At 40.8% G+C, this 144,179-nt stretch overlaps 2 protein-coding genes across 2 annotated transcripts; both read left to right on the top strand.

Moving 5' to 3' along the window:
- The first annotated feature begins 3,185 nt into the window (after nt 1-3,185).
- Nucleotides 3,186-14,836, top strand: MANBAL (mannosidase beta like). The gene is made up of 3 exons (XM_081326050.1): nt 3,186-3,227; nt 5,628-5,824; nt 14,303-14,836. Exons 2-3 carry the CDS (start codon nt 5,675-5,677, stop codon nt 14,408-14,410), a joined length of 258 nt encoding a protein of 85 aa, XP_081182176.1. The 5' UTR covers nt 3,186-3,227; nt 5,628-5,674; the 3' UTR covers nt 14,411-14,836.
- Nucleotides 14,837-31,618: 16,782 nt separating this feature from the next.
- SRC (SRC proto-oncogene, non-receptor tyrosine kinase) lies at nt 31,619-138,291 on the top strand. Its single transcript, XM_081322797.1, has 12 exons — nt 31,619-31,940; nt 100,105-100,350; nt 101,564-101,663; nt 122,342-122,440; nt 124,667-124,770; nt 128,290-128,439; nt 129,480-129,635; nt 131,155-131,334; nt 132,155-132,231; nt 133,409-133,562; nt 135,247-135,378; nt 137,707-138,291. Exons 2-12 carry the CDS (start codon nt 100,113-100,115, stop codon nt 137,913-137,915), a joined length of 1,599 nt encoding a protein of 532 aa, XP_081178923.1. The 5' UTR covers nt 31,619-31,940; nt 100,105-100,112; the 3' UTR covers nt 137,916-138,291.
- The last annotated feature ends 5,888 nt before the right edge of the window (nt 138,292-144,179 follow it).

Genomic DNA, 144,179 nt, shown 5'->3' with positions numbered 1-144,179 from the left:
AAACTAAACCATAATCAAAAATAATTCTTGCATGTATCACGCCAAATGTCTCGCAGTTCCAAGTCATCCTTGAGTTCAAATAAAAAGAGGGGAAAAAAACTTGTTGTTAATTAGGAGCTTGCATACCCATTCTTAGTTCAGCACATACTTTTAGTCCATAACCCTAATATACTTTTCTAACAAGCAAATAACATCCATCTTAAATTGTGTTAAATAGTAAAAAAAAACTTTCTTTCTCCTCTATGATAAGCTTAATCCATTAACATTCTAATTTAAAAATTTAATCAGCAATCTTAACGCCCCAAAGCTTTTGGAGCACGTCTGTCATGACCCCCAAAACTTCTTTGGACCGCGCCCCTCCCACAGCTTCACTGTAAGTACACTTTGGAGATTCCATAACTATCTGCTGGTCTTGCTCTTGCTCTCGTCTCGCTCTTCTTAGGGCGGCACGCGTCATCCTCTGGCCTCCTGCAACATCCGATGAAACTGTATCTTGATCCCCTCCAACACCATTGTCCTCTATCTGTCTGTCTGCAACATCTTGAAGCTTTCCCTCGCCGTATCCCTTTACAGCTTCCAAAAATGATAGGGGGGTTGCTTTTAACACATTGCTATAAAAATCACGTGCCTGGGCCACAGTAACCAGACGATGTCTTTTACCTTCATGCGTCACCACCAGTCCAACTGGAATCTCCCGTCTAAACTTAATATCACATTTCTTAAGTTCCTGTACTAGAAATGCAAAATCTTTCCTTCTCCTTAAAATCTTCGGAGGAATCTCTTTTAAAACCAGGACTTCTTGCTCAGCCACTACCAGTTTAGTATCATAAGCAGCTTGAATGACTTCATCTCTAATTACTCTCTTTGTAAAATAGACCACCACATCTCTGGGTAACTTCCTTTGTCTTGCAATCCATGAATTTACACGAAAAATTTTGTCCATATTTCCCTCAATTTCAGATGCTGGCTGGCCCAATACCCCTTCCAGAGCCTCAGAAATCAGCTGCTTTAAATCTTCTTTACAGTTCTCCTTTAAACCCCTGATTCTAATAGCATACTGCATCTGATGATACTGAGCAAGGCTCAATTCTCCGTCCATTTTATCCCTTATATTTTCATTTTCTAATACCTTTGCTTCTAATATAGAATTCTTTTGACTGAGATCCTTCACTTTTACATCCAGCTGTTGCACACATTCAGCTACAGATTCAATCATAGACAACATGTCCACCCTCATTGCTCTAAACTTCTCTTCCATCTTCTTCTCCAATTTCTCCATTTTCTCCTCCATTTTCTCCTCCAACTTTTTCAACTTTTCATCCATCATGTCAGACATCAATTGTGAATGCTTTCCAAGAGCATCTTGTAAATCCTTAAGCGTCAATGCCGGAGGAGGTGCAGGAGGAAGCAAAGCTTGCAATGAGGTCTGTTGCACCAGGGAAGACCCCGCACTCCGAAGAGCTTTAGAAGTTTTAGCCGCCATCTTCCCCCACTTTCACTTATTGCGCACTTTCACTTTAAAGCTATAAAATCCATTGAGCTAGAGAGCAAAGATAAGAGTCCACATCACCTTGACCTCCTGTACCGCTCTGCCTGCATCTTGATAATCAAAAGTATTTCCTTTTGGCAGGGGTGGTTGCAAACGCCTGGCTCTGCTCCATAAATCCCGGAGCAACCCAGGCTTCGGGGGGGCTCAATCCTTCAGCCGCCCAAACTCTCAGCTCAGGCGGCCCCGGAGAGCTCAACCCCTACCTGGGGCCTCACTCCCTCCTCTTCTCCCGAGGAGGGGGCTTCAAATCCATCTAAACAGCTGATCAACGCTGTTTACGATGGAAAAACACAGCTGCGGAGTGGACAGCCCGAAGGCGGCTGTCTTCGGCGCCGCGTCGCCACCGGAAGTCTAAGCTAAATTGTATTAGCTGGGTTGAGTACATCTTTGTATTCTTGGTTTTAGTTATTATTGCAATGATTTTGTCATTTACCCAGAATATTGCATTAGCCACAACATCTCAACCACAGCTGTCAACAAAATCATAATGGTGTTAACCTCTTTTTTTTGGTATCCTGTTTTCACCAGATGCTTTCCAGACATTTAAAGATATAATTTGTCAAATTCACGACTAGCCAGATAAAATAAGATTTTTTTAAAAAGAATAAAGGTATCTATGGCAATTTATACCCACTTGATAGTCAAAACTACAAAATACTTTGTGTCATGTATATGTATTTATGTTTCTGTTTATAGCTTTTTACATCTTATGGATAAATCAAGGAACTTTGTGATGTCTAAATATTATATAATATTTGAATAAATATAAAAAGAAAAATAAGTCATTCTTAACTGATTTCACACAATTTGCCTAAATGTGTCCACCATGTAGAATTCCAGAAAAGCAATAATTCTACTTCCAAATCTCATCAAAAGAACTTTAATGTGCCATCTTTCTCTCTCATAATTCTGGAAGGGTCTTGAAGAAGTGCAGAGTAAGGAATGTAGGATAACATTACTCTACCTTCTTTGCAAGCGCCTGCTTTTCTCCATTTTTTTTCCTAAGCAAATCTGTCAAGGAGTAAAAGAGAATTATCGCCCAGAGTTCTGACTGGTAGCACTCCATCTATTCTAGATTTGCACTAGGTTCTCCTGCTTCAGCAGGGGGCTGGACTAGAAGACCTCTAAGGTCTCTTCCCGCTCTATTCTATTCCGTTTCGTAGGATCTGATTTCCCTGCTTCAACCCAAAACAATGTCTTAAGGTCAAACAAGGAAACAGGAACGGAATCCCTAGGGCGGGCAATACCACAGCTTCAGCTGTTTCGCCCATCCCTCGGTGTAGGACAGGGGTAGGCAACCTCGGCTCTTTTATGACTCATGGACTTCAACTCCCAGAATTCCTGAGTCAGCATAGCTGACTCAGGAATTCTGGGAGTTGAAGTCCATGAGTCATAAAAGAGCCAAAGTTGCCTACCCCTGGTGTAGGAGCCACAAGGACCCCGTTTCATAATATTTGGGTCAGTTCTTCCCCTTAATCCGCTTCCCCTGGTTGACGATGCTCCGAATCCATCGGGTCTGAGAAATAAGTCTGGCAAAACTTCGCAGCGAGCGACAAAACGATTGAATAAGGGGCGGCGCTATTTGGGCAACACGTTGCTACCGGCCGTTGCTAAGGGAGGAAGTACTTCCTGGGGAATCGGAAGCGCTTCCGGGAACGAGGTTGGATTTGAGTTGGAGGTAAGAGGGGCTCTGGGTGAGGTTAATGAGATTCCTGAAGATCTTGGGAGGTGGAGGGGGGGGGAGAGACTGTAGCCCCTCGTTTGAGAGGGAGAAAAAATGATGGATTTTCGTCCTGAGCTTTTTTATTCTAGCTCTAGTCCAGCCAGCCTTCATTCACGAGCTTCTCGCATTTCTAACGTTTTTCTTCTTTTTCTCGCGTAACCGCCTTAATGAAATCCTGAATTTCGTCTGTTTAATAACTGGCAATTAGTCTAATACTTTCCCAGGAGGAAAAACTCAACTGATGTTTTTTTATTAGTTAGACATATTTTTTAAGTAACCTCTAGCAATGAGGGGATTAAAAGTAAGAGAGGAGAAAATCCCTTCATAAATAAATGTCACTAAGAGATTTTTATTTGAAAAAATGAGCTTGGCATTTGGGCAGATGACTTTTGAAACTTAATTTTTGGTCATATACAGTTGGCTCTGCTCTTCCTATTTTAAGATTGCTTTAATTGCTTCCATTGATGGAGTTTTAATTATTTATTTTTAAAAATAATTCTTGAGGGTTTTTTAATGTATAATACTTGGATGGCAAAACTACAAAACCAAAAGTTCTAGTGCCTTTGGTGAGTGCTGAGCCTAGAAAGATGCTGTCCAGTCTCCAAAACAGGAAAATGTTATAAGAATCAGCATTAGTGAGATTAAATGTTAAATGAAGTTTTTGTTGCTGCTGCTACTACTACTACCAAATTCCTATTTGATGCTGTTCAGTTATTTCTTGTACTTCTGTGATGTATTAGTGTTGTGTTGTACTTGCAAATTCTGCCTTATAACATCATCAGATTTTTATTCACCCTCTTAAATGTTTGGATTAAAATTCCCAATCTGCTTTTAAGCAGGTATTCCAGGGAAGCTTACTTTTTGTATAAAAATAGACACAGATGATCATCCCACCATATTTTTTAATATATGCATTGAAATGGTTGCCTCAGAGTTTGTATTTTGGTAATAGGAGTTGCATTGACAAAATGCAGGCCATTTTACAATTTACCAAATTGAACCCATCTAAACAGGAATTTAAATACAATATAGAATTAAAAATCGACAGTTAAAACAGGCATCACTAGAATTCTAACAGTCAGTTTATTCAGGCAGTGATCAGATCAAAAACTCATTGCAATGGCAAAACATTTAGCTTGGTAAAAAAAATAAAACGAATGTCTTAGGACATATGTAATATAAGAGGAAGAGCCAATTTACTGTTCCCACTAATTAAACCTCCCAAAGGGTGGGAAATGTAGCAAGGGGAATTCTAAAGCTAGTATAAGGGCAAATCTGTATTAGGGTTGCAGGAGTAATAACCTGTAAGTATCCTGGTCCTGAGCCACTGTGGAATTTGAAGGCTATACCTGGTATTTTTGATCACTCCCAGAAATGGACCACTGGTAGCCAAGGAGGAATAGAATAGCTTTTGCCAACCTAACTTGTTCCACATGTTTGTTGGACTTCCGTGGAACTAAATTATAAAATGCATGCTAGCTGAGATTTCTAAGACTTGGGAGTCCATCACATCTGCAAGGTACCCAGTTAGTGGAGACTCAATATCACACTCAAACAACCAACATCATTCTGATCATTTGCCTCAGCATTTTGTGCCTTACAGAGTTCCTGAATGAGGATTATGGCTTTATGAAAAAAAAATGCATATTTAAAATAGAACAGAGCTGGAAGGGACCTTGGAGGTCTTCTAGTCCAGCCCCCTGCTCAAGCAGGAGAACCTATACCATCTCAGACAAGTGACTGTCTAGGCTTTTCTTAAAAACCTCCTGTGATGGAGCGCCCACGAATTCTGAAGGCAAGCTGTTCCACTGGTTTATTGTCCTCACTGTTAGGAAGTTTCTCCTTAATTCCAGGTTGCTTCTCTCTTTGATCAGTTTGCAACCATTGTTTCTTGTCCTGCCCTCTGGTGCTTTGGTGAATAATGTGACCCCCCTCTCCTTTGTGGCAGCCCCTCAAATATTGCAATACTGCTATCATGTTTCCCTTATTTCTTCTTTTTTTATATACTAGCCAAACCCACGTCCTGCAGCCGGTCTTCGTATGTTTTAGTCTCCAAGCCTTTGATCATCTTAGTTGCAATTCTCTGAATTTTTTTCAGACTCTCAAAATCATTTTTGTGATATGGTGACCAAAATTGGCTGCAGTATTCCAGATGTGGTCTTACTAGGGTTTTATAAAGCGGTACTAATACTTTGTGTGTGCTTGATTCTATACCTCTGTTTATACAACCCAGGATTGTATTAGCTTTTTTGGCTGCTGCTACACACTGCTGGCTCCTAGTCAAGTGATTGCCCACTAGGACTCCAAGGTCCCTCTCACAGTTACTGTTTTTAACGGAACTTCTTTTCTTTGCAGAAACAAGGCAGTCCAATTTTGTTGGAAGTGTACTGAAAGACTTTACTATGGCTGCTGAGTTGGATTTTTCACCCCCTGAAATCCCAGAGCCCACCTTTATGGAGAACATCTTACACTATGGGCTTTTCTTTGGTGCCATTTTCCAGCTCATTTGTGTTCTGGCGATAATCCTCCCTGTTCCAAAGACATATAAAATGGTAAACATTTCTTGTCTATGATCATGCTACTACAGCTGGGCATTTTTACTAACTGCCAGTTTGGCAACAATCAGATCATTACCTGATTTTTTTCCTCTCAAATATGCTGTTTTTTCTTTCATTCTTTAGAGGACAAAGAGACATCAGTTGAGCAGTTTTTTATCTATTAGGGACTCTCTGTGCGTGATAGGAAGCCCATGGCATCCTGACAATTGCAGCGGTTTCCTTAGAAATGTGGAACTTTTTTTAGCTGAAGGTGACCACACTTTTTTATATTATCTTCAAGAGAAAGCACATGGCACAATTGGATATAACTAATGCCAATACGGGCTATAGCTTATACTGAAACTCAGTGTAGCCCAAGCCAGCATTTTCATTTCTTTTTGCTTCCTTTCCCCCCCCCCATTCTGTCTCTTCTTTTTTCTCATTTCATCAGTCATCATCTATTTCCATTTTTACTCCACCAAACATATTGCCATTTTTACACTTCTGAAGGCAGATACTTTTATTTCCTCCAATACTCTTATAAGGCCTCATCCACACTCTGATTTCTTTTGTTCTTCTCCACATCTGTCTTGTGTTCTTTTTAATGGGAAAAGAAGAGGGGAGCAAAATAAAGAGATTTAATCGAATTCAGTGACAATTGTTGGAAAAAATTAATATAAGGAAAGAGATAGCAGGCTAGATATGGATATCTGGCAAACTGAGAAGATGGTTCTTAATTGGAAACTTCATCTCATTGCCAGGAAGTTATATAGCAAGGGATTCCAGATTGGGGGAAAACACAGTGGCATTTTATTTTTAGCTTGGCAAAAATCCGCGTTGTAACAACTTGTGGACACATGAGTGTTAGGCAAGTCTGTGGTTATTGTTATGTTTTCTTACCTACTTCTTGTACAAAAAGTAGTTGCATATCATGAATGGGAGTTGCTCTTGTCAATTTTTTTATTTTTCTATTATATTTTCTATATTGATAGAACCTCAGAATATGAAATGGTAGGATTGTAACAAATGAAAATCTCAGCAACCTTCCACAATAGCCAGTGTTCTCTCAACACCCATAATTCCTAGTCAATGTACTGGCCATCCAATGTAAGGATTTCCAATACAACTGGAAAAAGCACCAGGCTGAGGAAGTTACACACTCATTTAAAGTTTTACAAATAAGATGGAATTTCTAAAATATAAGAAAAGAAATAATAAAAGGAAAGAAATGTAATAGAATCTTACAAATTAAGATCATTGTTGAATTATTTTTATCTCAAAAGTATTAAGAATTTTATATTTTCTGGGTACATTAGACATTAATACATCTTGATGTCTAAAATAATTTTGACAGTAAATCGGATACAGAATTTAATCCAATTCGAAAATCATTTTAGAATGATAAGACTGTAAACAGGCTGGTACTACATTGAAAATTTGGGAGGAGTAATTATTAAACTTTTTAATAGGTTGTGTAGGAATTTTATGATTTATGATGTGTTGACTTGTTATTGATATATTATTTGGATTTTAACAATTTGTAATTTTTATATTGATATATTATATCTGATTTCTTCTGGTTGACCTCTGCCCGCCAGGTTTCCAGGTGCTGCACCAGCCTCGGGCTCATGGGAGGGGTGGGGGAGTGGCAGTTATCATCAGGGAATCCCTTAGCCCGCGAGAGACCACCGTCCCTCAGATGGTCGGGTGTGAGTCTCTCCTACTGAGATACGGCCCAGGGGCGCAGTTGGGCCTGCTGCTGGCGTACCTACCACCTAATCGTGCAGCGGCGGCCCTGCCCGAGCTACTCGATGCCCTCTCAGGGTTGGTGGTTGAATTCCCAAGACTCATGGTCTTGGGCGACTTTAATCTACCGTCCCTGGGAGGATCGTCCAAACTGGCTCGGGAGTTCATGGCTTCCATGGCGGCCATGGACCTGTCGCAAATAATTTCTGGACCGACTCATGAGAGAGGCCACACCCCAGACTTGGTGTTCTTGTCTGGACGGTGGCGTGATGATATTGGTGGGGGCACCACAACTGTTACGCCCCTGTCATGGACCGATCACCACCTCCTGCGGCTAGACTTCCCCCTTGCCACCCCCCACCGTGGGTGCACGGTGCCAGTCAGATGGTACCGCCCTAGGCGCCTAATGGACCCTGATAAGTTCCAGGCAGCGCTTAGGGACACGCATGCACTCCCTGCTCACAGCTCGGTGGATGCCTTAGTGGAAGCCTGGGAAAAGGCAGCCACGGAGGCTCTGGACCGAGTTGTACCCTTGCGGCCTCTGACCCGGCGCAGATCCCAGCGAGCCCCATGGTTCACCGAGGAGCTCCGGGAGATGAAGCGTCGGAGACGGGGCCTAGAGAGCCGTTGGAGATCCAGCCGATCCGAATCCGACCGATTGCGACTAAGAATCCTCACCAGGTCTTATCTCGCTGCGATAAGGGTGGCAAAATCCAACTATTTTTCCACCCTCATCGTGTCCGCAGATAATCGCCCGGCTGCCTTGTTCAGGGTGACTCGCTCCCTATTAAACCAAGAGGTGAGGGAGGAACCCTTGCAGGGTCGAGCCGAGGAATTCGGTCAATATCTGCTGGATAAAATTGCTCGGATTCGAACTGGCCTGGACTCCAACTGGGCTGAGATGGAAGAACAAGACATGGACAGTCTTGTCGACGTCATCTGGGATGAATTTGATCCTGTAACTCCTAAGGAAGTGGACAGGATTATGAGAAGGTTGAGCTCCTCCACATGCTTACTGGACCCGTGCCCTTCCTGGCTGGCCTATGCAGCTCGAGAGGGGACACGTGGATGGTTCCTAGCGGTCATCTCTGCTTCTCTGAGTGAGGGTCACTTCCCCACCGCCTTGAAGGAGGCGGTGGTGAGACCTCTCCTCAAGAAGCCCACCTTGGACCCATCCTCTTTAAATAACTTTCGTCCAGTCTCCAATCTTCGCTTCCTTGCGAAGGTTGTTGAGAGCGTGGTGGCGCACCAACTTCCTCAGATCCTGGATGAAGCGGTTTATCTAGACCTGTACCAATCGGGTTTCAGGCCGGGCTACAGCACGGAGACGGCATTGGTCGCTCTGATGAATGATCTCTGGAGAGCCCGGGACAGGGGTTATTCCTCTGTCCTAGTCTTATTAGACCTCTCGGCGGCTTTCGATACCATCGACCATGGTATCTTGCTGCGACGCCTCAGGGGACTGGGAGTGGGAGGCACGGTTCTGCGTTGGTTCTCCTCCTTTCTCCAGGGTCGCTCGCAGTCGGTGCTGACAGGGGGACAGAGGTCGACCCCGAGGCCTCTCGCTTGCGGAGTCCCTCAGGGGTCGGTCCTCTCGCCTCTCCTGTTCAACATCTACATGAAACCGCTGGGTGAGATCATTCGCAGTTTTGGAGTAGGGTTCCATCAGTATGCTGATGACACCCAGCTTTTTATCTCAACTCCAAACAATATCAGTGATGCCCTAGACGTGATGTCCCGCTGCCTGAAAGCGGTCCGGGAATGGATGGGGAGGAACAGGCTTCAACTGAACCCGGACAAGACTGAATGGCTGTACGTTCCGGCAAACCAGGATATTCAGAATGTCCCATTGCTTAACATCGGGGACATGTTACTACCCCCTGTTGATAGGGCCCGCAACCTGGGTGTCCTCCTAGACTCGCAGCTCTCCCTAGAAGACCACATAGGAGCTGTGACCAAGGGGGCCTTCTCCCGGGTTCGACTAGTTCGCCAACTACGGCCTTATCTAGACCTGGATTCCTTACGTACAGTCACCCATGCCCTTGTGACCTCTCGCCTAGACTATTGTAACGTTCTCTACATGGGGCTGCCCTTGAGATCCACTCGGAAGCTTCAGCTGGTGCAAAGTGCAGCGGCACGGACACTCTTGGGAGCCTCCCGATACTCCCATATCACACCTCTCCTCCGTGCGCTGCACTGGCTTCCGGTTGCCTTCCGAGTGAAGTTCAAGGTGCTAACAATGACATACAAAGCCCTACATGGCATGGGTCCGGACTACCTACGGGAGCACCTTCTGCCGATGTCAGCACCCCACCGTCCTGTGCGCTCCCACAGAGAGGGCCTCCTCAGGGTGCCACCGCTCAAGGAATGTCGGCTGGTGGCCCCCAGGGGGAGGGCATTCTCAGTGGGTGCGCCGGCCCTCTGGAACAGTTTACCAACCGAAATCCGGATGGCCCCCGACCTCCGTACCTTCCGTCGCGACTTAAAAACTTTCCTGTTCCAGCAGTCCGGCCTGGCATGATAGCGTTAATTGGGGTCCCAGTTTGTTTTCACTATTGTTTTTATTACTTTTTATTGTTCATCTGTATACCTTCCTTCCTCTGTACACCGCCCCGAGTCCCTCGGGAGAAGGGCGGTTTATAAAAACTAATAAATAAATAAATAAATAAATAAATATTCAGTTACTTAGCCTAATCAGTGAAATATTGAACATTTTAACAATTCTTAATGCTTATAATTCCCTGTTTATCCACTGTGTTTTATTTTTTATTTTACCTCTTTTTCCCTTTGTTCTTTTTTGCCCGCATTTTACTTTTGCAGCTTAATACATCATCATTGAAGGCATCAGAGGAATACAACCTAGTTCCATGGGTTGGCAAAATAGTAGCACTTGCAAGTACATATGAATTCTCTCAGATGGCTTCTGTTGGTCCCCAAAATAAAATGAAAGTTAATTTGAAGAAAATTATTTAATTGACCAATATCTTGAGTGCTCATCAAATATCACACAATTTTAGTGATCCCATCTGAAATTTTGCAAGACTTTCAGCATGAATGCTGAAATCCTATAAAACCTTGGCCATATTTAAAGATTTTTGCCCAATTTTAAAAATGTGTATTTTGACATCCGCATAAGAGACTACCTCTAGTATCCTCAGAGGCCACCAGTGGTCTCCAGGTACAATTAGCACAATAATATTGTATTAGTTCAAGCTTCTGGTTAAGATTATAGTTCATTTCCCAATACACCACTGACAGCATCACTAGTCTATAATTGTCACTTTTATTTGGTTCCAAAATGTGACTACCTAACCAATCTCTGGGCCTCCTCTTCAAAATTAAAGCAGGATTTTCAGAATTCAAATTTTGAATAAAACTAACCTTGTGTGTTTGTAACTGGTGATTAAAAAAAATAGACTCCCTCCCTGCTGCTGTCAAATTTATTCCAGGTATCCATGTTTTTTGCAGGACTGTTTTTTCTTCCTTTGCACTTGTCTTCAGCAAATATAAATTGTTTTAATTTAGCCCCAAATGCTGAGTATTGTGCCAACTAGCTGAGGACTTTGCGATTATGAATTATTTAGTACCAAAGAGAACAGTTGTATTGTTTGAATGTAAACTCAGTCAACTTTCCAGCAAATAATAAACACATCAAGTTTCCTCAGTGAAAAGCAAATGCCAGAATAAAATGTAGGTATAATACTTTAAAAATAGCAGGAACTTATTCTATAAGCTACATTTTTTTCACATAGGAATTAGCCCTGTAGTTAACTAGTATAGAGTTACCATGAAGATTTATATTTTATAAATGTATGGATCTTTCCTTCCTTTTAAAGAAATAAACCTTGTTTATTTCCCCCCATAAAACCCAACACAGCATACATAGATGTACACCCACTTAAATTATTTAATTTTGAGGTGCTTGAAACTTGGTTAACTGTATATTGTTGAGTTAGGAAGGCACCTGGCAGAACTACTGGATACAGTTCATCATTTAGCCAATTTCATGTCTGCATATTAAAAAATGTAATGGGCAGAGAGTAGGACAGCCTAAAGTTGTTTTCTTGTAGTATAAATTTTAAGAATGAAATGATATTAAGGTTATATTAGATAGGAGTAATTTGATCCTGTGAAGGACATTGGAAAACTACCATCTAATATCTCAAAAAATATGATCATTCTCTGTTGGGGTTGACATCACATTAAATGTTAAATTGTAATTTTAAAAATACTCAAAATTGAATTCCTTGAGATTGTAAGAATCAATGGACTGCAGAAAGAGTCAGGCAAACAGAATTCTCATTGTACCTGATTGGGCTTTTATGTTATCTTGGGAATCTCCTGCAGGCAGACAATTATTCTTTGCTATGCACTATTTCCAATTCATTCTGATTTTTAAAAGGAAGCATGATCATTCTTTACTTACCATAGTAATTTTATCTCTTTCCATGTTTTCTCTTCTTCATTCAGGAATATTTAAACTATGCCCTTTAAGTCTCTGAATGATAAATGCTTCTGTTTGTCCAAAGGATTGAAGTTTCCTGTGGGTGAATCATACACTTTGGCATGCAAGTCCTCTTATCATTTCTTGGAAGGACACATATGCAAATTGCCATAGCCCTGTAACTTAAGAGAGATTTCAGCCAAGTTCATTGATTATGAAGATACTGGTTGTTCTTCTCCCCTTTCCAGCAGAGCTAAATCTGCATTGCTTTCTAAGAGGCTTAAAATCAGCACAGATCCCTGTGCCGGTTTTCTATGGCATTCATTAATTGTGGACATCTTTAGAATCCAAAAATATTTATATCAAAACTTGTTTAATAAGGGAAAGCAATCTGTGAATTGAGCTTCCTCTAACATATCATGAATATGTATGATATCTCTCTCCCCCTCCCCCCCTTCTGATTCTTTGATTCCAACAGAAGAAAACTGTTTTCTCCATATCTTTCCAAAGATTTCCCACCAGTTTTGTAAACTTATCAGGCCCTATGTACCAAAGTAGGCTAGAGAGTGGGTGGAGGGAATATTTAAAACCGAAGGGTGATACTGAAGTCTTAAAGTTTGCATGGATAAAACCTAAAAATATCAAGTCTCAAATGGGATAGTCTACATTCGGTGTTCTTCTAATTTCAGACACATTCTAATCTTTGTTAACACAAAACAAATAACACATCATGAATTACTAGATTATAGTCTAAAGATTTTTAAAGGACTTACAGAAAGTCAACATGATCGAGATTATCCAAATCTCAGATGATAATGCTGTTCCAAAGGGTAGGTGTTATGACAGAGAAGGCATGCTTCTCTGGTCCCACTAGGTGGCAGTGTTTCATAGAAGTGATCCAAAGCATGCCCACCCTGTCAGATCCCATAGGTCAGCCAGAAACCATCAGAGATAGGTGGCCCCACAGGTAACAAAGCCTGTGTCATGAAGGGCTTTATGGGTGATAACCAGCACAGCAAAATTCACCTGGAAGTTGTAGATATCCAATGCAGTTGTGTAGTAATGATAGGGTACCCTGGTGCATTCATAATTATATATACCCATTGCATTTTGGACTAGTTATGTCGTATTTCCCCCAAATAAGATCTAATTGGAAAATAATCCCAAGCGTGATTTTTCAGGGTGCTCAGTAATATAAGCCCTACCCCCAAAATAAGCCCCAGTTAAGATCGTCAACAAGAAAGACATATTTAATTAAAAAATAACATATAATTAAATATAAATATTATTGACATTATTTATTTGAATAAATGTAGATTGTTGTACATAAAAAAATAAGACATCACCTGAAAATAAGCCCTAATGGGTCTTTTGGAGCAAAAATAATATAAAACCCAGTCTTTTTTCAGGGCTTCTTGAAATATGGTAGCTTCTTGATGGTATTTAAGGAGAGCCTCATATAGCATGAATTGAACAGTCCAGTCAGGAAGTGACTAAGGCATGACTGTCCATGAATAGGGCTTCCTGATCCAGAAATGGGCACAATTGGTGTACAAGATGGATTTGTTCAAAAACTTTGGTCATGACTGCTACCTGCTTTTCAGGTAGGAGTGGAAAATCCAAGAGGATTCCCAATGCATACAAGTTTGTCTGGCAGGTTTAATCCTATCCAAAACTAGAAGATAGACAGCATCTAGATTTGGGGACGGTAGAACCCAAAGCTCAGTCTTATTTGGGTAAAGCAATTTATACTATCATCTATTAGTCCTTTTTTCCCTTTCACTTTGTTCTCAACGTCGCTACTTTTCATTCTCTTTGATGTCGTTTGACTTACATTCTTTGAAGCACTTCCTTCTCCCTTTCCCGATTCAGGATCAATGGCTTTAGCGTAGTATTGCTATTTTCTGTATAATCAGCTAATTGTTAGTTGTTAGATTTTAACTCTTCCACGTTTTTTTCATCTTTTTTTGCCCACCTTGGCTACAAATCTGTGCTGATCAGCACTCCTCACCTCAAAATACAGGTGGTAATGTCCAGTGTTAAGTCTGTAGAGTTTTGTTTAAAAAAATTGACATTCAGATAAAAGTTTCTTCTAAGTAAAAATACCTAGGGTCAGCCTGAATAAACTTTTTAATTAAATTTTCTGTGTAAAAGATATAAGTATAAAACATGTAGTACTTAGAAAGCCTTTGATTTTATAAATGATTCATGAGCACGTTTATCCAGCATTCTCATGTACCAGCAAATAATTAAAAAGATCCACAAAATCATTAATGTTCTGTTTCCCTTAATGAACTTAACAGGATACTGAATGCTTTGAAACGAAAAGTGCTGAAGTAGTCAAGAAACCCAAAATTGCTGCTATCTCAGTGAACAAGAAGCTCAAAAAAGAAACAAAGAAGAAACGGTAAAATGATATCATGATGAAATTTTCACAGCAACCTTTTGGCAACAAGTCAAATTGCAGTGAAGATGATGTTGGTGAAAAATGAACATCCAAATATATTTGATAAAGCTGTTCTTATTCTAGTTTTGAGGAAGTAGATAACACTTTCTAAAACGGCTTCAGGTTTATTGTTTCACCTGATCTGTAATAAATAGCCTATAAGGTTAGCGAGAAATATCTTACAGTTTGGCTCAGTATCAGGAAAACACAACTTCTTTGGGCAGTGTTTGAGAGACAACTGGATCATAGGCATGTCCCATCACACCACCTTTTTCTATCTTTTAAACAAAGGAATCAAGCACTCTACTACTTTTGTATGTTGATAATATAATTGGTTATATTATTGTTATTCTTTCATTTTCTTTTATTAAAAAGAGTCCTAATAACTGTGCCTGAGTTTAGCTATTTTGGAATTTGAGAATTCTTTGGCATTTTACTGTTGTCCTATTCTTGTGTATAATAAACCAAGTTGTTCAAATTCCCTTTAAGCTAATTCGACTGAATAAATGAAAACTCTGATTCCCACTCAACAAAAAATGAACAATTCTGTGCCAATAAAAATGTCTCAGAGCCAATAAAAAACATCTTAGATCCAGTTTGGTGTATTGGTTAAGGCAACAAGCCTGAAACTGGGAGACTGGGAGTTCTAATCTTACTTTAGGCAAAAAGCCAGCAGGATGACCTTGGGCCAGTCATTCAATCTCAGCCTTAGTAGGAGGCAATGGCAAACCACTTCTGAAAAACCTTGCCAAGAAAACTGCAGGAACTTGTCCAAGCAGTCTCCGACAATCAGACACAATTAAACAGAAGGGGGGGAAAACCCTCAGTACTGTTATCAGCAGGCTAGTTGTGGATCTTCTACTAGTAAACAAAATGTACTTCTCCTAAAGTGAAATAGCCTTCATTATGCTGTTGATAGCAAATTGAAGACAGAATTTTGGTGGCTATGTAGCCAAAACAGAGCTATTGAGAAACTAGAAGCATTTTCACCTTCCTGGGAAAATTCCCAAATCTGCAGATGGGAAAAAAATAACTAGATAAAAACTAACCCTGAACAAAAATATTCTGCGCTGCCAAATATATATATGTTAATAACAAAATATGCAATTTGCTGTGTTAGGTGTCTGCCCCTGCCATCTTACGATGTTCCTGAAGCAAATTTGCTGTGTGCAGATAATTATATAATAGGTCAAATGTGTCATGTCTGCCATGGGATCCGTGAAGCTGGATCAAACAATCTAGTGGAAAGTAGTGCCTTTCAGGGGATAAGAGAACAAACCCTTATATGCAAACATTATGATGTATCAGTAGAAGGAGCCTGAGAATTCAATCCTAGGTAGTGGCGAATATTTCTCTTAGGGCGCAGAGAAAAAATCTGCTGCGAACTCCACCTGGGCGTCAGGAAGGGCATCCAGCCAGTAAACGCTCAGCTCCATCCAGTCACCCTGATTCTACTCCAATTAAGAAATTACAGGGTTGTTTTTTTTTAAAAAAAAGGAGTCGGAGAAAGTTGGGCAACCTGCAAACTGGCCTCTTCAGATCACCCCCTCCGATTCAGCCATGGGGCTCTGTTCTTCCATGGCCATTTCTGTTTCACCTGCCAGAAAGAACCTCACTTAACTAGTTTTTTTCAGACCTGCTTAGGAATCCTAACTTCATGGAACATGTCCGGAGGTCACTATTCCTACTGATCTCAGACTTAACAGAAGGGTTTCCAATACCATTTGCATCAGGAGAACAGATGGTGGAGACCCTCCTCACCTTGTATCCCCTTTAAATTCAATGTTCAAGATGTAGGTTCTGAGTTTAAAATAGTATTTCTCAACCTTAGCAACTTTCAGATGTGTATACTGCAACTCCCAGAATTCCTCAGTATTACTGCAAAAGTACAGTAAACAGTCCTTTGCCAGGGTAGCAGCATAAAACAAACTTCCATGGATATTTGGGGAACAATAATTGCCAAGGAAGTGGGGAAGAGGCCATAGAAATGCAAAAAGCAAAACAAAACTCACTCTATTTTGGAATCTGCATAAAGGAGAGCTCAGAAAGGAAGACCTAGTGTTAAACTGACATAACAGAAGTTGTACCTTACTTTATCAAATGCATATCAGTTTATCCACTCTGCATTTGATGAAATGAACAGCAATTCTTGAAATCTTGACCCTTTTATAAAATTGATTAGTCAGAAAGGGTGCTAATAAACTGATTTTGGGACTCTTGGGCATGCAAATATAGCTGTTGCATGTTCCGTCTCTTCAAATTAAACATTCTTTTGGCTTAATTATTTCTTAGTATTTTCATTAGCAGGGGTACGTTAGTATTTTAAAAAAATAATAGTTATACTTGATATAACAAAGCTGGACCTGGATAATGGAAAATACCGAAACATACCAAATTTCAGAGTTAACATCCTCAGAAAAATTCAATAACAAATCAATTCCATATTCTTGCCCATGAAATCACCAGGATTCAGATTCAGCATGAAGGATATTTCATTTAAACACAATGGAACCAGGAGCAAACTGAGTTTCGATGAAAACACATTTTTGTTTACCTTCTCTTTGTCTGCTTAAAAGGTAAGCATCAAAATCCCTGAAATCCTGTTACTCATAAATAATTGTAATTAACAAAATCAGGAAAACCAGTTCAACTCCAAAGGCTTAGAAGTGTTTATGTACTTACCACTTTCCAGCTTCTGGTCTTTTAGCAATTACTATTTTAATTGAGAATGTTTTTAACTCTTTTTGGGTAAAATAGTCACAGCTGTTAATAAAATCATCCAGAGCAGAGTCCATAGCAAAAGTCAACTTCCAATCATCTACTTTGTGGACTGCAGATTTTTGAGGAATTTGCAAATCTTTCAAGGGACATCATCCCCAGCCAATATTCTTTATAATAGCAAGACTAGATTAACTTTTCTTTTTCCATGGGATAATTGTACTCTAAGGTGAGATGAGAGCAGTAATTAAATGCTCCTCAAGGAGTGCTCTCTTCTATTAAATCCTCCCCCCACCCTTCCTTTTAGAGAACCTATTTTGGAAGTTCCCAGTAGACAATGCCCAGATTTCTGGACTGAATTCTGGTAGACTTAGCTTTTCTCCCTCTCAGCAATAACTAGGATGGTGGCATTTTTCATTAAGAGAAAAAAATATTTATGTGGGGAAGATTCTCCCCCCCACCCCCAATCCTTCCCTTTGCAATTTGTTCCTTTTATTATGTTTCATTGTGTTGCTTTCTGTTGACTGAAATTGATTGTGTTAAGAGCACGTCTTTATGCAGCTCTTGTTCTGGCTATAGGGTCCCTCGAGGCTCTGTAAGAAGTAGCTCATGACCAATAATCCTAGGGGCACAGTTCATTTAAATCCTGATTAATCCTTTCCAGACCTTCTTTACTTTTGTTTTGGTGCACTTACTCTGTGCCTTGCGTGCACTCAGGCAGAAGGTTGTTCCTGTAAGAGATAAAAAAGCAGCTCAGGGCTGTTTTAAGGCAGGCAGATACCTGCCTCTTCAAGGCTCAGAAATAGATGGTTAAGAGCTGTTTCGTGGCTGTTTGATTGGCTTCTTCTGAAGCCAGAACCAGAAGCTGTAAACATTTATGAAAATAAGAATATTCTCCTGGCACAGATGTGTGCCTCTAAATTAGGGAGCTGGGAATGAGCGTGATTTCGTTGATTCATTTGATTTATATCCTAACTCATTCCCAGAAGTATTAAAAATTTTGTCTGGACAAGAGCAAGGGACTTCCCAGGTAAAGTTGCTACTGGAAACCTCAGCCATCACTGTAATATCGGGGAGCAGTTTCATACTGTATCCAAAATATAAGAGTTTTCCTGAGTGAAATCAATACTATACTGCAAATCATTATGTGTTTAGTTAAGACAGCACCAATCAAAATATGCCACCTTTACTAATGGCTATATTCACAGTACCTGTTTTTCTGAGTTGCTGTTGCTTCAGGATCATTTCTTCTTGTCATTTTTCCTTCGAGGATCTCAATCGAGATATGGCAATGCTGAGGGCAAACAAAGCAGATTAGGCAAACTCTTGTCCTGTGTGGTCCTAAATAATCTGGAGAATGTTTAAGGTTGATATCAACCCTCCCAGGTAAACCAGAGAAGAAACAGGACTAGATGAATTGATTCTACTTTATTGCAAGGCTATATTAACAGAACTTGTAGACAATCTTAAGTCTTCCTGTCTGGAGAGGAATTATCAAGCTATTCACTGACTCTTCATTCCACAATGATTGTCAGGTCTGCTTTTTGGATCTGACATTAGTCCACCATTTCTTCCCTGGAAGTCAGTGACCCTTTGCCCCATGGCAGTCATTTTCTTTGAGGGCCTGTAACATATTCTCAAAAGGTCAAATATATCTATTGACCACAAAAGGCGGGACCCATTTCACAGAACTAGTGTCTACAATGAAGTAATTGCATTAGATGTTTTCTCCAGATACTGAGGTAACAAAGATAAAAGAACAATAATTTGGGGCAAGGAGTTCCATAGATGTGATATTGAGAAGAATGGCTCTTATAAAATCCAATTTTAAGTTTCCTAGTAAGCCATCATATCTCTTTTATCAACTACATTCCTTTGTTCTTCATGAAACCAGTCATATACAAAGGCCCAGGTTAGAAAACCGGATATCTGTAAAATTAAAATATCTCTGTTAACTTACATAAACAGGCTGGGCACTCCCTCATTATGGAAGCTCTACATTTACCAGGGGAAAGTTTATGTTCTCCTGTTATATGCAATTATAGTGCTTAACACCACTGTCTAGTTCTTTGCACTAAAAGCAAACACACACAATCTGCTTAATAATTTCTAGTTTTAAATGGTGTTCTGTAACCTGTACTATCCAGGGTTCTTAAAACATCCACTTAACTTTGTTGGTGTTCGATATGTAAACTAAATCCTAAACTGAATTACTGAATTATTGCTACTTGTCTTCAGTTGGAATCTTTTCTGGCTTTAGTATTTGAAATCATTTAGCCAGGCAACCTGGAATTCTTTGGGCTAATTATTGCTGCATCTAATAATTAATTATTATTATTCACATGGTATGGTAGGCCAGGGATTCTTAAATAATGGTTTATTGAAAAAACTACTATTGGGTAATTTCAGGCATCACACTAAAGGAGAGGTTATGAATTTCAAACTGCATTAAAACTTAATGAAAAGCTGAGCAACATTCATTTTGTAAATCCCAATGTTCAGATTTTCAATGACACAATTATTCCAACACTACTATATTTTGGAGATAAATCATATAAAGGATCTCAGGACTCTGTTCACCTGTCTGTCTGCCAGCAGGATAATTGTCCAAAACAGAAGAGGATCAAATTTGATGAGGTAACAGAAGCCAAAAAAAAGAACAAGTTTGAAAATAGGGCAATAGGAAAACAGATGCATTTTCCATCAGCGGGATTTGTTCTTCAAGAAGTTAGTTTCCAAAGTTGGTCAGCTAAGTTGACTCATTCTTTTTTACATCAATCTCCTACGGTATCTGGAACATGAATATTACTATTATTAGCTATCTTGGTATATTATTCCAAAGAATGACAGAGAATGTTTATATGAAGTTCCTTGAATCCTTTTAATATTCAAAGTAATAAACTTCTTTGTTGTGTGAACCAGCCATTGTAATTGATAAACTTTTGGCATACTGTGTGAGTTCAGCCAAAATGGTTTATGTAAAAAAATTAAATTCATATAGGTCATATACATCAAGCATAGAGCAAATACCTCAAATACATAAATACATAAGCCATAGTTTGTATAACCATTGTTTCTTTAATATGACAGAAAGCTAAGTGATAAAGCCTTTTTCCCAGATCAGATTGGCTGGATTTAAACAATATTAATATTTAAACAATATTAATAAGCCAAAATGAAACAAACTATCTTGTGGCATATACTCTACCCCTCTTTCCATGAATATAGTCATGTATGCTACTCATTTCCAAGTTACCTTGGAGCAGTGTTTCAACCTTGGCCACTTTAAGCTGCGTGAATTTCAACTCTGGTTGGAGAATTCTGGAAGTTGAAGTCCACTCAGCTTAAAATGGGTAAGATTAAGAAACACTGTCTTGGAGGAATCTCAGAGAGGCAGACTCACAAGAGAACAACCTACAGGCTACTATTGACAGATGGAAAACTATGATTAAAAGCCAACACTGACATTTTTCTATTGTGCCCATTGTGCATTTACCGGAGCAGGTCCAGACCAAGCTGATGAGTCATGACTGCTAGAGCCAATGAGAGAACAAGCTTCCTCTGCCCCTTAGCCTTTAGTCACCTTGGCTGTTTCTTGAGTCATAGTTATCAAAGCATGTTGGTACATCTGCTATGTGAAGGTAACCTCCTTGATTCCAGAATTACATTTCTGTACTTCTTAAACCTTTAGGATGCTCAAATGTTCAGAGGGACACATGGCATACTACAGCATACAACAAAATCACCTCTGACTTTGCTCATTGGAAGCACCCTACATTACACTAGCTCTGTTGTGGGGAAGCTCGAACTTCTTCTTGAAGAGAACAATGTTAGTGTGTGGTGGCCAAACATCAGCTGAGGTCTGGTAGCATCTTTTCTGACTAATAAATTCTATTTAAAAGGCATACATTTCTGTAAGCTACAGCTTACTTGAGCAGATACCTCTGATGAACTGTATTTGATGAAGTGAGCTTAGCACACAGGTTTGTGCCATTAATAAAATGTGTTAGTCTGAAAAAGTGTTCCCTGAAGGACTTACTTGATGACACACAATCAAAGTTATCCTCAGTTTGAAGAACTATTTAGTCTTGTGAAGAATGACAAAAAGGGAGAATAAGGAAGCTGAATTTGCTCCTCAGTAGGTGAGAAATTATTTGATTAAGTATTCCTCCCTATTGCAAGATGTATTTTTTCCCTTAAATTACAGTATTCATTTATAAACGTGCATTTATGCATATAAATGGGTATGTGCAACTTTTATGCAAATTGCCCCTTGTCATTTCTGCCTCTTTGTTGATATTGTATTGATTGCTGCATGGATTATGAAATATCCCGGAGCCCCAATAATATTCACTGCTTTTAAAATACAGAAAGGAGGATATGAATTCTGCACAGCAAGATGCACTTGTCTGTCTTACCTTGACCAGGTCTGCACAAAAACAATTTTTGTTTTACACACATTTCAAGACAAAGTGTTGGTTAAGCTTGCCAGGTTTTTTTTTGTGGGGGGGGGAAACTATGTTTTTTGTGTACTGCTTGTTTTGCAGATGCTGGCAGTCATCACTCATGCTTTGTCAGCTTTCTCGAAAACCACTGCCACTTTCATGCCACACAAACCTGTGAGTAACTATTGTTTCTCTGTCCAATGCTCTGAGGTCATACAATGTACTCACCTGTAAACTTACTGCATAGGCAGAGTTTGCACTCCTCACTGGTCTAAATATGGGTGAGTAGTCTCTGGTTCACCATATCTTGCAAACACAACCTCTCCTTTAAAAATGCTTCAGAAAGTATAGCTTATGCAAAATACTGCTGGCCAGTTTTTAACCGGGATAGACTGCCAACAATACCTACCTCTTATTTTAAAGCACATTATAAGTTGATTATGCACTCCTGAGCCCAATATTTAGTGATCAGTTTAATAAATACCAAAGAGTTTGGTCGTACATATGCAACCCTCCACAAACTGGTTTTCTCCAGATATATTGGACTAGATTAGAACCCCATCATTCTCAGTCAGAATGCCTCACTAGCCAACTGACATGGTATTTCAGTGGACAGCATATCAACATTGGAAACCCTGCTTAAACTCCCATACATAGGGAGATATGGCTTATAGGGCATTTTGAAGAGATAGTCATTTTCCAGAATATACTGCAGTCAGCCTGGTCATCTCACCACTGTTCTCTGTAGAAATGAACATTTTTGGGTGCGTTTCAAAGCATGGTGATCTAACTGTTTAACAAGCTGTTGAATTCCTTTTCAGTTTTGTTGATGTTGTGGGATTTTCACTTTATGCCAGCATTTTAATTTACTAGGTGTTTTTTTCTGCCTAAAATGTTTTAGAGAAGCTGTTTCTACTTTCTCTGTAAGCTGCTTCAGGGCATCTGTCTCACAGGGAATGTAGAATAGAAACATCAAAGGGAAGAGCAGAAGGGGAGAAGAAAATTATAATCAGAATAAAAGTTTTACCTGCTGATTTCCACAGATCAGAATTCAGAAAACTCAGGAGCAGGTCTAGGGGGTTTGTTCATTCAGCTGGCCATTCTAGCTTACAAAAAATAAAAACTCAGGTCAAGGATAGTTCGTGGTATAATACTAACCAGGCAACTATACTGAGCTACAGACCATCATAGAATCATATCTTTGCAAGGAGTCCTATATGCTATTGTTTTCTACTCCTTGTTAAGTATAGGCATTCAAATAAATGCCTCCCAAACAAATTTCTGTCTAGCCTCTACTTACTGTAAATGCAACCAATGAAGAGGAGCCCACCAGGATTCTGAGCAATTGGTCTCACTGTCATATTGCCCTCATACTTAAGAATGTATTTCTAATAATAAATCGGAAACAATATTCCTGAAACCCATGATTCCATCTCCAGCCCAATGGAATGAGAGAGCATTCTCACGTGAGTTTCTCCTATGGGTGACACCTTTCAGTTATTTGAAGAATAGAATAGAATAGAATAGAATAGAATAGAATAGAATAGAATAGAATAGAATAGAATAGAATAGAATAGAATAGAATAGAATAGAATAGAATAGAATAGAATAGAATAGAATAGAACCTTGGAGGTCTACTAGTCCAACTTCCTGCTCAAGCAGAAGAACCTATACCATCTTAGACAAGTGACTGTCCAATCTCTTCTTAATACATGTATTGTATTACTGTATGGTCATAAGTCTAGGACACAAACACAGCTCCTTCAATCTTTCTTCACAGGGCTTAGTTTGGTTCCCTGTTATCCGCAGTGCCCTTCTCTGAAACTATTCTAGTCACTCTAACGTTTCTTAAAGAATGGTGGACAGAACTAGATACAGTATCTCTCCACAATAGAATAAAGTGATACAATTACTTCCCTTTGAAAATTATACTTCTGCAAACAAAAAAATTTATACCAAGTTCAATGCATGGTGACTTCATGGACAAAACCAGACACTGTTCTTGACAGAACAAAACCATATCGCCATTGCCTTATTCTGGTGTGTGTTTTGACTTCCCAAACTAGCCCACAGCCTTTGAATTCCCCGGTGGTCTACCATCTATGTACTAACTAGGCCAAACCTGCTTAGCTATGCTAAGGAAATCAGCAGTACTTGCAGTCAGATTCTCTCTTTCTCTCTCTCTTTGCCTCTGAAATGTAATGGGGAAGCTGGCAGGGAAAATCACAAGTTGTGGTCATATGATGTCATGCTTAATGATCACAGGAAAAAAATGTAAAATTGGGTGCGGTCATGTGATGCCTCACATGACTTACTAACAATTTTTACACTCACAATTATGGAATATGTCAAGGACTACCAGTATTATGACCATTCACTGAGGGAGATGGGGTTAAGAAATATGAAATATAAATAACTAAGAATAAACAGCTATTAAAAATAATATATACCCCATACTGCTTGCTGTGATATAGACACTTAACAAGTCTTGAATAGTGTACATGGGAAAATTTTTAAACAAAGCTTGAGGTCAGGTAAGAGTCAGTTTCACTTCAGTGATGGGAAAAATTCCAGATGAAATGAAATCAAACAAAGCAAGTCTTTCTTCTGGTCACAGACAAGCATTGGAAAGCTCCAGTAATGAAGGAAGATTTGTTGGAATGACAATGGAAAAGCAGGGAGGGAAATTCAAGAGTAACAGAATAAGAGGGTAGAAAATAGGGAGGTAGCCTTGTGTTTTTCTAAAATATAGGCTAATTGTTAATAAAAGAAGTGGAAGGAGAAAAGGCTTTTCTTCTTAAAGTCACAGTCACATGAAGTATATCAAAATGTAACAGGCAAAACACAGGAATATAAATGTTTCATTAATAGCTTCCAAGCCCAGACAAGTCAGGCAAGTGCTGCTTCTATTGCAATATGTATACAACTAAAACTTTTTAACCTGTAATGTCACACTTGAGCATACTACAAGAGAAAAAAGCAGCCACAGAAGATCTCAATCTCAACACATATCTATTCCATGTAGCTTTTTTCAACTTATCTAGGAAATGTGATTAGTTCAGTTACTGTTGCTATTGCAATCCGAACATGGAAGGGCAGGTTGAATGAAATACTACTTCTAAAATAGGGATTTGAAAATGAGAGGTGATTTTATAGTGAGATTCCAGCTAGCACAATCTGCTTGCTAAAATCTGCTGTGGCTTTCTAAACTTTCAAGGAGAGACATCCTCCATCACCTCTTACCTATTAACGTGGAAACTCAGGGGTTAAATCCTAGACCATCTATCACTAGGTGCAGTGATGCAGCTCTGCTGCTGTGATGCAGCTCTTCCAGCTGCAGGATAGTACTGGAGGACAGGCAGTCTGCTGCACGAGGAAGTTACCAAGAGAGTGTCTAGGACAGGGGTAGGCAACCTTGGCTCTTTTATGACTCGTGGACTTCAACTCCCAGAATTCCTGAGCCAGCTGGCTCAGGAATTCTGGGAGTTGAAGTCCACGAGTCATAAAAGAGCCAAGGTTGCCTACCCCTGGTCTAGGAGGAATAGCTTCAGTGAATAGCACATTGGACTCTAATAATGGGAATAAAACTGAGTTTTTCTATGATTGCCTCCTTCCTGATGACTCACTGACACATCGGTTTCTAGCACTATTAAGAGAAATAAAGGGAAATAGATGGTGAAAATGAGGAAGCAATGTTTTTAATTTTTTTCACAGAATAGGAATGGAATGGAATGGAATGGAATGGAATGGAATGGAATGGAATGGAATAGAATAGAATAGAATAGAATAGAATAGAATAGAATAGAATAGAATAGAATAGAATAGAATAGAATAGAATAGAATAGAATAGAATAGAATAGAATAGAATAGAATAGAATGCTTTATTTGGCCAAGTGTGATTAGACACACAAGGAATTTGTCTCTGGTGTAGAAGCTCTCAGTGTACATGCAAAACAACAGAGTAATAACAATATACATTTTAAATTATTCCCTGCCCATATCCTGCTCTCTGTTTCTAGAAATCCACCCTAGTATACTGGAATTTGTATTACTGGGCTCATAGAATAACAAATCTACAGATATAGGATCTAATTAGAGGTTGGTGTTCCCAGTTTGTTCTTTTTTAATAGATAAGAACATAAACAAGAAAATATAGGATTGAGGCTAAATTGGGGAGCAGATTATTCCAGAAATTCCCAAATGGTGGAGTGGGCTCCACTTCTGTACACCATCTGCAATTTCTTAACAACTTCTGATGTTAAGAATAAACCTACAATGTTAAAACAGTCTTGAAGGACAGAATACCCTGGTGACTAAGATGTGTGATAAGTGGCACTTTTAAATTTAGCTTTAAGTGTAGAGTGTTAGAAATTCATTTTATGTTCTCTTTCAAAAAAGTTACATGCAAGTAAAGAATAGGGGAGCTAATAACCAGCTCCAGCTTTATACCAATCCCACCTATTGCAAAGCAATGAGATTCAGAGATAAGAAATATGTGGAACTCTCTCTAGCACTGAATCTCTGATCCACTGAGGCAAGATGACAGAACTGCAGAAGGCAAGTGAAATTCTAAACCCAGATTCTATGCTCACACAAGGAAGACTTATTCTGTTCTTCTAATAATAGGATAGACAACCATAGCCACCTTTCCTTAATTTGTGTGGGATTACAAAGTCCAGAGTTTCTGTTATTTTACCTGTACTGACATCTATGATTACATATTTTTTCTCAGCTGCCCTACGTATTTAATTCTATATTATATTGTAATGGTTTTCAATTGGTATCACCCCTTATCTTCAGAATTAAATTGGGGGGGTCTCATCACCCAACATTGATATAGAGACACAAAAGAGCCTTGCTTAAATATAAAAAACCTTTCCCAGTGTGGTGTCTTCTAAATATCTCTAGATGCTATCACTGCCACCCAATTTGGCCATGGTGAGATCAGTTTTAGAACAGGTCAATGAAGATTATTAAATCATATCATAATGCTTTAGTAAGGCACCACATGCTCTTGTTGCTGAAATTTATACAACTGCCTCCTTGGGGAATATCTCTTACTGAAGAGTTAACAGCTAACAATAGATACTAGAAAAGCATCCATTTGGACCATGAAGAGAGGGTTTTTCCTTTAGGCAAACAGCACACATACAATCCTATTCTATGTATCCTGAGTTCAAAGACATTTGCTGCTGCTTAGGTCTCAGCCTCAAAATGAGAAGGAAAGGCATTTTTGTTAAGGGAATTTTGAGAATCATCAGGCATTTCAATAAACTACACAGCATGTCCGTAACATTCTGAATCAGAAACCCACTCACAGAATTTAAATCTGTAAAACCACTGATAAAGACATATAGCACATTTCCAATTATGATAGCTATGTCATACAGCATTTCTAACAATTATTACTGTTTCAGGCACTGATTCTTAAGCTCTGTCATTACAAAAATGGAAATGTGAATACTTGTGGTATTTTAAAAGCAGTAGTCAAAAGGTGGAGACATATGGGATTAATGGAATAGTGGCTTAATAAATAATACTTAAAGTGCGGGGAAGGGAATGGGACATATGCATTTTATAAAATTTGATACTTGGTTGTTGTGATGGCTTCAGTTTGTTCTGCAACACTGAAGAGCAGTTGAGTATTTGTTTTATGTTTTAATTATATTTTAGCATGGAGGTTTAGGGTAAGTTATATTTGAAGTCTAAAGTAAATGAAATAATTTCAAAGCTGATTTTTCAGAAGGCAACTGGACTTTCTTGTTTTTCTTTGAAGACGTTTCACTTCTCATCCAAGAAGCTTCTTCAGCTCTGACTAGATGGTGGTTGGATGGAAGGATTTATATTCTAAAAGACTGCAAATTACCAGCTGTCTGCAAGGAATATAAATCCTTCCATTCCCCACCATCTTGTGAGAGCTGAAGAAGCTTCTTGGATGAGAAACGAAATGTCTTCAGAGAAAAACAAGAAAGTCCAGTTGTCTCTTGTAAGAGCCCCTTTGGGACATCCGTGACCTGGACGACTGAGGATCTCCATAGACATTTAGCTATGCACTTTGGAATAAAATAATCCTGTATGGTTTTCACTCATACAAAATGCTTTCCTATTTTTCATTCTTTGAGGGATCCTTGGTACTGTCTGAGCTTGGTTGCTTTCTTGCAGACATTTCATTACTCAAACTAGATAACATCATCAGTCCCAGAATGTTACCTAGTTTGGAAAATGAAACATCTGCAGGAAAACAACCAAGCTCAGAGAACACCAAGGACCCCTCATTTCAACTCTGAGCTACAAATATTCTCCTTTACTGATTTTCATTCTTTGCTATTCACAATATTAACAATTTAAAATTCCCATTGAATATGAAATATGAATATGAAATCAAGTGCTTAGATGGAATATATAAGAACAAACCCTATTTTAAGCACAGTTAGCTTCACCCTACTAAATTTAATAGACATGCATAGAAAAAGTGTCTTTTGCTCATCTATAAATAATGGTATTTATGTATCCATGAATAACAGAGCATTTCTCATATGTTATAGCAGAACTCACACATATAACCACAAGATTATAATATAGCAATTGTTATTCCTATGTCACAGATGGGAAGCTGTGGTAAGAAAAAAATGAATTGCCTAAAGCTATCTAGCAAGTCTTTTCTTCATTCTGATAATATGCTGTTGGTAATTTAATCTCTGAACTAATATATTAGGTCAGTTCTCAAAAAAGCTTTCCACTTTATTCAACAGCATTGGCTGCTAAATACAGTTATGTTTTTTTAGAAGAGAATTTCATTACAGTTCTTACAGATGGTGTGTTGAGGTCTTATACTTATTTAATCATAAGGTTGCCAAGGAGTGTGTGGGAAAATGACTATCTTGTCTTTCACTCTATAATAACCTAGTATTCTGCAGCCTTCCTGGTTTCCCAGGCTTGTTGAAATCCAAAGGGACGTCAAACCCTTTGAGAGAATTCCCATTGGGGCTACTCAGATTGGGAACTGTAGGCAGGAGCAGCCAGAAAACACCAACAGCTGCAGATTCTGCATCTCCAACCATCAAGGCAGTTTAAATTTTTGAAATACATTACCAAATAACTTCCCCAAAGGTAGAAAAACAGAAGCCCCATTTGGAAAAGAACATTTTCAGACATTGCTAGGCTGGTTCAGCACAAGGCAAGTACTGTCATCCTTGTTTAGCAACGTCAGCTGGGATCAGCAATTCAGTTGTTAAGCAAAGCAGTTGCTAAGTGAAACATGATTTTATGCCCTTACTTCAAGTTTACTTTGTAGACCTGTGAAAGTTGTAAATGGAAGGGCAGTTCACAAAATTACTTTTTCTTTACTATTTAACTACAAGCAGCTGGTAAATGTGGCAGTCATTAAATGAGAACTACAGGTATTGGGGAATAACCTGTTTTAAACTGAGGCTTAATTCCTCTTAAAGTTCTCTTGGAAATGTTTTGTGCAAATTCTCTTGCAAGGCCAGGAGCTAAACATGAGTCTTTTTCTGCATGTAAAGCAAATACTTAATGCTGAGCTATGGCTCCTTCTATGCCATTTAGCCTGGTAAGAAGAATCTAAAAGTGCCTGAATTGCAGATAAAGGGTAGTTTCTTTACTTTTTCAGTAATTGCCCCCTCAACAATTCTTTTCAAAAGCTAATGAGTGGAATATTCAGTAACCTTGGAACAAATCAGCCAGCAGAAGTTTATTGTAGACTTTATTGACAAATTATAATTAGACCTGTTGTCTCCTAGATGCTGCTGAACCACACTCCCAGAGGCCCCAATCAATAGTTAGTTGTGAGGAATTCTGGGAACTGTCATTCATCATCTGGGAAGTTGTATGTAATTGTGTAGGATGCAGGACATTTTTTCACACAGTCCTCAGCTCTGGACAGTCTATTGCCATTGTCTCTGTTCGGCAGCTCAGCCATTTTTTAAAGTTTCAGCCATGGTGCATCCAAATGTACAGAAGGTGACTTTCCCCTAGGAATATTGCATGTCTATGGGACTCGTGACAGGCAATTTCCCTAATGGTGAGGGTTTGAGACTTACTTGTCTGCTTCAGCCTCAGCTTCTCCCATTTTTCCATAGCAGTTCAGTCACAGTGTTTTGCAGATCTGCAAATGCAACCAAGAGGAAGTATCTTGGTGGTTTTGTGTCTCCCCTTCTGCCTGGGGAGTGGTGGTGGTGGGCTCATCAGTAAAATGGACAAGAGACAGGACTAAAAATGTGGGGAGTTTTTGAATAGTGTTATTTGTGCTTTCCTATTGGTTATCTTTATCGACACCATGATAATACCACAATCAACACAAAATGTTTCATCATCATAAGATAGTTATTTCCAATCTGCTGTGGAGGTTGAGCATATTTTTTTTATTTTACCGTAATCCCATTCATATCCCGCCCTTCTCCGAAGACTCAGGGCGGCTTACAATCTAAGCACAAATCAAATGTGCTTAGCAATAGCCTTCATTCTATGTATATGCCTGCTTATTAGGGCTTTCGCCCCCCCCAAGCGGCATTATTACAAAGTCAGCTTATTGCCCCCAACAGTCTGGCTCCTCATGTCAGTCTTATAAGGTAGACCAGCCTAAAAACCAGACACAGTGCATACCTGAATCTATTTTTATTATAAACAGTTACCATAACTAAATATTGTAAGTCTGAATGTGCTTCTCTTCCCCCACTTTTATCTTCATGAGAATTAAGAGGGGAGTGGGGCTATCTGAGACATTCTCATAAACCCACTTTCTCAGCCTGGGCTCAATTCTCCTTTATCTGATTGTTGCCTTGGGAGCAGATCTTCCCTCCCTCCTTCAGGGTCAGCCTCTTGTCTTGACCCACTCCAGGAAGTGAGAAAAGAAGCTCAGGGCACCAAATGGCTGCCAATATTTACCTGGAGCCTAAAGATTAATGCAGGCAGACCCTATTGTTCCGACGTCAGACAGATTGACTTGGAAGTCAAGCCCAGATGGGCTGCAAAACAGCCCAACTTCCTGAAAGAGAACTTATTTAGCGGTAGGTCTTTAGGATTCCAAGGGGAAGGCCGCCGGCCATCCTCAAGGGGAATGGGGTCATCAAGTGCAACATCCGCGCCCGTCCCGACCGCATCCTTTAAAGGCGGCTTTCAAGCGAGCTTCCTTCGCCGCTTCCCTGCCTGCCCAGACACGTCTGCACTTGCGGACGTCTCGGCTTGGGTCACAGCGACGTCATACGTTCACTCCAACTCAACTCTCCCGGCCATCTCCTGCCGTGGGGGGGTGGGGTGGGGAGGTGGAGGAGGAGGAGGCGGCGGCGAAGGATAACGGAGGAAGGAGGGAGAGGCTTCCCCCTCCCCTTTCTTAAAAGCTGCTTCCGGTTCTGCTGCTGCCATCTTCTCTCTCTCTCTCTTTTTTTTTGGAAAGCGGGAGGGAGGCTTTGAGGACTTACAAGTGAAATAAACGCGGGCAGCCGAAGGAGGCGGGGGGGGGAGGAGGAGCGGGAGAAGCTGGCGGTGACGCGCGAGCGCTGGATGCCGCGGGGCCGGCCGTCAGGAGGAAGCGCTCGGGCTTTCGTTCTGGAGCGCCGGATCCTTCTTACGTCGGAGAGGCGCTGAGAGGACTGCGGGGCGCGAGTCCAAACCCACCCCCCCCAAAAAAAAAACCAGGGACGGCGTCTGGACGGGCGTGGACTTGGCGGGCTGCAGACCTCACTTCTCCAAACCCCTCCGAGTTACAATCCCTCTCTCAAGCCGCCTGCCCGTTTCGGGGCTGCCGGTCGGGAAGAGGCTGGGGCAAGCGGAGGGGTTAGAAGACATCACCCCACCCCACCCCCCCCACCACCACGCGTCCTCGCCGGCAACGGGGTGTCTGGAAAGAGTCAGCCCCGAGGCGTTTTCTCTCGCTTTCCTTCCCGGGCTCGCTTCGCACAAAGCCAGCGCCTGGTTCCGCTCTCCCGGCTGCCCCCGCCCCTCCTCCTCCTCCTCTTCCTCCTCCTCTTCCTCCTCCTCCTCTTCCTCCTCCTGCCTTTCTCCTTTTGGCTTCTTTTCGCGCGATGGGCCAGAGAAGCTCCCGGAGCGACCCGCGGGAAGGCGCCTGAACTCCGGCCGCATTGCCTCTCCTGCTCGCCACACTGCGTCTCCTGCCTTAACCGACCCCTCTCCCCTCCCTCCCTCCCCACCATTCATTCTCCTTGGGATCAGCCCGGCTCTGAAGCGCCGTAGAAAGAAAGGAGAGAGAGAGAGAGAGAGAGAGAGAGAGAGAGAGAAAGGCGAAGGCGGGCAGGAAGAAGCCGCCTCCATCTGGGCTGTTGTGTTCCGGCTTCCAGGAGCCGGGAAGAAGGGAAGGTAAGCCACAGCCGGCTGGACGCCGTTGACCAGCTGGGAGATCTGCTGGGTGGTGGAATGAGCTCTTGACGAAGCCGGGCTGCGGCTGACTGAGCGATCTTTGTTAAATCTCCTGCTCGGAGAGAAAGGGAGATCAGGAGGCGAAACTCGAAGCGACGAGGGTTCTTGGGGCTGCCGGGTGACTTGCCCTCCCGTTTCTTTTATGGGAAGCGAGCGATCTCTCACCCGGGAGCACCGACCAATTCAACCTCAAAGGGCTTTCTGAAAAGGCGGCCGGGCGGGGGTGTGTGTGTGGGGGGGGGGAGAGAGTGGGGGTATCGTTTTAACCCGTTTGACTGTTGTTGTCATTGTTGCTCTGCGCCGGGCTTTTGTCTGGAAGGGTCCGTCTGAAAGAACGTAGCCATCCAGGAGAATTGCCAGCGGCCGCTCGATCTCAGTCGGCGCGTCTCGATTCCGATCCACTTTCTTTTGTTTATGATCCCGCGGCGGACTTGATGCGGGATGCGGTGTGTAGGGCAGTCCCGCGATATATCAAATCGCTTTGGTAAAGCAATTTTATCTTAAGGAGGGAGGGGGGGGGCTTGGTAGCGGCACCTAAAATAGGAAATGTGCATCAAATTGATCTTGCTCATTTTTTGTTTTGGAAAAGACGTTCCCCGTGGGACTTCGGGTTAAAACATTCGTTTTCACTGGGACTTCGGAGAAGGGAAGCGGTATTTCTGTATATATTTGTGTAATCCTAGGATCACGCCTTTTCCCCCCGACTTCCTCGTCTCTTAACCAGGTCACGCCTTAAACCGGTAGGTAAGATGGCTTTAATAGGGGAGATTGCTTCAATAAAGCTATAAACTGGGCGAACGCAGCCTTTGAACTTCTGCCGCTTTGTGTCTGAGGCTCGCCGGTGTCCTTGTTAATTCCGTGCTACACCGTCTTGAGCCACGCAGGTTGGGCAATGCTCCTCAAAGACTTGGGGGAGGGAGACGAACGGAGCGTGTATAGAAATTGCAAGAATGTAAGATGGGAGCTCTGTTATTTCTTTGGCAGCTTCCAGAGAGGAGAAGCTGGCGGGTCCACTTGAGCTGGGAACCGTGCCTATGCTGGATCCTTCTGAATCGTCTCTTGTCAGAGCTTGAGATTGGATTTTCCTGAAATATTTGCTTTCTTTGAGGCTTTCATGTTGGCTCTTCTTCTCCCTCCCGCTCCTTGTTTGGTAGACCTGTCGCTTTGTTCCTTCCAAGCTTCCTGCTGAAAAGTGTGGCTTTGCTTCTCTTTATTAAGGATATGCAACCTGAAGCAGTCCAGATCTCTTGCCAGAGGCTACACTGGTTGGGAGTGATGTGGTTGGAGGAGTTTGCCTGTAAATCCTTAGCCATAAAGAGATGACACAACATGCACCACTGGTGCTTACACTACTTTACAAGCCTGTTGTAAATAAGTTTTTTTATCTCACATTTAATACTTTTATAAGTAACTTAAAGTGGTGAACATACCTAATACTCCTTCCTCCTCCTATTTTCTTATATCTTTGCAAGGTGTTGGATAAACTAACAATTGATTAATTTAAAACACATGTAGACTTACTTATATGAGTGGCTGGTTATTCTTTTTCTCAAATAAACTTTTACTGCCCTCCAGAAAAGTCACCTGGGAGAGTTAGGAATGTCCTAGAATGACATGATAGGTGAGCTGCAATTGAACAGAGAGCTGCCAAAAAATTGAAAAGAGGCATATAGTAGAAGCCCTCCATTCATGTAAGTTTGGATCTAAAGAAGTATTTTCTGTAATAGAGGCATCCTTTCCTGCTTACATGCACTTGTTTAAGTGCCAAAAGAAGGCATCTTCTGATGTGCCTTTGGTCTGATCAAGCTGTGGCTTACAAAATAATACTTCTTATAAAACTGGAAGATTCTATTTAGATATGACATGTATATATGTATCTTTGTGTATGTGTCTGTGAGTTAGTGTTGTCTCCTGGTGACCATCTGGACTAGTCCCTGTGGTTTTCTTGGCAAATTTCAGCAGTGGTTTGCCACTGTCTTCTTTCCAGGGCTGAGAGAGAGTGACTGGCCTAAGTCTCTGGTTGTCTTCAAGCCTAAAGCAGTACTACCGTAGAACTCACTCTCCCAGTTTCTAGCCTGGAGTCTTAACCATTTCACCAAACTGATTCCAACTGGTTTATCTATTGTCCATGAAGTTTGCTTGTTTGTTTCATCAATTCCCAAAGGTTCTAGGTGTTTACTTCATAATGGACATAGCACCTCTTGCTTTATATTACAGCCCTCCTAACACTAGCCATTGTTTAACTGCTGGAGTTTATGAGAATTCTTGTCTATTGGATCCAGAAAGGACCAAGTTTGATATTGTATAGTGAATTGAACAAGCAGATTGTGCATTAGCTGAAGTTGGGCATTAGCCTATATTGAACTTATGGGTCTTCTACATCTGATACAAAATCAGTTGTCCTGTCCAAGATTTGAAGAATGATAATGAAGATGGTCTGTGTTCACATACTATATATGTCATGTGTTTGATTGAAGAGCAACACATGTTGGAAAGAGGAAGTTAAATTGCAAGACATGGTCCTTAACCAAAGTTTCAGCATTTTAACTACAGACTTGTAATTTAATCTGTGAACTTGGGTTTGCTTTTATAAAACCAGTTAGAATAAGACCATTGTGAAAATCCTGGTCTGTAAACTAAACAGAGAAGTTGAAAACAAATCCCCAAAGAATGCAGTGGCAAACCATTTTCATATTGTTGCTATTAAAATTAATTGGCTATAGCCATGAAAACACCAAGTCAAGGTTTTAGGTAAGGGGGGTCTGTCAAACTGATTAAGTGCCACAAATCTCTGTAAAGAATATTAGCCATATTGCATCCCAGTCTCTTTTGAAATAAGAATTTTTGTTTCAGTAGGGTGACCAAGTTGTACCATCAGCTAATAGAGGCTAATTCACTCATATCTTTCTCTCTCTGATCAGAGCATTGTTTAGCTGTCTATTTTACCTAATCATTAAGTCAACTGGTTTATTGCAAGATACTATATTTGAGGTGTTTCTAGAATTGACCTAGCTCCAGACAATAGAATGATCCATTAATAAGACTCCACACTTGAATAGAGTTTTTTAAGATGATATGATGCTAAGAGAATTCCCCATTTACATGTACCTCCTCCAGGTAAGAGGAGTTCACTGAGAGTACTGGAATTGACACTGGATATTTATTAGTTGAAATAACAACTGCATCATAATAAACACTGTTTGTCATCTTTATACAAAGAATTGTATAAACGTCTTTGAAATGTAGCCACCCAGAGTAATTGATTGAGATGTACAGCTGTAGAAATTGAATGAATGAAAGAATGAAATAATAGCTTGATTGCCATCACATTATTTTTAGATAGATAGATAGATAGATAGATAGATAGATAGATAGATAGATAGATATAGATAGATAGATAGATAGATAGATAGATAGATTCCCTTCAGAAATAATTCTGCAGTACGACTGATTAGTTCTGGTTTTCTAAGATTCTTGCGAAAAGGGATTGAGAATAATTCATGATTCTTCTAGTTCAGGGATGTTAAACTGCTGGCCCACGGGATGGATGCGTCATGCTGAAATCGTGCCCACCCCATTGCCGGCAATGGAAAAAAGTTGCAATGTGTCGCGATATGCCACGAGACGTTGTGAGTTTGACACCCCTGTTCTAGTTATATTGTAACACAGGCATGTCAAACACGTGACGCATGGGCTGGATGCGGCCCATGCAGGCCACGCCCATCCCAGCCCCGCAAAGGCAAAAAGGTCCCAATACGTCATGATACGGCCTGTGATGTGATCGGGTTTGACACCCCTGTTGTAACTAGTTGCAAAGTTAAGAAACAGCTGAAGTTATTGGCTTTAAATCAAGAGTGAAGAAAAGTTTGTCTTGTTCGTAATAGATGTATATCTAGCTGTTTGTCTAAGTTCAAAGGCAGATCCAAAATTTTCTATTCACACTAGTATTAGTTAAAAATAGAGTGATGCTAATGTTTGGTTTGGAGGATTAATTTCAAGCATTAATTGGCTGCCTCAATTTAGACACACATGAAGAAATGGCTTTCTCCAAAACAATTTGACTTGTTTGCCTATTTGATTTGAACATTTGAACTGAATTCCTGCACCAACCTCAATGTTTCTTCCCCAGAGATAATATGTCAGTGAAGATTCTCTCTCATCCAGGTAGAGTTCTCTGGAAGTGGAATCACGGCAATTGGATTTCTTTTCTTGTTGGTTCAAAATATTTTGCTGCTTATCTAAGTAGATTCTTCAGTCTGAGCATTTTATCCACCTATACTTCATTACTATACTTGATTCATTTGTATTATCATCTTTCAAAGTGTAAATAATAATAAAATAGAAAGTATTAAAAAAATGCCAATAAGAAATTTGCAGGCACATTGAGTGAAATAATTGATTTTTCCAGTAATTGTAATAACGAATAACGCTATCCTCAATTATTCATTATTTAACTCTCAGACAGTGGCATCTTGGGCTGACATATGGGAAGGAGAGAACATCACTAATCCTTGCAGTTTCAAGGACTGGTAGGATTCTAAAAAGAGACAAAACTATTACCAAGGCTAAACCAAGAAGGCAACTGTTAATTTTCCAGATACCTTCTTGGAACAGTCCATGGAAGAGCTTACTTTCATCTCAGCGGGAGGGACTAGCATTGCATAAGGAGTTTGAATACAAAAGATCAATTTTCACAAATCCTTGCCATCTTCTAGGTGTGTAACTCCCAGAAATTCCAACCAGCATTCCTTTAAACCAGATTAGCAGGGTATTCTAGGGCAGGGACTCACCATATCTAAAAAATGCCAGATTAGAAAAGTTTGATTTAGAACAGATCCCAAACTGGCTGGACTCACTTGTTTTTCGTTGTTCCTTTGTTTCAGAAGCTTTTGAAGAAATCTAAGCATCATCTTCAGAGAACAGGCCAATCTGTTGTTCAAGTGATAGATGCCCTAAATCAGGGGTCCTCAACCTTGGTAACTTTAAGACTTGTGGACTTTAACTTCCAGAATTACTCAGCCAGCAAAGCTGGCTGAGGAATTCTGGGAGTTGAAGTCCACAAATCTTAAAGTTGCCAAGGTTGAGGAACCCTGCCCTACAATGATGCTCTGATTAAGCCCTAGCACTATCTGGCCTCTTTCTGTATTATTTAAAGATCTTCTCTTCTGGTAAGGGAAAGTAATAGAAGATGAATATTTGCAATATGATTTATCTGCAGGAAAATGATTAACTTTTTCTGTTTTTTAATACATCAATGATAAGTACATTGACTGTTGTTCGGAATTCTTATTGTATTTGCCTAACTTGACAAGTGAAAAAACAGCTTAATCAGCAGAGGTAAGCAGAATAAGGTTATACTTTCTGTTCTATAATTCCCCACCACATCTGAGGGCCTTGTACATCTCTCAGAAGTGTAAAAAGTTGTGTGTATCACTACACAAATAATTGTAAAATTTCCTTTCCAGACATGGTGAAATATAAGAATCAGGAAATGCAGATCAATTGTATATTCCCTCAGTACGTATCCTAATTAAAATGACTCTTATTTGAAGCATTTTGGATATTTGTTCTTTAGGTTTCTCATGTGAATGCTCTTTGAGAACACTACAGTGTGCTGCAAACTATTTGCTTTTGGTGCCATTGTTGAAAAGCAAATGATGCATTATTCTGACTCAGAAACAACTGAAAATGAGATGATCACTGGAAAGTCCATTCTGGTTTTTCATAGGTGAATTCTGGAATTCCCCTCATCAAGGGATAGTTTTGTATGGTCTGGAGATGCTCATTTACAGTAACATACTTTAATTGTGGCTAGTCATCCATATGTGGAATCTGCCATAATGTTTATCGTTCGGCTTTGTTTGGACCTCATGCATGAATGTGGATACTGAGGAAGAGATGCAGAGAAAGATGCAAACATTTACTGTATCTGAATTAAAAACATTGGAACCTAGCATTAACTTGTGTTGTTTTTAAGTGTAGCTTCAATGTAGTGGCAATTTTTACACAGCATACTTAAGAGAGTTAAAGGCTTATTAATTATTAGTCTCCAAAAATGGACATGATTGAACAGAAGAGGGGGGAAAAGTGACATTCACATAATATGGTAAATTGGGTTAGTCTTTAGCTTGATTAGATTTTTGTGAAAATTTGGCTCCTCTTGTTAGTTCAAGATATAATGTGTTGTGCAAACACAGATACTGGGTTAATTAATTTAAGCTGGTATGTAGATACAGCCAAAATGCTGCTCCAGTCTTACTTTAGATTAAGTAGTTTAAAATTTTACATCTGGCTTAGCCATGTGCAAGTCTGTCCTGAAATATTTCTATCAGTCCAGTTTAGCCTTCCTTGACTTGGCACCTCTAAATATGCATATTGGTTATGCTTATTGGTAGATTATGGAAATTATGTCCAACAGATATGGAGGGCTGCCCACTTCAGAAAGGCTGATCTAGTTTATCTGTCTAATATAGTATATCCCCAGTCTTTGCCCCAATTCTTGATTTGATTAATTATAATCCAGAAATATGGTTGGTCTAGAAGAATAATGTAATAGCGGTAATTCCAAGCTGAAATTCTAATTAGTTTCTGGTCTTTGAAGGAATTTTTGCCTTCATCTCCAGCTTGACACCATTGATGGTACATTTGATTGAGTCAACATACGTTGTTTTGTTGCTCTAACAGAAGTCTGATAATATTTAACCAAAAGATGATTTGCTGATCAGTTCTTTTGCCTTTCATGCATTCTTCTTTATTCTAACTTATTCTACCTTGCTTTTTGAGATACCTGAGACAGAACAGCCTGCTGAGGCATGTGATGTGACATGGAATCATGTTCTCTATTAGCTTCTAGGCTGGTTTCTGGGCTTCCACATTAGCAGAAATTTCATTGTTGAAAGTCTTGCTGTGTAGCTCCTGTTCTCTTCAGTGACGCTGGGTTAAGAACTTCTTACTTTTGTACATCTTCATAAACTTCATAATCTTCATAAACTTCAGTTTAACCAATAACCTTAAGTTTCTCCTATGTTCTAACTATTGATCACAAAACTATAAGAAGTATCTTTTTTTAACCATATTTTTGTGTATGAGAGATGGTGGTGGAGAGTAGTGCTCGAATTAAACTGCCCGAAATTAATTGTAGTAAATTGAATTTCTGTAGGGTTTTTTTTAAAATATGCTTAACTTCTGCCTCAGCCTCTCTTTTAAAACTATTTCTATTAATGGCTGCAATGTTTTTTATCAGAATCACTTGAGGAAATTTGAAAAGCTATCTAAAGATCTATTGTTTCCTCTTCGCTCTCCATTGCAAGTCAGTTTTCAAGCTTGTGCCTTATCTCAGAATTAATTCCCAGAAGACATTACTTCCGCAGTTCATTTTTCCGGACTTGTTTTACAAAGCGTGGCAAAAATGCTTTCTTGGTGCGCCTTGCTTGAGCTGCTGTTAAAAACCACTCAAGATGTTCTTCAAAGCATCTCCTCTTTTGGGGCTCTTTTGTTTCTGGAGGCTCCAAGTCTCTCTCTCTCTCTCTCTCTCTCTCTCTCTCTCTCTCTCTCTCTCTCTGTTTGTGTGTTCAACAAGATAAGCTAAAGCAAAATGGAATCTTTGCTAGAGTGAAGCAGTAGGGAAACCTTTTCTGGGAATGGACCACTATTCTGGGAAAGGAGTTAGAAAAATGTTTGAACTCTTATTCTAACAACAACAACAACCCAAAAAACATCCTTCTCGGTGATAATGTAATTTTTATCCATGCAGAAGATTTTTGCTTCGCAGGCATCAAAACATGCAACTCCGGACTTATTGATAAAGGAGCAGTACGAAATATTCCACGGGCTAAAGTCATCTTTATTAGGAACAAAAACTCATTAAAAACTGAAACTTTTATGGCTTTTTAATATTTTGGATGGCCCTAGTTTGATGGTGTTGCCCATCCTGTGCCACTCTGTTGCTAAGACTGCTGTCTTATGGTCCAAGTAAAGCTTTGCCTGTGTGCAATGCGATGTGGTCTGGTGATATATTACAGATAGAGAATATGCTAAAGAGAGATGTTTCTTTCTATGGTGATTGCTTTCAAAACAATGTTGCTTGTTATTTATAAATCTTAGAGTGGTTGCTATTGGCTAGTAATTCTGCTCTTTTTGTTCAGTTAGGTTTGTCTCATCACCAGAAATTGTGGCATCTGAAATGATGCTCAAAAACAGTTGGGCCTTACAGAAATGTTCTCTGTTCATTTGTTTCTCACAAAGTGGACATCTTTTAAGATTTGTAGAATCTAACGCAGTGTTTTTCAAACTTGGCAACTTTAAGATGTAGGGACTTCAACTCCCAAAATTTCTCAGTCAGGTTTCTTTCATGGTATTCCTTTTAAACCTGGAGAACAGGGAATGCAAAGGAGTAAATAAAGCCATGTCCTGCTTCCCGGAGTTCTGTTTTCAATTCTCTCTAGAATTGTGTGCTGACGGCATAGCAGATTTCTGTAGTACTTCAGTGATCACATGCTGTTAGGTGGCCAAATGAGTTTCCAAGTTTGCTTGAATTGTAGAGAGGAGGAAGTGGTATGGAGTTGTAAGGTGGACATGGGAGGAAATATTTGCTTTTCTCAGTGTACTACTGTTGCTGAGCAGTGAAGGAGTAATTGAGTTAAAATGTAATTTTAACTGATTTACCTAATAGTCAAGAAATTGAACTATGAATCATAAATCCTGAGTCCAAATTTTGCTTCTGACTTGAATGTAGGTCATCTTGGATAATGCTTGCTTGCAGAGAGAGACTGGCCTGAAGACACCTTTTATTAATATTCCCCTTAGTCTACCATTTTAAATAGCCATGCAGAAATGATTCCTTTCTACCACTCCAGATGAATTCATTCAAAGGATTGTCTATGATCTTCCATCCTGGTTCCCCCAGCCATGTTTTCTGGAGCAGATTGAAGGTTTCCTCTCTAGATTCATCATGATGGGTGTTATGTACTGGGCTCATAGTAATACCGCTGGAGCAGCTAATGGCTCTCCAGCAACCCAGACTACAAGTCTCCAGCGCTACAATTGGCTATCCCTAGGCGGCAATGGTTGTTTCAAACCTATTGGCTGCCGCCTAGGGGCTAGACTATATATTGCGGCTAGTTGCAGCCATTTGCTCAGTACAGATTCTGCATGAAATAAAATATGAGTTTCCCTGTACTCAGCTATCTCATCTTCATTCCTGCGCCAAAGAACCCGCTATTTAACAATGGCAAAATTGTCTGTTCCTTTTTAGTTCCTTATTTGCAGGACAATTCAAAAGAGAGACCAGTCAATTAACTTAATAAAATGCTCCCTTGAAATCATATATGTGAAATAATCTGAATGTCTTCAAAGCGCTCTTTAAACGTGAAGTGAATGTTTACTGCTGGTTTTAGAAGCTACTTAAGTTAAGAAGGACCCAGAATATTCCTAATAGAAAGACAAAATGTTAACAAATAAGAGATTGCTTGCATTTTGAGTCTGCAGACCATCTGGTCAGGATGAGAGAACAAGGAAAGAAGGTTTTGTTCTGCTGAAACTGATTGAGATTTTTCAGCTTGCTTGGATTATTTTGTCTGGATGCTGGTTTGTGGTTTTCAAACTTAGTTATTTCCATACTTTTTTCACATATGCACTGTGTAAGAAATCTTTTTGGCCTTCAGCTGTATGTTTTTCACATTTGACCTGCTGAAACTAATCTTCTGTGACCTTGCTGCTGTAGAAACAACCTTAGTGTTCTTTCTGCATGATACTTTGAAGAAGGAAAACTTCAGACTGCTTGGATATTCCTATTTGTTTTGTTCTTGTTTTTTGTTAATATCTCTGCTAATTATTGGAAAGTAAACAATTGCTGCTTTCCATAAATATATAGTGTTGACTTACCTAAGTCAAAACTATCAGTTCATTGTATTTCCTTTTAATAGTGGTATTATTCAAGATATTTCTAGGTAGAGATGTTTAACATGCAGTTGCCACAGTTCCTAAAACTAGAAATTGTCAGGGATTGAATTAGAATTTTTACATCTGAACAGCAAGGCCTAGTGTTTAGTTCTTGTTTTTCTGGATTTTTCATAACAGCTTTTCTTTATTACCTGAATTTGCCATCGTCTTAAATGGGACTTCTCTCAGAAACCAGAAACCATTCAGAACAGGCTTAATATCCATACAACCACATACCTCCACATCAACAAGTTTGAAATACCAAATAATGGAAAAGACAAGAATTGCACTTACCTCTGTTAGAAAGTAAATGTCTGTAATCTGATCTTTTTTCATACTGTGACCAAATGACACATAGGTATTAATATGGATTTCTCAGAGAGTTCTGAGTAGGATAAGTGGAAAAAATTGGCTGTGCTGTAGCTGGTGAGGGATTGAACTGACTCTGACTTCAGATTCAAACTATTTATCTTTCACTGGTGAGACTAAACATTCGGGACTACGTGAGAGACAGAAATTCTTTGCTTTACAAGGATTCTGACACGACTGCAGAATAGGAGGCAAATCATAGAAAGGGAAAGAAAACCAGTTCAAATTAAAGGATCCAGAATGGAGGGCTATCTAGTTTCTGCTTGAACACATCCAATAAATGAGAATCATCACTTCTCTGGGCTATAATTAGCACTTCTTACTAATTACCTACACTTCAGCCTAATATGCTATGCAAAGTTAGCCATTTGGTGAACTCCAGAGCCAAGTGTGACATCTGGAAAGCTTTCTATAGCCTCTTGTGCTCTTGCTAAGGTAAAAGGTGGCTCAGCCAATAAGCTTCACTAAACATAATGGAGCTTCTGAATCTGCACGCAGACAGGACTCCATGGAAATGTCTATGGAGGTTCTCAATCACTCCGGTCATGGTTGTCCCAAAGATGTTTTTTCAAAAGGCAACTGGGCTTTCTTGGTTTTTTTCCTTGAAAATATTTTGTTTTTCATCCAAGAAGCTTCTTCACTTCTTGAAACTCCATGCAAAGTACTCCAAATTCCCTCTAAACTCCCTGCATTGGCAAAGGATATGTTCTATTCATATTTCTAAGTGATTCAAAGAAGAAAACATACCTCTCTAGGGAAGGCCAACAATGCAAAATGATCAATTCTCAGTTCACCCACTACTTTTTCTAACTTTTAAGGTACTATCTAATCATCTGTTGGGAGACAAAATTCTGCCTAGCACGTCTTTATACAGATTTGCTAACTTTACTGTGTTTTTTTTAATTCTCCTTCACCAGGGAAGGGGGGAATGAATATGTTTGATTTGATGTATCATGGACTTAAAACCCAGATTTCAATAAACACAAAGGGATGATAAAAGAAGTTAAAGGGAAAAGGAATTCAAGATGGATGGGAGTTCTTAAAGGATGGGATAAAGGAAAAATTAGTTATAATAGGAAAAATGAGGACACCAGAAGAAAACAATGTCACTACACAAAAAGCTTAGAAAAGAGCCAAAACAAAAAAGCACACAGAGAGGAAAATCAAAAAAGGACCGGTTGACAAAGGAAGAGCACAACAGTAGTATAGAACTGTAAATCTGGTGTCAGGAAAGCAAAACTTCAGAATGAGCTAAAATTGGGAAATACACTTTACAAATGGACTGAAAAAAAGGAAAAGAAGCAGTCTACCAGTTGTTTAGTGAAGGTAGCCATATATTTCCAAGTAACAATGAAAAAGCAGAACACACCCCTTAGAAGGCTGTCAGAACTCTCACAGTGGCATAATCTCCAGATCTCTGAAAAGTAATTGACCCACTTGATGGATTATGGTTAGTTGTAAGCCTTATTTTAAGCAGAATATTGAGAAATCGGGGGAAAGTTAAAAACATTTAATGACAATGATCAGAAGACCAGAACTGAAGTACTATGAAGACTGAATAATCTTTGTATATTTAGCCTTGAGAACACATGATGAAGGGGTAGTATACAACACTTCATTTTTTTATTTTATTTATTTTAATTCCATTTATATCCCGCCCTTCTCCGAAGACTCAGGGCGGCTTACAAGCTTAGCAATAGCCTTCATTCTATGTATATGCCTGCTTATTAGGGCTTTCACACACACCCCAAGCGGCATTATTACAAAGTCAGCTTAATTGCCCCCAACAATCTGGGTCCTCATTTTACCTACCTCGGAAGGATGGAAGGCTGAGTCAACCTTGAGCCTGGTGGGATGCGAACCTGCACTAATTGCAGGCAGCTGGTGTTACTTAAGGAGGCATTAGCCCACTGCTCCACCAAGGCTCTTTTTGTCTTCATGTATCAGACAATTCTTCAAGAAGCAGGTCAAGACTTCTGTCCTTTCTCATCTCAGAGTGATGACACAGAATAACAAGTCTAAATTATAGGAAGGCAAATTAGAGTACGGATATTCCTTAGATTGATAGTATTTACCAAATTCATTAAGTAAATCAATGAGGTGAAAGTATCATGGTAATTTGAATTATTATACCATAATTTGCACAACCCACTAGGAGCTCCATGTATGTCATGGACATAAATATATAAAAATAAATGGCTGCCACTAGGAGCTCCATGTATGTCATGGACATAAATACAGGTATATAAAAATAAATGGCTGCCACATACTTCGCTGGTATATATCTTCTTTATGATGTCATTTGGAGAACAGTCCTGAAGGGCTTTCTTGCTACACCCACATATGTATATTCCAAATCCCAAAAGAGGCACTGGGACTTGAGACTTTCCCTCCTCAGCCCAAATTAATTGCTTAAATTGCATGCTTCTCTGCCTTTTCCTGCCAAGAATCTTGTAATCCCTCAATCCCTCAGCACGCACGCACACACATACTACTCTTGTGTATACATGCTCATACCACATGCTCATATAATTATCAAGAGCTAAGCGGAAGAGATGCTCTTTTCTTCCTGATATTTCTTACACTCAGCAGGAGGTGGGGCAGAAGGAAAAAAAGATGTCAAGGAATTTTGGAATGAAAGTGCTTCATTATGTTAGCAGCACATCACATTTGCTCTAAATCCCATGCCTTATGGTTAACCCCAAGAGAAGTAGAAAAACAAAGATTCAAGAGAAGGAATATTAATGAACTCCTTCTTTCCTTCCTTCCTTCCTTCCTTCCTTCCTTCCTTCCTTCCTTCCTTCCTTCCTTCCTTCCTTCCTTCCTTCCTTCCTTTGCTGCAAACAAGAAATTGTTTTGCTATTCAATCTTCAGGGTTTTTGAGGTTTTTTATTCCATAGGTATATAGAAATAAATAAGAATTTTTCTCCAACTCTATGATCTCAAGATAATCTGAGGTAGATGATGATATCACTATTTTAATAAAAAGCTAAAACACTGTGAATTATGGACTTGTCAATGGTTAATATTGCTGATCTACAATATTGATCATTTGATATTATTGATTTAACATAACTGTATCCTTTTCTTTATCCAAGAGTTCAGGATCTTGGTGTTCTTGTTATTCTCCCACTAGAAACATTGCTATTTTCAAAACAGCCCATGTAGAAATTATCTGCTGCTATGAGACCAACCTGGACTGAAAAAAAATCCAGAAAACCTCTAGAAGGTGGCATACAGGTACAAAAATCTTTTGCTATCATCTAGAGGTAATTCAAATTTTCACAACCCAGACAAAGGGCTGCCTAAGTCAATATTCCTGGCACTAAGTGATTTAGCATATTGTCTTTTTCCTTGTTCAAAGTCTGCATTAGAACAAAACATAAAGGCACTGCCTTGCGTCAAATCTAAATAAAGACACTTCACACTGAGATACAAAGGATGAGAGAGGAAATAAGTAGAACAGAATATCTCTATTGTCATTATTGTTATAACTCACAATGAAATTAAATGCTGTCCACAGTGCACACTACACACAAATAAAAACCACAAATAAAAACATACACTATGTACACAAACCCTTCACATTCCACCCACCACCATCAAGAAGAAACATAGTGACATTCAAATTTAAACAAAATCATTTTAAATAGAAATTGTAGGTTTACTTAGCAGGAATATTTGAAACTGTCCATTAAAAAGTAAAGGAATCCTCAACACGACTGCTTAGAAACGGCTTTTTAGCAGTCAGTAATTTTACATAGTTGAAACATATGGTGGGAAATTCTGAACTGGCACTAATGATCAAATGTATGAATTGCTGCAGAGATGAAATTGGCATTAAAATTAGAAAGCTCCAAGTCCCATCAACAACATATGGCTGTGTGTTAAAAGTTTGGCATTCATTGAATCAGTATTGTGGTTTAGAATGATTATAAAAGCCTAAATATGTGTTGTATAAATTTGTATTTTAACATACTTTGTTTAATAAAAAAAATTCAAGGGTTTTACTGCCATATAGCAGTCTTCACTAAGCTGATTTCTTCCAAGTTCAACTCCCATAATTCTCAGTTAATGAGGTCTTGAAAACTATTGAATATAGCAATACCACTTAAACTGATATACTGCTTCACACCCCTCTCTAAGGAGTTTACAGAGTCAGCATATCGCCCCCAACAATCTGGGTCCTCATTTTACTGACCTCGGAAGGAGGGAAGGCAGAAGTAGCTTGTAATAGCATTCTAACCACTGTACCACCATGGCTCATACATATATATGAGAATCATAGGAACTTGCCTTATACCGTGGGCCTTATAGATTTTTATTTTATTTAGTTTTGTTTTACCAGGACTAAGGATCAGCGGCATCTGGCTTTGTACAGACCTAGGCCACTTCCTCATAAATGTTTAGGAGAAGTCTAAACATCAGAAGTTAATTTTAGTTATTTTGGTTATTGAAAACATCACATGCATTTGTATTCCATAATAGCCAGAACAGTAGAGAGCCATTATCTTAATACATAGCTGTGATTTTCCCAGGGTCATTTAATTGCTCTTTCTAGAAAACAGAATGTTGACCTTGATGTATCTTCAATCCAGTAGAGTTGTTTTATTAAAACATCCCATACAGCCTATCTTTTTAATTGCAGAGTAGTAGTAGAGACCATGTTGTCTTATGATTCCATTCCAGCTTGATATTTAATCCAGCAAGAGTTCCAAAATTGAGACTTTTTGAAAAATTACACGTATATTGTAAAAAGCCACTAAGATTAAAATTTTATGGTAACAAAAAAGCATACATGCAATGGTTGGTGAATATTGCAACATTGTTTTTCCAGTTATTTAGTTTATTAAGTGCAATAGATTACTTTTTATTACTGCTTACACAAATTGTGAAACAAAATGTCAAGCAAGTGAATTTGATTTGCAAGTGCCTTATAAATCACAGAATTCTGAATTTGGATGAAAAAAGGGAGTTGCCTTAGCACGAAATCTTAAAGATAAGACAATTAAATGCCCTCAAGTCTAATAATACTCTTGATTTGTGGAACGGCCTGGGATTTTGAGAAATTTGAGAACAGACATGCCCAGGTTATTTCTTGGCACAAGTAACTCAAGACGATCTGCCATTAGTCTCCTTTCCTTGTTATATGTCCTTCTCCCTGCATTCCTTTCTTCAATAGCAATGCCTCTTGCCTTGCTGGATATTGCCCTATGAACATCATTCTGAAAGACTATCCAGGCTAGGACATGTTTAGATGACCCTACTAGCTGCTGCAGTCATTTTAGAATAGAATAGAATAGAATAGAATAGAATAGAATAGAATAGAATAGAATAGAAGAGAAGAGAAGAGAAGAGAAGAGAAGAGAAGAGAAGAGAGCTGGAAGGGACCTTGGAGGTCTTCTAGTTCAGTCCCCTGCTCAAGAAGGAAAACCTATACCATCTCAGACAGGTGAATGTCTAGTCTCTTCTTAAAAATCTCCAGTGTTCACTGGTTGATTGTCCTCACTGTCAGGAAGTTCCTCCTTAATTCCAGGTTGCTTCTCTGATCAGTTTCCAACCATTGTTTCTTGTCTTTCCCTCTGGTGCTTTGGTGAACAAAGTGACCCCCGCATCCTTGTGGCAGCCCCTCAGATACTGGAACACTGCTATCATGTCACCCCTTATTTCTTCTTTTCTTTAGACCAGCCAAACCCAAGTCCCGTGGCCGTTCTTCATATGTTTTAGGCCTTTGATCATCGTAGTTGAATTTTTTCCAAACTCTCAACATCTTTTTTGTGATATGGTGACCAAAATTGGCTGCAATATTCCAGGTGTGGTCTTACTAGGGCTTTATAAAGCGGTACTAACACTTCGCGTATCACTCTTGTGGATCTCTCTTTGTGGGCAGGGTGTTTTCCAAGGTGTTAAGTGCTTTGGGGAGTCACCTTAGGCATGTTAGGCACAACAAAGTGCCTTTTCAGGCATCAGACCAGAACTGTGCCTCAACTGACTGCTGATTTGAGGTAGCTTCCTAATGTAGCAGTTGATTATAGGAATGAGAAAGACTCTCATCTTAAACTCAGGGGAGCTTTTGCCTGTCATTCTGGACACTAAGGAGCTAAATAAATCATCTTTCCTGGCTTAAAATTAGGAGCTGCTGAGGCTTTGTGTGAAATATGGTCAGAGCAAACCTCTTTGTGTTTATTACAAAGGAAGTCATGCCATGTTCAGTGAAGCTTGAATAGGACAGTACCCTATGCACATTTGTAGTTAGGTGTCTTGAAGGATTATCCTTATGTGGGTAATATAACAGATGATTGAATTTTAAAGCACACGGCATGTAGGAAGCCAGCATGTGCAAGAGCAAGCAACTATCGGGGCTGTTCTATTTTGATAGATGTTTGTGGGTGGTACTCGAAAGAAATGAGCACATGTGGGGCAGTTGTCATGTAAGACAACTGCATCCCACCTAGCTCTGGGTATTTGTGTACAGCAGCCATCTGTCTATCTCTGAATCAGACTGATGGAACACTAGTTGCCTGCTGTTAGTGAGTAGATTTGTGGGACTTCTCTGAGTGCTTGAAGCTTAGGATACCCAGCGGTAGTCTTTGTCGGGCAACAATCCGAGGTCAGGGAGAGGAATTAGATAATATATTGCTATGCAAGCCTATCAATAACTATCAGTGTCATAAGAATAACTAGTGGGCATTTTCATATTTGTTCTTGTTTATATTTGAGAATGGTTGTTTTTGCCTGAAGAGTTTCAATCTGTTGGCATAACTGAACGTTTTGCAGCCATCATTTGCTCCTTTTCCTTTTTTAAAACAACAACAACAACAATGGCATAATGCTTAAGAAAACAATGGAAATGATCTGCCAGGGCTGTGAACAATCACCTGCCCTTTTCTGCCCGGTAGTCTTTTGATCTCCAAACTGCCAAAGTGAAATTCAACCTCATTTTAAAGTCATGAGTCTTACAGCAAGGAACAGCAGAATGATGTGCTTGAAAATAAATATGTGTGGCTTTGGAACATAAAGGTAAAACATTCTTAGCTTAAATAAATATGTATTTATGTAAACGTCAAGCACACTAACCTTTATATAAAAAGTACAGAAAAAATGTTCCTATGTACTTATAAGTGCCTTTATCCAATAACTTCAGTAAGATTCTTTGAAGGGCCCCAATTCCCATGGCAGATTATAAAAATGTTGCTGTAATCAAAGAAAATGTTCATCTACTTGTACCACGTTCACCCAGAACTGAGATCATTAATTTCCTGTCAGAACATCTCCCCCAATTTAGTAGCTTCCAGTTGTACCAGAATGGCGACCTTTACTCAGGTAGAATCTCTGGGAATTGTAGTCTCAACACATTAAGGAGGATTGGAAAGGATCAAAGGCAAATTCTGTAATAATTATAAGGAATCATCTATGTTATTGCCTAGATTTCCATATAGTATAGAAATATTTAAAAAGGTGAAATATTTCTGAATGCTGCGAAGAGGGTAACAAGGAACAACGTGATGAGAGTGGATTTCTTTACTGATACTGATAGATTGTGTATCTGAGAAAGTTAGGAGTTAGATCTTCATAAGGTATGAGTATGAAAAATAAGAATGTAATTCTGTTAGGGTTTAAATGTACAGCAGAACCAGAGTCTGTTGTTAGACAAAGATGCTGTATTCATTCTACCATCTACACTATCTCCTATAGGAGGATATAAAATTAGTAATTCAGCTGATGGCAGCTTTTATTTAAAGCAGATCCCAGAACAGATACTTCATTCTTGCTTCGTCTTAGAGGACTGTTTAAACTCTGTCATCCAATAAAATGATAATAGGACAATTTGCAAAACCTAAATGATAGATCCAGTAGTCCTATCTTGAAAATTCCTGGAGAACACACTTCATAGGCTTCAGCCCTTAAGTAGGCTTACCTTGACCGTCTTCCACTGAACTCAATTTGTATCCCTGTTTAAAAAAAACAACAACCCAAAGATGCATAGCAGCATAACTTTACTGATGTTATTATTCTCACACAAGTGAATAAACAAAAATGGTAAGGATAAAAAAAACCAAGCTGGTGTGTTATGATCTATTTGTCAGTTGTGTTCCATTAGCAGATGCCAGCATATTCTCAGTCCTGGCAGCAGCTCCACAGACAGATGTACTGAAGCCATTGGTTTGCTTTCTGAGAAGACTCTAATACTTTGTTGTAAAATAAAGTTGTATTTTCTTTCGACTCCAAAACATTTCTTACTGGTAATAGCAATCTGGAGAAAGATCTTCTTTTGCTATCCTGTGTAGCTTTTCTTCCAGGTCAAGTGGCCTTTTCTACAGTATATGAAAAACAGGTTTTACATCCTGGTGTTTTAAGTGCTGATCCTCCTGTGTCCATACAGACATGACTGATGTATGCTGATATGAAGTGGGACAAAAAAGAGAAGCAATAGGATGCACAAATTTATGCTGCCTTCTCCCGGGGTGGGGGGGGCACCTCATACCTTCCAGATGGATATTCTAGAAGAAGCAATGCTATCCCATATGGAGGGTGTTCAACTGTGGGGATGTGGCTTAAAGGTTATAGACGGTGTAGATCTAATGGATGAAGAGGAATGTGCTCATCCTGTTTCCCCTCTCACTCAGAGAAGGCTGTACTTAGGGATTGGGAGGGGAGGGGGAGGGAGTTCAGGAAGCAGAGGGAATGAAAGGGGAATAAAAATAATTTCCTGGGTTGGGGAGAAAGGCTCTTGACTTTTTGTTTCGCTTAGGACATGTGTTCTGTCCCTTAATATTTGGCTATTGCATGGGAAGAACTCATTGCACATCTCCACTGTTGCCATTTTAATGCATCTCTCTGTAGCTGGAGTAACAAAGGTGGGTGTGTCCTCTGCCTGCAAGTGCCTGACACGCCTCAGCTGATATTTTGCACATGCTGTCTCTTTTCTATGCTTCTATGCTTCCAGTGACTTAAAGTGGATGCTGTAATAAGGATTAACCTCTTCCCTTTTAAGGAAAAGAGAGAGGATTAAAAAAATATGTCAGGCTTTTCTGAGTACTATTTCAGTTAGGAGCCTACTCAAGCAGGGTTAAACCATCTGATAGAAATCCCGATGAAGAGAGATGCTCTGTCGGAATGTTTGCAGCATTATCTTTGCATTCAATAATTGTACACAGAAGTGTTAATGGTACTATCTGCCCTGTGTCTACTTTTTAATTTAAAAATAATGATCAGATCAATGAATGCTCGCTGTCTCACATTACACTAGCACTGAGTGCCTTTCCCTTGCTGCGGTTATGAGACACTGTTACGGTTTACTGGATCTGGCATTTACAGAGGGAATCAAATGAGGGAGGTGGATATATTAATTCAAATATCAGGCTGTGGTACCTGCAGGATTGTCTTTGATCTTGGCAGATTTTAATATAGGCATCCAATGCAACCTTACGGCTTACCTTTATTAGACCTGCTGTCAGTTGGGGATGGTTGGTTTTGAAACACCTATCATTGGAATTGAAATTTTGGGTTTAATTCTTCAAAGGGGCATCTTAGAGAAGGCAGGACATTTTTCATGCTAATTTTTCAAGAGAGCTAAATTTAATAAGATGTATTGGAATGTGTTACTCGTCCCAGCTTCTGCCAACCTAGCAGTTCGAAAGCACGTAAAAATGCAAGTAGAAAAATAGGGACCACTACGGTGGGAAGGTAACAGCGTTCCGTGCGCCTTTGGCATCTAGTCATGCCGGCCACATGACCACAGAGACGTCCTTGGACAAGTACTGGCTCTTCGGCTTTGAAATGGAGATGATGATGATGATGATGATGATGATGATGATTATTATTATTATTATTATTTTATTTGTATACCGCCCTTCTCCCGAAGGACTCAGGGCAGTGAACAGGGCAAACATATAAAAGTACAAAAATACAAAAGTTAAAAAAGAATTAAACGAAATGCCCAAGCTACAACAATAAGTTAAATATATTTAAAACAACAATAAAATCCCAACCCATCCCCCATCAGGCCAAGCCGGCTTGTTCGAACAAATAAGTCTTCAGATCGCGTCGGAAGGAGCGAAGGTCGGGCGCCATCCGGAGCTCAACCGGCAACCGATTCCATAAATCCGGGGTGCCCACAGAGAAGGACCTCCCCCTGGGGGCCACCAGACGACATTCTCTGACCGGTGGCACCCTGAGGAGGCCCTCTCTGTGGGAACGCGCAGGGCGGAGGGAAGTTGACGCCGGCAGCAGGTGATCCCTAAGGTACTCCGGACCCATGCCATGTAGGGCCTTGAAAACCATTACCAGAACCTTGAATCTCACTCGGAAGACAACTGGGAGCCAATGCAGCTCACGGAGCAGAGGTGTAACATGGGAGTATCGGGAGACTCCCAACACAACTCTCGCGGCTGCATTCTGTACCAGTTGGAGCCTCCGAGTGGTCCTCAAGGGCAGCCCCATGTAGAGAGCATTGCAGTAGTCTAAACGAGAGGTCATGAGCGCATGAGTGACCGTACGCAGGGCATCCCGGTCTAGATAGGGCCGCAACTGGCGCACCAGGCGAACCTGGGCGAAGGCCCCCCTAGTCACAGTTATTATGTGGTCTTCCAGAGTAAGCTGTGAATCTAGGAGGACTCCCAAGTTGCGAGCCCTATCTACGGGGGGTAATAGCTCACCCCCCATAGAAAGAGATGGAATATTGTGAATATCTCGAGATGCCGGTACGTACAGCCACTCAGTCTTGTCGGGGTTGAGTTGAAGCCTGTTCCTCCCCATCCAGACCCGAACCGCTTCCAGGCAACGGGACATCACTGGCCCTTAGAGTCGGAAATGACTAGCATGCATGTGCGGGGGAACCTTTACCTTTTTTTATTGGAATGTGAAATAAGACAGGGAGTGGCTTTTAAGGCAGAAATCAGTACATTGGACTGCTGCCTTGAGCTGGGATGTGTATCCTTGTTGCCTACCTCTCAGCCATCAAGACCATGAAATGCACAACTGATACCCAGGTACATAAGCATTGGCACCCATATTGTTTTGGGTTTTTTTTTAGAAAATTTTATTAAATGTACATTTAAAAACAAAAGTAGACATGATTCAACTTCCCTGGCTACAACACTGCTATTAGTATTACCTTATGTTACAGAAAGAAAAAAACAAAAACTTAAAATACATTCTATGACAGGATAGGGTATAACAAACTTTACATATAATATCTGTAAATTTTTTGGTAAACTGTCTTTCAGTCATCAGCATTATATTTACATATCTTTCAGTTGTATCCTGATATAGGTGCTAATAAGAAGTCCTTACATTATCAACTAATCAAACAATAATCATCTCAGCAATCCTCCTTATCTCTAACCAATCGTACTAATTTTTCCAAATTTCATAATAATCTGTTTCAGTCTTATTTTTGATCTCTAGGGTTAACCTGTCCATTTCAGCGCAGGATAAAATTTTATCTATTATTTCTTCTTCAGTGGGTGTTTCCTTTCTTTTCTATTTTGGGGCATATGCCAATCTTGCTGCGGTTAAAATATGCAATAATAAGTAGAAAGATGCTTTGCTGAGTTTATCATTAATAATCCCTAATAAGAAGGTTTCTGGTTTTAAATCGATTTTTTGTAGTAATATTTCTTCCAACCAATTTTTTATCTGCTGCCAAAAATTTTGTGCTTTTGAATATTCCCACCACATATGATAGTAAGTCCCTGGAAGCCTTCTGCATTTCCAGCACATCGGTGAGATTTTTTAAATCTATTTTTGCTAACCTTGTAGGGTTAGGGTTAGGGTTGGAACCCATATTGTTATGTATTTTTTTAAAAAGAGGCAAACTATTTTAGTGGTATGTTCTCTGGCATATCCTGTAGCCCCACAGGGTGGTCCTTCTGATACCTCAAATTCCTTTTCTCCTTTTTCTGGACAGGTGAGCTCACTTCCAATTGAAGCACTAAGCTGTATCCAATGCCTTGTTGCTTCCAAATGATGAGAGTGAATACAGTGAGGAAGAACACAGTGTAAGCACTGAAGACAATCACTGCAATGTGAAACAGGAAGAGAGAATACAGTGTAAGGATTGCAACTGCCACAATATAGCAGAGGACATCCATGAATGCCAGCTAGCAATCAGAAGACACAATGAGAACACATTAATTTCACATGGATAGACTGGATCACAGTTTTGACTGTGAGCCTCCTATACTGAGCCATCTCCAAAAGCTAGGGAATTTGGAAACTTGGCATCCAAATAAATCAGTCGTACACATAAGAAATAAACCATATCTGCACACTATTCAGAGAGACAAGAAAAAGCTAAGAAGGTACAAAAAAAATCAGAACACATCCTCCAGCAGCCAACACTCAAAGATAAGCAGCGATTAACACCAGAGAAACAATCAAGCAGAAAACAATACCCTAATCAAGGAACAACCAAGGAAACTAAAATCATACCCCCACCAGCTCTGGCAGGCCAAGCTATTGTATGTAAACAGGGAGCAAACCTCAGACTCACCAGCACTGATGATGTTACCTAGTTGGGTAATGAAACACCTGCAAGCAAACAACCAAGCTCTGAGAGCACAAAGAACTCCAGAGCCCTGTTATAGGAGCCACATAACATCCAGCGCCATTCTTGGAAATAAGTATAATATTAGAGCTTGGATCTTTTGCTTTTAAGCATGCCAACTTTTTCACATAGTTGTCTTAAAAAGTGAAAATATAACCAAGTAGGGAAAGGAACCAGGCAGGTACTGTGGGGAATTTCCTTGACCTTACAGCTACAAACAGAAACCACAAAGTTTCTTTAAATGAGCACACATGTGGCTAGTAATTCCCACTCCTTGTTGTTGGTAGCTGCACAGCCATTTTCTCTGCAGGACTTCAGGATGTATTCTTGCATCGTTCTACTTTTCTTTCCATTCTAATCTCAAGAATCTTAAGTTTGGATTTGTTTTGTTTCTTTTCTCCTTTGACACTAACCAGCAAAGGGGTTGAAGTCTGTGCTCATGCCCTAAAAAGCAGATTTCTCCTCACCGGGCTCACTGTCAGTGGGTGGTAGGAAGCATTAGGAAGCAAGAGGAACTTTTAGCACAGCACTGTTAAAAAGGAGCAATCCACACTTCTTTAAGGGAATGTTGCTTACTTAGCCTTGTGTTGTGTCTAATAGCCTCATCTTTTTTTAGGGCTTAATGCTGTTAGTAGTATTAAATGCATATTTACAATTTTATTTTAAGAACTGTATAGTGGCAAAACAGAAGCCTCGGGAATATTTTTTTTTGCTCCTTAACAATGTGGTCTCAGTATTTTGTAAATTATTTTACCATGTAATCAGCATTTTTCTTTTAAGTACTACAAGCTTTTAGAAACTCCTAATCAGGCGTAGAATGCTATATTTCCGGGTTATCTGATGAAAATAAATTTAAGAGAGTCTGCGAGTAATAGGTTTCCCCTGTCACAGGGGTAGGCAACCTCGGCTCTTTTATGACTCATGGACTTCAACTCCCAAAATTCCTGAGCTGGCTCAGGAATTCTGGGAGTTGAAGTCCATGAGTCATAAAAGAGCCGTGGTTGCCTACCCCTGCCCTATCATATCCTACTCTGTCCTACCTCACTCCCTCCCCTCTCTTCTACCCTCTCCTGTCTTTCCCCTCCCCTCCCCAATTTTTTCCATGTATATACTGGTTCAAAGGGAAAGTCATGTTGATGATAATGAAGAGGCCTCCAGATATTTCTCTTGGCATCTGTCAGCCAATTGATGCTTTAAAACAAACAACAAACATTTAAACAGGAAGTTAGCATACTGCACAGCAGATAGCAGCCTTTAAATAAGTTAATGCCTCTTTCAATATGAGTTCACTTTTATGAGACATGCATGTTTTATTACAAGAATGTGGAAGTGTTCTGTCATGCCTTCTTTGGGGATATTTTTTCTACTTGCCATTGAAGTATGTAGCCTTCAGATTCTCAGTTTCCCATCCACGAACTAATTAAACCCCAACTCCACTTACCTTCAGGATCCAGAGAAAGGTGCTATTCTGTTTAGCAAGAGTGCCCCATAGAGGCTCCATCGATAATCTTAGAAAATAACAATGATTGCATCTTCTCCTTGTAAGACTATTACATAACTTATGAATTGATAAAAGATCTAGGCCAAGGTAGATCGTCAGAATCTAATCATAAAGATGGAATCCTATTACATATAGGTTCTTGTAAATCATAGGATAAATGAACAAACTCCTGTCTAGATTCATAATTGCTGGAGTTCACATAATACATTAACCCAGAAGCCATGATTGACAAACCACAATAGCTGGTTCACGCAAAACACTAAAACCAAACTAAAGCAGCCACGTGATGATTTAGTTAGTATAAATGAAGACTGTCTGTAAAGTGACTGAACCACTCAGACTCAGTTTCAATCAGAGTGGTATAAAAAAAAAGCCAAACGAATAAGTAACAAAAAAAACCCAACTGTAATAAATCTCAGTGTTAATGAATTTAGCTCTTAGAGCTTCTTCTCAGCTGGAGATCAGCGTATTTCTGTTCTGAGAAGATGGAGGCAGATTGAAGGCCAAGAGGAAGAAGATACAAAGACTGCATAAGCCTCTTCTTTTCAACTCTAGGAATAAACTAGGGCCCAAAGAGCTTCATTCTCCATTCGTTCAGCTACAGGAGTAGCTTTGATTGCCTACAGCAGGAATTCTTGGCTGAGTGAGGGCCTTCGAGTGTCGCTATGGAAGGGGTTTTCTTCCCTTATATTAGTTCAGGGCACGTTCTACTGACAAATCCTTTACTTTGTACTAAAATAGCCATTGGGGGGATACAAAAAGAGGCTTTAATAATTGAATTGGAGGCACCCAGTGTCAGGGAAATGAATCTGCACATTGCCAAATAGCGCAAATAAAGCCAGGGTACTGGCAAGTGACTGGCTTGTCTTTCAGGACTCATAAACAAACTGTCTTGGCACAGATCTTTCATCCCCTTAATGTGCTGCTTGAACTATCCTTTTGTACTACCAATCAAGGCAAGTTACATTTGCACAGGCATGCAAGTGCAGATTCTGTCTCCAGTGGCCCCTTTTCACCAAAGGCAGGTCCAATTATCTATTACCTATTTTGTCTCTGCCCTCCCTTTGGGGAAATGTTCAGAATGTCTTTAAAGCCTATTTTTCAACAGAGCTTGCTAATATTTATGCACTTTTAGCATCCACCCCCACCCCCTTTGTCTGGAAGCTAAATTTCCAAGCAAATGGGAGAGGTCATATTTTATATTCATTGTTACTCTCATAGGAATGGGAGATTTACACAATGAAGGGGTTGGCTAACAATATGCATTCTTTTAGCTATGACTGTTTTCTTTATATTCTTCATTAATTTTACTCAATGGGGGCCTTACAACATAAACTGAACATGACTTATCATGGAAGAACAACCTTGGGCTGCAAAAGTTATTTTGAATTATGGGAAAGAATTACTCCACTTTATTCTGTCATGAGTCTGGTTGCCCTTTGGAATATGGAGATGGCCATGGTGTTGGATGTATGTAATGGCTCTCCAGCAGCCTCTTATCAATCATAAATTCCAGGATACACCTGGATTTACTGAGTGAACAGAGGGCTACAGTGATTTTGGTGAAAAACAAAAAGTTAATATGATCCATCTCACAAACAAGCCTGTGCAGAGTCTAGACTGTTCTCACATGTCCATGCTTATTGCATCCGCAGATTCTTGTCCAGCAGCCTTTTTAGGATAACTCTTTTCTTGTTGGGGAGGAGTATTGCTCTAAACCACCAGAAATTATTTGAATTGGGCAGTGTAGAAATACCTGTAAGTCAAAAAATAAATTTCTGGACACCACACGAAGAACAAGAGATATAAAGGAGAACAACAAAGAAGATGATTAGACGAAATGCTAATGCTTATGATGAGAAATTGAAAGGGAGCTGGGTAAATTGAATCCTGAGAAGAGAATAAGGATGCGATAGCTTTTTTCAAGTATTTCAAAGGGTATTACGTAGAAGTGAAAACCTTTGTTTTTTTGTACAAATCTTGTGCAATGCACAAATAGCAGATTTAGAATGTAGGAAAGCAGTTTCCAGTTGAAAGATTAGGAAAAACCACCTAATTAAATGAGCAGTTTGACAGTGGAAACCAATTATCTAGAAAGGCAGTGCCTCTCCCTTTGCAGGATGCTTTAAGACAACCTGGACAGCCATCTGTCAGAAATGCTTTAATCTGGATTCCAGAGTTAAGAAATGAAACCCACTGACCTAAATGTCCCCTTCCAGTTCTGTGATTTTTGCTTGCTCTTTTTTCACATTGTTCTTTGTGATGCTTAATATTCTTTTTTTTAACGTGAGTTGCCTTAATCTCTAGAAGAAAAGATTACCGTAGAAGTAAATATGCTTAATAAATATAATAATTTTCATCCCAACTTTTTCTGTTGGGATTCAAGCTTTTGTATAGTTGCTTTGATAGTTTTCTAAACATGTAGTTTACTCTACGTATGAGCTTGCAGGAAAGATATAAAATCTTTTAATTCAGAAATTGGTCTCTGTTTGTAAATGCACGCGGGTCAGGCTGTGGCTGAATGAAAAAGCCATCTTTAATAATGTATTAATAAAGCAGTGATTCAGAAAGTGATTTGAAAATATGGGGATGCTGCTATACAGAAAGGACCCTGTGACAGCTGTTAAATGTCAAAGGTATGTATTGGATTTGTGTTATTGATTGCTGTCCTGGCCATTGGGAAATCTCATTTCCCCATATCTATTGCTGACTAATATTCAGATTGGCTGGGAGACCCATACTTGGATGGATTGTCCTGTGCAAAAAAAACCTTAGAGAAATCCTCCTTTTCCCAACAGGGACTCAGCAACACAGTTTGACACATACCTCCAGGTTAAAATATCAGAATCCATCACAGCAGCACAGTGATCCTGGCCAGTGAGGATCAGGGTAGGGAGGTCAACATGAGCATGCCTGTAGCAAAGTCCTCCCAGGAAGTGTATGTATCAATCAAATGTTTATTACAGTCGTAGACCAGCATAGTAGACATATATACAGTAGTCAAGTGGACTGGAGAGAGTGAAATGTTACATGGTTGGATCCATGTTGTCAGAAGGCTGCTCCCCATTTATTGGATCTGTTTCTTTACAGCTTGAGAGGCAAATGAATACAAAAATAGAAAGAAAACATTTTGTGTCCCTGACTCTGTTTCTGAGCCTTGGCAGAAATGCACATAGCTCAAGTGCGAAAGAAATTAAGGTATACAAAAAGAGAGGAGTGTCTGTAAGGACAATGGTGCCTCCAGGCACAACTGGGTGATCCTATAAGTAAACAATATAGGGATAGGCTGCTATGGGGCAGTTTCCTATGATTAACTGGAAAAACAAAGCTTATAGGAGGGGTGTTGGTAAGATCCATCTGACTAATTCTTACTCACTTCTACACAGTGGAAATAAACTTTAATTCTCCCCCTGTATTCTCTTTGGTTTGATCAATTTCTCTTTTTGCTCTCCTGCTGCCTCTGGACAGGTTGGAAGCACCCTGGGGCATAAACTGGCAAATAATGGGTTCTATAGGCAGAAACCATATGTGAGTTGAGCATGATTTTTGCTTTGAAGTGTCAGGGGACTCTTCTTGCCCAGATGGTGGAGCACTCGGGGGATGAACGTAGAACTGACAGTTACTCTCACTGGCAGATGATTTAAGTCTCCCGTAATTGGTTCTTCTCCAAATGTCAAGCTACTACGCTATGTGCAGAGAGTCAAAATGGGTTGGTGGGTACTTGAGATAATTACTGAAAAACATCTTCCCATGCTGAAAGCTGTTAATGAACACTTTTGGAAGGACTTTGTTGTCTCCAGCTGACCTCAGCTGTTGATGACAGCATAGAATTAAACGGGGGAAACCCTCATGTCTAGACAGAGCTTGTTAAAAAGCAAGGAGTTGGGCATCTGAGACAAGGATGGGATACTTTGATCACTCCAAATTACTCCAGGGTGGAGGTGGCTCATGGATGAACATAGAGACCTTTTAAGATAGCTGGTTGATCCCAAGTATAAGATCCACTTCTTCCAACTGTTTTGCTGCAATGTCTCCTTCTCTGGCCACCAAGCACCTGTAAGAGGAAGCTCCTTTTATTAACCAAGGCATATAAATAGATCCTTCATTCTCAGAAGCACTGTACTGCTTTGTCTGCCGATCAGGCATTAGCTGGATTCTATGAAAAATGCATTGCTTAATTAAATAGAGATGAAAGCTTTGCCCAAGTTTACAAGTTGAGAGGTTAGGAAGACATAAAACCTGAGCTTCAAATTTTCTCTCTGACTCCTAAAATAATGTTAATTTCCAGAAATGTCCAGGTTTTGCAAGTTTTGGAAAATGAAAATTGGAGGGGAGATTATGGTAACTTTATGAAATAAAAGAACATATTTTACTTGTCGTGAAATATATTTTATCCTAGGAACAAATTGCCGGGAGGTGTAGTCATGCTGTGAGCTTAGCATGGGTTTTAAAGGCATTAAGCAAATTCCTAGAGGGTTAAATCTTCAACAGCTATTTTATTCCAGTTTCCTATTCAGATGGCCATTCAAGATACTAACATATTTTAGAAAATCCAAAGGCTAAGAACATTACATTCATGCTAAAATCGGTAAATAAAAGCCTGTTTAAAATAGAGATTTGTAGATTTTCTAAATGCTGAGAACATGAGGGAGTGCATTCCATTGTTAAGAAGCTGTACGGGAAGGACCTCCTCTAGCAATCTAAGCTAGGTACGGCATGATCAAAAAGGCTTCCCTGCAGATTGTAAGAGGTTCAGACCAGGAGAGACCCACATTCACATTCACGTACTGGGCCATTTAGGATTTTAAAGTGGACTCCTTATGTGGAGATTTATTTCTTTTCCACCAGGACAGGGGTAGGCAACCTTGGCTCTTTTACGACTCATGGACTTCAACTCCCAGAATTCCTGAGTCAGCATAGCATAGTCCATGAGTCGTAAAAGAGCCGAGGTTGCCTACCCCTGCACCAGGATATCCATCTTCTTCCTTTGTTGCTGTTATCTGGTGGTGTTCCATTTCTTTGGTTTTAAATTCATATATCAACCAGATTTGTGAAGAAGATGACTTTAGAAATGTTTATAGCAAATAAACACATACTAAGACCAACCTCTTAAACTGCGGAATGGGAGGACTTGATGCCGCTGGCTTGCCACGGCTGAGTCCGTTGCTGCCAACTCGCTGCCGCCATCTCTTTGCGGGACATCTCAACACTGTAAATTCACTGTGGGGATAACTCGCGGCGGGTGCTGGATGGAGAGCCAGGCAAGGGAGCGGGGTATCAAAGGGGGGCGGCGATGGGTGGGGCTGCTCTGAGTGGGAGTGGGGTGTCAAAATGGAAATCCCCCGCTGCCCTGCAAGTTTTTTTTTAAAGCCCCATTGCTTCAAGTTTAAAGTTGTTTTGCTCTGAAAATGAAGGCGGCTTTGGGAAGCAATGGGGTGGGGAAGCAAGTGGGGTGGTGAGAAAGCCGCCCCCTGCTGGCCACGTTGAGCTAGTGTTGTCGAGTTGTCAGAGACCCTTTAAGTAACTGGCAAACAGTGCATGTTTTCTGTACAGGCATCATTAACAGCCAAGATGCTGGATTTTGCACCAGTTGCAACTTTCAGGCATTTTTCAAAGATGTTGTATAGTTGTTAAGTAGAGCTGTGTTCAAAGGCAGGAAATGGCTCTCATTTTTTTATGAGCCCCTCATGTGCTTCCCGGCACTTTTCTCTATCTGACCCAGATTCCCTCAACTAATTTCATTCTCTGCGGATTCCCTAATTAATTAGCCCTGTAGTCTCTATCTGTTCCTCATTATGACAGACATTTTGTAAATGGGATTTTGTGGGTCCCATTTGCCCTGGTAGGCATAATGCCAATAAGCTAGCTCTAAAATTTCCAGATGTGTCTTTAAGCTAAAAAGGTCAGCAAACATTGAATTTTTCTTTCTGCTTCTTCCTCTATCATCTTACCTCCCCTTCTTAAAGTGTGTGTGTGTGTGTGTGTGTGTGTGCCCAATAGTCCGACACATAATGGCAGGGTGTAAGATGCAGGCAGTAGCAGTGTTCACTGACTGGTACAACCAAGTAGCTGACATTGTGTACAAGAACATCTACACAGTGTATGGGCTAGACTAGATACGTCTAACACAAGGCCTGCAGTGAATTTAGATCTGGTCCAGGGCTGCCCTGGAGATAGCAAGGGGCCAGCCCTCACTGCCTCGGCCCTGGCCCACCAAGACCAGGCGCTCCACCCTGGCAAGAACTGCAGCTTGTTGTCCTCTTGGCCGCTCATTGACCAGCAGCGACAGCCAGCTGGACATGAGCCAGGGCATCCAATAAGCCACATTCAGCTGCACATTTGGCCCCACTCCATGTGGCTTTGCACTTGTGCACCTCGGGGCCCTGCAGCCAGGCCACCCCTGCCCCGTCACATGCCTCACCTTTCCTCACCCTGCGGCGGTGGTACCGGCAGCAACAGTCCCATCCAGGAGGAGCCTTGCTGCCTCTCCACTCTCCTCCAGCCCTTGGAAGCCTAGCCTGGCCAAGGAGAGTGAGCACAACAGCAGCAGCCTCAAGAAGGAGGTAAGTGCGGCTATTTAACCCTCAGGGAAGCAGGGATGGGATGGGATGGAATGTAGGGCCCGATGCTCCAGGAGCTCAAGGGCTGGGCTGGGCACTTGCCCTCTACTACCCAGGGCTCCAGGCAGCCTGGGGGACCATCAACACTAACCAGGCCCCACAGCCTCCTCTGAATGGGTCTATGGCCAGCCTCCTCTCTGCTCAGGCTATGGCATTCCATCAGCCCTGTGCCCCAGGGCTCGGGGCACAACCGTCCTTTTCCATAGGGTGGCTCACATGTTTCTGGATGCCTGGCCATTCCAGGCTGCAGCTCCACATCCAGTGTGAGTACCCCTTCCCCTCGCCGGCCTTGCCACGTAGCGGAGAGGATGACCTGGAGCTGGCCCCCTCCAAAACTCAGCTCATGCTGCCCTGTGTGTCCATTTCCCATGAACCAGGTGGTGGATGGGACCTGCCCATAGGACACAAGGTGGGAGACAGGAGCGGAGGATAGCATGAGCCAAGCATTGGCAGGGGCCGGCTCCAGGTAGCTCTCCGCCATGTGGCAGGGCTGGAGAGGGGAATGCAGCACTCATGCTGGATGTGGGGATCAGGGTCGATGGAACACCATGGTCCAAACTTAGGAGGCCAGGCACGAACCCCCCCCCAGAGGATCTGGATGCCCAGTTAGTGTTTACAGTCCCCCAAGCTGTTCAGACACCACAACCCAGCCCAGCCCCACTTCCCCAAGGGGGCACCTGGTCATGTTTACCTTCTCTTCAAGGCTGTTGCTGCTGTGCTTGCTCTCCTTGGGGGATGGCAAGTCAATTTGGGAAGGCAGATTTGCTTAATGACTGTGTGTGATTCACTTAGCCATTGCAGTAAAAATAGCCTTAACATTGGGTCTGGTCATGTGATGACTTGCTTTATGGCCACACTAACATATGATGAAATAGAGCCATGGTGGTAATACTGCAGGTTATGTCTGCTGACTGCCAGCTGCCAGCAGTTTGGCAGTTTGAGTCTCTCTGGCTCAAGGTTGACTCAGCCTTCCATCCTTCTGAGGTCGGTAAAATGAGGACCCAGATTGTTGGGGGCAATGTACTGACTCTGTAAACCGCTTAGAGAGGGCTGTAAAGCACTGTGAAGCAGTAGTGTAAATGCTACTGATTTTGCTATATTCAACAGTTTTCAATTGGGCTTACCATGGCCTGGATTTCAGTTCCCCTAAAGAGTTCATTAATTTAGAATTATGGGAGTTGAACTTGGAGGAAATCAGGTTAGTGAAGACTGCTATATGGCAGTAAAACCCTTGAAAATTTTTATTAAACAGAGTACGCTAAAATACAATTTTATTTAGGCTTTTATGATCATTCTAAATCTAAACCACAATACTGATTCAATGAATGCCAAATCTTTAACACACAGCCATGTGTTGTTGAAGTCTGAGTGCTACTGCTATTGCTATGGAAATTCAAGTCTCCACTGTGGTTGTAACTTGAGAACTACCTGTATAAGAAATGGAAAGAAAAGTGTATCATCAAAGAAAGGTTCAGTGCTGTACAGAAATTGTAAAGATTATGTTAGGCAGAGACTGAATTGAGACTTGCAAGAAATACCAAAACAACAACGAAAAGCTTTTGTCTGTGAGTGTGTGTGAAACAAAAGAAAAGGCAAAAAGGATGGAGGTTTGTTGAATTAATAACAGATGATGGAAGGAAGGCAGAACATCCTACCTTGGGTTTTACATCTAGGACAGCATGGTTTGTCACAAAGAAGTCAAACTAGAAATATTTTTAGTCAGAGTTATCATTCAACAAAATGTTCAAGATATCTTCATTAATAAAACGGTAAATATGGGCTGCTGATTTATAGCTTACTGAATGCACCAAAAATATTCATAAATGGTTCCATATCAGTTTGGAAAATGATATTGGATAACCTTGAGGAAGGGATTATGGAGATGATTATCAAATTTGCAGATTGCACAGGCCTTGGAAAAGTGACTAATACTTTCAAAAAGAGAGGAAATTCAAAATGATTTAGGCTTGAAAAGTGGCCCAGTGTGAATGAATGTTCGCCTCGCTTGGGAAAGGAGTGGGGAACAATGACCGTTAAGGGGGAAAAAGGATTACTCAGCCCTGAGAAAGAGGAAAGGATGAAAAAGAAACGCCAAAGAATCCCATGTTGATTTGGCTTGGTGTAAATTGTAGAAAGAATAACTTGGAAAGACTCTGTTACTTTGCTCTTCAACAAAGTACGTACCTAAAATCCCTACAGCTTACTTAAAATCCCTTGCCCACCTTGAAGGGCTGATAGTTAAAATGAACAGGGTGGAAAACAAGAAACAGTGGATGGAAACTAAACAAGGAGAGAAGCAAGGAGAAATTTCCTGTCAGTGTGAACAATTAACCAATGGAACGACTAGCCCCCAGAAGTTGTGAGTGCTCCATCAGTGGAGGCTTTTAAGAGGAGACTGGAGAGCCTCTTGTCTGGAATGATATGGGTCTCCTGCTTGTGCAGGGCTAGGACTAGAAGACCTCCAAGATTCTTTCCAACTCTGTTATTCTGTTATTGTGTTCAGATTTGCTTTACTTTGTATAAACTCCTGGATATAAGGAGTAAAAAAATGAAAAGCACAAATATAAGATAAGGAAGACCTCGCTTTGTCATAGCTATGTGCAAAGGAACTGAGTTTTCTAGTCAGTGCTTTTTTTGTAAAAGAAAAAGGAGCCGGAACTCACACATGTCATACAACCCGCATTGCCTATCCTACAAGGTTCCATCCAAAAAAGGTGCCGGAACTCCATTCTGAGCCTTCTATGAGAAAAAAAGCCCTGATTCTAGTAATCAGAAGTTCAGTATGAGTGAATCTGGTGATTTGACTGCTAAAAAGGCAAATGTTATTTTTGGATGTATTAACTGGAGTGCTCAGTACAGCTCACAGAAATAATTGCCCCACTCTACACTCTGAATTGGAATTCTATTCCTTAACATTTCCATAGTCCTAGGCAACATAATCCTGGGCACCAAGGTCAAAAAAGGACATTGACAAAGTGAAGTGAGTTTAGAGGAAAGCTACCAAAGTGTCAAGAAGAGTGGAAACAGTTGAAAGGACTGTGTAGAAGAACTCCAGAAGAGAATACTGAGATGGAATATCATAGTTGACTTCAGACCTAAAGTTGTCATTTAGAAGTGGGAATGGGCTTGTTCTGTGACCCCAGAGAAAGCAGGACAAAAACCAGAGGGAAATAAATTCAGGTTAAATAATAGGAAGAATTTTGGTGTAGTGCAGGGGTCTTCAAACTTGGCCGCTTTAAGACTTGTGGATTTCAATTCCCAGAATTCCTCAGCCAGCCATGCTGACTGCCAACTAATGAAACAAATTGCTTCACTGAGTGCATTTTCCATTCAGATAAAGAGTTTAGTAGATCCAGCATTGAGTAGGAGTCTAAAGCACCAGTTTCCTTCTGATTTTGGGCCATAATGAACTAATACAGCTTTCCTTCTAATGCCCATAGCAGGAAATTAGCCTAGATCCGTGGTGGCGAACCTATGGCACGTGTGTCACAGTTGGCATGCAGAGCCCTCTCTGTGGGCATGTGCGCTCTCATCCCATTCCTAGGCCTTCAGCTGGGTTTTATAAAACCTTTCGCTTTAGGCCTCTGCTGCCATGGGCAAAAAAAAAAGGTTCATTCAATCAATCAATTTCAACTTCTCACAGGAAAAAAAAGATCTCGCAAAGTTGGAATTGATAGATTGAACTTTTTAGTCCCATCCAGTCTGCTGTTACCACCACAGCCACACCCACCAAATGGACCATGCCCACCCAATTGGCCACACCTACCCAATGGGCTACATCCACCCGGCACCCAACAATACATAAGTGAGTTTTGGGTTGCAGTTTGAGCACTTGGTCTCTAAAAGGTTCGCCATCACTGGCCCAGATGATCTTTGAGGTCTGTTCCAATTCTATGATTCAAAGATCCATGATTGAAATAAATAAAAAAAGCCCTGAAATTTTCGTATTATCATAATCTTAGAGGAGGTAAGTAAATTGTTGCAGTTCTTTCTTCTTTTTACAATTCTGGCTTGGTACATGCATTCATACTCTTACAGCAGCTTTTTCCAACTTGATGCCACTGAGACATGTTGAAATTGCAAATTCCAAAATTCTCAGCCAGCCTCATCTTTGCTTGGAAATTCTGTAGGCTGTGTGTCCTAATATATCTCAACAGCACTAAGTTGGGAAAAGCTGTTTTACCATATGGTTGAAAGCCATTTTATTCCTTACATACCCCCCTCCTTTTTCCCTTTTACCCCATTGAGTAGCTGATAGTAATCTGTTGCTAGGTGTATACAGATCATGTAAGTGGAATGTTGCTTGTCTTAGCAAGTTGTTCCTATCTTGTTTGCCAAGCACAAATACATCTGATGGTGACAGCCAATTGTCTCTAATCCCATCCGAAGACTACTTGTAGTTTGTCCAATAAAGACACAATTCCAGTTTGCCATCTAATCACAGAGTTGGGCTTCAAGAATTTTGTTTATTCAAGGCATTCTTGGCCAGACTAAGTTGATGGTCCTTCTCTAAAACTATCTCATTTTTTTCTGAATTGGTTCAAATAAAGCCAGGCATCCTGATGTTTGCCCTCTCCTGTTTGTGAAGAGGGGAGTGAACATACCAATATTTCATTAAATTATCTTTGTCTCCTCTGAATACCACTTGAACTGCAAGAACTTATTTTTAATTAAGTGGGTTTTTAAAGTGGTGTATGAGCTGAGAATCTTTTTTTTATTGAAAAGTTTTACAATACATTTTTTAAAAAGACAAAACCCCTCCCAACCCCCTCCCCTCTCCCCAACCCTCCCCAACACCTCCCTCCCCTCTCCCTCCCCCCTCCCCGACTTCCCAGAGCTCAATACAGGGTATAAGTATACCAACAATAAACAACAATAAAATACTAAATCTATCGCACTTTAACTCTTATAAACTGTTGTTGTTGTTGTTGTTAGCTGCGAAGTCGTGTCCGACCCATCGCGACCCTATGGACAACATTCCTCCAGGCCTTCCTGTCCTCTACCATCTTCTGGAGTCCATTTAAGCTCACGCCTACTGCTTCAGTGACTCCATCCAGCCACCTCATTCTCTGTCGTCCCCTTCTTCTATTGCCCTCGATCTTTCCCAGCATTAGGCTCTTCTCCAGTGAGTCCTTCCTTCTCATTAGGTGGCCAAAGTATTTGAGTTTTAGCTTCAGGATCTGGCCTTCTAAAGAGCAGTCAGGATTGATCTCCTCTAGGACTGACCGGTTTGATCGCCTTGCAGTCCAAGGGACTCGCAGGAGTCTTCTCCAGCACCATAGTTCAAAGGCCTCAATTCTTTGGCGCTCAGCCTTTCTTATGGTCCAACTTTCACTGCCATACATTGCAACTGGGAAGACCATAGCCTTGACTATACGCACTTTTGTTGACAGGGTGATGTCTCTGCTTTTTAGTGTGCTGTCTAGATTTGCCATGGCTTTCCTCCCCAGGAGCAAGCGTCTTTTAATTTCTTGGCTACAGTCCCCATCTGCAGTGATCTTGGAGCCCAGGAAAATAAAATCTGTCACTACCTCCATTTCTTCCCCATCTATTTGCCAGGAATTGAGAGGGCCAGATGCCATGATCTTGGTTTTCTTAATGTTAAGTTTCAACCCAACTTTTGCACTCTCCTTCTTCACCCGCAACAAGAGGCTCTTTAGTTCTTCTTCACTTTCTGCCATTAGAGTGGTATCATCTGCGTATCTTAGGTTGTTGATATTTCTTCCGGCAATCTTAATTCCAACTTTTGATTCATCTAGCCCTGCCTTTCTCATGATGTGCTCTGCATATAAGTTAAATAGGCAGGGCGACAGTATACAGCCTTGCCGGACTCCTTTCCCAATTTTGAACCAATCAGTGGTTCCATGTCCAGTTCTCACTGTTGCTTCTTGACCCGCATATAGGTTTCTCAAGAGACAAATAAGATGGTCTGGTACTCCCATCTCTTTAAGAACTTGCCACAGTTTGTTATGATCCACACAATCAAAGGCTTTAGCATAGTCAATGAAGCAGAAGTAGATGTTTTTCTGGAACTCCCTAGCTTTCTCCATGATCCAGCGTATGTTGGCAATTTGATCTCTAGTTCCTCTGCCTCTTCGAAATCCTGCCTGTACTTCTGGTAGTTCTCGATCCACATACTGCTGAAGTCTAGCTTGTAGGATTTTAAGCATGACTTTACTAGCATGAGAAATGAGTGCAATGGTGCGATAGTTTGAACATTCTTTGGCACTGCCTTTCTTTGGAATTGGAATGTAAACTGATCTTTTCCAATCCTGTGGCCACTGTTGAGTTTTCCAAATTTGCTGGCAAATTGAGTGTAGCACTTTTACTGCACTGTCTTTTAAGATTTTGAATAGCTCAGCTGGAATACTGTCACCTCCACTAGCTTTGTTGTTGCTCAGCTTTTCTAAGGCCCACTTCACTTCACATTCTAGGATGTCTGGCTCGAGGTCAGTGACCACCTCATTGTGATTATCAGGGACATTAAGCTCATTCTTGTATAGTTCTTCTGTGTAATTTTGCCACCTCTTCTTAATCTCTTCTGCCTCTGTTAGGTCCCTGCCATTTTGGTCCTTTATCATGCCCATTTTTGCATTAAACGTTCCCTTCATCTGTCCAATTTTCTTGAAAAGATCTCTGGTCCTCCCTATTCTATTGTTTTCTTCTATTTCTTTGCACTGTTCATTTAAGAAGGCATTCTTATCTCTTCTAGCTATTCTCTGGAATTCTGCATTCAATTGGGCATATGTATGTTTTTCTCCCTTGCCTTTCGCTTCCCTCCTTTCCTTAGCTATTTGCAAAGCTTCCTCAGACAGCCATTTTGCTTTCTTGCATTTCTTTTTCTTTGGGATGGTTTTGGTTGCTACCTGTTGTACAATGTCGCGAACCTCTGTCCATAGTTCTTCAGGCACTCTGTCTATCAGATCTAATTCCTTAAATCTATTTGTCACCTCTACTGTATATTCAACAGGGATATGATTTAATTCATACCTGAGTGGCCTAGTGCTTTTCCCTACTTTCTTCAGTTTAAGCTTAAACTTTGCAAGGAGAAGCTCATGGTCTGAGCCACAGTCAGCTCCTGGTCTTGTTTTTACTGACTGTATAGAGCTTCTCCATCTTTGGCTGCAGAGCATATAGTCAATCTGATTTCTGTGTTGACCGTCTGGTGATGTCCATGTGTAGAGCCGTCTCTTGGGTTGTTGGAAAAGAGTGTTTGCTATGACCATCGTATTCTCTTGACAAAATTCTATCAGCCTGTGCCCTGCTTCATTTTGTACTCCAAGGCCAAACTTGCCTGTTATTCCAGTTATCTTTTGGCTTCCTACTTTAGCATTCCAATCCCCCATGATGATAAGGACATCATTTTTTGGTGTTAGTTCTATAAGGTGCTGTAGGGCTTCATAGAACCGGTCAATTTCATCCTCTTCAGCACTGGTGGTTGGGGCATAGACTTGGACTACTGTGATATTGAATGGTTTGCCTTGGATTCGAACTGAGATCATTCTGTCATTTTGAGGATTGTATCCCAGTATTGCTTTTCCTACTCTTTTATTGACTATGAAGGCTACTCCATTTCTTCTGAGGGATTCTTGCCCGCAGTAGTATACCTGATGGTCATCTGAATTAAATTCACCCATTCCTGTCCATTTTAGTTCGCTGATACCTAAGATGTCGATGTTCAGTCTTGTCATTTCTTGTTTGACCACGTCCAGCTTTCCTTGATTCATGGATCTTACATTCCAGGTTCCTATGGAGAAAAAATCTTTACAGCATCGGACTTTCCTTTCACCACCAGACACATCCACAGCTGAGCGTCCTTTCGGCTTTGGCCCAGTCGCTTCATTCTTTCTGGCGCTACTAGTACTAGTACTAGCCCTCTGCTCTTCCCCAGTAGCATATTGGACGCCTTCTGACCTGAGGGGCTCATCTTCCAGCATCATATCGTTTTGCCTACTGTCCATAGGGTTTTCATGGCAAAGATACTGGAGTGGGTTGCCATTTCCTTCTCCAGTGGATCACGTTTTGTCAGAACTCTCGGCTATGACCTGTCCGTCTTGGGTGGCCCTGCACGGCATAGCTCATAGCTTCATTGAATTACGCAAGCCCCTTCGCCACGACAAGGCAGTAATCCATGAAGGGGCTTATAAACTAACTACAAGCAATTTAAATATCACATCACATCAATACTTATTCAAATGCTAAATGAAACTTTTTAGTCCCATATTTATTCTGGATATAATCAATCCATCTTCTCCACTCCACAATATATCTCTGTTGCGACTGGTCTTTCAAATACGCTGAGATCTTTGCCATTTCCGCCAGGTTGGAAACTTTTAAAGTCCATTCTTCTACAGTCGGCAGTTCTTCCTTCTTCCAATATTGCGCTACTAAAAGTCTCGCTGCTTATTTTTAATTAAGTGGGTTTTTAAAGTGGTGTATGAGCTGAGAATCTTGAGTGGACATGTCTGCATGTTTCTATGTCTTCTACCTCTTGGAGATTTAAATTCATGAATGGATGTATGAAGGGTTTTTTTTGCGGGGGGAGGAATGTACTGTTCCTCTGGCTTGCTTTTAGTATGACAAAGATGGCATCCTTATTATTTACTAGTAAAATGCGAGGCTTTACAGGTGCCAGATATTGGACTGGCAGTTGTAAGACTCAATTACCACATTTGTACCACATGCCATGATTGAAAAATGGTGATCAGTAAGAACAAAGAAACTGTTTTCTTCTCTGTACCCAAAATCAGAGTTCTCATTGGTTGTGCTTAATTTAAACAATTTTCAAACAACCAATCTGAAGTTGTTTTATTTCAGCTATAGTTAATGTTGACCATATTTAGTATCTATGTCACTCCAGGTACATACAGTAAGCAAAAGGTCTGGCATTTTTCTTCTTGGTTGTTCAGGGAGAGACTAAGGGACTGGAATGGACAAAATACAAGCCCAAGATTGCCACAGCTTGTTCCTACTTAGGTACATCCTGTTAAACCAATGGTAAATGTACTCAACGTCTTCCATCTTTCTTCATGTAACAAATTTTTACATTCCCTTATCTTACATGCCCTTTCCTGAATCTCTTCCAATTCCAAGTCTGAGCAGTACAGAACAAAACGGAACAATTTCTTCCATGCTTTGGGAGTCTGTACTTCTGTTGGTACTAGTTAAAGTTGTATTTGCATTTTCCGTTAGTTTATCATATTGCTGACTCATACCCAATTTGTAAGGTAAAGGTAAAGGTTCCCCCGCACATGTGTTCTAGTCGTTTCCAACTCTAGGGGCCGGTGCTCATCTCCGTTTCAAAGCCAAAGAGCCAGCGCTTGTCCGAGGACGTCTCCGTGGTCATGTGGCCGGCATGACTAGACGCCAAAGGCGCACGGAACGCTGTTACCTTCCCACCGTAGTGGTCCCTATTTTTCTACTTGCATTTTTTACGTGCTTTCGAACTGCTAGGTTGGCAGAAGCTGGGACGAGTAACAGGCACTCACTCTGTTACGCGGCACTCGGGATTCGACCCGCCAAACTGCCGACCTTCTGATCGACAAGCTCAGTGTCCTAACTCCTATTCCAAGATCTTTTTCACAAGTGCTATTGACAATGCTGGGAAAGATTGAGGGCAAAAGAAGAAGGGGACGACAGAGAATGAGGTGGCTGGATGGAGTCACTGAAGCAGTAGGCCTGAGCTTAAATGGACTCCAGAAGATGGTAGAGGACAGGAAGGCCTGGAGGAACGTTGTCCGTAGGGTCGCGATGGGTCGGACACGACTTCGCAACTAACAACAACAAATTGACAAGTCAAGCATCTTCTACCCTTTTATAGCTATTCCCCAAGCAGAATATTTTGTGTATCCCTGTTAGTTGTCGTCTTCAACTTATTTCTTTAATGTAGCAGAACTCATTTCAATTTCATTTCTGTTTGTATGAGGTAAAAGCTACCACGTTCAGTTCTGTGATTTTCTGATAAACATTCTCTCTATCTCTTCTTTCAAGCTACAATAAAAACATTGAAGAATACTGATTTTGTGATATCCCACTTAGCATCTCCTTCGAGTTTTAATGAGAAACTACTGATGAATACTTGTGGAATATAATTTTTGAATGAGCTGTTTATCCACTTAGCTACGGTGCTGCACCATCTCTAGCCCTTATTTAGCTGCTTTGCTAAACAGAATAGGACTGGATATTTTGTCAAATGCTGTAATGTTAAAAAAAGTAAATGAAAGGCCCTTTTTGAAGACACTCTCTTTTATGGCTGTAGTAAAGGAAGCCACAAGGTTGGTGCATCTGGGCAGCCCCTTTAAAAATTTTTCGTTGTGTTTGCTCTACATTCCAGAAAAGCTAAGAGTTGTTGCAATTGCTCCCATCTATTCTGCTGCCTGAGCTGCCGTTGCCAAAGAAAATAAGGAAATCACCACTTTGGCTGATTTTCTTTTGTTGTTCTCTTTGGCAGCTGTTTTTGTCTGCAGTTGTAAGAGGGGAAAGTTAGGGGAGGTAGACACACTGATTAAAACCACAGGGAGGGAAGATTGAGAGCAATGTTTTTGCTGGGGGTTTAGGCAGGGGGAAGTGAAGTATTGCTGCAGGAATAAGTGGGCAAGAGTTCATTGTCTACTTGAGCCAAGTGTTTTTCAGATAGGTTGAACAGATTGGCTGGGTGAGGATTGTAGGAGTTGAAATCTCAAACATCCGGAGGTTATCAGGTTGGGAAGCTGTGGTACATGCTAGAACCTGTTTTTCTAATCTGGGTTCATCAGGTGGAATTGGAAATCATCGCTGACCACCAAACAGGGTCACATATAGTTGTATAAATCAGGAAACCTATATCTGAGCTGTACATTGTCAGGTTGCAGGCAGGATGGCTTCTATAATTAGATCCTCATTCATATTCTAACTGGCAGTTTAGATTTTTTTCCCCCTGATCAGCTCTCTTTTTAAAAGTGCTTTGAGGCAACTGCAAAGATCCAAAACCTTTATGAAAATGCTGAAAGTAGCATCATGCCATTGTGCTGCAAACTTCCTTTCATATTTGCCTGCAACTTCGTGAAATGTGCAGCTTCTGTTGTGTCAGTATGGCTCTGCTTTTGACCTCTCCCCAGTATATATTATGTTGTTCAACTTTAATGGCCATGAAGTTAGAATACAGTGAGAGCCATCACTTCCGAATAAAAATGTAAGATATAAATTGTACAAATCTGTAACTGGGTTTCGTGTGTGCGTGTGACAGAGAGAGAGAGAGAGAGAGAGAGAGAGAGAGAGAGAGAGAGAGAGAGAGAGAGAGAGAGAGAGAGAGAGAGAGAGAGAGAGAGAGAGAGAGAGAGAGAGAGAGAGAGAGGTAATTATTGTCATTGGACGATCCATCATGCAATGGCCACAATATTAACCTAGGATTAGGGACATGAAGGTTAAAACTGCCATTCAGTTCGGAAACTCATTGGGTAACTTTGGGTAAATTATGCCACTCAATTTAATTACCTACCAGGAGTTATTATGATGCTAACTGGATGCAGAAAGATGGGAGATTATATAATTGAGTAGGTTTGTTTTCCTTCCCCCACCCTTTCTTCTTAATTGTATAATTCTCTTATTATAACTTACCTCTGTTAGTGCTTTGATGTTTCCTTTAGTAAAAGCTTATATTTTACCATAAACTGGCAAAAAAAAGATACTATACAGATAGTCCTTGACTTACAATAGTTCATTTAGTGACCGTTCAAAGTTACAACAGCACTGGAAAAGTGACTTATGACCATCTTTCACTGTTACAACCGTTGCAGCATCCCCATGATCATGTGATCATAATTCAAATGCTTGACAACTAGCTCATATTTATGACCATTGCTGTCTCCCAAGGCCATGTGATCAAATTCTGCAACCTTCTGACAAGCGAAGTCAGATTAGTTCCCTTTTTTCTTGGCTTTTTATACTATTTATTTTAGTTATTCCTTAATCAGGCAAGGATTCTCTTGTGCAATCCAATACTATTTCCTTAATAAATGTGGCTTCTAAGTGCCTGTTAAGCCACTTGAACCCATAGATTACATTTGTATTTTCAACTATTGTTCATACAATTCAGGCTTGGTTTAGACTGGACCATCAAACTTCTGTCAGTATTAGACTGTTAATGTTCTTGCTTTAATTCAAAATAAATAAAGACCCTGGACCTCTAATTTTTGGGGGGTTCCTGAAAAAGCCTTTTATAGATTTTTTTTCCTTTTTTTGAAAGGAAGGATTTTGTATAAGGATTGTATAAGATTTTGATTTAGTTTGGATTTCTCCAAGGTCTTATATTTTGGGTTGATATGATAATTTATGGAATGAACAGAAAAATAGCCCTGAGAGCGGGCTGAGGCCCAAATTAGGCAGTTATATTTTTTCTACCAAACCAAATGCTTCTCTCAGGGAGGAGATGGGGACATATCCTTTTGAGGAATCCTTGGTGCTCTCTGAGCTTGGTTGTTTTCTTGCAGCCATTTCATTACCAGAATCAGGTGCTGGTTGATGTTACCTAGAATGAAATGGCTGCAAGAAAACAACCAAGCTCAGAGTGCACCAAGGATCCCTCATTTCAACCCTGAGCCATTGGTACTTCCCTGAAGTTGGCTGTTTTCTTGCAGACATTTCATTACCCAAACTAGGTAACAAAAGCACCTAATTTTGGTAATGAAATGGCTACAAGAAAACAACCAAACTCACCAAGGATTCCTTCAAGAGATATCACTTGATAGACCTGCCATCCATGAATTGATCCAATCCTCTTTTAAAGCCATCCACACCTTGCTGAAGTTCTTTCTTTAGTCTGTTCTAAATCTTCTCCCAACTGGCTGTAGTTTTGAGAAAGAGGGAAAAATAACTCTAAATTCTAGCCACTATCTTTTTTCAGCATTTTTCCTAGCACTATTATATCCTTTAAAAAAATTGGCAACCAGAACTGTATCCCATACTCCCCATGCAGATGTACCACAGATATGTCATGGACACTTTTGTTTTCCATCCCTTTCCTAATGATCACTAGCATAGAATTTGCCTCTTTCACTGCTGCCACACATTGAATCAATATCTTCACTAAAGTGTTTACTATCATTTCAATAATTTTTAATTATAGGCATCCTAGGTAAACTATAACATTGCAATATTATTAATTTTCATCAACTCTTTAAGGAAACCATTTTTAAACAATTGCAGAATGTTCAAAATGAATGGGATTTATTCCCAGGGCTTCCTGGCAAGACTTCTCCAGCCTATTTCTCCAACTTGCAGCATTCCTAATGTGCCTGAGCACATCAGCTAGAGAAAGCCTTATAAAGGTAAAGGTAAAGGTTCCCCCGCACATGCGTGCTAGTCGTTTCCGACTCTAGGGGCCGGTGCTCATCTCCGTTTCAAAGCCGAAGAGCCAGCGCTTGTCCGAGGACGTCTCCGTGGTCATGTGGCCGGCATGACTCGACGCCAAAGGCGCACGGAACGCTGTTTCCTTCCCACCGTAGTGGTCCCTATTTTTCTACTTGCATTTTTACGTGCTTTCGAACTGCTAGGTTGGCAGAAGCTGGGACGAGTAACAGGCGCTCACTCTGCTACGCGGCACTCGGGATTCGACCCGCCAAACTGCCAACCTTCTGATCAATTCATAGGAGTTAAGAATACAACTCCTGTTCCTCACTGATAGCTTGATGCTGTGTTTTGGAGATAAAAAACAGAGCAGTTTCTATTTTCCCCTTTCACAAGATGTTGATTGGCAAAGGAGGTCTCTTACAAAGGACCCAAGTCATATCCCTTTTTTGAATTTTAAGAACTAGAGGGATTGTCTTCTAGACACAGTATGCATTCTGAAAGCCAATAATCATATATTTCTTTTCCCTAGGGTAAGTGATTAAATAGTGGGGGAATTTTGGATAAGCTGAGACTTGCATTTATCCCCCTCAAGAAAGCACCTCTTAGTGTTTTGAAGTGAATTGCATCAGCGGATATGTAAACAAAGCATCAACACACAAAAAGAAAACAACTGCACTAAGGATTAAAACAAAACCTCTGGAGTGTCCTCTATCTGATGCAATTAAAAAAGCTCTGGCAACAGCTTCCTCTTCCACTTGGAGATGAAAAGTTGGATGGCAGAGGAAAAAAGGCTGCTCCCCCCCTTTTTTGTGCGGGGTCTGGCCCCCCCTGCCACTAAGGCACAGGTCTGCAACCCGCGGCTCCGGAGCCGCATGCGGCTCTTTCAGCCGTCTCCTGCGGCTCCCAGTCCTCTGCCATGTGCAGTCCCCCCCCCAAAAAAAGTGGGACTAAAAAAGTTCAACCAATCAACTCAAATATGCAGGGTAGGTGCATAGTGTTGTGACTCAGGGCCAGCCTGTGGGTCCGACAGCCGGGTCCGATGTATCGGAGGACTCAGATGTGGGGGAGGAGGGAAACGAACCGGCTGATGATGATTTGGAGGCTTTGCAGAGTCCTCAGCCGGGGACCTCTTCTCAGCTGTGTGAGCCCGAGAGTGCGGAGGATGATGACCCACAGCTGGCCCTGTTCAAGGACGCCCGACGCAGGAGGCAGACGAGCAGGGACAAACAAAGAAAGACTATGGGACTCCTCGGGAGGAGGCACAGGGAGACCACGCCCTGAGCTCTCTATAAAAGAAGTGTTTGGGGAGGGGCTGGTTGCTGAAAGCAACTTTTCCGCTTGAGAAGACAAGCTCTTGTGTTTTTGTTAACTGCGTAATTAAATCTTGGCAGAAGCCTTTTAGCCTTGGACGCTTTCCAGACTCTTCTCTTAATTAGGGGTTGCGAGAAGAGGGCTGGTTCAGAACAGTTTGCTTTCAGCCACCCACCCCTTAATACTACGATGGAGCAGCTTCTTGCCGAGAATGCCCAGCTCAACCAGCAACTCACCCTGCTGGCCACTCAGGTGGCACAACTGCAGGCTCAGGTTCATGCTGCCCCCCCACCCAGGAGGAAATGTCAGTTAGCTATGCCGGATAAATTTGCTGGTAAACCAGAACTGTTTCCTGCCTTCCTGGGACAATGCCAGCTTTATATCAGCGTGAGAGCAGCTGATTTCCCCACTGACCGAGATAAGGTGGGATTCGTGTTGAGCCTTCTGTCGGGAGATGCAGCTCGTTGGGGCACGCCTCTGTTGGCACAGCCTAGCCCTTTGTTGGATAACTTTGGGGGGTTTTGTGACCATATGCGCCTCATGTACGAGGACCCGATTAAGGCGCAGACCGCCACCCGACGTCTGAAAGCTTTGAGGCAGGGTCAGCGCCCCCTACAGGCCTATATCAGCGATTTCCGGCTGCTTAGCCAGGATTCCGCCTGGAATGAGGCTGCGCTCGTGGATGCCTTTCAGGATGGCTTGTCAGAGGAGATGTTGGATGAGCTGGCCCGCGTGGACATTCCCTCAGATCTGAATGGGCTGATCCATCTTTGTCTGCGGATCGATGCCCGGCTGCAGCAGCGTAAGAGTCGCCGTGCCACCCCACAGACCCCTGCCGCCCCTGTTGTGCGTGAGCCCCCAGTCCAGAGGGAGGAGCCAATGGAGCTGGGTGCCGCCAGGTCCCGTCTATCGGTGACGGAAATGGACAGACGACGATCGGAGGGGTTGTGTTTTTACTGTGGGGACCCTGGACATTTGGCTGCTTCTTGCCCAAAGAAGCGTCAGCGGGCGTCAGTGACCAAGCCAGCTCCGAGAAAGTCCCCTGCTTTGCTATCGGGAAACGGTCCGAGCCCGATCTAGACGGTGTGAAAGATCGGGCGACCCACAACGATCACGCCGAGCGACGCCGTTCCGACGGTGCCTGTGAACCTCCACGGCATTTGATTTTGGAGGCACGACTGATCCTTCCTGGCAAGCCAGAGGGGATTCCGGTCCATGCCTTAATTGACTCTGGGGCTACCACTAACTTTATGGATTCGGCCTTTGTGGCCAAATGGGATGTTCCCCAGTGTCCGGTGGATCCGCCCATGCTTGTGGAGACCATCGATGGTCGAGTGCTCCTGTCCGGGCCTATCACGGCCGCCACGCAACCCGTGTGTATGGCCATCAGTACCCATGTGGAGGCCATTCAGTTTTACGTCACTTCGGATCTGCACTTCCCCGTGGTCTTGGGACTGGCGTGGCTCCGGGCGCATGATCCACAGATCTATTGGTCTCAGAACTTGGTCACCTTCCCAAGTTTGCAGTGCGTGGACCACACCCGCCATATCTGTGCCGGCCAGGTGGAGGGTTCCTCAGGGGTTTCCTTGCCTCCCGTACTGTCCGACTTTGCTGACGTGTTCAGCGAGTCAGAGGCGGACCAATTACCCCCGCACAGGCCCTACGACTGCTCCATTGACCTAGTCCCTGAAGCGCCTCTCCCAGTGGGGCGTTTGTACTCCATGTCGGAGCCCGAGTTGGCCGCATTGCGGGACTTCCTGACAAAGAACTTGGCTCGTGGATTCATCCGGCCCTCGTCCTCGCCAGTGTCTGCGCCCGTGCTCTTCGTCAAAAAGAAGTCGGGCGAGTTACGGCTTTGCTGTGACTACCGGAAACTCAACGCTATCACGGTGCGTAACCGCTACCCGCTGCCCCTCATCCCCGAGCTCTTGGACCGACTCCGGGAGGCTAAGATCTTCACGAAACTGGACCTGCGTGGAGCTTACAACCTCGTCAGGGTTCGGCCGGGTGATGAGTGGAAGACAGCGTTTGGTACTCGCTATGGACATTTCGAGTACACGGTGATGCCGTTTGGCCTGACCAACGCCCCCGCTGTGTTTCAGCATTTTATGAATGACATCTTTCGGGATCTGTTGGACCAGTTTGTTGTGATTTACCTGGACGACATCCTGATTTACTCCCCGTCGCGTGAAGCGCATCATCAGCATCTCCGTCAGGTCCTGCAGCGCCTCCGGAAACATCGGCTGTTTGCCAAGTTGGAGAAGTGCCAGTTCTACCAGGTGACCATTGATTTCTTGGGCCACCGCATTTCTCCCGAGGGCATCGCCATGGATCCAAGTAAAGTTGAGTCGTTGCAGAGTTGGCAACCCCCGCGTCGCGTGAAGGATGTTCAGCGACTTCTTGGATTTGCCAACTACTATCGGACATTCATCCCTGGCTTTGCTGCCTTGACAGCCCCCCTCACCCGGCTCCTGCAGAAGAAGACTCGGTTCCAGTGGAACGCCCCCGAACAACAGGCGTTCCAAGCTTTGAAGGACGCCTTCATGAAGGAGCCCATCTTGAAGCATCCTGACCCGCAACGGCCGTTTGTCGTGGAGGCGGACGCCTCCGACATTGCCATTGGGGCCGTGTTACTCCAGGCAGCGACGCCCAACGGTACCCTTTTCCCTTGCGCGTATCACTCTCGGAAATTGAATCCCTCGGAGCGCAACTATACCATCTGGGAGAAGGAGCTGCTGGCCATCAAGGCGGCGTTCGAGGCTTGGAGGCATCATCTGGAGGGGGCGCGGCATCAAATCGAGGTCCGGACGGACCACAAGAATCTGGAAAGCCTGCAGACCGCTCGGAATTTGAACCAACGCCAGATCCGGTGGTCCCTCTTCTTTGCGAGGTTTGACTTTCGGGTGCGGTACATACCAAGCGGGCACAACCAGAGAGCGGATGCTCTGTCCAGGAAGCCCGAGTACACCCGAGTGGAAGACAAGCTTCCGCCCAGGACAGTGATCCCCGTCGAGTCTTTTGCTGCGGTACGGGAGCCGGTGGATATACGGGCTCGGATCCGGGAGGCGCAGCAGCAGGAGGCGTGGGTGGCTCAGCGGAAGGAAGAGGTGGGGCCAGATTCGCCTTGGTCGGTCACGGATGGACTCCTGTATTATCGTGACCGGCTCTATGTTCCAGGAGGGCCACTCAGGGGACTCGTCCTCAGCCAATGTCATGATAACCCGGCTGCGGGGCATTTTGGCCTGTTCAAGACTCTGAACCTGGTCTCCCGTACTTTCTGGTGGCCCCGAGTCCGACACGATGTCCAGTCTTATGTCACCTCCTGCGTCCCATGCAGGCAGGCCAAGTCAGCGACAGGGGCCCCGCCTGGTTTACTGCAGCCTTTGCCAACGCCCAAGAGACCCTGGGGGGCTGTGTCCATGGACTTTCTGACGGATCTACCCCCATCCTCCGGCTTCACGACAGTGTTTGTGGTGGTGGACATGTTGACCAAGATGGCGCACTTCATCCCCTGTCGCGGCTTACCGTCAGCTCGCGCCACTAGTCGCATGTTCATCCAACAGGTGTTCCGGCTGCACGGCCTTCCCGATAGGGTCGTCTCCGATAGGGGGGCCCAGTTTACAGCCCGCTTCTGGCAGGAGTTGATGCGGGCGTTGGACATTAAGGTTTGCCTCTCGTCCGCGCATCATCCTCAGACCGACGGGGGTACCGAGAAGGTCATCGGCATCTTAGAGCAGTATCTGCGCTGCTATGTTAACCTGCAGCAGGACAACTGGGTGGACTATTTGGCCATAGCCGAGTTTGCCTTTAATAACTCGCAACACACCTCCACGCAGATGACACCGTTCTTGGCCAACGTGGGTTATCACCCCAGGTTCTTCCCTCTTTCTCCCGTGGACTCACCGGAGCCGGCAGCGAACGAATTCATGGCGGAGTTACAGGCGATCCATCGGTTGGTGCGACGGCAGCTGGAGAAGGCCAAGGCCGACTACAAGAGGTTCGCCGATCGGTCGAGAAGGGATACGCCTCCACTATCGGTGGGGGATCGGGTCTGGCTGTCCACCAGGAACCTACCATCCACTCGGCCGGCGAGGAAGCTGGACCACCGTTACCTTGGACCGTTCCCAGTCGAGGCCGTCATCAACCCGGTCGCCTATCGTTTAACTCTGCCACGTTCCCTGCGCGTGCACCCCGTCTTCCATCGGTCCTTGTTGGTCCCCGAACAACCGGCCTGTCCACTTCGCCAAGCGGAACCTCCCCCATCAGGAACTCGTGATGGAGGCAGCACCCCCGAGTACGAGGTCGCCAGCATCAGGGATTCCCGCTGGCTGAAAGGTCGCTTCCAGTACCTGATCGAGTGGAAAGGGTACGGGCCGGAGGACTTCACATGGGAAGACGCGACCGCCGTTCATGCCCCTGCGTTGGTGACTGCTTTTCACGAACAGTTCCCATCCCGACCGCATCCGGATCGGCAGACCCGAGGGAAGGGCCCTGCGGTGCGGGATAGTGTTGTGACTCAGGGCCAGCCTGTGGGTCCGACAGCCGGGTCCGATGTATCGGAGGACTCAGATGTGGGGGAGGAGGGAAACGAACCGGCTGATGATGATTTGGAGGCTTTGCAGAGTCCTCAGCCGGGGACCTCTTCTCAGCTGTGTGAGCCCGAGAGTGCGGAGGATGATGACCCACAGCTGGCCCTGTTCAAGGACGCCCGACGCAGGAGGCAGACGAGCAGGGACAAACAAAGAAAGACTATGGGACTCCTCGGGAGGAGGCACAGGGAGACCACGCCCTGAGCTCTCTATAAAAGAAGTGTTTGGGGAGGGGCTGGTTGCTGAAAGCAACTTTTCCGCTTGAGAAGACAAGCTCTTGTGTTTTTGTTAACTGCGTAATTAAATCTTGGCAGAAGCCTTTTAGCCTTGGACGCTTTCCAGACTCTTCTCTTAATTAGGGGTTGCGAGAAGAGGGCTGGTTCAGAACAGATATCTCGCCTTGGCGCCACTCTTCAGTCAAATCCTGTTCTGCGCATGTACGCGCATGTGCACACATTTTTTGCGGCTCCCAGTTTTTCCTTTTGTGTGGGAACCAGTTCCGAGTGGCTCTTTCACTGTTTCAGGTTGCTGACCCCTGCCACTAAGGCAATATTGTCCTTGAAAAAAGGGCTCCTTCCTACTGTTCTATGGGAACATTCTTAGGGAGACAATGGCTAAACCAAACTATGCCAGATTTTTTTTTAAAAAAACCTCTTTGGATTTAACAGGATAATATTATAAATTAGCCTCTCCCATTTTGCCTCTTTTCAAATTTGTTGAGTCCCAACATTTATTAAGCCAAGCAAGAATCGCAGTCGGTGTTGACAGGAGGGCAGAGATCCGCCCCGAGGTCTCTCATTTGTGGAGTCCCTCAGGGGTCGGTTCTCTCGCCTCTCCTGTTCAACATCTATATGAAGCCGCTGGGCGAGATCATTCGTGGTTTTGGGGTGGGGTATCATCAGTACGCTGATGATACCCAACTTTTTCTTTCCACCCCGAACCAACCCAGTGATGCCCTCTCCGTGATGTCCCGGTGCCTGGAGGCGGTTCAGGTCTGGATGGGGAGAAACAGGCTTCGTCTCAATCCCGCCAAGACTGAGTGGCTGTGCATATCGGCATCTCGGGTTAACCAAGTTATTCCATCCTTAATGATGGGGGGTGAGGTGTTACCCCCCGTCGATAGGGCTCGCAACTTGGGCGTCCTCCTGGATTCACGGCTCAATTTCGAAGACCATATAGGAGCCGTGACCAGGGGGGCTTTTGCCCAGGTTCGCCTGGTGCGCCAGTTGCGTCCCTATCTGGACCGAGACGCCCTACGCACAGTTACTCATGCGCTTGTGACCTCCCGTTTGGACTACTGTAACGCTCTCTACATGGGGCTGCCCTTGAAGACCACTCAGAGGCTTCAACTGGTGCAGAATGCGGCCGCGCGAGTTGTAATGGGGGTTTCCCGATACTCCCATGTAACACCTCTACTCCGTGAGCTGCATTGGCTTCCGGTTGCCCTCCGGGTGAAATTCAAGGTGCTGGTTATCACCTACAAAGCCCTACATGGCCTGGGTCCGGGATATCTGAGGGAACACCTGCTGCCGGCATCAAATGCCCTTCGCCCAGTGCGCTCCCACAGGGAGGGTCTGCTCAGGGTCCCGCCGGTAAGAGACTGCCGGCGGGTGACACCCAGGGATAGGCCCTTCTCGGTGGGAGCGCCTGCCCTCTGGAACCAGCTGCCGGTGGAGCTGAGAACTGCCCCCGACCTTCGATCATTCCGCCGGGGCCTGAAGACCTGGCTCTTCGAGCTCTCGGGCCCAGACTGAGGAGGAATTTTTAATTTGGGGTTCTTTTTAACTGACTACAGGGTTAATTTAATATTTTTAAATTTGGTTCTTAATTTTTGTATTTTGGATTTTTAATTCCCTGTAAACCGCCCTGAGTCCTCAGGGAATAGGGCGGTATATAAATATAATTAAAAAAAAAAAAGAATGGTTAATGGTTAAAAAAAATGGATGCTGCACTCCAACACATCTATTTTGTATTCCTTTATACTGGCTGCAGTTCCAAGGCAAAAACTGACCCCAACACAGAGTTTGGTTATAAAAAAAATGGTAAACATTTTTTGGGGGTTGGGGTGTTATTGCTTTTTGTATTGGTGTTTTATTCTTGTAAGCCAGCTGGAGTTATTGAGAGTGAGTTGGGCACTGTATAAATTTTCTTAAATAAATAAATAAAATTAATTTGTGATTCTGCACTTCTTGTTATAAATAAAATAATCCCAAAATGGCGCACTGAATTTAGGGATAAAGCAAAATAAAAACAGGGTAAATAAGTAAAAAAAAAGTCCATTGAAGTAGAATGGTTAGAGAAAGATGCAGTTGCAAAAAAACAAAAACCAACAGCATAAAAACTGGGTTTTTAAAGAGATGCCTATAATTGGACTTTGAAGAAACAGGATAGAAAGAGCACTTTGTGCTTTGATGTTGAAGAATATTCTTGACAAACCATTGATAGCGAGGCAAAGAAACAAATAGATCATCAAAACAAATCAACCCAGTGTTCTCACTTGAAGTCCAAAAGACCAGGTTCAAATTGTACAATATTGGGAAAGATGGAGATGAAGAAAATAACAGTAAGAAGGTTTATAGACTCAATTACAGCAGGGAGAGATGTATTTTGGAAGACCTGAAGAACCAAGTTGGAAGCAAATCATCCTGGAGAAAATCTCCCTATGTAGTTGCTAAGAACTGACACCAACCCACAGCACATAAGCAGTCAATGTAACAAAACATCACATTTGTGTTGGAATAAAGCAGAAGGGTGGTCATTCCGTAACAGAGGTGTCACAATAGAGAAGGTCTGGCTCCACATCAAGCCGCATACACAACCATTCACTCAGACAGCAGGACCTCATGAAAAGGTTATACATAAACAGAAACATGCTTAGGTGATTTGTGACCTCTGTAGTGTGTGTCTCTGTGTTTATGTGTGTCAAAACAGGCAAGATGGCAGTTGTGACATCATATTTAAAGTCCTGCTCCTTTGATATTTATTTTATTTATTTATTTTATTTCCATTTATATCCCGCCCTTCTCCGAAGACTCAGGGCGGCTTACAAGCTTAGCAGTAGCCTTCATGTGCATCATTATCTCAGACATGTGTTGAACAGTGGACCTTCAGTCATGATGCTACATGGATCCACAACAGTGTCTTGCATGTATTGACCTTCCCTCCCCATTGACACTATTGAAGATATATGAAGAGTAAACATACTAACTACTAATTTACTAAAAATGTTATTTACATCTATCAAATTTAGTTGAGATATTACCTTGACCTTTCTATTTCTTTGCTCTGGCCTGGTTTCTTTCTAAAGGGAAGCTTTATCTCTTTTTTATTAATGCAAAGAAATGTAGAGGTTAGAATAACTTAATACCGGTATGTTATTTATAGTCTATACGTATATACAGGTGAGCTAATAGAAATTTATTTGGACTGCATCATTTCAATTTGCAAATAAGAATTCCAATAATAATTAAGCTCCTTCCTAGCTATAGGGGCATCACTAAAAAAGAGAAGGTTCAGTCTTTGGTATCAAGATGTTCTTTATTTAAAGTCAAATACAATGTCATAAATCCAGATAAAGGGGCTGAGCTTATTTGTATATACTGCAATCATTTGGTGAAATACTTAATTCAAATGGCCTACCTTTGCAGAGTACATTTATTTTTAAGTACAATTATAAACCATCCTTTTTTAAAATGCTGTCAGTCAAAAGGTACTTATTTTCCTAATCAAGCACCATTTAAAAATTTGGGGAAATTGTTGGGAAAAATATGGCACAGTAAAATAAAGTAACTGCTCTGTTTGTTGCAGTTCACAGCCACCACATAAGCTAGCAAAATGTTTTTTTAAATGTGTGAGAGTACAACTCTCTTTAACACCCTTGTACACAATAGTCCTAAAGAATGCACTAATTTGCTTAATTTGCTCACTTTGAAGTATTTATTCCGTGTGGGGTGTGTGTGTGTGTCTTGTTTATTTGTTTTAGTGATTCAACCTGAGAATAATGCTCCAATCTCTGCAGGCCTGTTAGCACCCTGTCATTGAATTAGCCCTTGATGATATGGGGTTCTGGCAAAAGGATGGTTAATTAATGAGGGAAATTCCAAGACTGAGAAATCATTTATCTGGACCTGATATTCAGTTGTTCAAGTAACTACACAGAAATGTTGTGCTAACAGATATCCTTTAGACCAGGGATTCCCCAACCCCCAGCCTGTGGACTGGCATCGGTCTGCAGCATGCCAGAAACTGGGCCATGCAAACAAGCAAAGCCCCATCTGTGGGATGCAGGCAGCATGCAAAACCATGCCCCTTCTCGTCCTCCAAAAAACCTCTCTCCACGGAACTAGTCCCTGGTGCCCAATGCAAAACCATGCCCCTTCTGGTCCCCCAAAAAACCTCTCTCCACGGAACTAGTCCCTGGTGCCCAAAAGGTTGGGGGCTGCTGCTTTAGACACTATTTCTTGCCCAGAATATAGCTTTCCTCAACCTGATGCCTTCTAGAGATGTTGGACTAACTCCCTACCAGCATGGCTGTTGGCTGCGGGATTCCAAGTTTTGACGTACACTTGGTAGATGGCACCAATTTTGGGAAGGCTATCTTAGAATCATCTTGTGTTGTTCCTTCTTTGCAATCTGCAGATCACACTTTTTTGCTACCATGCATTCTGGAACCTGTAAACCCATCAGTAGCCTTGGCTTTTAAAATCTGGGTGGCTTTAGTGTTCCCATTTAATTGTGGTGTCACCTGCCACACTTTGTTGGCTCCTTCACTCTATCCTTCAGAAGAGACTGCAGGAAGCTACCTAGGAAAACATATTCCTGAAAGAGTATTTTATATAAAGAAAATACAATGCAATGTCCTAAGTTTCCTAAGCAAGCATCTTCCCCCCCCCCCACAGTATATATCTTGTGTGATGTTTTCAGTTATTATGATCAAAATATTGATCATAATAATTGGCACAGTGGTTAGAATGCAGTATTGTAAACTAACTCTGCCTATAGCCAGGAGTTTGATCCTGACAGGTTCGAGGTTGACTCAGCCTTCCATCTTTCTGGGGTTGGTAAAATGGGGACCCAGATTGTTGGGGCAATATGCTGATGTTGTAAACTTCTGAGAGTGTGCTGTAAAGCTCTATTCAGCAGTATATAAGTCTAAGTGCTATAACTATTGATATATATTGACAAGTGCTATTACTATTGTTATATATCAACCAATATAACAGAAAACACTATACAGGACACATTCTGTGTCAAAATAAAAGAAATTATGTCAAGAAAGGCGTGAAAGTCTCAAATTTAGGCTCAGATAAAGCATCCTCTTCCTTATATCCTTGTTGACCGGAAGATCTCCATGCTCAAGCTTAATCATTGCCCATTTTCTTGATGATGCATCAGAAAAGGTTTATGATAGTTTCCAGCCTATTAGAAAGCTTTCCAAGACCCATCTTTAAGAATACTGTAATTGTTTGGGGATAGGTAAAGGTAAAGGTAAAGGTTCCCCCGCACATGCGTGCTAGTCGTTTCCAACTCTAGGGGCCGGTGCTCATCTCCGTTTCAAAGCCGAAGTGCCAGCGCTTGTCCGAGGACATCTCCGTGGTCATGTGGCCAGCATGACTAGACGCCAAAGGCACACGGAACACTGTTACCTTCCCACCGTAGTGGTCCCTATTTTTCTACTTGCATTTTACGTGCTTTTGAACTGCTAGGGTGGCAGAAGCTGGGACGAGTAACAGGTGCTCATTCTGTTACGCGGCACTCGGGATTCGACCCGCCAAACTGCCGACCTTCTGATCGATAAGCTCAGCGTCCTAACCCACTGAGCCAATCCTTCCATATTCTCTATGTAAATATATATTGTACCCTAGTGCCCTCCTAATATTTTGGACTATAAATCTGTTATTCCGTGCTTGGCTAATGGCAAAAGATTTTGGAGTTCAAAACTCATAAGGGTACCTATTTGGGATAGGTTGTTCTATGACATTCCAGATTTTAGATTTGTTCCCCTATAACTAAAGTATGCTTACTCAACTTATGAGCTTTAGGGTCAGATATTATTAGATAAACTAATGACTATTTATAAAAAGATGGAGACCTGTCTCTGAATATTCTCAGAAAATGTTAGATAAAAGGAAATGTGGTGCTGATCCATTTGGGTATTTATTTTCAGATGTAACCTCCTGCTTTAACCGGTTCTGAGTTTGTGTCCTTTTCCAGAAGTCCTGTAAAGTAGATCAGTGGAGACATATATAGCTAAGCCAAGCTTATATCAAACATAATGTGTTACAGTATGTTGTTTTAGCTTCTCTTAATAATGTAGCCTATCCCCAAGAAAGAAAGAAGAACTTATTTGGATCCGATTTATTTTATGATTTGAAAGCATTGTTGTTGGTGATAAATCATTTATTTTTCCCCAATATGCTTTGAGACAGAGAAACCATGGGTATTCTTCTCTCATTTCTCCTGGGTGCTGCTGAAAACAAACTGACTAAAGAGAGTCATAATTGCAGTGCTGAACTGCAGAGGAACTGAAACAAATAATGACATAGTTTTATGTATAAAATAAGATAGCCAGAGGAAAGATTCAAATCAAATCTTTCTACCCTAATTTATAACCCTGCTGTTGATTGCAGTTTCAGAGAGTCTGCTGATTTTATTGACTCTGTCCTCTTGTTTCTTATGAAGTGGGAGTGTGTTTGTGTGTTTAGAAGGAGGGAGGGAGGCGAAGAGGACAATTTCTTACATGGAAAATGTTATTTTTAATTAGAAATAGCTAGTTGCTCATAATGATTGTCAGGGCTAACTTCCTAGTGACAAATCTGCATTAAATAAAATGATTCCTTTTAAACACAGCAGGACCTACCACCTATACATCCAACTAAATAAACAAATAAGGCTTAAAATACTGTAGTTCCTCTTCCCTTAATATATAACTATTTGAAGGCTAGTGCTTTTACTAACTCCTAGAAAAGACACAGTTGTGAGGAATGTAACTAGTAAAACATGCAGTGTGGAGGAATTCTGTGTCCAGGCAAGACCCAGGCAATTTTGTCTATTTTTTTTTCCATCAGCAGCTAGTCAAAGACTTTGGGAGAATCTATAATAAAATTAAGGCAGAAGATCTATCTTATTCTACATCTTGTAGGCTTAGCAAGAATGAATGTGCTTATGGGGTCTTTCAACCCTGATTCTCTGTGGAACACAATTTTGTGCAAGAAATAACTCAGGAATTTTACCCACATTAAAATTGCTGGCTTTACTAGATTGTCTTTTGTTTTGATTTCTCCCTGTCAGGATAATCTTGTGGGTTCTAGATAAAATGGCATTATTTCTTTATCAAAGACTTTGCTGCATAAGCTCGGTTGATAGCCATGGGCTACTAACAACCTTCACCTCCTTTTCTTGTCCTACTGACTTAGTGAAGTGGAGCGGAGAATTGTCCCTTCTTCATGCATGAAAGGTCACAAAAGCAGTCAGCCTCCTCCTCCTTCTGTCAGTGATTTACAAATGTGTGTATGTGTAAGGAGCTTATGCTCTATCCTTTAATTCTAGCTCTAGTGTTAACATGGCCTTTTAAGAGAGAATTGGCAAACTTATGAAGGAGGCATTGAAGAAAGTTGGCATTATTATGACTTTCCTAGATTTATTTTGTTCTGCATTTCTTCTTCCAAGGGCAGTCATTTTACATTATTTTTCCAAGGGAGGGATTCCAAAATACGGTACTTCTATAATCCTATTTTCATAGTCAAAAATTGGGAACTCTTCTGTTATTCATACATATTCAAATACATATATAGTACATACACATATAAACATATACATTCATAGATGCTGTCATTGATGGAAGGTAAATGGAAGGAAGACTCCATCAGGATAATCTATTAGGAAATATTGGATATTGTTTATAGCAGCATTAGGGATGAATTGTTCTGAATAAAGGCAAATATATATGTCTCAGGATAACGTTGAGGATCCAGTCTGGGTTGGTCACCAAGACCAGAGGTTTAGGATTCTGAACCTTTGGAATCTACCAGCTCCCCTGTGACTGTGTAGGACAATTGGGGATGAAGCTAACCACTTGGTTGCAAAAGTACAAGTGAGCGGTCAGATGAGAACTCACTGGTAGCCTCACATTGCAATGAACAAGGACATACATTCAGTTTCACAGCTACTAAAATTGTTGGCCGGGCAGGTTCAAAAATACCTAGGGAAATGATTGAAGCCTGGGAAGCAGGCCCCTGGTCAATCAACAGGAGTCCTGATTTACCACCAGCCTATCAAGTACTTAGGAGCCAAGAGTTGGTAGCACAAGGAAGCAAATAAGCACATTGGTTTGTGCTTAAATTGTAAGCCGCCCTGAGTCTTCGGAGAAGGGCGGGATATAAATGGGATTAAAATAAAAAATAAAAATAAAAAATAGCCAACGTAATAACTGGCCATAAGCTCCCCAATCAACAATTAAAAAGCCACATACAACCAGGCAGCACATAAATACCACAGTTAGAATTCCCCAAAGCACATATTCTGGTGAGAGAGAAGTTCCCCGAGGATGGGCTGAAAGCTCAGAAGACTAAAACTTTGATCCTGGTGACTGACCCAGATTGGATCCTGCATGAATTGTTTCTTTTCACTAGCATAATTTGTATAATGCTTTCATCAGAGCTTTGCTCATTTTCATTATGTTTAAAACATCTTCACAACCTTCGGTTCAAGTATCACTTGAATGGCAAAGTGCACAACTAACAAAAAAATAAAGTGCTAAAAGTACCTTGAGGAGGATTGGAAGCAAGCTTTACAACAACTCCAAGAAGTCAATAATTAGAGGTTTGGCATTAAGAGCAACTGGAAGAAATTAATGCCTGTTGTAGTCATAGGTACAAATTTGCTTGACTCTGAAGCCCACTGAAATGATAGATCAGAACTTTCTCTGCAAATATACATTTTGCAAATGAAGAGTGGAGGCTAGGAGGGAGAAATCATACATAACTTCTATTTCTCAGGATGCCCCTATAAATAAAGAATTAGGGTGATAGGGCTGAGTGTAGCATTTCCTGCAAAATGTCACCAAGCTCCTCTTCAACATCTTGGCCTTAATAATTATCTATTTAAAGTACAGCAATACCTTCACATCTCTCTATACCCTGTGTTATAAATTGGGATGAGTGCAAATTTAAGCCTTTCTCATAAATCTCTTTTTTCAAGGATTCTCCACAGAATAATACCCTACCACTAGAGATGCTTCCTAGGTTGTCTAGAGATATAGGAATATAGCCAGCCGTACCAACAGGCTGAAAAATAGCTTTTATCCGTGGGCTGTTAGGCTTTTAAATGGGACATAATCTTATGCAGAATTGACTTGGGAGGCCGGTGTGTGGTGTAGTTGGTTCACATGGTGTGGTAGGATGGAGGGTTTGTTGTCACTGTGTGTTGGGGGGAGAGAGCAGGGGGGGGGAGGCTCAGCTAATCTCAATGTACACATGTTGTACTTTGACAATAAAGGTTTTATTTATTATTATTATTTTTGGAGTTCTTAGCCTTTTTCCCCAAGACATCTTCCTTCAGTTCAATTCTAGGAAAATAATTAAAATAATATTTGGATCTTGCTAGCCAAAGCCCAGAGATATAGAACTTCATGTTTATTTGTTTGCTCCTTCTCTGAGCAATTCTCATTTTTATAGAATGTGGGAGTTGAATGGAAGCCAGCTTTGGGGAAAGAGAGTTGCTTGATCTAATTAGTGATAACACTCACTGATATCCTAAATCTAGCCAGCAAATTGAAAATTTTCTAGGATTTAAACCAATGCTCCTCAGTGATTCTTTTCTAGGGGTTAAACCAATGTTCCTCATTATTCTGTAATATTCTATTATAAAGGTGCAGCTTGGTTTATGCCAGTTCGGCCTTTATTTGAATGAAATTACACAGGAAAGTCTCTTTTATAAAACATTCTATCTTTTCAGGCATTCATCTAGGGACACACTCATGCCTTACCAAAACTAGGGATTCACTACAGAATGTGCAGAGCGGAACTATTTAGGTTCCTCTTATTATTTAGCTGGAGGTAAAATGTGATGCCACATTGTTTATTCCTTCAACAATGGATAGGTTTACTAAACAAATCCCATTATTGCTTGCTAGTAAATGCAGTTAAAATAATACAATACTGGCCATGTTTCTTTATAACAAATTCATACTGATGGCTTTACTATCAGGACAAAAAACATCTAACTCATTGCAACAGTCAGCTTGTCCTTTTGCAGTCTTTTTCTCTGAAGACTACCAGTTTGGACTTGTCCTGGTTTAGTAAATCAGCTGCAGGAAAGACTCCATTATTATGCCACGTCAGATCAGTGAGAAACCAGACTTTGAGATAGCAGACTACTTCATCTCATTTTGTTTAAAAACTGGCAAGCAGAAGTCAAAGTTCATGTTTGATTCACATCACCAGCAAACCAGGTATGAAATCAACTGCAAGGTCATTAAACAAAGTGAAATAAAAATTTAAAATTGCTTTTAAAGCATATACCTTGGAATATATAAGAAACCTAGAATGGCTGCCTCCACAGAACCATGCTTAAACAGATCAGCAAAAAACCTAGTGGTTTAATTCTTCAGTATACTATAACTAACTTGAATCTTATTATGTGTGTGGCTTAGCCTGATGTGCAAACCCAGGACTTTGATTAGCCAATGATTCAATGTATTATGTAAACCTAGAAATTTCAGTGCTCTAGTTAAGTGTGCTGGGCTTACTTAGCCAACACAAAAAGATAGAGAAACAGGATCATAAATACACAATGTATGTTTAGGGCAGTTGTTAGCATGGAAATTCTTGTGTGATTGGGTAGCAGTCTCTAATAAATGGATTTCAAGTATCCTTGTGTACAATGTATCTTCCAAAAGTGTCTGTTGAAATAATGGGGTATAGATTGCATGTTGTCTTTATCATCTTGGTTAATCATCTCAAAACTGAATTCATATTTTGTTTTTATGTCATTGTTTATTTAGCTATGGTTTATTCAATAAACCAATTGGTTTGCTTCTCACATTACATTCCAACCATGCAATCTGCACATTGCAAAAGATTATAGGTTCAGTCATCATGCTAAGCCAAGTAGAAACAAACAATCCTTGGTTGATGTTTGAACTCAGCCTATGAATTAGATCACTGCTCAAAATGCTTAGGGATCTCTTCAAAGCCAAAAAATATATAGCATAGTGAAAAAATAGGCATGATTTCTTTTTTTTTTATTGAAAAGTTTTACAGTACATTTTAACTTTAACAATCCCCCCTCCCCCCACCCCTACCTAACCCTCCCTATCCCTCCCACCCATTCCCCCCTCCCCCCCTGACTTCCCAGAGCTCAATACTTCAGCATCCATATGCTAACAACAATAAACTATTAATTCTATCACCCTCTAGCTCATATAAAATGACTACAATCAATATTAATATTACATATAAAAAGAAAAGAAAACAGAAAAGGAAACTTACTCAAATGCTAAATGAAATTTCTTAGTCCCATATTTGTTCTGGATATACTCAATCCATTTTCTCCACTCCATAATATAACGTTCTTGCGAATGATCTTTCAGGTAAGCCGAAATCTTTGCCATTTCTGCCAGGTCAGAAACTTTTAGAGTCCATTCTTCTATAGTCAGCAGTTCCTCCTTTTTCCAATATTGACCTATTAAAAGTCTTGCTGCTGTGATTAAGTTCAGCATCAACTTAACGTCCACCACAGTAGCATCTGTAATTATGCCCAACAAAAACAGTTGCGGACAAAACTTTATCCTTTGCTTAAAGATCTTCTGCATATTCCACCAAATTTTTATCCAAAAAGCCTTAACCTTTTTACAGGTCCACCATATATGAAAATACGTTGCATCTTCTCCACCACACCTCCAGCATTTAGGTTGATAATTCGGATACATACTTGCAAGCTTTTTAGGGTCTAGATGCCATCTATAAAACATTTTATAAAAGTTCTCTCTTAGGTTTTGGGCTTGCGTGAATTTTACGTTCCTCACCCAGATCTTTTCCCACGTGTCCATTGAAATAACTTCTTGAATATTCTGAGCCCATTTTATCATACAGTCTTTAACAAGTTCTGTTTCTGAATCAATTTCTATCAATGCAAGATATATCCGTTTAATATGTGCTGGACCCTGGTTTCTAATTTGCTTTATCAAATTTTCATCAGTCATTGCAAAACCAGTTTTCTGATCTTCTTTCCACCTGGCCCGTAACTGAGTATACTGAAACCAAGTTTGAACGATCTTCTCATCTCGCAAGAGGTTGTACGGCTTCAAACACCAGACATTTCTTTCCAAGCTTAAAATCTCCTTATACGTAGTCACATCATGTTTGAAGCCAACATTTATGTTTTCTATTGCGTGTTTTGGGATTGCCCACAACGGCATCTTGTAATCTAACTTATGTCTATACTTCTTCCAAACTCTCAACAATGCCTGTCTTAAAATATGCACTTTAAACATATTATCTACCTTCTTATCGTACAACAAATATGCATGCCAGCCAAATAACAAGTCATGGCCCTCAAGATTTAATAATCTCTCTTGTGTCAAATTAATCCAATCACTTATTCCTGATAACGCAGCAGCTTCATAATATAATTTAAGATTAGGCATTTTAAGACCACCTCTTTCACGAGTATCCTGCATAATCTTAAGTTTAACTCGTGGCCTTTTCCCTGCCCAAACAAATTTATTGATACCCCGTTGCCATTCTTCCAAATTAGAATCTATTTTAAGGACCGGAATCATTTGAAATAAAAATAAAAATTTAGGCAGGACATTCATTTTCACTGCTGCAATTCTTCCCAGCAAAGACAATTGCAGTTTTTCCCAGCTCTCCAATTCTTTTTGAATTTTCCCCCATAACTTTTCATAGTTATTTTTATATAACTTTGTATTAGAGGGTGACAAAAACACCCCCAAATATTTGACCCTTTTAACAATCTCAAATCCAGTTAATCCTTCTAAAAGGGCCTTTTGCGATTCTGTCATATTTTTGGCCAGAATTTTAGTTTTTTGTGCATTAACCTTGAATCCAGAAACCTTCCCATATTGCATTATTATCTCCATCAGGTCCACAACAAAGTTTTCTGGCTGGGTCACCGTAACAACCAGATCGTCTGCAAACGCCCTCAGTCTATAATCCTGATCTCTAATTTGAATACCCTTAATTCTTTCCGAATTCCGTATTTTTACCAATAATATCTCCAATGTTAAAACAAATAATAAAGGTGATAACGGACACCCTTGTCTTGTGCCCTTCTCAATATTGCATACTTCAGTCAGACTATTGTTAACTATTATTCGGGCAGTTTGTTTTTGATATAATGCCCTAATTGGTTGCAAAAATTTATCCCCAAAATTCATTTTTTCTAAAACTTTCATCAAAAATTGCCAATTCAATTGATCAAAAGCTTTTTCAGCATCTAGAAAAATTAGCGCCGCAGGGATCTGGTTGTTCCTTTCCAAAAACTCCACCACATCAACTATATGCCTCACATTATTTTTCATTTGTCTACCAGTAATAAACCCAGTTTGATCCCCATGAATCACCTGTTGCAGAACCCTCATCAATCTATTAGCTAACACCTTGGCAAATATCTTATAATCTGTATTTAAAAGTGATATCGGTCTATAGTTTTTTACTTGAGTAGCATCTTGATCTTCCTTCGGAATCAAAGAAATAAAAGCAGTTCTCCAAGACGGAGGCACCTTTCCCCCCCTCTGAATTGTCTGAAACAATTCCTTTAACGGCTTTATCAGCTCCAATTGTAGATTTTTGTAATAAACCGCAGTCAAACCATCCGTACCTGGCGCTTTATCCACCTTCAGTTCCTTAATTGCTACAAGAATTTCTTCTTCTGTTATCAATTGATTAATCTCCTCCTTTTGTTCTTGCGTAAGAACCGGGATGCTAGCATTCTTCAGATATACATCAATGTCTTTTTCATTAATCTTCTCCTTAGCATATAGTTTAGAATAAAAATCCACAAAGGCTTCCTTAATAAGATCCTGTTGAAACACAACCTTTCCCTTATATTCAATTTTATCTATATTAGAAGCCCTTTGCTTTTTCCTTAACCTGTAGGCTAGCCATCTACCTGGCTTATTAGCATTGCAAAAAGTATTATGCCTAGCAAACCGTAGATTGGTTGCCACTTGATCAGCCATCAACTTATCAAATTGTCCTCTTAATAGGTTAATAACCTCCTTAATCTTCACATCCAATGGGTTCAAAATTAGGGCCTTTTCTTTTTCCCTAATTTCATTCTCCAATTCTTTCCTTCTGACTTCCAAAGTACGTCTGTATTTATTATTCATATATATCAACACCCCTCTCATGTAGGCCTTGCTAGCATCCCAAACCATATCCATAGAAGTATCCTTATTCATATTAATTTCAAAGAAATCCTTCATCTGCTGTTTACATTCTTCCACATTTCTCTGATTTCTAAACAAATTCTCATTTACGTGCCAAGAGCGCCTATCCCTATTGTCCTTATTGATCTCTAACCAAACTGGGCTATGGTCAGAAATAGTTCTTGCACAGATCTTTACCTTCTTAATCCTAGAAAAAAAGTCATTAGTCAGTAAAATAAAATCGATCCTAGAAAAAGATTGATGTCTATCAGAAAAAAAAGTATAATCCTTTTCATGTAGATGTGTATCGCGCCAAATATCTCGCAATTCCAAATCATCCTTCATTTCAAAAAAAGATTTAGGCAATCTAGCATGGCTCAGGACACGCTTAAAAGAACCAGCTTTGTCCATCTGTACGTCCAGGACACCATTCCAGTCTCCCATAAAAATAAAAGATTTATAATCCAATTGGGTAACCTTTGTGTGTAGTAAGTTAAAAAATTCAGCTTGTTGTTGATTAGGAGCATACAGTCCAACTAGAAGCGTTTTTTTACCTTCTAACAGCAAATCTATCATAACATATCTTCCTTGCTTATCTACTTCAATTAGTTCCGCTGTTAGAGTACTTTTAATGTAGACAACCACTCCATTTTTCTTGTTCATCGCAGAAGCAACAAATTGCGTACCCAACCTTGAGTTCGATAAGTACTTTTGGTCCATAACCCTAATATGCGTTTCTTGCAAATAAATAACATCAGTCTTAAATTGTTTTAAATATTGAAAAACTTTCCTTCTCTTCTGTGGTGAGTTTAATCCATTAACATTCCAAGTTAAAAATTTAGTCGCCATTCTTGGCGTCCCGAAGCTTTTGGAGCACGTCTGCAATGACCCCTGTAACTTCTTTGGGCCGCGCCCCTCCCACAGCTTCACTGTAAGTACGCTTTGGAAGTTCCATAACTTTCTGCTGGTCTTGCTCTTGCTCCTGTCTCGCTCGTCTTAAGGCGGCACGCGTCATCCTCTGCTCTCCAGCAGCAGCTGATGAAATTGTAACTTGATCCCCTCCAGCACCATTCTCCTCCGTCTGTCTGCCTTCAGCGTCTTGAGGCTTTCCCTCGCCATATCCCTTTGCAGCTTCCAGAAGTGATAGGGGGGTTGCTTTTAACACATTGCTGTAAAAATCACGTGCCTGAGTCACAGTGACCAGACGATGTCTTTTACCTTCATGCATCACCACCATTCCGACTGGAATCTCCCATCTAAACTTGATATCACATTTCTTAAGTTCCTGTGCAAGGAATGCAAAATCTTTCCTTCTCCTTAAAATCTTTGGAGGAATCTCTTTTAAAACCAGGACTTCTTGCTCAGCAACCACAAATTTAGTATCGTAGGCAGCTTGAATAACTTCATCTCTAGTTGCTCTCTTTGTAAAGTAGACCACCACATCTCTAGGTAACTTCCTCTGTCTTGCAATCCATGAATTTACGCGAAAGATTTTATCCATAAAAAGGTAAAGGTAAAGGTTCCCCCGCACATGCGTGCTAGTCGTTTCCGACTCTAGGGGCCGGTGCTCATCTCCGTTTCATAGCCGAAGAGCCAGCGTTTGTCCGAGGATGTCTCCGTGGTCATGTGGCCGGCATGACTAGACGCCAAAGGCGCACACTTCCCTCTATTTCAGATGCTGGCTGGCACAATACTGCTTCCAAAGCCTCAGAGATCAGCTGCTTTAAATCTTCTTTAGGATTCTCTTTTAAGCCCCTGATTCTAATAGCATACTGCATCTGATGGTACTGGACAAGGCTCAATTCTCCGTCCATTTTGTCCCTTATATTTTCATTCTCTAGTACCTTTACTTCTAATATAGCGTTCTTTTGACTAAGATCCTCCACTTTTTCATCCAAACGTTGCACACATTCAGCCACACTTTCAATTGTAGACAAAATGTCTACCCTCATTGCACTAAACTTCTCTTCCATCTTCTCCTCCAATTTCTCCAATTTCTCCTCCAGCTTAGCCTCCAGCTTTTCCATCTTTTCATCCATCATATCTGACATTACTTGCGATTGCTTTTCAAAGGCATCTTGTAAATCCTTAAGCGTCAATGCCAGAGGAGGTGCAGGAGGAAGCAAAGCTTGCAACGAAGTCTGTTGCACCGGGGAAGCCCCCGCACTCCGAAGAGCTTTGGAAGTTTTAGCCACCATCTTTCCCCACTTTCACTTGTTGCGTACTTTCACTTTAAAGCTATAAAATCCATTGAGCTAGAGAGTAAAAATAAAAGTCCACTTCACCTTGACCTCCTGTACCGCTCTGCCTGCACCTTGATACTCAAGAGTCTTTCCTTCTGGCAGGGGTGGTTGCTAACGCCTGGCTCTGCTCCAAAAATCACGGAGCAGAGACGCTGCGCAGCTCGGAGCTAACCCAGGCTTCGGGGGGGCTCAATCCTTCAGCCGCCCAAACTTTCAGATCAGGCGGCCCCGGAGAGCTCAACCCCTACCTGGGGCCTCACCTCCTCCTCTTCTCCCGAGGAGGGGGCTTCAAATCCACCTAAACAGCTGATCGGCGCTGTTTTCGATGGATAAACACAGCTGCGGAGCGGACAGCCCGGAGACGGCTGTCTTCGGCGCCGCGGCACCACCGGAAGTCCCAGGCATGATTTCTTGATGATGTTCATTATTGCATGATTAGAAAAGCTATCGCTCTTATTTGATTTTGTAGCCTTAGCTGTACGATGTGGTTTGAGACAATATGTTTGACTTAATTTGCTACTACTTTGGGCTGAGGGCATAATTCTTCTCTTGCTTTATTCTTTGGTGGAACTGATGTGACTCTTACAACACTTTTTGTTACTATCTTATATTTAAGCCAAAGTCCTTGCAAACATGACAGGAAGAGGTCAAACTCACCCCTTGTTACATAGGTAAATGTGCTTCAGCAGCAACCCTCTGGCAAAGATGCCTTTAATAATATGCTCAGTCAGGCCTAAGCCTGAACCTACTTTAAGCTTTTACCCAGAGCAGCTGAGCTTTAGGGCATACATAGATTATGAAGCTAAATGGACCATATGATTATGCTGGCCAAATTTTGAAAATCCAAAGGAAGATTTAAGTTCCTTCTTCTGTCCTTGAAAACCTTTTCTTTACCTATTGAAGCTGAAATTAAAGCCTAGAAAATCAAGCAGAACCTAGTTATTTAAGTAAACATTTGTAAGAATCTGTTCAGGGAATAACAGAGGTAGTTTCTGCTTTTGTGTTTCAAAGATCAGCAATAAGTCCAAAGCTATGGACAATAACCAAAATAAAAGCTTTCCCATGTCTATTCAGGTTGCTCTGAACAAATAATTGTCAGAACCGAGTGTGCTTTTTTTTTAAAGCAGCCACTTCATCCTAATGGTTTAATTTTTGATCTGGCCATCCAACAAGTCAGAAAATCTGTTGTGTCTTCCAGAATCAAAGAGCCTACCACCCACAGCAAAAAATATAATATCCCTTTTGCTGTCTTCTACTCTTGCAGCTTGGATCATGGGGAGCAGTAAAAGTAAACCCAAAGACCCTAGCCAACGGAGACGCAGTTTGGACTCTACAGAAAATATACATGGCAGCTGCTCTACCTCTCAAACGCCTAGCAAGACCACCATCCCAGAAACTCATCGTACTCCTAGTCGGTTATTTGGAAATGCAGCTACAGAACCAAAGCTTTTTGGGGGATCAAATACATCAGATATGGTCACTTCTCCTCAGCGCTGTGGCGCCTTAGCTGGTCAGTATGTTTTCTGTCACAGGAGGAACTTTTAATCTAGAACTATTTTGGTCATCAGAAATATACTTCCTTTATGTCTAAAACTGAGGGTTACGGTTTGGGTTGAGAGGATGTAGTCATCAAAAGTTAAATTCACGTGATTTGCTTTATTAGGGCTGGGCAAGCCAACACAGTTTGTGGTTGGATTCTATCATGTAAAACAAGATTACATCATGGAAAAAAGCAAAATGCTCTTCCTCGGCAGCTCTAACTGAAATGTTGTGGCAAACTCCACCTCTTTGCCCAGATTTTTTGTTTTGGTGGATACGTCTTCTGCACAGATGCCAGCATGTGCAGAGGACAATTGAAACCAGTGAAGCAGCTGTTTTGACATGGTGCATTGGATCTACTGTAGTGTCTAGAAGAAGAAAGTTTTTCATTCTGTGGAACTGCATCAAAGGGTTTCTTTGTTAATGGCTGAATTAATGTGAAGTGCACTTTCAAAGCTTCCCTATGGTTTCTTCAATTAACCCAGTTTCTAGGCTTTCACGGAATAGTAAATTATAAATTACGCATACAGGCTGGATAGGTATTACATAATGACTGCATTAGCACAATTCACTGAGATATTAAGTAGCCAAGATGCTGATTTAATATCTTTACGAGGTCAACCTCCACATTCAGTACGGTATGTTGTACAAATATAGCCAACCACGTGTTTTTAACTTTTGTGTTTGCAGAAGCTATTCTTTTGTATTTCCAATAATACAACGATCCAAACTCAAAATAATTAGGAATTTCCTAACCAGGATAGCTGTTAAGCTCATCTCCCAGAGTTGAAAGTACTGAATTATTAGAGCTTTATGAGAAAATGTTAGACAGCCATTTGTCTGGGATGGTCCTGCCCCGAGGAAGGAGCTGGCCTAACAAGACCTTCAAGGTCCTTTCCAATCTTATGATTCTATACACGAAATTGTAAAGATACCAAAATTGCAATGTTTAATTATTTCCAAAAATTACTATTGAATAATGACTACATTAAAAGGAGAAGCAGAGTACCCCATTTGCTTATGAATATTAGTATCTAGAAGAGGAGGATGGTCAAATACACAGAAACGATTCCTATACAGAGTTGCTTTCAAAAAAGATTCACTACATATGCTTTCATGATGCAATAACAATGCTGATTAATTTCTTGTGGACTGGTGTTTATTGTGTGAATATATTGTTCCAGGTGGAGTCACAACATTTGTGGCCCTCTATGATTATGAGTCACGGACAGAATCAGATCTTTCTTTCAAAAAAGGAGAACGCCTCCAAATCCTCAATAACACGTAAGTACTTTTTGTCACTATAAGAACTTTTGTATTTGGTATAGGTGTTGAGCCAGTTTTCTCTACTAAAATGTTACAGTGATTCAAATATAAAGCTTCTCTCTAATATATTACGTAGAAAGTGCTTATTGTAATCTGCAGCATGGGTATTAAAAGCAACTCTAAGCAATTTTCAAGTCCATTGGAATCGGTCATCTTTGTAATAGATCTTGATGAGTTAAATTTTGTTATCCAGTGTAAATTCATCTGGAATTCAGCAGCTGAAGGATTTTTTTAGAAAAAAAGGTGGACCATGTATATATCGTCTGATGCTGCTAAACCGAGGTCCACAACCCCTGGGCCATGGTTCACTATCAGGCCACTGCCTGTTTGAAACTGGGTTGCACGTACAAAGCTCTACTTGCGTGAGCAGAGGTGCTTGAGTGGAGGGCGCTAGTGCTCACAGATGAAGCTCCACTCACGTGAGCGGAAGGCATTCATGCAAATTGGGCTTCACGTGTGAACAGTCTCTGCTTGCACGAATGGAGCTTCACATGTGAAACTCCCTTGGCCTGAGTGGAGGGCACATGTGCCCATCACTTGCACCAATGGAGCTATGCACATGCATGTGTGTCTGCCACTCATACGCCCACACACACACACATACCAGGCTGGGCCACCAAGGTGAAAAAGTTGGGGACCGCTGTACTAAATTGCAACTTTAGTCTTCCCAGTCCAGGATGAGAGATACTGAGAATTATAATTCTGGATGATTTCGAAAGATACAGGTTGTCCAGGCCAATTTATGCTAATAGAGATTTTAACACAGAAAATAGTGTTTGAAGGAGCATTCCATCTAGACATATTTTTTAAAAAATAGCACATGTAGTCAAATTAAAAGAATGGGGTGCTACCATATGCAGCTGCTATGCTTCTCCGATTTGGTGTACTATGAAGTGTGTGGGAACTGTCAGGCTCAACACTTTCCAATTAGCAAATTTCTGGGACTTGTAGTCTGATGGTATTTGAATAGGCTGACCTGTTTTATAAAATCACCATAAAGGTAGGCAGGATAAAGACTGAAGAGGATGCTGTTTATTTAAAACATATTATGACCAATTAGTGGTATTATTTGCTATTTAATTGAACAGATAGAAAATAACTCTTCAGGGCAGATTGGTCCCTCGTTCTGCTTCCTTGCTGTAAATATTTTTCATTCATTACTCCTCTATCTAAACATTTCATCTGCCCTGAACCCTATCTGAATTTCTGCTTGACGACTTCCTCCTTTCTTTCTTAAAGTTATTTTGAACAACAAGAGACGTTAATGAAAGTCTGTGGGTTAATTAATTTCCTTTTTTCTTCTTCTCTCTTATAAAGAGAACATTGTAACAAATGTTATACTTCTCTGTATAAAGTGCTGTGTTGTGGTTCTTTCCACAATGCCTACCTTGAGAGAGACTAGGATTTTAGTTAATAGCCAAAACTTATCCAGACTGGATGTTTGGTTTGTTATTGTATGAAGATGATTAATAACACTGAATAAAGAAAAAATGAAGCTAAAGAATGGGGGAGAACTAAGATAGGCAGTGAGATCTCATTTAGTGAACCACTTTAAGCAAAAATTGGCCAGATATTTAGTGGGAATGCTTTAATCTAGATTAGTACACTGAATGGAAGAATATTGGATGAGATGGCCTATTTTAGGCCAATTTTACAATTCTGTGATTCTACAATTTTGAAACAGATTTTGTTATACTATGTCAATATAAGAGTCTCCTGAGCTAAGCAGATTTGAAGGTCTGTATTCTCCATTTGATAACCACCAAATCAGTTTCACAAAACTCTTTTAATCTTTAGATTCTCTATTATTTTGAAACTCTGTAATATTACGTTATCAATGGTTCCTAAAGATGCAACCCTAAGGAGCCCTTTTCAGATCCATTAAGGGAGCCTTAGGGGGACATCAAAATGGAGATTTTGCAAGGCAGGATTAGCTGCTATGGCATTAAAACTATCTTATGGCCTCTATATTATGGACCAAACACTTAATCTTGCTTATTTCTCACAGGTCATAGATAGAGACCCATAATTGGGTCTGGCTCTTTCATTGTGGAGACTAACCTGGTAAGATCCATTTTTCAGCCAGAGGCATAGTAGCCAATGTGGCCATTAGGAGAAAACTTTCATTGAAACACTACAACATGGACTCAGAATCAAAGTCAGTCCTTCTGTCAGGTCCAATCAGTAGTGGCAAAGTATTTGGAGAGGCCCTGAATGATATCTAGAGACTGAGGACTAAAAAGGAGATTTATCTTTAACCTGCAAAGTTGAAAAATAAAGTATTGGCTATCAGAAGACTGCTTCAAGGGGAGAGACATGGCCTTCTTACTATATCTCACTCACTATAGATACCTGGATGAGGGAACATGAGACAGGGTTCACTTCCTAAATTTTGTAGATCACAAAGTCTGGGTGGGGAAAAAAAGCAAAAGACAGGATACATTTCTTTGAAGTATACATGGTATGGCTCACCCTGAAAATATTCCAGACTTGTCAACATCCCAACATAGAGTCTCCCAGTGGAGCACCAGACCTTCTAACCCACAAGTCGGCAACCCGTGGCTCTGGAGCCTCCTGCGGCTCTTTCAGCCTCCTGCAACTCCCAGTCATCCTCCGCCATTTGCAGAGAGAGAGAGAGAGAGAGAGAGAGAGAGAGAGAGAGAGAGAGAGAGAGAGAGAGAGAGAGGCACTTGCACTTCCCTTCTCTATCCCTCTCCCTCCCCCCCTCTCTCTCTCTGTGTGTGTGTGTGTGTGTGTGTGTGTAAAAACAAGTGGCTTCACGCTGTTCTCCAACAAGCTGACAAGCTTATTGGGCAGGGCTCCTGCCTTTGCTGCGTCTCTGCAGGAAGCAGGAAGTAGCAGAAAGCAGCAGCATCTCTCTCTTTCTCTCTCACTGAGTGGGGGAAGAGGACTGGCAGACCAAGGGCAGGAGAGCCAGCCCAATAAGAATGTGTGTCAGCTTGTTGGAGAACAGCGTGAAGCCAGCTTGCCAGGTGAGCAGAAGATTAGAGAGAGTGGGGGAGAAAGGGAGAGAGAGGGAGGGAGAGAAAGAGAGGGAGAGGGAGAGAGGGAAAGAGAGAGAACTCATGCGTAGCAGCCTCTATTAATTTTTAATTAAACTCTTCAATCAAGCTCCTCCCCGCGTGTGCAAGTTTTGCGGCTCCCAGTGTTTTCTCTTCTCTGGGAAACTGGGTCCAAGTGGCTCTTTGAGTGTTTAAGGTTGCTAACCCCTGTTCTCACCAAATCATCCATGTGGATCCCACAACTGTACTCCTAGAGACTAAGTTTGAATACCGCATGAATAAGAATATGATATTGAATTCATATAGACCATCTTAGTCAATACTTCTTCCAGCTGAGCATCAGAAGTAGCTCTTTAGCCTTAACCACACCATCTAGCCAGACACCATCAGTATGAACCTGGACCCAAATTTTATGTCTTTCAACAGGGCCAGGAAACAATTGTTTCTTCCTTTGGCTACAAATGCAATATCCAGCTAAAGAATGACACAAACTAAATGTTAGATATGCCATCAAGATCTGCATGAGAAGAGTCTCAGACAGTCTTATAGTATCTGTAAAACAGCCCATCTTGGACTGCAAGGCTTCAACAACTATAGTCTCCAGGGGAATTAAGACCTGAATCAGGCTACGTTAAGCAATATAGAATAAGCCTATTCCATGGAGAATAGGAAGAAGTACAACCACTTCAAACTCTTGGACATAATGCATCACCCCTCCCTGCAGGACATCTGTAGTGTTGCCAAAGGACCTCTAAGTTGTCCTTTATTAGACAAATACATTGAATTCTTATACCTCATTTGAAGCGTCAGGGAGCAGTCCTCTCCTATTTTGAGATGTCCTGGCTCGACTATAAAAAAACAATATTTATTTTATTTATTTATTTTATTTTATTGGATTTATATACCGCCCTTTCCCGAAGGACTCAGGGCGGTTTACAGGGTACTTAAAACAGTGATACAAAAATTAAAAACAATTAAAAACAATTAAATTTAATCCCTAAGAATAAAACCCCAATTAAAACTAAAAACTCTCAGCCTGGGCCGGGGAGCTCGAAGAGCCAGGTCTTCAGGTCCCGGCGAAATGAACGAAGGTCGGGGGCAGTCCTGAGCTCTACGGGCAGCTGGTTCCTGAGGGCAGGTGCACCCACAGAGAAGGCCCTCCCCCTGGGTGTTACCCGCCGGCAATCTTTAAACGGCAGCACCCTGAGAAGGCCCTCCCTGTGAGAGCGCACTGGACGAAGGGAACTTGATGCCGGCAGCAGGTGTTCCCTCAGATATCCCGGACCCAAGCCATTAAGGGCTTTATAGGTCATCACCAGCACCTTGAATCTCACCCGGAGGGCAACCGGAAGCCAATGCAGCTCGTGGAGTAGAGGTGTTACATGGGAGTGTCGGGAAACCCCCATCACAACTCGCACGGCCGCATTCTGCACCAGCTGAAGCCTCCGAGTGGTCCTCAAGGGCAGCCCCATGTAGAGAGTGTTGCAGTAGTCTATATTGGACTTAACACAAAGATCCACTATGTACCACAGAGACAGGTCATCCAGCCCAGCTACTTCCATACCTGCAAAAGAAGAAAAGGAAAAATATATAGTAAGTCCATCAATATTGCCAGCCAGTTGCAGTAACATTGTTTCACTGTTCATACTCTCCTACTTTTATGAAATGTTTTTTTTTCTGAATTGTCACTGTTAAATTGGGATGAAGGTGTCTCTTCCTGAAGAAAGCAATTACAAAACTTTCTACATCGGCATTGAAAGTGGGTGGGAGGGAGATGCCCGCTATAAAATGCCTTGTTTCTACTATAGAAAAGGGAAATGATCAGTCCAATCTATTGTTCTCACTTTCAATAATGTTCTAAAACTACACTTCTTCTAATCTAAGCTCTGTCTGTTTCTCTTTCATTCTCTTTTATCCTGTTCCTCATGCTTTCATTTAGGCGAAAAGTGGATGTCAGGTGTGTATCTTTTTTTTTAAAATATTGGGAGGAAAAAAGTACTAACCAATGTTTTCATGTCTGCAGTACGGAAAAAGGATTGAATGTTAAGGACTGTTTAAGATGCTTGATTGTGTAAATTATGCATAAATCCTAGCCTTTTATTTTTATACGATATTGGTTTTATGAGTTCTTTCTTCTTGCATTCCAGCAAACTATGTATTTTTGAAGCACTCTTCCCAATAAGCTTTGGCCTCTGGGTATTTTTATGGTTTCAAATAAGAATGTGCGAATATCTGATAATTGAGAGAAATCATGAGCATCAACTTAAATATTTTAAGAGTAAAAAAACTGGGTCTCACACCACATAAACGAACAGTATTGAATATTTCTCTGCAAGCCAAGGAGTTTAGTATAGTTGTGTATAATTTTTCATATAGTTTAATGAAAGGAAATACACAAAATTGGATCTGTCAATTTCTAAGTGAATGGATTGATATATTCTAGAATGTTTGTGTCTTTGTGTGTGTGTACACTTCTAATGTAGCAAGCAGACATTTGTTTCAGTCATGAATGGAAGTAGTTCAACACAGGTTAAGTCTATTCCAAAAATTTATGCCAAAGATAAAAACCTGATATAGAAATAGATATGGTAATAGCATTTCCTCCTTTCATGTGTTATGTGTGTGTCTGTAAAATAGAGGTTGGGTCTGGCATTTTCTATTCCTCCGTCCTATAATGCACAATAAACACCAGAAGAAGTTGAATATTGTTTTTTCTTCAAGGACAATTAGCATTTCTGTGATTTTTTTTCTTTGTTCCTCTAGAGATAAAACAGATTCTGCAGTAACCTTTTTTTTTTTTGTTGTTGTTGTTGTTGAAGTGAAACATTTCCTTTTTCTGACATAAGGAAAGACTGCATAAAAAATTCCCTACCAGTATCAATTAGTTATTAGGAGCAAAACTACACTCATTTTTGCTCTGCAAGTGACCTCTATAAGTTACAGTTGAAAAATGCAATGCTCACTTGTGCCTCTGCAGTCTGAATGCCATGGCTTAGTTCAAGAAGCATCATGGTGCAAGGTTTTCCTGACTGCACTGTTAGGCTGTCAGGGATGATTGCAGAAATGGGGACTGAAAACTCTCCAGTGAAGTGCTTCTAAATTTTACCGTTAGTCATTCAGCTGCCCAGTGGGTGGAGAATGACTAACTTGTCTAGCTTTAAACATGAACAGTTTTTCCCTTTTAAGTGATCTAACTCACACACATCTGAATGTGTGTATTGTTCAGCAATGTTGGAGGTGGGTGGGCTAGAATCTATGGGTTGGGTTTTGAGATACAGGTAATCTTTGACTTACAGTCACTTTAGCATCTGATCAAAGTTACAATATGACCCAGATTTGAAATTCCAATCACTGCCTCCCCCTCCCCTCCCCCCTCACATGATGGCACTTCAGATAACTGCCAGGCATTTATGACCACTTGCAGCATCCCGCAGTCATAGGACTGCATTTTACAATGGTTTTGAAAAAAACCTGGCCTTTACTTTTGGTTTTTGGCAAAAATGATCCGTAGCAAACCATAGGTTCACTGAACAGCTGTAACATTTGCTTAATGACCATGACGGTTGTTTAAAGACCACCACAAAAATGATAAAATCTGGTTTGTCACGTGGCTGACCTGATTTGCATCCATCACCACTTATGATTGTAATGAGCATCACAGTTGTAACCTGAGGTCTACCTGTATGTCAGAGAGAGGAGGGAGGGACCGTTTCTTCTTGAGTTGTTATCCAACCTGGCTAGCAAAGATCACCAAGATGAAAACACTTTCAAGTCCATGTTACATGCTATACAGTTTCATTTACCCCTTTCCTGTTTTTATTTCCTTATTTGGTGCTATTAACATCTGCATGCTTAGTAGCCATGTAATTGGTTAAAAGAAGTCAAATAAAAAGTGCTATTTCTGGATGTTCTCCCTAAGGAATGAAAGTATTAGTGGCTTATCTTTTCTCTGACAAACACCTGCTTTTTTCATCTGCTGAGGTTCTTTCACTGACCCAGCTGCATGCCCTTTATCTCTAAATTTGGTGTACAGCCATGTAGTACACCACAGAAGGGAAAAAATACTGCCCCCACACACATGAACAACACACACACATACATAACCTTGATAATGTGTCTGTTGGAGCTCTTAAGTGTGGAGGCTGACATTTTTTTAAATCAGAAAATATCCTGATTGTCCCAAACAGAAATATAAATCTTGAATTTTATGTGGCCTTGGCCCATTTTTTTTTATTATGATAGTTCTTAAGATTGAGGAAAAACATTTCTAATAGCCAACAGCGTCAAGGTCAAAACATGTTCACACACATAAAGTTTCTCTTGCAGCATTACCATTCTGAAATAGTAATACATCAGGATTTTTTTTAAAAAAATTCCTATGACTTTGATTATATACAGTGTGTGTGTGTATATATATATATATATATTATATATTATATACAGTGTGTATATATATATATATATATATATATATATATATATATATATATATATAAAATAAAATAAAGTTCTGAGTATTTCTTGCTGACACTGGTTGGAAAGAGTTCATCTGAATGTCTACTGGACTTTCTTGTTTTTTTTCTTTCTTTGAAAATGTCCCACTTCTCATCCAAGAAGTTTCTTCAGTTTTGAAGGTTCATCTGAACATAAGAGGAATGTTCAAATCCATTAAGAGCTCAGGTCAGGAACATATGGAGTCCAAACAAACGTTAAGTTCCAACAAGTGCATGTACAATATCATAGTATGGAAGAAACTAGTTGATCCTGGTTACATGTTTAAAACATGCAGAGTTTTTTTTAAAAAAGGATATCTGTTTTTAACACCAGTGAGCAACTGTTGTTGTCTTCAGTTTTCAGAGATACTTTGGATGCGTCTGCATAATAACACATGAATATTTATAGCTTCCAAATGGATGGGAATTAAAGTTTCTGGGTTTTGGAGGGCAGCTGTATTAAATGTTTGACATGTGGGTCAACAGTCTTCCTTATAAATGCCATTCCTGCAATCTAAATCAAAATTGTAACTGAGTTTAAGCACCATTGAGACTGGCATAAGGGAGATGTAGACTCTTATACATCTCTCAGGAAGTTCTCTTACATGAGGTTTCTTACAATAAATGACTGACTAGTCTTGTTGTTTAGCTGTTCTCCTATTGATGAATCCCTCAAAAGTGAACTATGGGAACCATTTGGATTTGTCAAGCTACTGGGCAAATCTTGCGTTTTGCAGTCTTCTCAAACCTCAAATGTAAACATCACTATTAATTTCTAAGTCTTCGTTTTCTTTTATTTTAAAAAATCAGTATTCACTGGAAACTCTTAGATTTTTTTAATTGCAAAGCAATTGTGTGGTTTTGTTTTTTTTTAACTTGGATTAAATGTAATGAAATACAGTTAATATGCTACTGCTCATATAAATAATGCCAAGGGGAAAAAACAGCCATGACAAGGAGATGAGTTTTCCTTTAAATGGCTTTGTTGTGAAGCCTGTAGGAGGGAAATGAATTTTAAGCCATATAGTCGAACAATATCCAATATCACTTCACTGTTGGAACTGCAGATAAATGCTGGGTTCTCACAGTGATATTGTGGCTGTAATGAGCTGCAATTGCTTGGATGGCCGTGGTGCCTGGCCTTCTGCCTAGCAACCTTTTGCAGAGGGAGGAAGTTTCCAAAAGAAAAAGCACATTCCATTGGCAAGTTGTGTTGAAGGAGCAGCAAGATTTCATCACCATGTTATAGTTAACTCCAAGACTTAAGCAGATGTAGGCAGAAGGGTAGAAAGCATTTTAAACTCTCTTGAATACCGGTGATTACATGATTTGATGAGAGATAATATTTAAGATAAGATAAGATAACCTTTATTGTCATTTTGTTACTGTGGGCACAACAGCACACATCAAAAATGAAATTTAGTTGCCCGCTCTCAAAGTGGAACACATACATGACACACACCTAACCATACTATATACACATATGTATAGACCCACACCCCTACATATACATAACAAATATTAAATACTGCCCATCTTAAATATATAATGGAAGGAGGAAGCTTGAGAGTTCACAAGGTTAATGCTGTATGGAATGAAACTATGGCTGAATCTGGATGTTCTGCTGCATATACCATGAAGCCTCCTCCCAGAAGGTAACAAGGAAAACAGGTCATGAAGAGGATGTCATAGGAGTATTGCAACAACAAAAACAATTCTCTATTATCCATCCATTATAATTAGTCCCTGAGTTTTAAAGAAGTTGACATTCAAAACCTCTAGAAATTTGGGAATGTTGATTTGGGTGATATTTCTCAATTTGAGAGCTGGTTTGTGTTCTTATTAGTGTAGTGAATATGCATAGAAAACTTTTCAGTTTGATACATTCCGATTTAGACTCATACATTCAATCAGGTTCAACTGAGAAACTGTGAACATCCCACGCTAAGCACATCCACTTTGTCATCATGGCCCTATGACTCTGCACCTGGAGGATATTGCAAGTATGCAACACCCACCTTCTGCCCATTTCTGTAATCTGAAACTGCACCTTTCAATGGCTAGCTAATCTTTACCATGCCTCTATGTAAAAAATTATGACCAGGAATCAGAACATCTCAAAAGAGACTAGGTGAACATCTATGTAGTATTTTCTTAGCAACAGTACAGAGGTACCTTGTCTTTTTTCAGGATAGCTGCCCAATTTCCCAGTCTAGATTACAGACCTAGTGGTCTGAATCCTGGTAGTCTCTGAATCCAAAACCAACCAGTCCAAACTACAGTAATTAGTATTTTTAAGATCCTAAGCTCTTCTCGGAGTTTAAAAAGCTATTCTGAAGACCTCTGGATATCTTTCCTACAACTATTGAGCATTGAACTATTGTCCTAATGCTAATGCTCTAGATATAGTTATCCAAAGTGTAAAGGTCTGTGAGTTTCAATTTCCAGTAGAAAGTTTGAGCCCACAGTATAATATCTAGCTATGTCTGGTGATTCCCAATAAGGATAAAACTAGAAATGTAATGCATCCTGGTGGCCAATGTACAAGATCCATTTGGTGCTAAATGCAAAAACAATAGGAAATTCCTGGAACTTTTGCATTTAAACAAATCAGCCACCAAACAGACACATAAACCATATTTGCACACAATTTAAAATACAATTAAAAAGCTAAGAAGGAAACAAAAAGACCATAACACATCCTCTGTGGCAGCCAACATCCAAATAAGCAGGGATTAACAAGCAGAAAATAAATCCCTAACCAAAGACTGTCAAGGAGCAAACCACACTCCACCAATATGCTCAGGGCAAGCTTCTCTACGTAAAGAGGGAAGCAAACATCCCACTTACTCAAACTGATAATGGGTTTTGGGGTAATAAAGCATCTGAAGCAAGCAACCAAGCTCAAAGAACACCAACATCACAGTTCAACCCTAGGCTAGATAGATTTTCTTCTATTAGGATATTCATATTTCAAAAGAATTGGCATCCAATTAGCTCCCTTAGTCTTTAAAAGTAGAATAAAGGTTAAGCCAAGCCACAGTCAGCTGTCCATGTGAATTCCCCAACTAGTTTCAAAATAGAGATTCATATGTCATCACATTAAGTCATTCCACTGAAATGGATGGAAAAGTAGTGATTGGCAGGAGATTTTCCACATTGCATGTAGTTATCAGACTGGAAGCAGATTACTGGTTCAAAACAAGTTGAAGATAATTCTATCATTCTCTCCTGTTCTTCATTTACCCTACATTTATTCCATGATACAATGTCTTCCAAGAAATACTCTCCTGTCATGTTAAGAGTGGCTGAAATTTGGGGAGTTTCCAGATGCTTAGAATTTTCCTTTGCTTACTATTTCCTCATTTGTTTTTTGGCTCTTTTTTTAACTTCCATATTATTTAGCTTAAATAAAGGGGAATAGAAGGAGAACTTAGAAAAGCACCTGATAGTCTATAAGCGGTAGCTGACACATTATGACAAAGCAGCATCTCAGAAGTGTTTGTCAGTGCTATCTATACATTGAGACTTTTATCTGAAAATATTGCCAAATTAACGGCAAGCATTTGGTAGCTAGGCAGTTTTTCTGTGATCATAACACATCTATATAATATATATAATTTCATGCTTCAGTGATTCTACTTTGTCTGTAACAAATATCTTTCTGAGCTGAAATGTAAGTCTAGTAATAGCTGCATATTCACCTGAGTTCCATGATTCTATAAAGATTCCAATGCTAGTGGAAAATTCTGGAACGTGTATTTCCAGACTGTCTAGTAAGATTTGGGAAAAGTAAAGTCCATCCTCTGCTGAATTAAAGAAGTCCAAAGGGATATTATCTCAAAGAGATAAACTGTTTCCAGAATCAAATTGCTTTAAATAACAAGAGGCTTCTATTCTTCTCCTGAAACTATGTTTCTATATTTGAAACACAATAACTCTAATGGGACTCTGTGAAAAACCAGAAAGTAGAAATTTACTATCTTTTATGTGAGAATGCTTGAAGTACAGTGGTACCTTGGTACTCATCATTTATTGGTTCCATGAGGTATGATGAGTACCAAAAACAATGAGTACCAAACAAATTTTTCCCACAAGGAATAATGTAGTGAGTCACAAGATAGCCAACACTGACAAGTTCTAGCATTTGTGTTGAGTACCAAACAAATGGATAAAATTTCTGCATCAAAATGCATTGAGTACAAAATATGATGAGTTTCAAAGCAGTTGAATACCAAGGTACCACTGTATTTGCAAAGGTTATAATTTTTGCTGTAACATTTCCTGTGTTTTGAAGGCACTGTCTGATTATATCCCCAATATTTTATTGAATCTTTGCTTCCTACTGTATCCTATTTCCCGAGGTGGGTGGGTTAATAGATTTGATTATATCTTCTGCAAAACTTAATTTTATTTATCCCATTTGTGTCTCCATCCTTCCTTTGAGAGCTCAAGACAAGTTGAATATTTTTCTTTTCATTCTACCCATTTTATCTTAAAGGAAACCCTGCAATGTAGGTTATGTTCAGGAAGGATGTAAGTGACTCAGAGGCATCTAACCTCTGTTACATCTGAAAATGGCCTTGCTGATTCATTTAGATCAATTCATCTTTTCCATATCTTCTTCTCCTAAGTGATTCTTCTTAGAAGTTGCTGATCTTTTGATACTATACCTTCCCAAAAAGTCTTTATTCTCATAGGAACAGGTCTAATTTCATTGAGCTATATACGATGGAGCTGAAAGCATAAATTGAATATTAGCAAGATTAACAAGCCAATCTGGTTAACTCTAAATTAAATGTTTAAGAAGAGATGTAAACAGCATCAGCTTAAAGATCTCCACAGATGCTGCTTTTAATAAGATGGAGAAGTCAATTGTATTTGAAATATTCATAATAGCTGAGCAGTGGTGTAGCGTGGGGGGTGCAGGGGGGGCCGGCCGCACCGGGCGCAACATCTGGGGGGGGCGCTCGACGGTGCCGGGATCCGGCAGGGCGGAGGCACCGGAGCCCCAGCCGGGAAGGGCCTGACGCCCCACGGCGCGCCACACACACACACACACACAAACACACAACCACACAGCGTGACTCCTCCTTCGGGCCGCTCCGCCTTCGCTCCGGCGCTGGACGGAAGCCTTCTCTCCCTCCTCCCCCCCCCGCAAAGGAGAAGGCGGCTCCTGCCGTGCAAAGAGCGCGGCCCTCCTGCAAGCCCGGGGCTCCGCTGCGGAGGCTCTCCCAAGGCGCTCCCGGGGTTGCCAAAGGCGGGGGGGGGGCGCGGCGGGGCTTGAAAGAGGGTGGATTTCCCGCGGGGGGAGGATCGCTGCGGCATCTCTCCGGGGGTCCTTGCTCTGGAACGAAAGCTGCGTCGGCAGGTTGCCGATCCAACCGTGCATCGGCGATCGGGACCGCCCCCCCCGACACACGTCGCCAGCAGCGAGAGTTTCCAGCCAGGCCGGCGAATCTTTGGGGTGAGGTGCCAAAGAGAAGGAGGCGGCTTGGCTTGGATAAGCAGCGTCTGGGCAGAAAATAGGTCGGGCGCCGCAGCAAGTATGAATTCCTGGGGTTCAGCCTAAGCAGGCAAAGCTGCAGGGTGGGTTGGTTGGCTTTTCCGGCTTTGGAATAACCTTGGGAAGCTGAGGCATTGTAAGTTGGAAGTCATTGTTTGTCGCCTAACATGTTGGGTCAACCCCACGCCACATGCTAAGCCATAAACCGTGGTTGGTATCCAGGGTTTAGGACAAGATGGAGAAAACTAGCCAATTGTGGGATCATAAATCTTGATGAAGCCCATCATCGCTCCATGTGATGTATGCACTCAATCTACAAATGTAGTCCAAGCCTATTCACATCTGTTGTAAGGTCATTCTCTCGTGGGGTTTATCCTGACGTCCACTAAGAGTGGAACAAACATGCCCCATTAACCATTTTCAACGCCATGTCCTCTCTTTGTCTCATCCTAAATCACAGCTGAGGCACCTTAAAGTTGCCTTGTTTCAGTGTTAAACTAGCATTTTCCCTCTTCTCCAGAGACCCTTTTTTGCCTTGAACCTAACTCAGGGGTAGGCAACCTTGGCTCTTTTATGACTCATGGACTTCAACTCCCAGAATTCCTGAGCTAGTGGAAGAGACTCGAGTGCTAAAATCCACAGGTTAGGGGGCGCAAATTACTTGCCTTGCCCCGGGTGCTGACAACCCACGCTACGCCACTGTAGCTGAGTAGCTCTTTCCTTAAGGTATATTTCTATTATAGGAAAATGTAGGAACCAGCAATATGTGATTATTAAAAACAAAGATCCTTCTTTTGTTCACATAGCAAAGCCTTCTTGAACCTGATCCCTCCAGCTATGTTGGACTTTAATTTGCATAGATGTTCAACCTGCATATCTGGAGGACACTAAGCTAGAAGATCAGCATGTGGTTGTGAGGATGTAGCTAACATTTATTGTCTAATCACCATGTCACTTGAGGATGAAAGCTCAACTAGTAAATTCCCTTGGCTCTTGGTACTCTGAACATGCAGCTGAAGTGCAATTTTGCAGACATGGAGCTCTCTGTTTTATCACATGAGCACATCCACTTTGTCATCATGGCCCTATGACTCTGCACCTGGAGGATATTGCAAGTATGCAACACCCACCTTCTGCCCATTTCTGTAATCTGAAACTGCACCTTTCAATGGCTAGCTAATCTTTACCATGCCTCTATGTAAAAAATTATGACCAGGAATCAGAACATCTCAAAAGAGACTAGGTGAACATCTATGTGGTATTTTCTTGGCAACAGTACAGAGGTACCTTGTCTTCTTTCAGGATAGCTGCCCAATTTCCCAGTCTAGATTACAGACCTAGTGGTCTGCATCCTGGTAGTCTCTGAATCCAAAACCAACCAGTCCAAACTACAGTACTTAGTATTTTTAAGATACTAAGCTCTTCTCGGAGTTTAAAAAAGCTATTCTGAAGACCTCTGGATATCTTTCCTACAACTATTGAGCATTGAACTATTGTCCTAAAGCTAATGCTCTAGATATAGTTATCCAAAGTGTAAAGGTCTGTGAGTTTCAATTTCCAGTAGAAAGTTTGAGCCCACAGTATAATATCTAGCTATGTCTGGTGATGCCCAATAAGGATAAAACTAGAAATGTAATGCATCCTGGTGGCCAATGTACAAGATCCATTTGGTGCTGCCATCAGCTGGACGTTCCAGTTATTCTGCAGAAATAATTTTAAATAGTCTTTGTTAGCAGCTGTTTCATTGATGTCCAGGGTTCTTTGGAGCCTGAACACCTGCTTTTAAAACTGTGTTTTCAGTTGTTTTCAGGGAGGGCATTTTTTTTTGCCAAAAGTAGTTTAAAATATTTTGCTGTCTAAAGTGGAAAATTCAAAATAGCATATACAGTATGTCATAACAAATGTTTTTTTTAGTGCTGCTGCTTTTTAATTGCAAATAAGACCATCCTTTTTCCTCTGGCCTTTCTGGGAAAAATAGTAGTTATGGTTAATTTTCCATAATAACCAAAGGTGTCTGAGTGAGAGATCAAGTCAGCAAATCTGTTGTGACATTGCAGCACAACCTCTACCCTTAAAATCTTTCCATCAATCATCACAATACAAGTACAAAAGGGCAGTGTTTGCATTTGACATCACAGCCAATGCTTTGCCATTTCAGCAACACAATGGTTAAACCTCTGATAATTGGGGCAATGCTGTGTTTTTTTGTTTTATTTTTTTTGTAAGGGAAAGGGACAAGTCCAGGTATTTCTTCTAGTATGAAAATTAAAGTTTTAAAAGCAATGTTACTCTAGTGATTATGATGAAAGCCTTTGTTCCTGTTGTGGTCTCCCAACAATTATAATACCCAAGACAAATCTGTTGTTTCATTGAGAATTGCTCCTTAAATAACACCCTATCCTTCTCCTCTCCTGTCTTGGGATATTTTTCAGTGTTTTCAAATTTGAGTGACTGTTGTGATCTCCCGTGTGTGTTCAGCTAATCAGCATTCCAAAATATATCAAAAGGGGGGAGGGGACGACAGAGGAGAGGAACAGAGCTCCATTGTGTGTAATACCCTGTTCCTTTATTTCCAGATAGAAGACTTCTTAAATAAAGGATCAACACATAGAGGACAGTGTCAAGCAGAATGGAATAGTTCTCAGGAATGCTTTAACATTGCATTTCCTACATCCAGCAGGGAGCAATCCTAATTGGTATCCAGAACCCTATTTTAAATTCTTTGCAGGGAGATCCTTCTTAATTCTGACACCTCAAATAGCAGTACATCTGCAAGGTAGCTGACATTCCCCTCAAATTTGCCCATTACCTTTTGAAATCTCTCTGCTTCAGTCACAGTATGATATTATGTAATGCATAATAGCATTTTTTTTGCTGTTTTATTAATGGGCTTTCCCCAGTCTGCTACCTCCTCCTCTTCCTGGAAGAATGAATATAACATGAAACAAACAAAACAAATACTGCTAATTAATTGCCAATGCAATGAAGGCCAACATGCCAGCTGTAGAAGAAAATGACCCATACATTTCTGTTAAGAGTTAATTGTTGACCCCAGTATAATGCTAAGTTTGATTTGAAATATCACAATAACTATACAGCACCTGCATATAAAAATCGTATGATCGGTGTAAGTAACATTTGGTACACATTTTCCAGCTGCTATTTAGCTTGCACCATAAGAACACTAGGGGAAAACATGCAAAAATTCTCTCTAAAAAGTTCTGTAATTCTTCCTAGAGATCTGTGTGAAGATCCTATCTTCACACAGATATAGACAGTAACACCCCCCCAAGCATTTGGAAACCTCAGATAAATTTGAATTTAGAAGCCAATGTTCTGGTTCCCAGGGATTTGTGGAGGATTAGACTGAATTTGCACCACTTCATTTATGCTAGTGGCTGTCTCAGAGCGATTCTGCATGATAAGGCCATTTGAAGCCACCTGGACATTCTGTGAATGCTTGTTGGCTGGGTCACAGAGAGCCAGGAGCAGAATGACGTCCTGCAGTCCTCACTTTTGAACTAGTTCCCTCTTGGAAGCATAGCTGGCTTATCCCACAGCATCTCATCTTTTGCAGGTTGTGGCTGAAGCTTGTCTGGATATTTATTCTCATTTTGCTCTGGTTTTACTGGGTCTGTAGTACAAATCAGATACTGAATTCTTCTATTGGGATTTTGCTGTGCTCATCTCAAGGCCAAGAGATTTGCAGTTTTTTTTTTGTTTTTATCCTAATGCTTCCTAAGATGCATTGCAACTTTGATTTAATCGGACACTTTCACTAGTAGTAAGAAGTGGCCTTTAAGCACTTTTCTAATCTAAATTTGTTAACCTGTTTCTGTAAGGACTGGATATTGCTGCTACTGGATTTCAATGTGTGAAAACCATGTTACCCCTTAAGGCAGGGGTCTTCAAACTTGGCCCTTTTATGACTTGTGGACTTCAACTCCCAGAATTCCTCAGCCAGCTTTGAGGAATTTGAAGTCCACAAGTCATAAAAGGGCCAAGTTTGAAGACCCCTGCCTTAAGGGATGGTATGAACTGTTAACAGTGCAGATATTGATAACTTCTGCATTTAGTCTGCTAAGTAATCACTATTTTTCTGAGGTTATACAACAAGAAACCAGGAATAATCAAAATAAAGCCCAACACAACATAGTAATCAGCAAACAAAGTTGAAAAATTTAAACCCTATAAGAAAGGGGTCCTTGGTGCTCTCTGAGCTTGCTTGTTTTCTTGCAGACTTTTCATTACCTAACTAGGTAACATCATCAGTGCTAATAAGGAGTGCTGTTTGCTGTCAGTTTATATTCTGGTGTTTTTCCTGCCTGTGTGGGTGGGGGGTGGCCTTAGGAATTCTTTGGTAGGGCTGTTTACTAATGGCTCTGTGGGAGTTTCTTGATTGAGGTATTGCTTACTTGATGGTTGGTCTGAAGGTGACCTTGGAGTTAATCTATGCTGATCTGAATGTTGATTATTGGTGGGAAGGTGTTGGAGTCTTTTTCTCTTCTGAGCTCATTAAACTGACAGCAAACAGCACTCCTTACTAGCACTGATGATATTACCTAGTTAGGGTAATGAAACGCCTGCAAGAAAACAAGCAAGCTCAGAGAGCACCAAGGACCCCTCATGTCAACCCTCAGCTACAAATATTCTCCTTCCTTGTAACCCTATAATTTAATAATATTTAATTTATTTAATAATATTTATATACCGCCCTTCTCCCGAAGGACTCAGGGCGGTGAACAGGGCAAGAATAAAAAATACAAAGTTACAAAAGTTAAAAAGGAATTAAATATATGCCCACTAAAAACAGTAAATGCAAGTATTAAAACACAATAAAAACCCCACCAATCCCCCATCAGGCCAGGCCGGCTTGTTCGAATAAGAATGTCTTTAGATCGCGACGAAAGGAGCGAAGATCGGGCGCCATCCGGAGCTCAACCGGTAGCTGATTCCATAGTTCCGGGGCTCCCATAATAATCAAGAGGGAAGGAATACAGGTAGTTCTTGACTTACTTTGAAGTTACAATGACACCGGAAAAAATAAACTATGACTGTTTTTCACACTTACAACTGTTGCAGAAGCCCCGTGATCATGTGGATAAAATTTGGGCGTTTGGCAACCACCATGTATTTACAACAGTTGCAGAGTCCCAGGGTCACCATTTGTAACCCTTCCAGCTGGCTTCTGACAAGCAAAGTCAGTGTGGGAAGTCAGATTCGCTTAACAGCCACATGATTCACTCAACAACTGCAGTGAATCACTTAACAACTGTGGCCAAAAATGTCATAAAATGGAGCACAACTCACTTAACAACTATCTTGCTTAGCAATGGAAATGTTGAGCTCAGTTGTGGTCGTAAGTCGAGAACTACCTGTACATGATCTCACAACTAGCTCCCCATCTCTCAATGGTCTTAAGTGAATGCCTTATGAAATCAACCTTGAAATACGTAAAATGAATTAATTTCGTATTTCTTTTCTGCCTAACAAATAGTATTGTGGAAGACTGCATCGTTGTATGCTACAAACACAAGTTGGTTCGGTGAAGCAGATTGCCTTCTCTGTTTCCTTATCAGCCTTCCCAGCCTTTGTGACCCTTTAGATGTGTGAACTTTGACTCCTTGGATTCTCTAGTCAGCACACCAGAAGGGGCCCAGACTAAGGAAGGCCGATCTTTTTAGTTTATCCCATCTAGAGGCATTTGTTTTTGTGGTTTCTGGGTACACCTGCTTGTTTTCTTTTCTCTGGTATATAGGTAGTCCTCAACTTACAACAGTTCGTTTAGAAACCGTTGGAAGTTACAGTGGCACTGAAAAAAGTGATTTATGACCATTTTTCACACTTGCAACCTTTGTAGTCTCCTCATGATCACGTGATCAAAACTGACATACTTGGCAACTGGTTCACATTTATGAGGGTTGCTGTGTCCGGGGTCATGAGATCATCTTTTGCAGCCTTCTGGCAAGCAAAGTCAATGGGGAAGCCAGATTCCCTTAACAACCTTGTAAGTAACTTAACAATTGCAGTGATGCTGTGGCAAGAAAGGTGGCAAGATGGGGCAAAACTTGCTTAACAACTGTCTTGCTCAGCAACATAAATTTTGAGCTCAGTTGTGATCATAAGTCGAGGACTATCTATATGTCTCTCCCCAGCTTCTTTCTCATCTTTTTCCAACAGCACAAATGAGTTTTAATATCTTAATGCTATTCCATGGCAGCCTCTCTCTCCACCTGATGCTCTCCAAATGAGCAGGAATACAGTAGTTCCCAAGCTGTGCAAGTGGCCTAATCATTGGCCACTGCTTTAAGATGTTGCACATTTAAACTTTGCTTTGGCTGTGCCTGCCCTTTTTATTATCACAATGTCTCTTCTTATGTTTGTATGCCTATTTCCTTCCTGATCCTACCTCTGCTTTCACGGACTTCCAATGCTTCCTTCAGCAACCAGATCTGGTTCAAATTCAAAGGGCTACAAAGGTATTTTCAACAGGGTGTCGACCCTTCCCTTTTAAGTAAGGAAACACCTTATTTAAAAGGACTTTGTGTTGTCACTTAACTAGACTAATCAAATACGAAATGCCAAATCTAGTCTAAACATCTGGCTGACTGTGTGACCTACCATAGTAATAATAATAATAATAATAATGCATTTCTTCCATGAGCTTTGTTACTTAGAGCAGGCATCCATTTACCCTATCTGAAAAACAGTGTTTGAATGGGCCGATTTATATTTCATTGTCATTTTCTCGTTTCCTAAGCCAGGATGGCCAATGGGCATCCTGCAAAATAGGCAGTGGGTGTTCCTTTCTGTTTCTATTCTGTCTGTGTCAATTCTGCGTATTCTTACCCATCATTCCATCCAAATTAATTTTTATATGTGTGCAATGCATATTTAAATATGAATATGGCTCAATGCATAGGTGAAAAAGGTTATTATAATTCATTTATGGCACAAAGAACTGTGTGGTATTGTTTGAAGATGTACAAAATTGAATGGATAGCTAAACCACAATCTCTGTCTTATTTCAAAAAGATTTTTAAAAAATAAATTCCTATTTTCTGAATAGGAATGTGTTTGGCCTCAAGCATCCATGTTGCAAACCTGAATTGCCTCCCAGCAAATCTGAATCACAGTGAATGTAGAAAATCATTTTGCTTTGGCTATCTCCATAAATACTTCTGCCAAATTTTGTCATATCTCCTTTTCTAGAAATTCAAAAGAGCACTGCTGATCTATTGCAAGAAAAGAACCAAGACTGTTAGGGAGCTTTTCTTTCTTCTTCTCTTAACAATGTGCTACTTTTGAGATATATTGGGATTGCAATTCTCAGAATCCCAGCCAAAGGTTGTGTTGGTTGAAAATTCTAGAATTAGTCTCCTCACTTCTAGAAGACACCAGGATTGAAAATACTGCTGGAAGTCTTAGCTTTCATGAAGTTTTCTGGCCAACATCTAAAATAGAATATGCCCCCCAAATAGAGATTTGACTTAAGCCAATGGGCAGGAGAAACGGAAGCAAAATCTTTGGGGATAACTGGTAATAATGATGGATGGAGAAAGTAATTTGACCAATTTGTTCTCACTGACGTATTATTTGCTTTGTGTTTTCCAGGGAAGGAGATTGGTGGCTGGCTCACTCCCTCACAACTGGCCAGAAAGGTTACATCCCCAGTAACTACGTCGCACCTTCAGATTCCATCCAAGCAGAAGAGTAATTAAAATATTATAAATCGACTGAAAATAATAAGCCTTTTATCAGATATTATTGACAAAATCATTTTAGTTATAACCATTTAAGGACAACCCTGAAATCATTTTGTAATTCTCTTAAACAGAATTCCTGAGTATGTGACTTTCGGCTAGTTCACAAATACTGTATGTACATTCTCTAGATAACTTTCAGTGTCAAATGGTGTGTTTATGGAGGGTAGGAAGAACTTTTAGTTGCAGAAAACACATTGTGTTTCAAGAGAATGAGTTCCCACATTTAGATTTACTTCAAAAACAAAAGAATATAGCAACGACCAAGAAGCTTGGCTTTTTTTTGGCATTTACTAAGGTGCTGATAGATGCAAATTTATCAGATAGCTTAAGCCATGCTTCATCTTAGCTATATTCTGTACTCATTTCTTTAAAACCGTATTTTCAACAACTTTCTCAATATCAAGAATGACATTGCTAATCTTATTTGTGATGGGAAGGAGAGTTCTAAGCTGACGTTGTTAGGTCAGCTTTGAAAATAAATAGCAAATTAGCAGGCATATTAATTCAGGAAACTTTTGCAAGCGAGGAGGAACTGATATACATTATTGGTCTATCCCTTCAAGTCTAAGATTAAAGAGATTCTGGAAAATTATGCTTTATTTTTATTTTATTACTAACATTTTTATAGGGAAAATCTAGAATACTGAGCTGGAGGAATCCCAGACTTTTCAACAATACTTGGCATATATACGTGTCTGAAAGAAGACGTCATTGCTTTAATGATTTGAAAAGAGATCTTCATATGTGCTCCTTTGCATTATCAAACCTTTCTTTCAAAGGAATTGTGTTGCCTCAGCATTTAGTGACATGCTGCCTAAAGAGAAAATTACCTGCTGATAGGCATAATAAATTGATTTAGTTTCTTTTCATAGTCATCTAAATCAATGGTCATCATCACAGCATTTTGTATCAGTGAGATAGTCAGTATTGATTTTGCATTATTATTGCCTTTCATCTGGCTGTATTTACGAACGGTTAATTTCAGAGCAGCAGGATAGCTACTTCTCTGGAAGTTATTATATTTTATAGCATCTTGGCGCTTAACTGCTTTTTCATTTAATGCTTCTGACACCAACTGGAAGGTTTAGAGCTTAATGTGCACAGTACAAAATGATTAGATCAGATTAAAACATATTTGAAAAACTGTGAAACTGGAACATCAACATATTCAAGAAAAGGATTCCTAATACATCAAAAAGGATCCCTAATGCGTCAACTTTTCAAGAATGATACTGCTTCACAAGAGGGGCCAGCTCAGGGTTTACACGCTATCTCCTGCTTGAATTCCGATACTTTAGAATCTTACAAATTTTGGCAATGTGAGCTCTAGAAATGCAGTGATGTTAACCCATTCCAAAATGCTTTACCCATCCCAAAATAGCATTTAATATTTTTCCACATTAAAGTAATTTAAAATGTGTGAGTTCTCAAAACCTCACATTGTTATAAATCTTGCTTTCAGATGATTTATTTATTTATTTATTTATTTAGTTACATTTATATACCGCCCTATTCCCTGAGGACTCAGGGCGGTTTACAGGAAATTAAAAAATCCACCATACAAAAGTTAAAAAACCAAATTAAAAAATATTAAATTGACCCTGTATACTTAAAACCCCAATTAAAAATTTCTCCTCAGCCTGGGCCCGAGAACTCAAAGAGCCAGGTCTTCAGGCCCCGGCGGAATGATCGGAGGTCGGGGGCAGTCCTCAGCTCCACCGGCAGCTGGTTCCAGAGGGCAGGCGCTCCCACTGAGAAGGCCCTATCCCTGGGTGTCACCCGCCGGCAATCTCTCACCGGCGGCACCCTGAGCAGACCCTCCCTGTGGGAGCGCACTGGGAGCGCACTGGGCGAAGGGCGTTTGATGCCGGCAGCAGGTGTTCCCTCAAATAGCCCGGACCCAGGCCATGTAGGGCTGATGCAATATTTTGAAGGTGCTGAAATCTAATGAGGTTTCTAATCATTGCCAGTCTAGATATTTGCTATCTAGAATGCAGCTGAAAAATATTAGCACTCTTTCCTGTTGACTGAAATTATTTTGGCATGACCTTTAACCTTTGGAGGCTACATATTTATAGGAGAAAATATTGGATTCCTCCGTCTGCAGAAATGTTTGCAGTGATTTAAATGAAGATGGGATCTTGCTACATTTATTTATGTTCTACTATTGCAGATGGTATTTTGGCAAGATAACCCGCCGAGAATCTGAACGATTACTGCTCAATCCAGAGAATCCCCGAGGGACTTTTCTGGCAAGAGAGAGTGAGACCACAAAAGGTAATAATCACTGGAAAAGTAAAAAATGCTTACGCGAGAATGTATTAGAAACTCAGTCTTCCATTTCAATGGAGACAATAGAATTTTCTCTCTGCCCGTAGAAGGATGTTTCCCAAAATTCTAATGGTTAAACCACTCTTCAGCTACCCTTTGCTATATTCAACTGGGAATTATCTCTCATTCACCCTAAATATTGGCAATTTCTCAGTGGTCATGGGCTGTGATTAACATTTTAAATGCAAGAACTCAGCATGGATGTGTCAACATCATACACACTGGGGGTGGGGGGCTCACAGTTTTCTGTTGTTTTCTAGAGATGAGGAGGAACTTGGATTCTTTGTCTTTTAAGACCTGTATTAATGCCTGTGTTTACACATTTTGCAGCTCCCAGAACTTCCTGTCATTTCAAAGCAGAAAATGTAAAATGGGGTATTTTACATATTTTCAGGCTGCAGTAACTAGAATTGAAGAAGCCTTGAAGTATGAGGCAAAGGAACCCCATGAGTGGGTCCTCTGTTAGGTTTCTATTTATGCCATTTGTCTGAGGCAATGAAAAACAATTATCTGCAGTAGTTAATATGGGTTACTTTAATTTAAGAATGATAAACTATTGCAACCATGTAAATAATGGTTAAACTTGCAATAGTAGAGTAGAGGAAGATTTCAGACCTGGGGTCTTGGAGCATGTATTGTCTCTCCAAGGGTCTTTTTTCTTGCCTGATATACAGTATAATTGCAGGCAATAATCACAAGAGGTATGCCGTCTCTTATGTTAATAGCATACTTATTGACAAGGATGAGCAGAGCAACTCTTGAGTGAAAAAGAGCTTGCACATAAAAAAGAGGATACTGAGAGTAGTTAAGTTTACACAGCAACCACACAGATACACTGAGGTGTGTACAAAGTTTTACTTGTGGGATAAGACAATAGCACAGTCCAGGAAAAAACAGTCCAGGTCATACACGAGTAATGAAAAGATAGCAGATAACAACAGTCCAAGGATTATCCGATACAGAGTCTTCTTACCAGTCCGTAAGTCAAACACAGTTCTACAGGTTTAGCAAAACAGTAGCAAACCCACAAACCATGATAAACAGCAAGTAACAGCAAGCGAGAGTGAACGTAACAGAGAGAAGCCATGTCTCTAGCTCCCTCTTATGGCCATTAGGGACATTGCTGACCAATCAGCAGAAAGTGTAGCGCAGTGCATTCACTATTAAAGGTATACATTACAGCAGACATGTCAAACACAAGGCCCGGGGGCCAGATCCGGCCCACGAAGTGGTTTCATGTGGCCCGTGAAGCCATCCTGGAAACAGTGAGGGAATGGCCCCCACTGCCTTGGCCCTGGCCCAGAGACCCTCCTTCTGCCAGAGACCCTCAGATCTGTCCCACTCCTGCCTAGGCCCCCATAGGCACCCTTGATGCAAATGATGTAGAGCTGGCCACACCCACCCAGTAGGCCATACGCACTCTAGCCACGCCCACCCTGGCCATACCCACCCGGCAACCGCAATGCTGATGCGGCCCTCAATGAAATTGAGTTTGACACCCCTGCATTACAGCTTTAACTGCAACCATACAGTCTTGGTTTATATATTGCCAACCCAACCAGTTAGGCAATAGACATAGTCCTAACACTTATTGTCCCTGCTTGTCCATTCCATCTATACTGTACATACAGTTGGTTCTGTCAAGGGGACTGCATCCTCTATCTCCCTCTTGTATACCAGTGTGAAGTGTGGAGAACTGGATGGGATTTAAATGTAAACAGAGACTTCAGTCCTCTACTTCTCTTTTTTGTAAAAAATAAATAAATACTGTAGAAACTAGGTCACTGGATGGGGAAATAGCTGGGTAACTAATAGCAACAGGAAACTCTGATTTTTCTTTCTATCCTGCCAAGGAGCTGTTGTTTGTTACATTTATGGAACAGGTGTAGAGTTTGTGTTTGTGAGTAAAAGAACAGCAACAAACAATGCACATGTACCAACCAGAAAATCTGCATAAGCACAGGGTTGATTTAGCAGTATCCATATATTGCATTTTTTAAAGCGCGAAACAAGCTAAAATTGCAAGGCTTGCATGTATGTCATGCATATTCAGAGAAAAATAAGAAAAGTGGAACAAATTTCAGACTGCTGGGAATTTCAGCTTTTGGTCTGAGTGTGTTTTAAAATCAAGTATTGTTTGTAACTGATGTTGACTTGGCACAAGAGATCATACAACATAGCATATTCAGACCATTCATTTGCCTGACATTATTCATTTACAGTGAGTTGGATCCAGACATGCTAGACATAGGACTCAAAGTTATCCACAAGTGATTTGTCTCATAGATAAAAATAAAACATGTCTAACTTAGTCTGGTTTTAATCCAATTTTGTTAGGCAAATTCCCAATGAAAATTATTCAAAATAATAAGATTAAACATCCATTTATAAAACAGGTCACAGACCATGAGTGTGAGTTTGACATGAATAAAAAGATTTGGGCCATTTGTAAAAAAAATCTTCATAAATGCTAAACAGCAATGTTAGAAATCTATTTTCCTAATAATTTCTGAGACCTTTACAAGAGGTTCTAAACATCTTCGTGTTAATCGTTTAGATTTTATCTTAATTGTATTAATTGTGGTCAAAGTGTTGCCTATGGGCAGATTTTGGGTTTGGGGTGAAGACACATGTCATAGAGGAAACAAGGATCTAATTCAGAATTGTATATGTTTTGAAAACATTTTGGAATCCTGATTTTTGTGTAATACCCTAAAATTGATACCATGGACATATTAATAGAGCAGCACTTTCTCCATTTATTTGGAGCTTTGAACTAACAGCAAAGGAGAAAGCGGTTTTCCGTATAGATTTTTCTGCTTAAGAGTTGCAGCAAAGACCTGCCATCAAGGCCTCCTCTGTGAACCCCATACAAATTAGTTGGTGAGGTTTGACAGGATCAGAATGAAGACTGATTCATCTGCAGGCCATAATTAGAACAGCCTGGGTTTCTCGGTTGCTTTCTTCAAAGATGTCCCTTCTGCATTCCCCTTCCCCAGATCTTAATCCTGCTGTGAAGCTGCTATCATGGTGACTTTAGCATCAGTATTTGCTTTTATATAAGTGGGATCAAGACATTCTGCTTTGACAGATTTGCTTGTGTATGCATTCCGTATTTTCCCTATTCTAAAATACCATTGTGAAGTGGAACCAGCAGCTTGCATTGTAGAGAGACATGTAATATACATGAAACATATGACCTAATTGCATGTGTGCTTTGATATGAAGCATTCAGTTATTTGGAGATGGAGGTAGGGAGGGAGGAGGGAAGGAAGGAAGGAAGGAAGGAAGGAAGGAAGGAAGGAAGGAAGGAAGGAAGGAAGGAAGGAAGGAAGGAAGGAAATGCACACATACTTAGACACAAAATATAGCCTTGTCATCTTGGGTTAATCAGTCCTAATAAATATTGATTGCAAATTATCTAAAAGATTGTAGGCTTAAATAGCTCTCACTTTTTCTTTACAGGTGCCTACTGCCTCTCTGTCTCAGATTTTGACAATGCCAAGGGCCTCAATGTGAAGCACTACAAGATACGCAAACTGGACAATGGTGGCTTTTATATCACATCCCGTACTCAATTCAGCAGTCTTCAGCAATTAGTTGCTTATTATTCCAGTAAGTGTCATTTCAGCTTCTAATGAGGGCTGGGTTCTCTGCAAAGATGTCTGTCCATGGTACCTCAGAATAAGGAAAAGAGTGAATATGTTGGGACTATATTTGAAAGACATTCCACCAAGTAATCAAGTATTAAATATGAAATGAACAATGAAAGATTACATTGTTGGATGCAAATTTAATTGTTCTTAGTGCCTGACCATGCATGGCTTTTCTACCTTTGAACTGTCACTGCAAACAATGTGAGATTCCTGTTCATCACTCTTGAAAAGAAAAGAAAGTATACATTTTGTGACTAATACAGTGATACACTGAATACTATATGTTCAATGTATAGACATTCCTCTGCTACTTTCCAAAATGCTGTTCATAAATCTGCTTTATTCATAAATCCAAACAAACATAAAAATCACTCTTGCACTTAATTCCAAACATTCACAATCACTACAATAGACCCCCCCCCAAACAGTTACTACACAACTAAACAACAAACAGCATACATGAGAATCAGCTACCAGTATGCGAGCAGAAATCAGAAGAAGGCAGAAAGAGTTGGTTATGGTGTACTTTTGCCCAACATCCAAGAGTTACAGACAGGTTTATTTGTATGGGTGAAAGTTCATAACTCAAAAGTTTGCAAGTAGAGTAATGACTACACCACCATATTAATAGTCCTCATTTAGTGACTACCTTATTTAGAGACTTTACAGTTACAACAGTGACCAGTCTGCAGTCAGTAAAGCAAAGGAAAATTGAAATAAGATCATAAAATTTTGATGTTTCACAACCGCTTCATTTAATGGCCAAGCTGCTGGTTCCAACTGTGGTTACTAAATGAGGACAACCTGCAGGAGATATTCAATCAGAGGTACCTAAGCTGCTCTCAATTGGGGCTCATTTGTTTGCCAAATACCTTATATTGAAACATGAAGTAGAGTAAATATTATAATTCCAGTCAAGTAATGAAAACTTAAAATGGAGATTCAGGCTGGTCTAAAATAAATAGGTGTATTCTGCAACTGATTTTTATTCTTTCATAGAACATGCAGATGGTTTGTGCCACCGTCTTACCAATGTTTGCCCCACCAGCAAGCCTCAGACACAGGGCTTGGCAAAAGATGCTTGGGAAATCCCCCGGGAATCTTTGCGACTAGAGGTCAAACTTGGACAAGGCTGCTTTGGAGAAGTCTGGATGGGTAAGAATTTCCAAGAAATGATCATTTTATCTGATGAACAGTGCATTTCTGAAATGTATTTTCAGGCATGGAAAAATACTTAGAGCAAGCTTTTCACTTTTGACTGTCCTATGACTTGGAAGGTGATTGTTGATTTGCTAAGGAATCAGCTGCATTGTTTTATGACTTGCTATAGCAAAAGGTGTAAGGTCAGTTATAACAGCTGTTTTAATAGTATGATATCAGCTGGTGAACTTGCACCAAAAGAATGTGGGATCTTGTACTAACTATGCATTACTGCTGTTTTCTATTTCATTATTCAATGGCTATTTTAATCCTAACATGTAAGGTGCTTAGAGTTACTTCAGTGACTGAGTGGCATTCAAATCCAATAAACCAATGAACAAATAAACATAACTCTCAAACATACACATAACTATCAAACATACAAGATTGTGGGAAGTTTTCAAATATACCGTAGTCCTTTGAGCAGACTCATTGAAATCAATGGAAATGAAGATAATGACAAGGATAGTGGGATCAAACTCCACATCTCAAACAAATATTGGCCATCTACTAAATACTAATACCTTTCAATTTGCATAGGGTATTCATGATACAGAAAGTCTATTTCCAAGATGGTTCAATGTGGATAACCTGAACATTCTGTTATCTTGATAGACGTAATATAAAATTTCTGAGGAAACTGATCCAAGAGAATCTCTTAATCATTTTAATTAAAGATGGTTGAGCATGTTTGATACCTGACTGGAGGACTGTTTTTGCATTTCTATTTATATCACAGAACTGCAGGCGGAATTAGAACTCTACTTTCCAATTTCTTAGGAGAGGAATACGTATTTTCTTTTTTTTTATTTAAAAGTTTTAAAATACATTTTATCTTTAACAATCCCCCCTCCCCCTCCCCTACCTATCCCTCCCTACCCCTCCCCCCCTCCTCAAATTAGCTTGGCCTTCATTTCTGACTGTTTCATTTTGACTCTAGTTCTTTCTGAAATTGTGAATTTATAAGAGGACAGCATGGAAGTTTTGGAAGTGAAACGTGTGCACCAAATTCACAAGGATTATTGCTTTTGACAGTAACTGTATTGTGTACCAATTCTTTATCTGTACTTGGATGTACAATAGCAACAGTACTTAGAGTCTTAGACTTACTGTATGTACCACTTCATAGTGCTTTACAACCCTGTCTAAGCAGTTTACAGAGTCAGCGTATTGCCCCCAACAATCTGATTTTTCATTTTACCAACTGCAGAAGGACGGAAGGCTAAGTCAACCTTGAGCTGCTCAAAATCGAACTCATGGAGCGAGCAGTGAGTTAGCCTGCAGTACTGCATTCTAACCACTGCACCAGCACAACTCTTTTGTATATAATTGTATATAACAGTGAATGTAGTATCAGCAGACCTCAAATCTGGTAACTTATATGTTTTAATATCTGAAGAGATTGGTACCTGACAAACTAAGCTTGTGCAAGTCATGCTTCTTGCTGAGAAAACTAATTCTGTTTCTTCTCCAGGGACCTGGAATGGTACCACCAGGGTGGCAATCAAGACTCTAAAGCCTGGGACAATGTCTCCAGAAGCATTTCTACAGGAGGCTCAGGTTATGAAGAAACTGCGCCATGAAAAGCTGGTGCAGCTGTATGCTGTGGTTTCAGAAGAGCCAATTTACATTGTAACAGAGTACATGTGCAAAGGTGCTTACATGTGCTACTATCTGTTCTTCCTATTTCTGGATACGCTTTCTTCTTCTTCAGACTGAAATAGGGAAAACATAGACAGAGGAGACATCTGAAACTGGAAGGAAAATATACGTTTGCCTAGCTATATTTATAATTCCTGTGTTAAGGTAAAGGTAAAGGTTCCCCCGCACATGTGTGCTAGTCGTTTCCAACTCTAGGGGCTGGTGCTCCTCTCCGTTTCAAAGCCAAAGAGCCAGCGCTTGTCCGAGGACATCTCCGTGGTCATGTGGCCAGCATGACTAGACACCAAAGGCGCATGGAACGCTGTTACCTTCCCACTGTAGTGGTCCCTATTTTTCTACTTGCATTTTTACGTGCTTTCGAACTGCTAGGTTGGCAGAAGCTGGGACGTGTAACAGGCGCTCACTCTGTTACGCGGCACTCGGGATTCGACCCGCTAAACTGCCAACCTTCTGATCGACAAGCTCAGTGTCCTAACCCACTGAGCCACCGCGTCCCCTAATTTCTGTGTTACTGGATACAATAGCATGTGAAACATGAGGCTGACTGCTAAAAGATGTGGTGTTGTAATTTGGGGCTGAATGAATTCATACACTGCTTAACAAGCACTGAAGGAACTGTGTGATTGCTTATCACATAGGTAGTTTACGATTCAGTTCTTGCTTAACATGTCACAGTAAAACTCAAGGCGTAGAAAATTACACCCCAATTTACACATGTGGCTAAGTGATAATAATTGAAGGGTTTTAGAAAGTTTAATGATTTTGTGATTTCCCCCTGTTTGAATTCCTGACAACTTTCTATTTTACTGTAGGGAGCCTCCTGGATTTTTTGAAGGGAGAGATGGGCAAGTACCTGAGACTGCCCCAGCTGGTAGACATGGCTGCACAGGTGAGTTTAAAGGACTTTGCTGCAGATAACTTAGTGCCTCTTTTTCACGTCTATATCACGACTCAGCGTTTGGGAGGGAGGTCCTGAACTGGTATAGAAAGCAATCTGCTGTTTCCTGTGTTCTTTCTATTTGAATATGGACATGAGGAGCTCATCCACAAATATGTGAATAAAAATATACAGCACTCTGCTTGGAATCACTGTATTTGGGACACCCCTTGTGAGCAGCTGCCTGAACATTAAGATCTACTGTTAGCAAGAGTTTTTCTTTGTCTCCCACCATGAGAAGTAATACATTACTTTTATGTATTTTTTAAATTTGTTTGCTGCCATCTCATTGCAATGGATTGTGTGGATATAAAGAGAGAGAGAGAGAGACTTTTCTGTTCAAACACTACCGCCACCACTACGCTCAATTAGAATGGCACCAGCATGTCTATCAAGGAAAAATTACTGTTTCTCCAAGCTTTTGGGATCTCAGTGATAGGAGTTTTAATACACTGGATTTGCTGGACCTATATTGTTGTTGTTGTTTTGTGTACTTTTAATTGATTGCATCTTATCTAGGGTTTATTTATATAAAATGAAATATAACCATTTTAATAAATGCATTCACATCTGAAGATTTTTCTTGTAATTTGAAGTGAGTCAGGCCAGGGAAAAATATATGTTGGCTGCATTTAAATAATATAACCTGCTTATTGAATTAATTCATTTTTAAAAAGTTTTTGCAGAATATATTGAATTACAGATTAACCACATAGCTTGGGCTTGTGCATCAGGTCAAATCACAAAGAAGTATTAACATTAATTAAGCTTTATTGTTGTGTAAATGTAGTTATATAACTTTAACTGACTTAAATAAGTATCTTCTGCAAACGCTCATGAAGTTCTGAGTGCTTCTAAGTAAGCTATTTACTCTGCAGCAGAGGCCTCAGTCATAAAAAATGGTGGTCAGCCTCATCATTAACTATTATGTAGTCTGTATCCCAAGCTGATATTTTAAGATCACCATCATACAAGACTTTACTACACAAATGACTGTAACCCAGAATTTCCCTTGGTGTGAAATGAATAAGGCTTGTTGATTTGACTAATGCTTTAAGGAGTAAAATCTGCAGAACAAAATTATTGTCAAGTTGCCTTAGACTTCAATTTGCCTTTGGAATGATGTTAGATTGCTTCTGGCATGGCCTACGTGGAAAGGATGAACTACGTTCACAGAGATCTCCGAGCAGCCAACATCCTTGTGGGGGAGAACCTGGTGTGCAAAGTAGCTGACTTTGGACTGGCACGACTGATTGAGGACAATGAATACACAGCAAGACAAGGTGTGATCACTCTTTAACCTGTTTAGGTAAAAAATAACTTCTGAAGAATTGTTGCTTCAGAGGGAAGAAGATAGTATCAGTAGAATGCAGGCATTCTCTCGCTCAGCAGATATTGCCATGTTTCCCTGAGAATAAGACCCACCCAGAAAATAAGCCCTAACCCGATTTTTTTAGTGTGTTCCTAATATAAGCCCTACCCCAAAAATAAGCCCAGAGGGATGGGGGTGGGCGTGGCCAGCACAGGAGGCAGAGAGCGTGCGGGGGCTGATGGTATGCAACAGCAGCCACAGTCCATGCAGCGCAGGTAAATCTGAGTGGTGGCAGGCTTGCACAGTGACACTGCCAGCAGGTGGAAGCAGAGGCACGGGGGGAGGCAGGCGATCCCAACACGCTGCCCACTCCATCCCACCGTCTCTTGGCTTACCTGTGGCCGTGCCAGGACACGTGGTCATGCTGCCCATTGGGATCGCCTGCCTCTCCCCCCATGTCTCTGCCTCTGCTGCTGCCGATGCCACTGTGCGAGCCTCCCACGAGTCAGGTGGCTATGCAGCATGTCCAGATTGCATTCCTTTCCCCTCTGCCTCTGCCTGCTGCCAGTGCCACCGTGTGAGCCTCCCGCAAGGCAGGCAGCTGCGCAGCGCATCCAGATCGCCTGCCTTCTCCCTGTGCCTCTGTCTCTGCCTGCTGCCAGTGCTGCCGTGCGAGCATCCCGTGAGCCAGGCATCCTCACAGCATATCCAGATTGTCTGCTTCCCCCTGTGCCCCTGCCTGCTGCCGGTGCCACTATGCAAACCTCCCATGAATCTCCTTCAAGTGAGATGACCACGCAGTGCATCTGGATCATCTGCCTCCCCCACCCTGCTTCTGCCTCCACACTTGGGCTTACCTGCACCTCATGAGCACACCATCAGCCGCCATGTGCTTGTTGCCTCCTGTGCTAGCCACGTCCACCCTCCCAGGCTTATTTTTTGTGTAGGGCTTATATTAGGAATGCACTAAAAGTGCCAGCTAGGGCTTATTTTCTGAGTGGGTCTTATTTTTTGAGAAACACAGCAGTATATGCTGAGCAAGAGAATGCCTACATCCTACTGATACTACCTTCTTCCCCTCCATCTGCTGCCAGTGCTGCTGTGCAAGCCTCCCCATGACCCAGGTGGCTGCGCAGCACATCTGGATCACCTGCCTCCTTCCGTGCCTCTGCCTCCACCTGCTGCCGGTGCCACTTCACGAGACTCCCACAAGCCAGGCAGCCGCACAGCATGTCTGGATCGCCTGCCTCCCCCCCACCTCTGCCTCCATGCTTGGATTTACCTGCGCTGCACCAAGGGGCCCATGATCTGTGGCTGCTGCCGGACACTGTCAGGTCCTCTGAGCTCGCTGCCTTTTGTGCATGCACTGGGGGATGGGGCACCCAACCGGGCTGATCACCCTGATACCATGTTTCCCTCAAAATAAGCCCTTGGTAGTAAGAGATTTATTTGCCAACAAGATATCTAATTAGGCATGTTTCAAATTACTATTGTATTGTTTACAGCTGATAAATGATAAAAAGTAGTTGGTAGACATGGCGGCACATGTGAGTGTAATTCTTCTCCACTTGTTCCCTCTTTTTGTGGTCCCTAGACAAGAACACCTGAATGAGACTTTTCAACCTTTTTATGTACATTCCTTTTTCTCTGCTTAGGTGCTAAATTTCCCATCAAATGGACTGCCCCAGAAGCTGCTCTGTATGGTCGGTTCACTATCAAGTCAGATGTTTGGTCCTTTGGAATACTCTTGACAGAACTTGCCACCAAAGGTCGAGTGCCGTATCCCGGTAAGTGTGTGATATAGGTGCCAAGAGCTTCAAAAACAGCTGTAGGGAACTCTTTCTATCTGCTATGAGTTCCATGGGATAAAAATCTAATGAAGGAATACACGGTGAAGAAAGCCAGATAATTCATGAAAGAGGAAGCTAGAATGTGGTTGGCCATACTTAGCTATTGGTTCAGACTACATTTCTTTCCTCTTGAAAGTGGGGTCCCACTACTAACCATAAGTGATGAAGGCCAATCCATCTGAAAGCAGGCAGTGGCAGCTAAATCTCATCTCACCAGCTCTTCACCTCTCCCAATGCTGGATGGGTTATTACCAGGCCAAAACACTTGTCAGATAGCACACAATAGAGAGAGAGTGCCAATCTGGCCTATTTAGAGCCCTGAACGTCCTTGTCAATCATTTGCTTTTTCTATGGCACAACTAATCAAGCTGGAAGTCTCCGAACTGAAATGGAGTTTGAGGTAATATTGTTCTTCAGGGTTTTCATTCTGGCATGATGTCATGCCTTCCCATAAGCCATTCTTGAAGGTCAGTCCGTAAAGGAAGCTTCTGAGCTTGACTTCCAGTCTTACTAAGCTTAAACTCAGGTTCTACAGTGCACCATCTGTAAGCCCTCCTCCCCTCCCCAGACTATGATACTGATACCACGATTGTCTCACAGACACATGATTTAAAAGGGGGCTCTACTTAAGCTTTGTAAGAGATGTGGTGGCTCAGTGGGTTAGGATGCTGAGCCTGTCGATCAGAAGGTCGGCAGTTTGGCGGGTCGAATCCCGAGTGCCGTGTAACAGAGCAAGCGCCTGTTACTCGTCCCAGCTTCTGCCAACCTAGCAGTTCGAAAGCACGTAAAAATGCAAGTAGAAAAATAGGGACCACTACGGTGGGAAGGTAACAGCGTTCCGTGCGCCTTTGGCGTCTAGTCATGCCGGCCACATGACCATGGAGACGTCCTCGGACAAGCGCTGGCTCTTTGGCTTTGAAACGGAGATGAGCACCGGCCCCTAGAGTAGGAAACGACTAGCACGCACGTGCGGGGGAAACTTTACCTTTACTTAAGCTTTAATTCAATTTGATTAAACAATTTGCTGAGCTTCTTAAGATACTGCACAGCTTTCTCGATCCTTAGATGGAGAAATGAGACTGAAGCTGTGTCATAAATTTTTTTGGAACCTTTAAAATCTTTTACCAAAGCTCTGATTGATAAGATGTATCCAGGGCTTGAGAGAGGGAAATATCCCCATTCTCTGCAATGTCTGGGTTTGTTCTAAAAGAAATATAGCAGAGTCAGTTAGAAAGGTTAAATGTAATACATTATTCTGCATTAACTAAAATACTAAGATGTTGCTGACTTCATATATTTTAAAGTATTTGTCAATATCCAGTCTTTTTTTAATTAGATTTTGATTTTTTTTCCTTGGGTAACTTTTCAGTGTTGTTGTTGTTCCCCTTCATTCAACAAGCCAATTTTGACAGAAACTGAAACTCACAGTTCAAAGATTGCCATGTTATCCACCTACAGACTTTGCAATTCCCTGCCTGCACATATTTTTCAGTCTAAACAAATGAAAGGAATTGTAGAATTTGGATTCTTGCAGAGTTCTTTTAAAGCATAGTGTGTGGATAGCTTATGTAAGGGGATGTTGAAGATGGCTGCTGCTGCTGCTGCTTGATACCCAGTGTAGTCTCTTAAACTAGGAGGCATCATTAGTTGGTGACTCACAGAATTTTTTTCTAGATTTTGAATGCAAAGTAGAACTTTGCCTTGCTTCAAAGCCTACTTCAGAAAATACTATTGTGCCATGGTAACCTCTGAGGAAAGCTCTTCTTGAGTAGTACTTAAGCAGTGGCTGCATAGCCATCTGTTCTGGATGTGTTGGCATAGAGCAGAGAATTAGATAAGATGACTTCCTTGGCACTTCCAGTTCTGTGCTTATTAGTTAAGAAGAATCATAGAAACATAAAGTTGGAAGGGGCCTTTGGGCAATCAAGACCAAGCCCTGTTTAGGGTAAGGCTTTTAATACAAATTAAAGCATTCTTGACAAATGTCTAGTTTCAGCTTGGACACACCCAATAAAGGGGAACATATTGCTTCTCTGTAATCATTACTGGAATGTTTATACCATTAGAAAGAGCTCACATAATTAGCAATGCCTGTGTATATTTCGATTGGAGAGTATACTATTTGATTCCAACAAAATAAAGAAGAACAAATGTATGAAACCAGAAACAATTTCAAGTATTTTCCCTTATGTACTAGATACATTAAGAATCTCTCTCTTTCTTCTTCTTCTTCTGTCTCTATCTTTCCCCATTTTTGTATCACAGGCATGGTGAATCGGGAAGTCCTAGATCAAGTGGAACGAGGCTATCGGATGCCCTGTCCACCAGAGTGCCCAGAATCGCTACACGATCTGATGTGCCAGTGCTGGAGAAAGGATCCTGAGGAAAGGCCAACCTTTGAATACCTCCAAGCTTTCCTGGAGGATTACTTCACATCAACAGAGCCCCAGTATCAGCCAGGCGAAAATCTATAGGTCTGAGGACTGGATGAGTTGCCAGAAGACTTTATGCTGCTCTAATGGCAAGTGTGCTCTAGAGAGGAACTTTTGAGTCATATTAGGACTCCCGCTGGAGTACTAGCCAGGGTGTTTTTGTCATTCTGACAAGTTGCCCTACTTTTTAAGGATTGCACCAATTACTTTATACAAATGTGGTTAACGAAAGCCTTGATGGATTGTGAGTGAACAATTTGAAGTTGGTTGTAGTACAGCAGAGGAGTTTCAGGAACACCAAAACTTTCTGCAAAAGAAAAGATCAAGTAGGAGCAAGGATTCTACTCCTGAAGGTCACTTATTTTCAGGACTGTGTCCTTCATCAAAACCACTCTTGACTATGATTAGAAGGAATTGCCATCAGGACAATCCTGCATTTGATGCAGGACCATCCTGCATCAAAGCACTTGAGTCATTTCTGATTGAATTCTGATGCTAAGGAAGTATGCCTTTCAGACCCTCGTGGCTTTTGTTCTTCTTTATGGACAAAACCAGCACAATTTCCCTACTTGTAATCAAATATCTGGATCTAGCCCGACTGAATCCAAGGGGGAAAAAATGTAGCTCGCTTATATTGTGGACACTGCACATTTTGTGTGTTTGTAATTCATTATTTCTATTTGACACCATTTTCTTCTGTGCCACTGTCTATCCAGTCTTGTCCTGTTCGTGGAGGTGCCCTTGCCAATCTTAGCCATATAATAGGTTGAACTGGATGTATTTGGTTTGTTTAGAAACTGTGTTGTTCTTTGCCTTCTGGCTGTAAATGAAGTAAAGGACATTCTTGGGGAAACTGTACCCAGCATTTGCGTAAGATAGGACATATAATGTCATAAAGCAAATAATGATCCCCAAATTGTTCAGGGCAGTGAGTTAGATCTTCTTGGACTGGAGGCTTGTCTTCCCATCTAGCCCATTAATTCAGTAGATAGCTGAAGATTATCAGTTTCTTCAGCCTATAAAAAAAACCTTCTTTCCTTTACCCATACTGAACTGCTGTTAATACCAGTCTTCTGCCTAGGAAATATTAGTCTTCCACATAGCATTCTATAAATTCTTTAAGCACACACTTAGGTCACATCACTGCCTTTTAATTTTAACCCAGTCTGGGATTCCTCAGTGCCTTGGAAGCATAATACTGCAGCAGGAAGTGGCCTGTTGTGTTTACTATCTAATATTATAATCATGGTCTAATCACTGCTTCAATGGCCATCCACTTTCTTTGCCATGATATACTATTGAGCAACATACACTGGAAGGACGGAAGTAAAAATACTCAAATAAAATTTAGGAAAGCCTAAATAATTCTGTAAAATCTGATATCCCTACCCACTTTCCCCGTTCAGTCATTTTAACTGTCTTCCCAGTTTAAGGGTGATAATTTCAGGGGTTTAAACCCAGTCTCCTGATCCAGAAAACACACTGCAAAATCCATGCAGGCTCCTTTCAGAGTGATTCTTAGTCTTCCTCCCCCAACCTAATGTATTTCAACAACTTTGGGTTAAAAACCCCATCTGCCAGGAGCTGGATGGTGATAACTGCGGTCAAAACATTTGAAGAGTATTGTCTTTGGGGGAGGCTGTTATAAGAAATCTAAAATCCTGTTCTCTTATTTTAAAAAAAAATTAATAACATTAAAAACTAAGGTACTATGTAAAGTTTGGCAAAGGGATTGTGAAGAAATGATTATGTAATCTTTTACTTCGGGACAGTAAGGTAATTCTTTAATTTTTAACCATTCTTTTAGGGTAAACCTTACAATAATTTAACAGTAATGACATTTTTATTCCAATTAGATCATGTCATTAAAGTCCAAATGATTTAGCAAATCTTTGGCCTCTGTATGAAGATATAATGATGGTGCTTGGTAGACGTCATCTGGTAGCTAGCTCCACAATTTGATAATGTAGGTAATGTATCCAGAAGGACCTGCATACTGGTCCAAGCCAATTGTCTGGACCAGTATGCCATCCCAAGCTATTTTTTTTTAACCACTGGGAAAAATAAATAGAATCTCTTATATTTACTGTGAAAATAGCCGGGAAGGTTTTAAACACTAACACACATCCCTGTACACACTCTCTCTCACACACATATTTATATATACACACAATGGGATGTTCCTTTGCTCATTAGAAAAATTACAGTACACATAACTGCATGTACTTATAGTGTGGCCATAAGACTCTTTGCTTGTGGATACTCACACTTTACTACTCTTTTTTTTGCTGATTTGTTACTTTCCATGACTCCATAAAGACTTTAATATTCAAACATATTTTCACAGCAATTTGCATCAGAGTAACAAGATGTAGCTTACATTTAGATTTGGGCATACACAGTAGAAATTGACTTACATCTTTGTTATAGGCCTACTCCATCCTATTCAGAAAAAGGATAGGCAGCAAACTGAACATGGCCACTATTTGTAAACCAAGTGTCATAGTGATTTTGCTCAATGACATTTACCAAGAGGAGATAAATGAATGGAGTTCCACTTGGCTTGCTAGACCATGCGTTATATTTCCCAAGAAAACTGCATCCTGGAACAGATGTAAGAACAACAGCCGGTAGGACTAGCCTGAGACATTGTCTGGGAGCTGGCAGGTATGTTCAGTCCCAGTAGCATTAGGGCAAACCAAACTCTGCATTCTAGAATCATATTACATGATTTTTCTGTAGGTTAGACTATGGCCTTAAGCTGAGGCTGAAGAAATGTTTTAAAATACAAGTTGACTACTATCTTAAACAGGAAAAAAATTCATCAGTGGAATGTGGACCTCTCCATGTTTTTCCTCAAAGACGTTCTTACGCTGTAACTAGAAACCTAGATTTATAGAAAAAATATTGATGGGAGAGACTTAAAGTCCCTCCCCCCCAGTTTCTTTTGAAGCAGACATAGCAAGACTCACACTTAGCTCTCCACATTGGCAGAATCAGATGAGAAGGAACTTTGTGTAAGCAATATTTATATTGGTTATCACTAGATTAGACTGGACTAAGTTTTTTCCTTCATGAAACTTGTGAGTCATATATTTTGTACTGCTGATCTCATTCTCTAGAATGAGTGTTTTTACAGCTGAGATCCCAAGCCTACAGTCCAAGAAACAGCTCCTTCCCTATGGAGACCAGAAATTAGAGGTGGCTTTGGGGCAGTCTTTGGAAACCTAGCTGGCAACGCATACAATTTTAAGTGAGAAAAATGCAAAGAAAGCCAGTCCATCCATCTTTATTGATGTGTCTAGCTAAGTCCAGTGAAGATCTCTGCAAAGAATTAAATCCAAGGAGTAACAGCAATCCAAGCCATATGTAAACATATCTGCCTTTTGTTGCAACAATTTTGTTGCCAGTATGGTACAAAAAACTCTTTTGCAGTGCACCAGCTTTGTCTTACTGGGAGAATTTCTTACCAACTGTAAGATAGCCCTCTTTTGTATATAATCCTTGAGTCAACCAAGCGAGTGGTACTTGGTGACTTTGGATGTCAGCTTAAGTGCATGTTTTCTTTCCAAAATAAGAAGAATGTTTGTTGCAATTGTATTTAGCTGGAAATTATTGTCAGCCGGCCATCACTTGATCTTATTTTTCCATGTCTAACTTTTTGATGTTATCTGATGTGCCAAAAACAAACAAACAACAACCCTCCAACAACAAAAACTTTTTTATTCCGTGATGAACTACCCTTCATGACTAATTTATGTCAGAACAAAGAAAGTACTTCCAAAAGTTTATATGTTGTTTGCTCTAGTCAAGTAGATACCTGACTTGTTTCTTATTCCATTCTTGTTGATGTCATCTTGTATGTTAGAATGATATGGTGTGTTGCAAGGGGGGTGGTGGTTGTTGTTGGTAGTGTTTGCTTAGAAAGGTCCAAAGTTGAGATCTCATACCTCTGCCTTATGCAGAGAAGTGTGTCATTCTCACAATTATGTATTTAGAACATAGAACCTCTATCAGTGCTTCAGTTAATATTCCCAAAGCTTATTTCGTTTTCCAAGAGATTATTTTCATCAGAGAACTATGGAGCATAGTTGAGAAAGCACCAAAAATGATTTGAATTGGTGACCAGGTTTCACGTGCTTCCTCTTAACTCGAAACTGCTCTTTTTTGGAAAAGGGATCTGAGACAAGGTATATTTCCTATTATTTGCACAAGCTCTTTCCCCAAATAGTTCAAATTCAAAGTTTTTTCTGACGCTGAGGATGTCAATATCCTTTTTAGACAATAGAGCCAAATCTGTTTATTATGCCAAGCATGTGTATGTACCTCAGGACCTCAAAATAGTAAATGACTGCAGCAATAGGTATAAACTTTAGCAATGGCTTCTCATGGGTGGAACAATGGGAGGGGCCCATGACTGTTCTCTTATTTACATGCCAAAATGCCAATCTCCTGCAGAATGAAGCTCCTATTTGCATTGTGTTGAGAACAGGGTACAATTTGGTTTCTTTAATATGACCAGGGTATGATGCTGTGTCAAACGATCAAAACTCTTTCTTGCCTTTGTTAATAATATGCCTTGCCTGTTTTGTTCTATTTGTACTTGCAAAATTCCATTATTTTTCCTGCTCCTTTTTGAAATCTCTGATTGATCGATGGGGCATTCTTGTACAATCTCTCATCAAATGAGAAAGCAGTTTAATCAGGAATGGAGACTGTGCCTTTCCACATCTCTAAACTTTTTGATTTCTTTCCTTCTCCTTCCAAACAGAACACATCTTGCTTTGTACCTCCTTCCATCACTGGGACCAGAATATCTTTCTGACTTTAGCCATTTTTTTTCAGAATTCCAACGTGCTGACATAAATCCTAATTACCATTTTCCTTTGTTAAAACAAAATTGTTCAATCTAAAACACCAGCTATGTATTGCAAAGTGGTTTGCTTAAAGCCTTCTCTGGTGTCTAGTTCTCTACATTCAGGATTGGTTGGGAAGTCAGTTATTCCTAGCAACTCCTACCTACAGTCTGAGAATTGACTTCATAAAACCTTTGTTCCATTTCCTCATGTATAATACTGCAGTTTTTAAAAAGTAGAGCATTTTGTTTGTGAGCAGGACTTGCATTTGTGTCTTCATGTTGTATGTTCTGGGGTTGGGTGGGCATATTTAGTAAAAGATGGAGCAATTGTTTTAAAGGGGATAATCCTTCTTTCCAAGGAAATCCCATTTGTGTTATTATTGCTATGTAATTAAATTTGGAGAGGAGCCTTTTTTGCCAATAAGGAACAAGAGTACTGCTTTTTCATGCCAATACCTTTTATACACCATACTTGATTAAAGTCTGCCATCATGGAAAATAGTTTCTTAACAAATGCAAAATGGAGCACATATCAACTTCTGAAAACTTTTACTATGGGAGCTAAAACCAACGTGTGCATATATGACTGTGTACATGTATAGATACTAATGTGTAAAAATGACCATTTTCCAAATATGCACATTTTTGAAAAATCAAGGTTTAGGTCAGTTTAAAATTACAGATTTCTTTCCTGATTTTGGTGTAGCAATAATGATGATGAATACTAATTGAAATGAACACCATGCTTAGTCTTGCTTTTCTTTTTTACTAAGGGCAAATTTTTGAAAGAAAGAAATGGCTGTTGGTTTCCTTTTGTAAAACCATCACTTCCTTTATTCATGCATGATGTAGTCTTTGACCCAAAGGCAAGAAACCAGATCCCCACGTAGGGATCAGAGCCTGCAGTTAATTCATGAACTGAAGAAAGTATTAAACAAACTTCTTGTGTTGGCTTTGTCATTCCTTATTCATTTTGCTTTTGAAAATGCCCATCAGAAAGGAATCTCGGAATGGGCCCTGCTGTTGTGTGAAGTTTAAACTCATCTGACTATGGATTTGTTTTGCTATTATATTTTTTTATGAAAACACACACATTTTGTAAAATCTCAGTTACTATGCAGAGAATGTGATGATCTCTCTCTCCTGCCCTTGCCTTTTTAGTGTCTGAAATCTAACTCCTTTTTAAAAATAAAATGTTTTGAAATATTAAAACTCCTAAATGTAGGAAGGTGAAGGTCCTCTTTTAATTCAGTGGTGTACTTTTATTTCTTTTTCACATGACATAAAAACATACTTTTGTTGAATAAAAGTACATGGCACCGCTTAGAAATGCAGACCATAAATTCTAGTATAGTAATCCCATATACCTGTGGGAGGGAGGGATGTCTCAGGCATATTTTTTTTACAATTAAGACAGCAGCCACATTTTGATAAATTCACTATTTTAG

This window comes from Vipera berus (assembly GCF_964194415.1).
Source record: "Vipera berus genome assembly, chromosome: 3".
NCBI lineage: Eukaryota > Metazoa > Chordata > Lepidosauria > Squamata > Viperidae > Vipera > Vipera berus.
The sequence above is the reverse complement of the archived record's forward strand: the minus strand, read 5'-3'. Positions and strand labels throughout refer to the sequence as shown.

Coding starts and splice junctions, on each gene's coding strand:
- SRC (XM_081322797.1), top strand. CDS start 100,113: ATGGGGAGCAGTAAAAGTAAACCCAAAGACCCTAGCCAACGGAGACGC. Junction 124,771..128,289: donor AGAGAGTGAGACCACAAAAG/GTAATAATCACT, acceptor TTTTCTTTACAG/GTGCCTACTGCCTCTCTGTC. Junction 131,335..132,154: donor AACAGAGTACATGTGCAAAG/GTGCTTACATGT, acceptor ATTTTACTGTAG/GGAGCCTCCTGGATTTTTTG.
- MANBAL (XM_081326050.1), top strand. CDS start 5,675: ATGGCTGCTGAGTTGGATTTTTCACCCCCTGAAATCCCAGAGCCCACC. Junction 5,825..14,302: donor TTCCAAAGACATATAAAATG/GTAAACATTTCT, acceptor TGAACTTAACAG/GATACTGAATGCTTTGAAAC.